This window comes from Natrix helvetica (assembly GCF_964273705.1).
Source record: "Natrix helvetica genome assembly, chromosome: 3".
Classification (NCBI taxonomy): domain Eukaryota; kingdom Metazoa; phylum Chordata; class Lepidosauria; order Squamata; family Natricidae; genus Natrix; species Natrix helvetica.
This window is the reverse complement of record NC_138549.1, coordinates 13339923-13460021: the sequence shown is the minus strand read 5'-3', so window position 1 is coordinate 13460021 and position 120099 is coordinate 13339923. Positions and strand designations below refer to the sequence as shown.

The 120099-nt window shown below is 46.1% G+C and overlaps 1 protein-coding gene across 2 annotated transcripts; it reads left to right on the top strand.

Moving 5' to 3' along the window:
• Positions 1 to 1206: 1206 nt before the first annotated feature.
• On the top strand, positions 1207 to 103084 carry TBC1D4 (TBC1 domain family member 4). 2 transcript variants are annotated; one of them, XM_081949424.1, is made up of 20 exons: positions 1207 to 2010; positions 54518 to 55108; positions 56384 to 56473; positions 59764 to 59868; positions 62742 to 62874; positions 67984 to 68075; positions 68301 to 68411; positions 70189 to 70308; positions 71707 to 71781; positions 73781 to 74007; positions 78307 to 78456; positions 84418 to 84578; positions 88674 to 88883; positions 95346 to 95504; positions 96673 to 96831; positions 98032 to 98276; positions 99335 to 99494; positions 99861 to 100030; positions 101675 to 101851; positions 102366 to 103084. In XM_081949424.1, the coding sequence occupies exons 1-20, from the start codon at positions 1582 to 1584 to the stop codon at positions 102576 to 102578; spliced, it is 3777 nt and encodes a 1258-aa protein (XP_081805550.1). In that variant the 5' UTR covers positions 1207 to 1581; the 3' UTR covers positions 102579 to 103084. The 2 variants fall into 2 exon arrangements, with proteins under 2 accessions (XP_081805550.1, XP_081805551.1); XM_081949425.1 differs by lacking the exon at positions 78307 to 78456 and having other exon boundaries at positions 1209 to 2010.
• Positions 103085 to 120099: the final 17015 nt, after the last annotated feature.

Genomic DNA, 120099 nt, shown 5'->3' with positions numbered 1-120099 from the left:
CAGCTAAGAATAAGAAATGCATAAGAGTAAAGAAAATATGAAAACACAACAATGGAAGGAGGGAAGGGAGAGAGGAGGAGGGGGAAGTGGAGAGGAGAGAAGAAAGGAAAGGAGAGGGAAAGAAGAAAAGGTAAAGGAGGGAAAGGGAGGGAGGGGTAGTAAGAGTGGGAGACAGGGCAGGAAGGGGAGGGAGAGGGGAGAGGAAGGGGAAGAAGAAAAGAGAAAGAGGAGGAAAGAAGAAAGTAGAGAAGAAGGGAGGGTAGGAGAAAGAGAGAGGGAAGAAGAAGTAAGATTGTTGTAATCCAAGATAGATGTAGGGGGATGGCAAGAAAAGCAAGCTCGAATATAATAGGGAAAGAATGGAAGCATAAATGTTAAAAGATAACAATAGAATAAAATAGCAGAGTTGGAAGGGACCTTGGAGGTCTTCTAGGCCAACCCCCTGCCTAGGCAGGAAACCCTACATCACTTCAGACAAATGGCTATCCAACTTCTTCTTAAAGACTTCCAGTGTTGGGGCATTCACAACTTCTGGAGGCAACTTCTGTTCCACTGATTAATTGTTTCTCCTCAGTTCTAAGTTGCTTCTCTCCTTGATTAGTTTCCACCCATTGCTTCTTGTCTTATCCTCAGGTGCTTTGGAGAATAGCTTGACTCCCTCTTCTTTGTGGCAGCCCCTGATATTTGCAAGACTGCTATCATGTCTCCCCTAGTCCTTCTTTCTATTAAACTAGACATACCCAGTTCCTGCAACCGTTCTTCATGTTTTAGTCTCCAGTCCCCTAATGCTCTTTGCTGCTCTTCTCTGCACTTTCTAGGGTCTCCACATCTTTTCTACATCGTGGCGACCAAAAAAGGTGGCCTTCCCAAGGCATTATAAAGTGGTGTTTACACTTCACGTGATCTAGATTCTCATTAATACTCATGATATTTAGGAGAAACATAGGTGAATGCATGGGAAACAAAAATAAAAAAAACCTTTTTTAATAAAAAGAAATGCATAAGAAATAAGAAAAAGAAGAATATGTTTTCTCCCCCGTTTTCAAATCTCGGGACTTCCTGGCGGCCGAGCTGCAAGGACTAGCCCTCGAGGCTGTGGGGGGAGCCTCCCCTCCCGCGCCCAGCGACGAGGTCTCCTCCTAATTGGCCCGCCAGCTTCCCCCGGGGAGGGAACCGGGAGCGCCGTCAGAACTGGAGCACCAAACACCAGCAGCAGCCGCCGCAGCAGCGAAAGGGGCAGGGAGGGAGGAAGACAAGCAGGCGCAGGCACCGCGGCCCCCTTTTCCCCAGCGCCAGCTCTTTGGCTGCCTTCCCGGCTAGGCAAGGGCGAGGAAAGCCAGCCGGCTAACCCGTTCGGCGGGCGGGAGCCCCACCAGCCTTGCGGAGGGCGCTCGGCCACGCTGGAGGGGCTCAAGACCCCCTTGGAGGGAGAAGCGGGGAGAAAGGCGCAGCAAGGCGGACCTTGCCTGCCTGCCTGCCAGCCTGCCTGCGGGTCGGTTCCGTCGGCCGGGGACGCGTGGCTGGGCGCTGCGGAGGCCGAGCTCCGCTAATCGGGAGCCAGCGACCGGCCCCTGAGCCTCGATGGAGGCGGCGCCCTTCCCGCACCCGCTGGCTCCCGAGCCCGGTCCGGTCCGGCCTCCCGGCGAGAAACGCTTTCCCCTCTGGTACGTGGGTTGCACCAGCCTGGACCGGCGCGCCACGCTGCCCATGTTGCCCTGGCTGATGGCCGAAGTCCGGCGGCGCAGCCAGAAGCCCGAGCCGGGCGCGGCCCCGGCCCGGGAGGTGCTGCTGCTGCTGGGCGCGCCCACCCTCCGCTGCGTGCCTTCCTCGCCCGCCGGCGGCGGCCCCGGCTCGGCCGTCTTCATCTTCGAGCACAAAGCGCAGCACATCTCGCGCTTCGTCCACAACAGCCAGGACCTCACCTACTTCGCCTACCTGATCAAGGCGCAGCCCGACGACCCCGAGTCGCCCGTCGCCTGCCACGTCTTCCGGGCCACCGACCCCAATCAGGTAGGAAGCGGGGGAGAGGGAATAGGATTCTTTTATTTTAATTTATTGGACTTCCACTTCCAGAATTTCCCAGCCAACACAAGGCTAAGGATGAGAAATGGAATAGAATTCTTTATTTTAATGTATTGATTAAAAATAATCCTAAATCACTTTTCCCCCCAGTGCTGTTGTAACTGAGCCGTCACTAAATAAACTGTCGTAAGTTGAAGACTACCTGTACTAAAACCAGTTTTTCATAACCTTGGGCACCTTAAGATCCGGCGGATTTCAACTTCCAGAATTTCCCAGCCAACTCAAGGAATTGTAGTTCTTAAAATGGCTAAGGATGAAAAATAGAATAGAATAGAATTCTTTATTGGCCAGGTGTGATTGGACGCACAAGGAATTTGTCTTTGGTGCAGATGCTCTCAGTGTACATAAAAAGACAAGATGCATTCGTGAAGAATCATAAGGTACAGCACTTAATGATAGTCATAGTGTACAAATAAGCAATCAGGAAACAATATCAATAGTAAGGATACAAGCAACATAGTTACACTCCTGCAGTCATAAGTGGGAGGAGATGGGTGATAAGAATGATGAGAAGACTAATAGTAACGCTAATGCAGCTTTAGTGAACGGTTTGACAGTGGTGAAGGAATTATTTGGCGGTGGGAGAAGATGGCTTCCTCGTTGACGGGAGCAGAAGTAGGGCATCTTGAGGTCCTCCAGCCCCACCCCTCCACTTTCCAGGTGAGGTTGTGGCCTTTTTATCTTTTATCTTCCCAATTTGGGTTTTTTTGGGCAGCATCCCTAGGAAAAGATTGGGGGACGAAAGAAGCAATGGCTGCTTTTGACCAGATCCCCCCCCCCAGTTAATAGGTGGGGTGAGGAGACTTGAGGGTGGGCTACTAATCCCAGATGGGTGTGGGCTTAGATAGCAGGATGACCTGGGTGTGGCGTCTTGGCCAACTTTGGCTGATTCCCCCTATGGCAGCAGTCACCAATGGCTGATCCGTGAGAAAATTTTGGTGGTCTGCAGAAAAATTATTTGCATTGTTTACATTGCAGTAAATCAGGGGTCCTCAAACTACGCCTACTGGGCCAGATATGTGCAATGAATGCTTGTGTTGCTGCAGGGAGTATCCCGTTTTGGGGTCTTTTGGTGTGGGTCAGAGCGGGGCAGAAATTCCGACTTGGGGTCTGCTTCAGCCTCCTGGTGCGGGGCTTTGGGCAAAGGCCAGAGGGCCTTGTTCCAGTGGGACTGCATCATGGCCTGGAACTGGCTAACCATCTCAGCCTGCTGAGCTTTCTGGTGCCGGTATCTGGCCTGGCACTCCCGCAGGTCTTCCCTCTGCTTGGAAAGCCTATGCTGGTAGTCCTCAGTGAGGTGCTTCTGCTGAGCCTCCTTCTCCATCAGATCCAATTTGAACTGAGCTCTTTTGCCAACTCTTTCTCCTGGGGGCTGCTTAGCTCCAACAGCTGCTTCCTGTTGGGGCCCTAAGGAGACCGGCGGGCAGGTTAGGGGTGGCTGGGAGGGGAGGGGCAAGTAGAAGCCAGCAAGGCGCCCCTTGATTTAAGTGACATCAAGTTGGCCATGCCCATCCAGTCACATGACCACGTAGCCACGCGCAGCCAACTGATCCTTAGGTAGGTCATATTAGTGGTCTGTGGTATTTAAAATTATGAATTTAGTGGTCCCTGAGGTCCAAAAGATTGGGAACCCCTGATCTAAACAGGAGACCTTACACCATTTCTGACAGATGACAGTCCAGTCTCTTCTTGAAAGCTTCTGATCTTTTAGCTTCCCTATTTGTTGTTGTGTTTTTGGCTAGCATCCCTCAACTTCAACTTCTGAAGGCAGCTTCTATTCCATTGGTTGATTGTTCTCACTGTCAGAAAATTCCTCTTTATTTCCAGGTTGAATCTCTCCTTGGTCAGTTTCCATCCATTCCTTGTGTGGCCTTCAGGTGAAGCTCCTGAAGCCTCCAAAGGGCCTCGGGGAGGGGGGGGAAGCCGGGGAGGCTGTTTTTGCCCTCCCCAGGCTCCTATAAAACCTCTGGAGCCTGGGGAGGGCAAAAAAAGCATGCAAAAAATGGGGGGAAGCGCCTGTCATGCACGCATGTGCACTGGGTGTGTGTCGCACATTGCATTATGGGTGTGACACGCCCACGCACGACCCCCCCTGTGTTCCCCTACTTATGGCACGCGAGCCAAAAAAGATTCACCATCGCTGCCCTATACCATTTCAGAGGAATGCTAGTCCAATCTCTTCTTAAAAACCTCTCTGCAACTTCTGGAGACAAATCGTTCTATTGGTTAATTGTTTTGACCGTCAGGAAGGTTGCTTCTCTCCTTGATTAGTTCCCACGCATTGCTTCTTGTCCTGTCCTCAGGTACTTTAGAGAATAGATTGACCCTCTCTTCTTTGCGGTAGTCTCTTAGATCTGGGGTCCCCAACCCGCCGGTCCATGGATTGACACCAGGTCACGCATGCCAGCAACTGAGCCGCACAAGCAAGCAAAGCCACATCCGTGGGATGCAGGCAGCATGCAAAACCACACCCCATCCAGAAATCATGGGACCAGTCCCTGGTGCCCAAGTGGTTGAGGCCACTGCTTTAGATATTGAAACACTGCTATCCCTCCTAGTCCTTCTTTTCATTAGACTAGACATACCCAGTTTCTGTAACCGTTCTTCGTATGTTTCAACCTTCAGCCCCCTAATCATCTCTGTTGCTCTTCTCTGCACTCTTTCTAGAGCCTTAACATCATTTTTTGCATCGTGGTAACCAAAACTGAATGCAGGATTCCAAGTATGGCCTTACTAAGACATTATAAAGTGGTATTAACACTTCACGTGATCTTGATTCTATCCCTCTGTTGATGCAGCCTAAAACTATGTTGACTTTTTTGGCAGCTGCTGCACACGGCTGGCTCATATTTAAATGGTTGTCCACTAGGACTCCAAGATCCCTCTCACAGCCAGCGAAGACGTCTCCATGATCATGTGGCCGGCAAAACTAAATGCTGAAAGTGCACGGAATGCTGTTACCTTCCCACCAAAGGTGGTTCCTATTTTTCCACTTCCATTTTTTACATGCTTTGGAACTGCTAGGTTGGCAGAAGCTGGGACAAGTAACGGGAGCTCACTCCGTTACACAGCGCTAGGGATTTGAACCACCAAACTGCCAGCCTTTCTGATCGACAAGCTCAACGTCTTAGCCACTGAGGCATTGCATCCCATTTGACAAATGTACACTGAGCTCAAAGAAGAGGAACAAATAAAAATTGCTCAGCTTCTTAAAAAATGGTTTTTGGGGATGCTGGTTCAGCACCTTATTGCTTTTATTTTTAGCTGTGCAAGCACAGCACCAAAGTCAATTTCCCTCCCCCCCCCAAAAAAATGGAAATAACAACAAAAGCAAACAAAGAGACGTGGAAAAGTGCACACAGGAATGACTCTCTGTATTCTGTATTTCCAAGCAGAAATGTTTATAGATAAACAAAAACTTTGATTCCGGCCACTGAATCTTACATCTTGCTCACTGTGGGATCCCAAGGAGAGCAACCAGGATTGAAGTCTCTGCACCCTTTTGCTTTATGGCACCCAAGAAGGGGACTCCCTGCCTCTCTTGGCCATGCCCCCCCCTCACCCAGCACTTCTTGCAATTCTAATCCAAGTTTTCCGTGCCCTTGAGATAGAAAAGAGCATATCCAGTTGGGGATAAACCTTTCCTTGCTTGCAAGCTTCATCCCAAGCTATTGGCATCCCATTATTTTGCAGCTGGAGTGATGTCCCATGTTTTTTAAACGTCTTCGATTCCAAACAAAATAATTTATTTTAGTTTTCCAGGGTTTTGCAATAACAGTTTTGGCAGCTGTGGGCCAAACTCAAGTCCCTCATTTCTGTTGCTGAAGAATCATCTCAAAGAAACCACTAAGGGTGAGTCCACTTAGAATTCCTGCATTCGGCATTCAAGATTGGGACTTCTTTGAAATTTCTCTGGTCGTTTGAACATGGCGATGTTGCACAGATTCTCCTGTGGCTGCTTTGGCCTTGAGGTGCTGTAACGGACCCCACCTAGAGAAATGCATCCAATTTTGGTCACCACACTATAAAAAAGATGTTGAGACTCTAGAAAAAGTGCAGAGAAGAGCAGCAAAGATGATTAGGGGACTGGACTGCCCTGGAGGCTTTGGGCCTCTTTGCTGCTTGGCTCCAGGAGTTCCTGGAAGAAGCACAAGGAAGGCCAGAGGCAAGCTGGTGCCTGTCCTTCAGCCTTGGGTGATGGCATGGAATGGGTGATGGCTATCTCAAAAAAAGTGGGACAAAGGTCTCTTATCATCTCCCTTAGAAAGGTGAGAGAAGTTTGTTTGGACACAGGGACTTCATAAAATTAATTAAAATGAGCCGTGGTGGTGCAGTGGTTAGAGAGCAGTACTGCAAGCTGCATCTGCTGTCTGCTCTCTTCAGTTGGGCAGTTCAATTCTCATTGGCTCAAGGTTGACTCAGCCTTCCATCTTTCTGAGTCGGGTAAAATGAGGACCCAATTTTTTGAGGCAATATGCTGACTCTGTACACTGCTTAGAGAGGGCTGTAAAGCACTGTAAAGCACTATATAAGTCTAAGTGCTATTGCTAAGTTCCTTCTGGGCTAAATCTCAGGGGGCTTCAAGGCTGAAGAAAATTTGGAGATGGCATAAAAGCAGATATGCAGTGGTAATTTTACTCTCTCTTCATGGCTGACTCTCCTTTTTCCTACTGGGATGTGGACTGAGTCTGCAGTAGGTTCAGTTTACTAATCCGTAATTAATCCATTGCTATAATAACTCCCCAACGTAGTTCATTAATTTGTCCTATTTTATCACGCAGGTTTTGGAGCCCGAATTGCCTTATTTCTTCTTGTGTTTTCTAGAGAGTGTACGTTTCCTTTTCAGATGAACGTGTCCGTTCATTTCTTTGTACGTTGTATTAAATTGTGTAACTTCCTGTAGCCAGAAATAGAGCAGAAGTAAGAGAATAACAGACTTGGAAGGGATCTTGGAAGTATTCTAGTCCAGGGGCACCAGGGGTGGGCTTCAAAAATTTCAGCAATGGGTTCTCTGCCCGGTTGCTGGGTGGACGTGGCCATGGTGAGTGTGGCCTAGTCGGCCTCCTGCACCACTGGGGGGGGGGGGGTTGTCTTCCCCAGGCTCCAAAGGCTTTCCTCGAGCCTCTTGGAGGCGAAAAACTGCCTCTCCTGGGCTTTGGAGGCCCTGTGGAGGAACTTCCAGGAGGCCCATTTTTGCCCCTCCCCAAGCCTCCGTGCGGGCCCTGCACTTACCTTGCATCCAAAACACCCTGGAAGGGGTGGGATGGGTGGGGCCAGCCAGGGGTAGGATTTGAAGGTTTTCCGAACTGGCCGTAATGTTAGCTACTGGTTCTCCCGAACCTGGGCAAACCTATAGCAGCCCACCCTGGGTGGTCTCCAACCTTTTGGGCACCAGGGACCGAGAGAGAGTTTTCCATGGACTGAGTGTGCTGCCTGCATCGCGTGGATGGGATCCCTATTCTACTCCAACCCCCTGCTCAAGCAGAAGACCCTATACCATTCCAGCCGAGTGGCTGTCTCGTCTCTTCTTAAAAGCTTCCAGTGATGGAGCACCCACAACTTCTGAAGGCAACTTCTGTTCCACTGGTTAATTGTTCTCGCTGTCAGGAAATTTCTCCTGAGTTTTTGGTTACTTCTCTCCTTGATTAGTTTGCACCCATTGCTTCTTGTCTTGCCTTCTGATGCTTTGTTAAAAAATAAGTTGATCCCCTCTTCTTTACGGCAGCCCCTCAAATACTGGAAGACTACTATCATGCCATCCCTAGTCTTTCTTTTCTCTAGACCTGTGATGGCAAACTTATGGCACGTGTGGCACAGGTGGCACACAGAGCCATTTGTCAGGGCACGTGGGGCATTGCCCTATCAGCTGGGCAGCACAGCCTACCTTCGGTCTTCTTTTGACACCATTTTTGACTTCGGCCTTCTTTTGACACCATTTTTGACTTCGGCCTTCTTTTGAGGCCATTTTTCACCCTCTGGAGGGCAAAATACGACCCTATGAGCAAACCAGAAGTGACTTCCGGTTTGCTTGTAGGACCGGTTTTAGCCATGAAGGCTCCAGAGCATGAGAAATGGGCCATATGGACAAACCGGAAGTCACTCCGGTTTGCTCGTAGGGTCATTTTTTGTCCTCCGGAGCCTTCAGGGAAGCCCCCTGAAGCCTCCAGAGGGCTAAAGCCAGCCCTACGAGTAAACCGGAAGTCCATTCCTGAATTTCCAGTTTGCCCATAGGGCTGATTTTTCATGCTCTGGAGGCTTCAGGGAAGCTCCTGAAGCCTCCGGAGGACCTCCGGGGGTGTGGGGAGGAGGCTGTTTTCACCCTCACCATGCTCCTATAAAGCCTCTGGGGCCTGGGGAGGGTGAAAAAAGCATGCCAAAATGGGGGGCAGCGCTGGTCATGCGCGCAGGCTCGCTGGGGTCATACACATAGGATTATGGGTGTGGCATGCCCACACACGATCCCCCCCTGTGCTCCCCCCGCTTTTGGCACGCGAGCCAAAAAAGGTTCGCCATCGCTGCTCTAGACTAACCTGGGATTCCTTGTCCTGGCTTCAGGAGAATAAGTTGACCCCTTCTTCTCTGTGGCAGCCCCTCAAATATTCAAAGGCTACTATCGTGTCCACTCTAGTCTTCCTTTTCACTAGACTAGACATACCCAACTCCTTGCTGCAACCATTCTTCATTTGTTTTAGCCTCAGGGCCTCCCAAATTATTTTGGGGACTCTGGCCAGATGGCCATCCCTCTGTTTTAAGAACTCTTGAGCAGACATTCTCTAGTCTTGTTCTTTAAAGATTTGGTTAATTATTAATCTTTTGGTCCTGACAGCTTGAAGGTATTTAGCATAACAAAGAGTCAAGACAGTCAAGATCCAGGGGCAGCCCTGCCACTTAAACCTGCCTAAGTCAATATTTATGGTAACAGGTGAGGCAAAGTTGGGCACCTGATTTGGGTGTTGGTGGAAAAGAGATTCAACAGGAGTTTTCTCTTGATTTGCTGAAACGGAGGGGAAGGAGGTGCCATTAGGCTCCACAGCCGAAGATCTCAAATTGCCAGTAGAATCTCAGACAGGACGTGGCTAGATGTGTCTCTGGTGGAGACAGGGGTAAAGATGTTCACAGATTACAGGTAGTTCTCGACTTACGACCACAGACGAGCCCAACCTTTCTGTTACTAAGTGAGACATTTGCGGTGTGAGCTTTGCCCCCCCCCCCACTTCTTTGACATTTCCTGCCAGACAGGTTAAGTGGATCACCGCAGCTGTTAAGCTAGCAACACGGTCGTTAAGCGAATCGGGCTTCCCAGTTGACGTTAGCTTATCAGAAGGTCACAAAAGGGGATCGTGTGACCGTGGGACACTGCAACCGTCGTAAATATGAACCAGTGGTCAAGGATCTGAATGTTGATTGCGTGGCTACGGGGAGGCCGCAAGGGTCGTAAGGGTGAAAAATGGTTGTATGACATTTTTTTCAGCGTTGTTGTAACTTTGAACAAAATGAACTGTTGTTAAGTCGAGGACGACCTGTAAAAGAGTTCAGCTCTATGCAAAAAGCAAAGCTGGGCTGCAGGGCTTCAGTTCCATAGATGTGTTTCTGCCTATGGCTGTGAGAGAGATCTTGGAGTCCTAGTGGACAACCATTTAAATAGGAGCCAGCCGTGTGCAGCAGCTGCAGAAAAAGCCAACACAGTTCTAGGCTGCATCAACAGAGGGACAGAATCAAGATCACGTGAAGTGTTAATACCACGTTATAATGCCTTGGTAAGGCCACACTTGGAAGACTGCATTCACTTTTGGTCGCCAGGATGTAAAGAAGGGGTGGAGACTCTAGAAAGAGTGCAGAGAAGAGCAACAAAGATGATTAGGGGACTGGAGGCTAAAACATGTAAAGAACGGTTGCAGGAACTGGGGTTTGTCTAGTTTGATGAAAAGAAGGACATGGGGTGACATGACAGCTGTGTTCCAATATCTCAGGGGCTGCCACAAAGAAGAGGGAGTCAAGCTATTCTCCAAAGTACCTAAGGGCAGGACAAAAAGCAGTGGGTGGAAACTAATCAAGGAGAGAAGCAACCTAGAACTAAGAAGAAATTACCTGACAGCGAGAACAACTCATCAGTGGAACAACTTGCCTCCAGAAGTTGTGAATGCTCCAACAGTGGAAATTTTTAGGAAGAAATTAGATAACCATTTGTCTGAAGTGGTGTAGGATTTCCTGACTAAGCAGGGGGTTGGACTAGAAGATCTCCAAGGTCCCTTCCAACTCTGTTGTTCTATTCTATCCTCAGTTATTCCTTTGAAGGCTTGTGGGTCACTTGTTCTTCATCCCAGGACCGACCCGACTCTTGGATCTTGCCCCATTGTGTCATTTCGTGTCCATGGCACATGTTCTGATATAAATATTTGTTAGCAGTGGGGGAAGGCAGTCTCATAAATTACACTATATCAGGTATCAAAGGAGGGGAAGTCCCTTGTACTCCGGAAAAAAAGACAGGATATAAATATAGTAAATACATCTTGATAGTAAATAAATAAATACATCTTTAAGGCCGCCGTGGTTTTAGCACCACACTGTTTGCCTGTGGCAAATGAACACTTGACAAAGTTTGTTAAGTCAGCTGAGAGCAAGCTAAGCTCTTCAAACTTATGTCTGGTAAACATAGGTCTGGTAAACTCACCAATTTGTTTTTCTCGTCATGTACATGTATACAGTGCTGAAATTCAATTTTTTTTACTACCAGTTCTGTGGGCATGGCTTGATGGGTGTGGTGTGGCTTGGTGGGCGTGGCAGAGGAAGGATACTGCAAAATCTCCATCCCCTCCCCACACTGGAGCCAGCCAGAGGTAGCATTTGCCGGTTTTACGAACTACTCAAAATTTCCGCTACCGGTTCTCCTAACTACTCAACATTTCCGGTTCTCTAGAACCTGTCAGAACCTGCTGGATTTCACCCCTGCATGTATACCTCTGAACTAGACTATGTTGTTTCTCTGTGTCATATAATATATGTGGGCATATGCATAATTTTGTAGTTAATTATGTTCAGGGGTTTGCTACTACGGATTTTCCCAGGTTTGAGAGAACCTGTAGCTAATGTTTTGGCCGGAGAACTTCCAAATCCCACCCCTGGCTGCCCCCCGCCCACCATGCCCCACCCCTGGCTGGCCCCACCCACCACACCCCACCCCTGGCTGGCCCTGCCCACCATGCCCCACCCCTGCCACCCCACCACGCCTCTCCCAGGAGTCTCCACGTGACCTGTTTTAGATGCGAGGTAAGTGCAACGCCCACGCACAAGCTCGGGGAGGGGGGAAAACGGGCCTCCTGGAAGGCCTCCAGAGCCCAGGGGAGGCAGTTTTCACCCTCCCAGTGGCTGGAGGAAAGCCTCCGGAGCCTGGGGAAGGTGCAAACGCCCCCCGCCGCTGTGGTACAAATGCCCCTCCTGCTGTGGTAGGCCACGCCCACCATGGCCACATCCACCCAGGAATCCAAGCAGAGAATCCATTGCTGAAATTTTTGAAGCCCATCCCTGCTTACGTTGGAAGAGATATCCATCTGGTTCAACTCCAAGCAGGGAGAAAGACCCTGGAAACATGGAGGGTGGTTGGAACGATGGTTTATTGATGAACAGGACCAGGTGAGTTTGAGGTCCTGGGTAGCTGACCACATGGAGTGGAGAGTGAAGTTTGTTTATAGCCTCTCTTGGACCTTGCCCTTGAGCTTCCTGTTCCTGTGGCAAGGGCATGTATCACATTGGCTGTAGTCAGACTCCCATGGGGCCATGTGGGGTCATGTTTGTCTGAATCAAGTTTGGTTGAAGCATGGAGGGAGATGCAATGTTCCCCAGGTGATTGTGCCATGTGGTGAGCTCTGCTGATAGATAATCCTATTATGTTCTGCCGGGTCATGTCTTAATCCCATCACCCTGAAGCTGAAGGTCTTTTGTCTTATAGGTAGGCTGGCCCAGTCCTTCTTAATGGGCACCAAATATCTGCTGGGGGCAGGGAGCTGGGGCTGAGTTTAAGTCTTCCTTAAGATTTCCATTTCTCTTTTAGGGGAAATATAATAGTTTGCCTTTTTAAATATTTCTTAAAATATTTCATTCTTCTAGGAAGGGTGACTTCACTCACTCATTTATTTATTTACTAGTTGATAAACTAGTCTATTTATTTATAGGGGGAAAATGTCTGGACCAAATGTAATTTCTAATGTTAGATTTTCCCCCTTACCAGAGCGAGCTCCTTTGTGGAGTATTGTGAAGCCGTTACCATAGCAACTCCACTGCGCTGTACAGTAGAATCAATTTTACAGCAGTACAGTAGAAGCCACTTTAAGGCACAACAGGCTGTATCTTAACAGAACACCCCCCACCCCATGGGTGTTAGGGCTGTCTTATCCCCACAGTATTTGTTTCCAGAGAGTAAGTCATCTGTGTACCAAATTAGGTTGAAATTGCTCGAGGCGTTCCAGAGTTATGCTGGAACACACACACACACACACACACACACACACACTTATATATGTAGATTTATTTATTTATTTTGGCATGTTTATGTAGTGTATATTTGAGATGTTGACCCTTTGAGAGCTGTATACAACAAAATTTCATTTTAATGTATGCTGATTAGTGTACATTCAAACTGACAATAAAGTTATTCTAAGTTCTCCCAAGTTCTAGGTTCTATCTCAGTTTTGGATTATTTTGGTCTGGTTGTACTTGAAATGTCCCTTTGACAATGCCCTGAAACACTTTTAAATCCACTCCTGTACAGTGCTTTTAAAAAAAACCGATTTTCCTTCAACAGAGCTCCAGACTTACCTGCAGTCTTACCGTCACGGTGTATGGAATATAATTGTAAAGTTTATTGCTGAAGACAGGTTCACGCTTCCTAGTGGCAAAATGCTTCCCGCAAATGCGTTCATGCCCACCGCCTAATTTGTTCTTCTGACAGGCGTAATTAACAGCCTGAGGTTGAGAGCTGACTCAGTCCGTGGTTTGGGGTGTGAGTAGCATTAAAGGCTGTCCCTGCTCCTTGCATGGGAGCCTCAAGGGAGTCCCACCCTTCTGTTCCCAATGGCAGAACTTAATACTGGAGGTAGTTCACTAGTTAAAATTCAGTGCTTCCCCTGCCCCTGGGTTCCCTTCTTTCCAATCTTTTTTATTTTTTGAATATATATTTATTGGTACATTTTCTTCTTTAAAAACATTTTAAAAAATCCATGTCTACCTGAACAGAGTGTTGACTGGGCACAATTAATTTTAATATAGATACAATAACCATAGCCATACTCTTACCATTCTGCCTTTGCTGAAGGTACCAAGTCCTGAAGAAACTAGCTTTTAATGGAAATTATAGGTGACTGAGGTCTCCCTTCTTTTAGAAAGATGTGTGAGCTTAATCAAGATTGAGTAATGGAGCAACAATATAAGTACATCCAACTATATTAATTTGACGTGGGTTAAAAGATGAGATGACAAAATCATGAGACTGCATCTCACTAACCTTGGCCATGTCCTGTGGAGGAATTCACTGGAGAAAGCAATTATGCTTGGAAGAGGAAGGAGAACATTTGTAGCTCAAGGTTGGCATGAGGGGACCTTGGTCCTCGCTGAGCTTGCTTGTTTTCTTGCAGATGTTTCATTCCCCAAACTAGATAACATCCTCATTGCTAGATGATATCATTTAGTTTGGGGAATGAAACATCTGCAAGGTCAGAGAGCACCAAGGACCTCTTAGGTTTGGAAGAGTTAGCTGTAGAAAAGAAACCAAGCTGTTAAAGAACATGGTGGTTAGACACTATCAAAGCTGACACGGGACAGAGCATAGAACAACTCAAAGAAGTAGTGCAGGATTGGAAGATATGGAGAGACTTGGCCCATAGAGTATCCAAGAGTCGGACATGACTGAATGGATATCACCATTTCCACCGCCACCACCATCAAAGATGAGATGGATTCTCCCCTTCTCGTAGTTATTCTCTATGTCAGGGGTGTCCAAACTTGGGAACTTTAAGACTTGTGGACTTCAACTCCCAGAATTCCCCAGCCAGCCATGCTGGCTGGGGAATTCTGGGAGTTGAAGTCCACAAGTCTTAAAGTTCTCAAGTTTGGACACCCCTGCTCTATGTGAAGGGGATCTTGTGAGACAGTCCCCGATTCACACAAGCATTAAGCCATGCTTTGTTTTAGCAACTTTGGGAAGCCCTCCCCCCACAGAAGAATGAAATATTTGGGGGAATATTAAAAAGGCAGGATAGAATATTTCCCCTAAAGGAGAAATAAATTTTTTTAAGGGAAGGAGAAACTCAAGAGGCACAGTTTCCCTCTCCCAGGCAGAAATTGAGGAGGCCAGCTTTTAGAAATGCAGATTTAGTAATCCATCCAGAGAGACTGGGTGAAGACAAGAGACTCAGATAAGCAACAAACAAAAAATTAACAAAATTAGCTCAGAAAAGCACCAAGGATTTGCATCTCCTCTTTTGCCTAGAGAGCCAGCTATGAGCCCTACATAACCTCTAGATGTCCCCCATGGGAATCTGACAGCAGCAAATAGAATATTAAAGGACATGTTCTTGCACAGGAACAGGAAGCTCAAATACAAAGCCCAAAGAAGGTATAAGCCCCCACCAGTACTCTCAACTCCATTTTGTCAGCTACACCAGAACCATAAACCCATGTGGTTCTCCTTCATCAATAAATGGACCTTCTTTTCAGTCAGCCCCCATTTTGCTTCCAGCTTCTTTCTCCCAGCTTGGAACTGAACAAGTTGGATTTTCCTTCCAACACCACCATTATGGGATTCATTTTTTTTATTACCGGTTCTGTGGGCGTGGCATGGTGGGCGTGGCATGGCTTGGTGGGTGTGGCAGGGGAAGAATATTGTAATATCTCCTTTCCCTCCCAGGGAAGGTTACTGCAAAATCCCCATTTCCACCCCACTCCAAGGAAAGGATACCGTAAAATCTCCATTCCCTCCCCACCCCACTAATGGGCTTCCCAGCTCTGTTCTCCTGTGCAGGGACTCCAATCAGCTGGGACTCGGGAGGCAGGGAATAGATGGGGCCCAGTCAGAGGTGGTATTTACCGGTTCTCCAAACTACTCAAAATTTCTGCTACTGGTTCTCCAGAGCTGGCCAGAAGCTTCTGAATACCACCTCTGAACACCATGATGGGCCTCATTCCCAACAGGAAAGCATAAACCATGGTTTATAAACCACCAAGTTTTAGGTTTTTTTTCCACCAGCTAAAACAACCTCATTCAGAGTGAGTATAATGTTTGAACCTGCCCACCCTGGACCATGGAAGTCTAATTTCCAGGAAGACCTTCCAAAGGGATGTCCTCCTTCCTAAAATTTAAGGAAAAGCTTGAGGCTTTTGAAAATTTGCTTTTCGGTGGCATTTTCAAATTACTGTTGTGGACCCGAGGCGTTCTTGATTGGCAAGAAGATTGAATTGCATTTTGTGCGTAACGCTATAGGGAAACTTGCAGCTGTTTTTACAATAACTTCAGCAAATCTTGGAAAACAGATTAAAGGTCATAACACAATTTGCTACTGGGAAAATGCTGGCCTCTTGTTTCCATAAACAAATGATCTGAAATTATTGTGAGCCGTGGAAGGGGTTAATTCGTCTGGCATTTCCTTTGATCTTTTTCTTGAAAAGGCTATTCGGAGGCTGAGAGAGAGAAGGGAGAAAATAGGAGGCTTGTTAGAAAATAAGAATCTGAAAGGATACTGAGAAAGTGGAGAATTAGATCAGAGATTGGAATGGAATAGAATAGAATAGAGGAGAGGAGAGAATGAATAGAATAAAATAGAATAGAATAGCAGAGTTGAAAGGGACTTTGGAGGTCTTCTAGTCCAACCCCCTGCTCAGGCAGGAAACCCCATACCATTTCAGACAAATGGTTATCCAATCTCTTCTTAAAAACTTCCAGTGTTGGAGCATTCACAACTTCTGGAGGCAAGTTGTTCCACTAGTTAATTGTTCTCACTGTCAGGAAATTACTCCTTAGTTCTAGGTTGCTTCTCTCCTTGATTAGTTTCCATCCATTGCTTCTTGTCCTGTCCTCAGGTCCTCTGGAGAATAGCTCGTTTGATACGGGTACCCCTCACTCGCACCCTCCAACTATGAATTGAATTGCTGGGTTATTTCCAAATGCTTTACTGCTGATGCGTTTTGAATGACAATTCTTGCAAAGCCACACTTTGAAGCTTTGCTCAGGGTGACTTGAATACAATAAGGCTCATCGTTTTCCTTCATTGAACATATCGCAGTCCAAAAAGCTTTCAACAGAATGACAGAGTTGGAAGGGACTTTGAAGGTCTTCTAGTCCAACCCCTTGCCCAGCAGGAGAACCTATACCATTCCAGACAAATGGCAGTCCAATCTCTTCTTAAAAGCCCCCAGTGAGGGAGCAGCCATAACCTTTGAAGGCAAGCCATTCCACTGATTGATTATTTTCACTGTCATGAATTTCTCCTTAATTATAGGTTGCAGAGCATTCCTTGATAAGTTGCCATCCATTACTTCTTGTCTTCTTGCCTTCCAGGCCTTTGTCAAATAGATTGTCCTTCTCTTCAAACATTGGAAGACTACAATCATGTCACTCCTAGCACTTCTCTTCATTAGACTAGACATCTCCAGTTCCTACAACTGTTCCTCCTATGTTTCGGCCCCCAGCCTCCTAATTCCAGAGTCTCAATGTCTTTTTTTTTTTTGTTATCATGATGACCAGAACTGTACAGTTTCCAGTGAGGCCTCTCTAGATATTGAGTGGGAGCGAGCCTCATTGGTCACGCTGCCCTGGGTTGAAATTGTCTGAATTGCCATTTTAAAATTTGGGATAAGGCGGTGGATGGCGCCGAAATCTTGACTAAAATAATTACGTCAAAGAAATTCTCCCTTTTGCTGGAGCGCCGTGTAATATCTGCATTATTATGGAAAAATACAGTTTGGGTGAATTGGAGCAGTCTCAGCCTTGGAAAGAAGCTGTTTTCTATTTGGGCTGCAGGTCATGTGAGTTATTCCAAGGTCGGCTCAAAACTCTTCCCCTCCAGCCTAGAAGAAATTAATAATGTCTCTCTTGTGGCAAATTGTAGCCTTGCTTAATTTTAAGGCCTGGGAACAAAAGAAGAGGTGAGGGGGGGCTGTTGACTTATTTTCCAAAGCATTAGAAGGCACAACAAAAAAAATAACAGATGGAAACTAATCAAGGAGAGAAGCAACCTGGAATTAAGGAGAAACTTCCCAACAGAGAGAGCCATTAACCTGTGGAAGAGCTTGCCTTCAGAAGTTGTGAGTGCTTCATCACTGGAGGTTTTTAAGAAAAGATTGAAAAAGCCACGTATTTGAACTGCCATAGAGCTGTGATGGTGAACCTATGGCACATGTGCCCAAAGTGGCACGCAAAGCCATGTTTCCCGGCACGCGTGGCCTTGCCTGTTTGTCTTCCGGGTTTCTGGTAGGCATGCGTGTCCAATGATCAGCTGTCCTTCAGTTCCAAAAACTGGCATGCGCATGCACACCGCCCAACTGATTGTCGGGTGTGCATGTGCTCCAGAACCCAAAAGTTTGGTTTTTCCAGAGCGCGATTCTTTTGCACGCGCGGCAGTGCCAAAAACCGCCTTGTGCGTGCATGCCGGCCAGCCGATTGTCAAATGAGCATGCTTGCTAGAAGCCAGAAGCCCGGCTTTTCTGGAGCGTGGCCCCAACAAGCGTGCGTGAGCATGATATTTCCATGCAACCTCTTCAGCACTCAGTGCTGAAAAGTTTCACTGTCACGGGTATAGGGTCTCCTGCTTGAGCAGGGGGTTGGACTAGAAGACCTTGTCAGGGTTCCAAGTAATAGACCCATAGCAAGCAAAACGCCAAGGCAGGCAGACTCCTCAGAGAATAGCTGTATTGCTAATATCATATTGGCACAGATCTGGTGAAAGCCGACTCTGAAGGGCCCCTCGGTTTTCACCTAATTAAAAGTGAATGTCTTTTCCTCAATCCCAAACAATCAGTCACATGGCCCAATCAAGCAGTGGAGGGATTCACTTACCTTCCCTACTGGTTTGCAAATGTGAGCGCACATGCCACCTTCTCCGCATGCGCACCACCTTCTGCGCATGTGCAGAAGGTCGCGCATTACATTGGGGCCGAGCCTCCCAAGGCTGCCACTACCAGTTCGCCCTAAGTGGAGAGAACTGACAGGAATCCACCACTGCAATTAAGACAGCATCCGCTGGTCTGCTGATATCACTCCTCCTTCCTCCGGCCAGGTGTGAGAACGTCCTTGGTTCCCAAGAGAAAGCATTTTGTTTTGACTACACAACCCCAGCTATCTCCCCCCCCCCATCCCTTAGCTCCAGTGTGGCAGCATTGAAGCCTGAAGATGGCTTGGGCCAGGTCCAGACCTCCAAGGTCCCTTCCAACTCTATTTTGTATGTTGTGTGTTTAAATCAGCTGAACCAGCCCTCCAGGACAACCATCTTTCCTCGTTGACTCTTGATGGCCAGGCAGGGTTTGTAGACATTTAAAGCTCTCTCTTCTACCCCAGGGATCTGTAGCCAAGGGTCTCCCATTTGCTTGCTTGCTTCCTAACACCCCATTCCCATTCTGAACAATAATGTTGCTTCTGATGTTTTCTCTGGCGTCTACCATGTTTACTTGGTCTTATGAGCCATGATGGCACAGTGATTAGAGTGCAGTACTGCAGGTTACTTCTGCTGCCTGCCGGCTGCCTGCAATTAGGCAGTTGAAATCTCACCAGGCTCAAGGTTGACTCAGCCTTCCATCCTTCTGAGGTGGGTAAAATGAGGACCCGGATTGTTGGGGGCAATAGGCTGACTCTGTAAAACCGCTGAGAGAGGGATGTAAAGCACTGTAAAGTGGTATATAAGTGCTGTTGCTATTGCTTATGAATCAGCTCAAGACAGTCCAATTTTTTTTTATTCTTAAAATTTTTAATAAGTTTTACAATTATTACCCCCTTTACCCTTCCCTCTTCTCCCATCCCTACCCTCTTCCCTCCCTCCCTCCCCCCAACCTCCCAGAGCAAAATGCAGGGTATAAACATTTAACAACCATACGCTAACATAAGCTAACTAATTTTTACATGTTACTATTCTTGTGCTTTAACTCCCCCCTTTATTAAACTAGCTTTGAATAAATTGTAGCATTCCTTATGCCTTCATTCATAAACTAACTGAAATTTTTTAGTCCGGTATTTGTTTTGAATATAGTCAATCTATCTTCTCCAGTCCTGCTTGTATTTCTCCTCTGAATGGTCCTTCAGAGATGCTGAGATTTTGGCCATCTCTGCTAAGTTTACTACTTTTAACGTCCATTCTTGGATAGTGGGCAACTCTTCCTTCTCCCAATACTGCGCCACCAACAATCTTGCTGCCATTGTTAGGTTCAAAATCGAATTAGTCTCTATAACAGTACAATCTGAAACTACACCTAACAAAAACAACTGGGGCGTCAACTTTATCCTCTTTTTCAAAATATTTTGAATAACCCACCATATTTTTATCCAAAATGCTTTAACTTTTTTACAAGTCAACCAAATATGGTAATACGTGGCATCAACACAGTCACATCTCCAACATTAAGATTGTAGATTCGGATACATACAGGCTAGCCTTTTTGGATCTAAATGCCATCTGTACAGCATCTTGTAAAAATTCTCTCTCAAGTTCTGAGTTTGTGTAAATTTTACATTTCTTACCCAAATCTCTTCCCATGTTTCCATCACTATTGGTTCTTCAAAATTTTGTGCCCATTTTATCACACAGTCCAAGTTGTTTTGATGCATGGGAACCTGAGCCAAAAGTTTCCATTGTTGAATTCTCAGACAGAATAAAACCGAAGAGGCTTTTCAGGGTGTGTCGAAATCAAGGCTTGAAATGTAAACTTTCTTCCAGAGAGTCTCCTTCTTGTTGTTGCTCAGAAAACCTCCATGGGAATTCAAACAATGATAGACCTGTTCAGTCTTGGTCTGTTCAAACATGTATGTTCAAGCATCCTCTTAGCTCATGTGTTGCTGATCAGAATCACAACCTCTACATTTTCATTGGGAAGAGACAACATCCATTACAATAAGCTTTCTTAGTTTTGGACAAGCCAGTCTCCTCCTCCTTTACTACAGATAGCCCTCAACTCATTGCAATTTCTTTACTGACCGTTCAAGGTTACATCATCTGAAAAAAGTGACTTACGACCATTTTTCACGCTTAATGAGCATTGCGGCATCTCCATAGTCATGCGATCAATATTCAGATCCTTGGCAACTGGTCTATACTTATGACGGTTGCAGTGTCCTGGGGTCACGGGATTCAATTTTTGTGACCTTCTGACAAGCCAAGTCAGCTGGGAAGCCAGATTCACTTTACAAATGGGTTACCCACTTAACAGCTGCAGTGATTCGCTTTAATGACTGTGGCAAGAAAGGTCGTAAAGCTGGGCAAAACTCACTTGACACGTGTTCTCGCCTAGCAACAGAAATGTCGGCCTCGATTGTGGTAGTAAGGCGAGGACTGTTAAGGACGCGATGGCTTAGTGGCTAAGACACGAGCTTGTCGATCAGAAAGGTCGGCAGTTTGGCGGTTCGAATCCCTAGCGCCGCTCCTGTTACTTGTCCCAGCTTTTGCCAACCTAGCAGTTCAAAAGTACGTTAAAAATGCAAGTAGAAAAATAGGAACCACCTTTGGTGGGAAGGTAACAGTGTTCCATGCACTTTTGGCGTTGAGTCATACTGGCCACATGACCATGGAGACGTCTTCGGACAGCACTGGCTCTTTGGCTTAGAAACGGAGAAGAGCACCGCCCCTAGAGTTGGCAACGATTAGCACCCATGTGCAAGGGCAACCTTTTAAGGTAAGAACTATCGGTATTGAAGCGTCATGCTTTTGCTCAGTAGGAGCATTTTCAAGCATGGCTGCTTTTCCCACTGCAATCGCCGTAACCCAATCAGCCCCCAACCGAGTAAAGTTCATCTTAGGGAGGATTCTGGCTGCCCCCAGACCCAGAAACAGTGCATGTGTGATACCCCCCCCCGCCTGCCCCCCATGCATGCATGCATGTCTCTGCAGAACCCCCCAAATCAGCTGGCTGGTAGGGGTGCATGCACATGTGCGGTGGAGCCGATGGCTTACATGCCCGCAGAGATAGCTCCGTTTGCCACAGATACGCCATAGGTTTGCCATCACGGCCCTAGGGCCCTCCAGGCAGGAGAGCTTCATAATATCATGAGCCCCTTCTGCCTTTGCCTTGGAAAAAGGAGAGCTGGAAACACAGCCTGCCTATGTCTAATATTCTCTCAACCGATTCCATGGTTGGCTCTGCTTGGGGTTAATTTTAACCCCCTTGGAAGCTGGTCATTGAATCCCTTTCTGGTATTCCCAGAACACCCCATCCCTCACGGGTTGGCATGTGATGGGCTGAGAGCCAGAGAGTGACTCATCCAACACCCTGCAGCCAGAGGGAGAACAACTCCTGGAGAAGGCGCTGCAACAAACACACCCATTTTGTACCCTCTGTCAGAGGAAATAAACATCTTGGCATAGGGCACATTCAGTTCTCCGTTTTGGGGAGTGATGATTTAAGCACCTTTGCCTTGAAAATTCAAGGCTGAGATATTTGAATGCTGTTCGAGAACCGACTGCTGCTGACTTAGTTATTTGCGGAGCAGTTCATTTAGTAAGAGGTTGTTGTGAGCAGGAAGCCTGTGTAGATAAGGGAGCAAGGATTCTGTTGGCAGAGACTAATCAAATTGTTCTGCTCTTGCCCTGCCAGTCCACTTGTTTTGCTACTGATAAGTGTATAAAATCTTCTTTGTCCCTTTATTAGGCTTGCTGGTCTCCATCTTATCGAGAGTGGGGGAAGGATACCTGTCTGGGCAAGCAAGAAAAACACATTTTAGGTTACTACAGTTTTGGGAGGGACGTGGTGGCTCAGTGGCTGAGACGCTGAGCTTGTCGATCAGAAGGTCAGCAGCTCAGCCGTTCGAATTCCTAGCGTCGCATAACAGGGTGAGCTCCCGTTACTTGTCCCAGCGTCTGCCAACCTAGCAGTTCTAAAGTACGTAGAAAATGCGAATAGAAAAATAGGAACCACTTTGGTGGGAAGGTGCTGGCTCTTTGGATTAGAAATGGAGATGAGCACCGCCCCCTAGAGTCAGGAATGACTAGCATGCAAGTGCGGGGGTACCTTTATCTTTACTTTACAGTTTGGGGATTCAGTAACCCAGCTTGCACAATGCATTCATTTTTTAACAGAGAGTAGAGTAGAGAAGAGTAGAACAGAACAGAACAGAATTCTTTATTGGCCAAGTGTGATTGGACCAGTGGTGGGTTTCAAAATTTTTTAGAACCTCTTCTGTAGATGTGGCCTGGGTGGGAGTGGCTTGCCAGCCATGTAACTGGTTGGGCGTGGCCAACTTGTAAAATGTGGTGAAACTCACTTAACAACGCTCTTGCTTAGCAACCAAAATGTTGGCTCAGAAACTCTGGCATTTGAAGCACGCAAGTCTTAAAGCTGTCAAGATAGAAGACCCTTGAACCCCTAACCCTTTAGAAAAAAAACCCCCAGGGGTGTTCAAACTTGACAGCTTTAAGACTTGTGGACTTCAACTCCCAGAATTCCTCCTCCAGTCATGTTGGCTCAGAAACTCTAGCATTTGAAGCACGCAAGTCTTAAAGCTGTCAAGTTACAAGACCCTTGCACCCCTAACCCTTTAGAAAAAAAAACCCAGGGGTGTTCAGACTTGACAGCTTTAAGACTTGTGGACTTCAACTCCCAGAATTCCTCCTCTCGCTCTTCATCTTGATGATGTGCAGACGGGCGGGGGGAGGGAGCTGGAACCGGTTCTAAACGGCACTGTAGATTTGTGGAACCTCTCCTATAGAAGAGCTTAGAACTGGCAGGAACCCACCCCCGGATTGGACCCACAAGGAATTTGTCTCTGGTGCACAAGCTCTCATACGAACAACAAAGCAATAAGACATAGGTCATAAACCATAAGATACAAACAACCATTGATCTGTCATAATATACCAAGAGGAGAAGGTAGTAGGAAAGATGAGAGGTGACAAAGATGAAAAGATGAGAGGTTGAGAAAGATGAAACGATGACAAGGATAATAGCAAATCAGCCTACTATATGGGTAAATGTCTTTAGGCATAAGACAGTGATTGCTGTGGGTGTTAGATAAGTGATGGTTTGGGGAAAGAAACAATCCTTGTATCTAATTGTTTTTGGCACACAATGCCCTATTGCGGCATTTGAGGAGGGGGAAGTTGAAACAATTTATCTCCAGGATTTTGTGTGTGTGGAGGGGGTCTGTAGATATTTTCTCAGCCTTCTCTCTAGTTTGTGCACTAGTATAGGTCCCCAATGGAAGACAGGCTGGCTGCAATTATTTTTTCTTCTTCTGTCCTAACTATCTGTTGAAGTCAGTGTCTGTCCTGTTTGGTTGCTGTGCCAAACCGGATGGTTATAGACGTATAAATGACGGACTCAATCATTCTTTTCTGGAACTGAATGGACAGATCCTTGGGCAGTCTGAGCTTCCTGGGTTGATGCAGGAAGGAGACCATTGATATTTATTGTTGATATTAATGATATTGATATATCTATTCTGTCTTCTTTGTTGTTCGGAATCAACACTTTGGGCTACCTGCAGTTTAAGCGAAAGAAACACGATTATTGATCAAAGCATAAAACTTATTTTTTGTCCTGAAACGGAGTCTTGCGGGCTTTTGTTTTGTAGGAAGTTAGCACCTACCCCTCTCCTAGAAAATGAAATATTTGAGGAAATATTAAAAGGACAGAATATTTTCCCCCTAAAAGGGAGGCAGAAACTCAGCCCCCCACACCTTAGTCAATGGGCCATTAAGCCCCGAGCCAGTCTATTCTACATAACAAAGATCTACCTCCTTCAGGCAGAGCCATAATGGGAATCCCAAAGCCCTTTCATTACATCATCACCCAGCAAGAATCAACCAAGCCTGGGACACAGGACTACAGAATTGCCCCTGCATGGCCCCATGGGAGTCTGACAACCAATCAGAATACAAGCTCAAATTCAAAAGCCCAGAGAGGGCATAAAACCCAGGCACTCTCAGCATCTCTTCCCTTTTCCCCCAGGACCTCAAACCATGTGGTCTCGTCCATCATCAATAAACCTTCTTTCCAAGCAACTTCCATGAGTCCAGTATCTTTTCCCCCACTTGGAACTGAACCCAGATGGGCATTTCTTCCAACAGTTTTGATTATAAATAAGTAGACCAAGTCTTCAGATGGGGCCCCCAACAAATATTATGAAAAATAGTATATTAATACATAACCTAGAAGCAAATGTTCAGTTGTGAGGAAGGAAAAAAATATCAAGTGTAGAGAAGGCTGGACCCGTATGAATATTTTGACAGTGGTTTGCTCTCCAAGTTTGTTTCAATTTAGTTTCTGAACATCATTAACAGGATATAAATGTCTGGACATTATAAGCTAAGGAGAATAGGACAAACAAATTCTACTGATGATGTTACCTAGTCTGGTAAAGAAACGTTCAGAAACTAAATTGAAAACAAGGTTGGAGAGCAAACCACGGCCAAAATCTAAAACCAGAGCTACAAGTATTTTCTATTATGTCAACCTTACAAATATTTTCTAAGATCACTCTTTTAATTTCACTCTAGAGATGAGAATAGGTGCAATGTTGGGGGGAAAGGGACACTTTTAAGCTAAGCAACTTTTCTTCAATGGGTTGGGCTACTCTTTTCCTTATGGTAGCTTCTTCTCTGCTAATATTGTACTGCTAACCAGAGCATACAAAACATTTGATGGACCAATTCTTGAACACAGCTCAGCTGTCTGGAACCCGCACTGCATATCAGACATTAATACAATCGAGCGAGTCCAGAGGTATTTCACGAGAAGAGTCCTCCGCTCCTCTGCTCACAACAGAATACCTTATGCCACCAGACTTGAAATGTTGGGCTTAGACAACTTAGAACTATGCCACATTTGGTCTGACCTAAACGTAGTACACAAAGTCTGCTACAACGTCCTACCTGTCAATGACTACTTCAGCTTCAACCACAATAATATACAAGCACACAACAGATACAAACTCAAGGTAAACCGCTCCAAACTCAATTGCAGAAAATACGACTTCAGCAACAGAGTGGTCAATACCTGGAATGCTCTACCTGACTCCGTTGTTACATCCTCAAACCCCCACAACTTTAACCTTATAGACTGTCTACTGTTGACCTCACCCCATTCCTAAGAGGTCCGTAAGGGGGCTTTGCATAAGTGCACCAGCGTGCCTAATGTCCCTGTCCTATTGTCCCCATTTATTTGTACCCATTTCCTGTGTTCTTATTCATGTTTATTCTTATTCCTGTTATCTTGTACATGAGTGATAGACTAAATAAATAAATTAAAAATTTTTAAAAATATTTTCTAAGTTCACTCTTTTAATTTCACTCTGGAGATCAGATTAGGTGCAATGTTGGGGTGAAAGGGGAAAAGGACACATTTAAGCTAAACAACTTTTCTATAATTTCAGATGTGTTGGGCTATGCTTTCCTTATGGTATGCTGCTGCTTCAGTTGGACATCTGGCCAGGTTTCACGAAGGAGTCATTTGGATGGTTGACATCTTAATTGTTTCTCCTCTACCCACTTTGCAGGATCTCTAGTTTCAATCCTTCTGGTTTTTCCCATCCTCCCTTCACTGAATAATTCATTCCCCTTTAGCAACACTTCCCCAGGCATGATGGAGATTCAGAAGGAAGGCTTTCTGGAATCCTGGATGTTTTGCAAGCGCCTGTAGAATGCAGTCTGAATCCATCATGGAAATACCTTCATGAAAGGCTTTCCCCCTATTTTTAGAGATGCTTGGGTCCTGTAAATGCAGATGCCTTGTTTTGAAGTCTTAAAATAACAAAAATACCCCGCCCCAAGCTCCCTTTGGCAGCTTCCCAGATCAATGAACTCATATGGGCTGCAATGGATTAACACAAATGTAGTTGATTATATCATGTGAATGTTAGTCAGTGAATCTGGTGGTTTGAATGCCCACACATACCCATCTGTATCAGAGCATTAATTCTGCAAACAAAGGGGGTCACGGATTGGCTTATGTCCCTCAGAAATCCTTTGCTTTGGGGGAGGAAAAGGCCTCCTAGGAATGGATTTGCTTCCTCTAACTTTTATAAAGTCACTGCCACTTATTCCTGTAATTCTAGACTGTTTCTCTCGGCAGGGCTGTCTTAAAGTATGGGCCTGATGGGCATCTGCCTGTGAGCCCTACAGGCATAGGGGGCCCATACTAATTTCTGTATGTTAACCCTTCAATGCACCTTATATCCTATGGCTGGATTCAAATTTTTTACTACCGTTCTGTGGGCTTGGCTTTGTGGGCGTGGTGTGGATTTGTGGGTGTGGCTTTGTGGGCATGGCAGGGGAAGGATACTGCAAAATCCCCATTCCCTCCCCACTCCTGGGGGAAGGTTACTGCAGAATCCCCATTCCCTCCTCACTCCACTAACCTGCTTTCCAGCTCCGTTCTCCTGTTCAGGGCAACAAAAGAAGATCAGCTGGGAGGAAGTGGTGGGCAAAAGGGGTGCGGCCAGCCTATTTTCCGGTTCTCTGAACTACTCAAAATTTCTGCTACCAGTTCTCCAGAACCTGTCAGAACTGGCTGAATACCACCACTGCTTGTATCATATAAATACAGCAACTGTATGGCATACTGAGTACTATTGTGTTTTTCAAGCTTCATGTATTATTGTTCAAATGTTTATCATGTTGATTATTGTATTTTTCAGAGTATAAGACACACAGATTTTGAAGAGGCAAATAAAAAAAAAGTTTTTGCACTCTGCAGACCTGGCAAAAACGGCTCGTTTTCGCAAAAATGGGGCTGTTTTTCATCAAATAATGGGCATGCATACCTTTAGGAAGCTTATAGAGTGCTCGGGGGCGGGGGGGCAAAAACAAGCAAAAACCAGCCCTTTTTTGCTCATTTTTGCCCTCCCCAGCCTCCAGGAGCACTCTGGAAGCCTCCTAAAGGCTATGCATGACCATTTTTGCAAAGGGGGCAGGGTTTTGGGAGGCAAAAAGTGCTGTATTCGGTGTATAAGATGCACCCAGATTTTCACTCTCTTTTTTAAAGGAAAAAGGTGCGTCTGAAAAATACGGTAGTTGTTGCTGCACAGCATGTTTTTAATGTTTCAACACTGATTTTGTTGGAAGTGCCAATAAAATAAATCTATGTTTAATTTTATCGACCCTTTACATATTTATTCCTCTGAGTACATGGGAGAGTAAGAAAGGACTACTAGATACAACTGTTTACAGAAGGATTGGCCCAACTTGACTCTGTAAAATAATTCCCTTGAAGATATTTCGACTGTAGCTGTTGCTATCTTTAGTTCTATGCGGCAAGATTAGTTCCTATTTAAGGCTACAAGATGAGGTGGTGGTTGGTCCCAATTCTTCTTTAAAAAAATGCCTTGCAGAAATGAAAATTGGATCCAATTTTGGGTCTTTGTTGTGTACCTTGGTGAAAAGTGGAAGTCTTTTATGTTGGAATTGGGGTTTTTTCCCTCTCTCTCTCTCTCTCAAACTCCTACATTAGCCTGTTGCAGCAAAAACAGACCAACCTGACTTTTCAACCATGGTTTACAGTGTACACCAGGGGTGAAATGCTACCGGTTTGCCCAAGCTGGTAGTAAAAAAAATGCTACAGGTTCAGGTTAGCTAACTTCCTCCAGAAGGGAGGTAAGGAAGCTATTATTCACCTCCACAACTCCGTTCACGTTCTCATTGGCTCCTCCTCCTGCCAACTTCCTTCAAAGGGCACAGATGTTTTATAAGGAATGGCAAAAAGTCAGGACAAATTGCAAGTTACTACCCCAAATTAATGTATCAGGGAGTTCAGAGCTAGGGTTTTGTATCAGTGGCCTTCCTTTTTTTTTGGCAGATACAGTTTAACAGAGTTGGAAGGGACTTTGTAGGTCATCTAGTCTACCCTACGCCCAAGCACACCCTACACCATTTCTGACAGATGGCAGCCTCTTCTTGAAAGCTTCCAGTGATGAAGCTCCCACAACTTCCGAAGGCAACTTCTGTTCCATGGGTTGATTGCTCTCATTGTCAGAAAATTTCTCCTTATTTCTAGGTTGATTCTCCCCTTGTTCAGTTTCCATCCATTATTCCATGTCTGGCCTTTGGGTGCTTTCGGAAATAGCTTGACCCCCACCTCTCTGTGGCAGCCCCTCAAATATTGGAAGACTGCTATCATGTCTCTCCTGGTCCTTCTTTTCATTAAACTAGACATACACAGTTCCTGCAACCATTCTTCATATGTTTTAGCCTCCAGTCCCCTAATCATCTTTGTTGTTCTTCTCTGTACTCTTTCTAGAGTCTCAACATCTTTTAATAGTGTGGTGACCAAAACTGGATGCAGTACTCTAGGTGTGGTCTTACTAAGTCTTTACAGAGTGATATTAGTACCTCCCTTGATCTTGATTGTATCCCTCTGTTAATGCAATTTAGGATTGTGTTGGCTTTTTTGGCTGCTGCCGCACACTGTTGGCTCATATTTAATTGGTTAATTGGCAAAGTGTGTGCCTTACCATAGGCTGTCTTCCCCCCCCCCCCTTTTCATGATTTCTTTCCCAAGGTTTCTTTTTCTTTTCCTTTTCCACGATTTCTAGTGTTGATTTATTAACTGTACCACTTTAGGGCACGGTCAGAAAGAGGACATTATCAGTACAACAACATATTGATTTGAAACCTGAAATATTTTTGCTGGAGATTTTACCAGAAACTTATAGTAAAGAAAATATATATTTGATTATCCATGTAATAACAGCAGCCAGGATTGTATTTGAACAGCACTGGAAAAGTGAAGAGATTCCTACGAATGAGAACATGATTAGGAATACATTAGAATGTGCAGAAATGAATAGGTTAACCCTGGCAATTAAGGAGCAAACCGAATATTATAGCACATGGAAACTATTCTACCGATAGTTAGAGGATAAATATGAAAGTTAGAAAAGAAAGTAGACTAGTGAAATATACAAAATACATTGATAGAATTAAATAATTTAAGAATAAGATTGTAATAGTATCAGAGATGTATGTATGTGTATGTATTGTATATATATGTGTGTGTGTGTGTGTGTGTATGTGTATGTGTATATGTATAGTATTAAGTTATGAGCAGATAAATAATGAGTGTGGTTGTAAATTTAACTGTTGTTGCACAAGATATTTGTACCCAGATGATACACTGTTTAATGGAAGATGGATTGTTTGTATTAAAATAAAATAAAAAATTTAATTGAAAAAGAAAGAAAGAGGACATTATCCTGGGAAGTGCAAATAAAATCACACATAATGGCCACACACACAGTAGAACCGCCTTCCTCTTCCCTTCTTCTGCATTTCCTGCCCGATGTAAGAATATATTTTCTGTTATTATGTAAGGGTGAGGTCTTTTGGTTGTGGCCTTCGTGAAGGAGGGGAGTAAACCACATCATTGCAAAATGCTGTTGGTTTACTAAACTCTGCAACTTCAGTGGAAAAGGAACTTTCTTGTCTTCAAGGAATCTGCCCTGAGTTTAACTTGCTGTTTGCTGACTTCCAAGAATAATTTATTAACCTTTTTTTTTTGGTTTGCAAAAGGATGGACCTTTAACATAAGCTTTCAGAATGGCATGGAAGCTGCTGAAGAAGGCAAGCAGTGGACAAAAAAAAATAGAATTATTTAAAAAAAAATAGGAAACTCTAGTTTTAGTCAACATGCTTCTTTAGGCTTAGTTGCTTTTAACGTGGCATGTTTGCCCTTCTTTTGACCATAACATGGAAGTGTCTGGGCATTGCTTTCTGCCCTGATGGTGGGTTTCTTCTTTGCATCAGAGTCTACTGCAGCTTTGGGACTCCTTGGTGATTTCCCATCCAGCTAGGACTAGATTGAAGCCCACTTAGCTTGTTAACTTAACTGAATGACAAAATAACAGAATAACAGAGTTGGAAGAGACCTTGGAGGTCTTCTAGTCCAGCCCCTTGCTCAAGCAGGAGATCCTACTGTTTCAGACAAGTGACTGTCCAGTCTCTTCTTAAAAACCTCCATTGAGGAACCGCTCATAACGTCTGAAGGCAAGTTGTTCCCTTAAGTTAATTGTCCTCAATTTCAGGTTTCTTCTGTCCTTGATTAGCTTCCATCCCTTGTTTCTTGTCCTGGAAAATAAATTGACCCCCTCCTCTTTGGAGCAGCCTCTCAAATACTGGAATACTGCTATCATGTCTCCCCTAGTCCTTCTTTTCTCTAGACTAGTCAAACTCAAATCCTGCAGCCGTTCTTCATATGTCTTAGCCTCCAGGCCTTTAATCATCTCAGTTGCTCTTCTTTGCACTTTTTCCAAAGTCTCAAAGAAGAGGAACTAAGTCAGTTAAAGGCCTGGAGGCTGAAACATATGAAGAATGGTTGGAGGATTTGATTTGGTTAGTTTAGAGAAAAAAAGGACCAGGGTGGACATAATGGCAGTATTCAAAAGCAACTGGACATTCTTGGTTTTCCCTCCGGACATTTTGCTTCTTCTCCCAATTGTTCAGTTCTTTTGCAGGATCTTTTAATCCAGGGATGAAATCCAGCAGGTTCTGGAGAACTAGTAGCGGAAATTTTGAGTAGTTTGGAGAACCGGCAAATGCCACTTCTGTTTGGCCCCAGAATGGGGTGGGAATGGAGATTTTGCAATATGACTCTGTGAACCGCTTAGAGAGGGCTGTAAAGGCACTGTGAAGCAGCGTAGAAGTCTAAGTGCTATTGCTATGTTGCTAACCCTGAGCTCAGAAATGTTCAACCTTGAATTAAATCTGGAAGTCCCATCAGCAACAGCCAACAACCTTCCTTCAAAGCAATCTCTGTTGATTAAGCATTATAAATCTTTGGACTGCTTCTGGAAACGGTGTTCTGCAATATACAGAACCTAAATGCACATTGTTGCTGAATGTCTCTATCATCGGGAAAAAACAATTTAGATTCACCATCCAACCCAGGGGTGGGTTGCTACCGGTTTTACTACTGGTTTGCAACCCGCACGTACGTGCACTGTTCAATGTAAATTGTTCTTTGCCCATGTGTAGAACAATTTGCAATGAACTGTGCACGTGCAGTGACTAAAAACCAAAATGGCGGCAACCCAGCGGTGGCGATGAAAGCGGTTCAGGGGTGTGGCAGGCCTGGGTCACTGCTGGTTCTGTGACCCAGGCTGCGAGCCTCCGCAATGCTCCAGCTGCTGCGCGGAGAGTCACGCAGGCTCTGTACGCGCCATGCGCGAAAGGGCCGAAGACTTAAAAGACCAGTAAGGAGCTCGGGTGGCTGGTGGGCCCTCCGGAGCATGGTACCGGAATGGTATCCGGTGCTCCGGGCAGGCTCCGGGACTCCCGTACTGGGGTGTACCGCCTGCAACCCACCACTGGTTTGTATCAAGGAAATGTGCTGCATGTAGCATATTCATTTAGTGACCGAAGTTACTACCGCACTGAAAAAGTGACCTCAGGCCTTTGTCACATTTATGACCGTTGCAGCATCTCCATGGCCACGTGATCAAATTTCAGACGTTTGGCCCCTGATTCATATTTATGACGGTTGCAGGGTCCAAGGATCATGTGATCTGCTTTTGCGACCTTCTGACAAACAAAGGCAACGGGGGAAGCAAAGTGGAATCAGATTCACGATTTAACAACCATGCCAACTAACTTGACAACTGCAACGCTTCCCTTAGCAACTGTGGCAAGGACAGTCATAAAACAGGGCAAAGCTCACTTAACAAACGTCTCGCTTACCAACAAAATTTGGGGCTCAGCTGTGGTCGTATGTCAAGGACACCCTGCACCTGCTCAGTTCCTGGGATCCACAGAGTTAATTGTAATCTACTTTACTTTTTTTAGCCCAGTTAACTATGGAAAGAAACTTCCTGCTGGAGTTTATGAAGCGGGACTGAAGGACACGGGGAGGAATGGGTGTGTTTGTAGTTGTTTGTGTGCGTGCATGCTAACCCTTCTCTTGTTTGTGATCTTTTTTTATACAACCAGACCATTTTTTTTTTGCTTAGGCAAAGAATTCCAGATTCATTTAGCTCCTAACCCCGATCTGATTTATTTTTGCCTTTCAAAACTTGCTAAATTGACGTCTGTTAGGTTCTCCCTTGGGTTTAAGCCCCTCCCTCTGAAATAATAATTTTAGGTTGGGGTAGCTGCAGTGTTTGGCAACAGCGTTCTGTAAACCTTTCATTATTGATATTTTGAGGGCATTCAAGGACACGTACACTTTCAGATGGTTTATAAATGAGGGGGGAGGGGGAGAAGAAATCCTTTTGGCATTAGAAATAGCCCACATTCCTGTATTAACCATTAACAGAGGTTTTTGTTGCACGTACCTCTTGGTGCCTCTGGGCATGATAGAAGTCAGACCAGCTGGTCCTTCAAGGTCAGAGATAAAAATCACTTTTATTAGAATGTGCGCCAGACAAGTTCTTACAGTCCTCATGTGGGACATGCCAAGCCCTCATTCCTAGAATGGGTAATGCTGGGGACTTAGGCGAATCACCTCCGGCAATTAAGGCTGTGAAATAAACAAGCAATTAAGGCTGTGAAGTAAACAATCATTAGGTACAGTTATTTACAGCCCTCTCTAAGCGGTTTACAGAGTTGCCCCCCCCCCCCCAAACAATCTGGCTCTTCATTTTACTGACCTCAGAAGGGTGGAAAGCTGAGTCAACATTGAGCCAGTCAGAATCGAACTGCTGGCTGTACAGTGGTGGGATTCAAATAATTTAACAATCGGTTCTCTGCCCTAATGACCAGCTGGGTAGGCGGGGCTCGGTGGTCATGTGACTGGGTGGGCGTGGCCAACTCAATGTCACTCATGTCGATGGGCGCTTCGCCTTAGCTGTTACAAAGTAATAAGGGTCAACCGGAAAGGCAGTTTCTGTAAGCAGGGCGATAAAGATGAGGCTAGAAACAACACCAGAATGTTTCCTTCCTGCCTTCCTTACAGGATTAGCCCTGTAAAGTGGGGAAAAAAACAAAATGAGTTTTCTTCCAACAACCGTTTCTCCGAACTGCTTAGAAAGTTAACAACCGGTTCTAGGTGCGAACTGGCTGAATCCCACCACTGTGGCAGTGGCTGAATTGAAGCCATGGTGGCACAGTGGTTAGAAAGCAGTACTGCAGGCTAACTCACTGCTCACTCCAGGAGTTCGATTCTAACTGGTTCAAGTTTGACTCATCCTTCCATCCTTCCGAAGTGGGTAAAATGAGGACCCAAATTGTTGAGGGCAATTTGCTGACTCTGTAAACCGCTTAGAGAGGGCTGTAAAGGCACTGTGAAGCAGCGTAGAAGTCTAAGTGCTATTGCTATGTTGCTAACCCTGAGCTCAGAAATGTTCAGCCTTGAATTAAACCTGGAAGTCCCATCAGCAACAGCCAACAACCTTCCTTCAAAGCAATCTCTGTTGATTAAGCATTATAAATCTTCGGACTGCTTCTGGAAACGGTGTTCTGCAGTATACAGAACCTAAATGCACATGGTTGCTGAATGTCTCTGTCGTCGGGAAAAAATACAATTTAGATTCACCATCCAACCCAGGGGTGGGTTGCCACTGGTTTTACTACATGCGTGCACTGTTCAATGTAAATTGCTCTTTGCGCATGGGTAGAACAATTTACAGTGAACTGTGCATGTGCAGTGACTAAAAACCAAAATGGCGCCATCCAGCGGTGGCGAGGAAACCGGTTCAGGGGTGTGGCAGGCCTGGATCGCTGCTGGTTCTGTGACCCAAGCCTGAATTCCACTACTGGTTCATCCGAACCAGGCCGAACCGGGAGCAAACCCACCTCTGATCCAACCACCCAGCCAAGAGCTGTGGTGGCACAGTGGTTAGAATGCAGTACTGCCGGCTACTTCTGCTGACTGCCGGCTACCTGCAGTTCGGCAGTTCGAATGTCACCAGTCCTTCCGAGGTGGGTCAAATGAGGACCCAGATTGTTGGGGGCAAATAGGATGACTCTCTAAACCGCTTAGAGAGGGCTGTAAAGCACTGTGAAGCGGTCTATGAGCCTAAGTGCTATTGCTATATTACTAACTCTGGGCAGTATACGGAACCTAAACGATATTGCTATCTTCCCATGCACCAACTGACTTATGGCTTGTTGAATAAGTAAAAATGGACGTATTGAGCTCAGCTCTTGTTTCTCTTAACATAGTTTGTGACATGGACATCATGCAGAACTAAGTCACAGGCCATGAAATGCACATCAGAGTGCCTGAGAGCCAGCATTAGGGGAAGTGAAACATAAAAGCCAGGGGAGGGGAGGATGGGCACCAGAGAACTTCCTCAAAAAGGATTTGGTGGCACTTTTGTAGGAGCTTAAGGTAGGAGCTTTCACGGACAATTTCTTGTATCAAAACTTAGGGCAGCGATGGCAAATCTTTTTTGGCTCACGTGCCATAAGTGGGGGGAGCGCAGGGGGGGGTTGTGTGCGGGCGTGACGCACCCATAATGCAATGCGTGCCCCCCCAGGGCGCATGCGCACACTACAGGTGCGACCCCCCCCCCCATTTTCTGCATGCTTTTTTCGCCTTCCCCAGGCTCCAGAGGCTTTATGGGAGCTTGGGGAGGGCGAAAACAGCTTCCCCCCCCCCCGGAGGCTTCAGGGATCTTCAGGAGGCTTCCCTGAAACCTCGGAAGCAGTCAAAACGACCCTCTGAGCAAATGTCACTTCCTGTTTGCTCGGAGGGTCGTTTTAAGCCAGGGGTGTCCAAACTTGGCAACTTTAAGACTTGTGGACTTCAACTCCCAGAATTCCCCAGCCAGCTCTGCTGGCTGGGGAATTCTGGGAGTTGAAGTCCACATGTCTTAAAGTTGCCAAGTTTGGACACCCCTGTTTTAAGCGCTCCGAAGGGTTCAGGGACCTTCAGGATGCTTCCCTGAAGCCTTCGGAGCGCTCAAAACGAACCTCCGAGCAAACCAGAAGTCTGTTCCCGAACTTCCGGTTTGCCCATAGGACTGGTTTTTTGCGTTCCGGAGCCTTCAGGGAAGCTCATGAAGCGTCCGGAGGGCCTCCCGTGGAGCGGGGAGGCTCTTTTCACCCTCCCCAGGCTCCTATAAAGCCTCTGGAGCCTGGGGAGGGCAAAAATGGCTTTAAAAAAGGGTCAGCTCAGCTGGCCAGCGCGCGCATGCGCGCTGGCCAGCTGACAGAGCAGCGCCTCGCATGCCCTGATAAATGGCTCCGCGTGCCACCTGTGGCACGCGTGCCATAGCTTCGCCATCACTGACTTAGGGTTTGGTCTTGAAGGGGTTTACCTCTGGGAGGGCAAAAACTGCTTCCCCCAGTCTCCGGAGGTCATTTGAGGGCCAATTTCCGGCTTTCAGGAACTTTCGGGAGGCCCATTTACTCCCCCCTCCCTAAGCCTCTGTGCAGGCCCTGCACTTGCCTCGCAGCCAAAATGAGCCGCGTTCAGACCCCTGGGAGGGGAGGGGTAAGGTGAGAGGGACCAGACAGTGATGGGATTTGGAGGTCCTCCGAACTGGCCATAACGTTAGCTACAGGTTCTCCCAAACCCGGGTGAATTCATAACAGCCCACTTCTAGGTTACAAAGATCAAACACCTTAACATTAGGATTGTCTCCACTTCATTCTGGTCATTGTGGTAATCGCTGTGTAAAACCCCACTGATGTCTTCAGGCATTGCCAGTCATGTCCGTGCTTGTAGAGGAGAAAAGTGGAAAAAAGAAACATGACTAGATTTTCCTCGAAAATGTTTGGAAATATTTTTTTTTAGCAGTTGATTTACACTTCAGCATTTTAAGAAAGCACTCATCTCGAGGTGTTGATGGTAAGCCCGCTTAATGGGTTGGTTAAAAGAAGAGCTGCCATTTTAATTAACGAAACCTTTAAACAAATGCCAGCATCCGTTTAGGTTAATTGGCATGGCTTGATTCAGTTTAGAGAATTACACTTCTGGTCTCCGAACTGGATGGACACCAGATGATCCAGGCAGGAAGAAATGCCTTTTAGGTTTCCATAAGTTATCAGAACAGAAATAACAGAGCTGGGAGGGACCTTGGAGGTCTTCTAGTCCACCCACCTGCTCCAGCAGGAGATCCTATACCCGTCATGGCGAACTTATGGCACGTGGAGCCATTTCTGAGGCACATGAGGCATTGTCCTGGCAGCTCCAGCGCGATTTTCTGCCTTGATTTTCTGCCATTTTTTGGCCCCTGGAGGCTTCCCTGAAGCCTTTTGGGGGGGCGAAAAACTGCACAACGTACAAACCGGAAGTTTGGGAACGGACTTCCGGTTTGCATGTTTATTTATTTATTTATTTATTACTTGAACTTATTAGTCGCCCCCTCTCCCCACAGGGACTCGGGGCGACGTACAAAGGTATTATATAGCGTATAGAGCAGGTAAGAATAAATAAATAAGTTACAATACTTAAAAAGTTAAAACCCCAGTGAAATTAACCCTTAAAAACTAAAATTACAATTAAAAATGCCCTGGGCTGGGGAGGTTGTAGAGTTATGCCAGGTCAGCTAGTCGAAACAGGTAGGTTTTCAGCTTCATACGGAAGGAGCGAAGGTCGGTTGTAGTTCTGATGTCTGGGGGGAGGTCATTCCAAAGGGTGGGGCCCACTACAGAGAAGGCCCTACTTCTGGGCGCTGCCCTCTGGCACTCTCTGGAGGACGGCACCCGGAGTAGTCCCTCTCTGTGTGAGTGGACGGGTCGCAGGGATGTATGGGGCAGGACGCGATCCCGCAGGTAACTAGGCCCTGTGCCATGGAGCGCTTTGAAGGTGGTAACCAGTACCTTGAAGCGCACCCGGTAGACCACAGGAAGCCAGTGCAGCTTGCGCAGGATAGGTGTTATATGGGAGAACCTCGATCTCCCCATAATTACCCGCGCGGCTGCATTCTGGACCAACTGCAGTCTCCGGGTGCACCTCAAGGGGAGCCCCATGTAGAGAGCATTACAGTAGTCCAGGCGAGACGTCACCAGCGCGTGAGTGACTGTACGCAAGGCCTCCCGGTCCAAAAGGGGCCGCAACTGGCGCACCAGGCGAACCTGGTGGAACGCCCCTCTCGCCACGGCTGTCACATGATCTTCCATAGACAGCCGGGCATCAAGGAGGACGCCCAAATTGCGTGTCCCTTCCACCGGGGCTAATTGATCATCTCCGATGGTCAGCGATGGCATATGCTGGTTGAACCGGGAAGCCGGAAGCCACAGCCACTCTGTCTTGGAGGGGTTGAGCCTGAGCCTGTTGTCATCCATCCAGACCCGTACGGCTTCCAGACATCGGAACATCACTTCAACAGCCTCGTTGGGGTGGTTTGGGGTGGAAATGTACAGCTGAGTGTCATCAGCATACAGATGGTATCCCACCCCAAAACCACGGATGATCTCACCCAGCGGCTTCATATATATGTTGAACAGGAGAGGCGAGAGGATCGAGCCCTGTGGGACCCCACAGATAAGGGGCCTCGCGGTCGACCTCCCCTCTCCTGCCAACACACATTGCGTCCGGCCAGAGAGGTAGGAGCGGAACCATCGTAATACGGTGCCCCTGACCCCCAACCCCTCCAGACGGCGCAATAGGATACCATGGTCGATGGTATCGAAGGCCGCCGAGAGGTCTAATAGGACAAGGATGGAGGAACAACCCCCATCCTTTGCCCTCCAGAGATCATCCACCAACGCGACCAAGGCTGTCTCCGTGCTGTGACCGGGCCGGAAGCCGGACTGGCGCGGGTCTAGATAATCAGCTTCTAGGTGACGCGGAAACTGCTGAGCCACCACACTCTCAACAACCTTCGCTAAGAAAGGAAGGTTGGAGACAGGACGGTAATTTGCTAGCTCCGTTGAGTCCAGAGAAGGCTTCTTGAGCAGGGGCCTCACCACCGCCTCTTTCAAGGCGGCTGGTAAAAGGCCCTCACCCAGCGAAGCGTTCACCAGCTCCAGTAGCCAGCCTCGTGAGCCCTCCCAGGAGGCCAGTACCAACCAGGAGGGACACGGGTCCAATAAACATGTAGTGGCTCGCAGTCGCCCGCGCAACCTGTCTAAATCTTCGGTGACAACAGGGTCAAACTCCTCCCAGCATGGTCTCTCAAGACTAGCTTCAGACGTCCCCACTGGAGCACTGAGGTGGGTCCATCCCCTTCGGATCCGATCGATTTTATCCTGCAGGAACTCTCCAAATTCCTCTGCCCGGCCCAGTAATGGGGGGTCCCGCTGCCCCTGTGACAAAAGGGAGCGGGTCACCCGAAACAGGGCGGCATGGCGGTTCTCCGCGGACGCTATAAGGGTGGCACAATACTGACGTTTGGCCACTCTTATTGCCACAAGGTAAGTCCTTACGTAGGCTCTTACTTGTGCTCGGTCGGATTCGGAGCGGGAGGACCTCCACTTGCTCTCTAGGCGTCTCCTAAGGCGTTTCATTGCCCTTAGCTCCCCGTTAAACCAGGGGGCCCGGGTAGATCGTGGCCGTCGAAGAGGCCGCAAAGGCGCCACCCGGTCTAAGGCACCGGCGGCCGCATTATTCCAAGCGGCTACCAGGTCCTCTGCCCGGGGGTGGGGCAGGTCTGCAGGAGGTGGCCCAAGCTCTGCCTGGAACCTATCTGGCTCCATCAGACGCCTGGGGCGGAACCATCTGGGATAGTCTGGTTCCGCCTCCCCGCGGTGGGGAGCAGCGCCAGGGAAGTCCAGCTGGAGAAGTGAGTGATCTGACCATGACAGGGGCGTGATGACTAAATTCCCTCTTCCCAGATCACTCGTCCACTGGTCGGAGACAAACACAAGATCAAGTATATGGCCTCTCTCGTGTGTGGGGTCCTGAACTACTTGAGTCAGATCCATGGCTGTCATGGAGGCCATGAATTCCCGGGCTGCCCCGGATGCCTCTCCCGTCGATGGCAGGTTAAAGTCCCCCATCACTAATAGCTTGGGGGTTTCAACCGCCATCTCCGTGATCCGCTCGAGGAGCCCGGGCAGGGCCGCTGATGTATGGCGGGGAGCCAGGTATACTATCAACAGGCCCAGCTGACTCCCTGGGCCCCATTTCACACCCAGAGACTCACAACCAGAAATCTGCGACACAGTGAATTCCTTCGGTGCCAAATCTTCCCAGATGATTATCGCTACCCCACCACCCCTACCTTGGGCCCGTGGCTGGTGGAATACACGGTAACCTGGAGGGCACATTTCCCTGAGGGGCAACCCCCCCTCTGGGCCCAGCCAGGTTTCCGTTATTCCTGCGAGGTCCGGCTCCCCCTCTGTGATCAAGTCACTGATGAGGGGGGCCTTATTAATCACGGACCTCGCATTACATAACATCAGCCTAAGGCCCAGGTTCTGCCGATCCTGTCCACCTAGCCTGCGGGGGTTGGTACAAGCGACCGGGCGTATCCAGCGGCCCCGGTCTCCCAACCGATTATATGTTCTTCTAGTGTCCTCGCGCCCACCCCTCCCTACGACCGTCGCAATTGGAATTCCCCTTGTAGGAATGGTGTTTCCTCCCACCCCCCTCACTCCGCTCCCTTCCGTCCTGATCCCACCTGTTGACCTGGCAATGTCCATATCCCAAGGCAAAGTAGCCCTCCCCCCCTCCCTGGAACCCCTTAAAACCTTTAAAAAACATTTTATTAAAAAACCCCTAATCCCCCGCTTCCTCCACCTCTCTGGGTTAATAAACCCCTCATCGAGGTGGGCCCTCTTCAGGGCAAGGGGGCATGCCTGCGAGAGGGGGGACCCTCGCAGTCGAAGAATGTCAGACCTTGAATAGATAAAAATGTTAATCAATCCATGACTATGGCTGTGGCAGGGTTTTTCTTTGCAGCAGGTCCAAGATGTAACTAGATGTAAAATAGAGCAATGAGTATTTGACAGGCAGATAAGATGGAAGAGGAAGCAGACCTCGCAATCCATAGTAATCTACAGACCACCAGTGAGGCCCAGAGGTAGTTCTTAAGGCCCAGAGGCACCAGAAGTAGTTCTTAGAGTATACAGGGATCCATAGTAATCTACAGACCACCAGCGAGGCCTAGAGGTAGTTCTTAAGGCCCAGAGGCCCAGAGGTAGTTCTTAGAGTATACAGGGATCGCACCTCAGCGGGGGTGCGGGGTGGGGGATGGGCGGGGGGGGTAGGCGGGGTGCTAAGGCCAGCTGCTCAGCCTATTGATCTTCTGGAGGTCGCCCAGAACCTCCGGCGACCCCCTGGCTTTCTTCTCCAGTCCCACCGGCCCCATTGGCCTCTTAGCCAGGCTGCGGTCAGAGCAATAGATGAGAAATAGGGCGCCCGATATTCCAGCGCCATTTCTGCCGCCCCGTCGCCATCGTCGGTTAGATCCAGACGCCGCCCCCGCATAGCAGGATGTAGCTCGCCTCCCACACGTTCTCCTCACCGACTCGCTATCTTCCTGGAGTCGCTCCTCCGCTGTCCCGTTGTTCCGCCGCCCTGGCAGCCACATAGACCTTCTCCTTTCTGCTCTTGTTGTTTTTCTTTTTTTTTTTCGCTGCCGCGGCTCGGCCTCTGCATTCCCTGCATTCTCGTCTCTTCGCCGTCCTTCTCCTCCTCTGCCTCCGTCCTCCTGGCTATCTGGACCCCGCCCAGGGTCCAAGCTATTAACAACGATAGCCAGGGTTGCCACTTAATGAATTCTAGGCCCCCAGGATGACCAACGGGGGCCGAAAACGCCTGCTGTCCCTGCCAAAGAGCCCCATCGTTTACGGAGCTTTGAGAAGGTCCGCCATTTTCCCCCGGAAGCCCCTGGGCCGTTCCCCCCCCCCGGCTCCTAAAAAGCCTCTGGAGATGGGGGAGGGCAAAAAATGGACCTACTGGACCCAACAGAAGTCAGAAAACAAGCTGTTTCTGGCCTCCAGAGGGCCTTGGGGGGAAGGCCATTTTCACCCTCCCCAGACTCTATGAAAGCAGTGCGCGCATGCGTGGGGCAGCGGGGGGAAGGCGCGGTGGGCATTGATTTATGGGGGTGGACATGCAAGTGGGCGTGATAGCTTGCATGCGATAGCTCGGGTGCTTTCGGCACCTGAGGCCAAAAATGTTCACCATCGCTGCCCTAAATACCACTATGGACAAATGGCTGTTCAATCTCTTCTTACAAGCCTCCAATGTTGGAGCACTTACAACTTCTGGAGGCAAGTCATCCCACTGATTAATTCTCACTGTTGGGAAATTTGTCCTTAGTTCTAGGTTGCGTCTCTCTTTTCCATCCATTGTTTCTTGTCTTGCTCTCTAGTGCTTTAGCAAAATAAAATTGAAACCCATCGCTTTTCTTCAGCTTCACTTGAACCTCCAAGAACTCAAGGACTTTATTTGCTTTTTGATAAATAGTTAGTGGGGTAAGATTATACAGTATTTTTTAAATATGGCATTTGAGTTCGTAGGAGTTCTGTTGAGGCATTCCTTTCTAAGCCTGTGTCCAAATAGCAGCGTTTATCAGGAGTACCCTTAAAAATTGAAGTGTGTGGACATCACACACATCTGTAACTGCGTAAGCAGAGTACCTATCCAAGACCATTGCATTTCCCCCCCCCCCAAAAAAAATGAAATTAAAAATAAAGCAAAGGTTGGGGCAGCTAATTATGTGATGTTTTACCTTAAGACAGCAAAACATTAAAGGTACAGATTCTGCTTTGCCAAACATTTTGTACTGGGGAAAACACCTGCCTAGCTTAGGTATTTGTATTCTTGTTCAAACAATTCAAGGTTGTTTTGCAAAATCCCGAGAATCTAATTTTCTATCTCCTATATGTCACCTGGCATTTTTGCTTGGCTCCCTGATAAATCACTTTTCAAACCAATCGGTAAGCCCCATCAAATTAATTGAGAGGTAGTAAAACTTTAAAAGCATAATGCTGCATACTGCAATTTAAAACACACAGGCAATCAAATTGGGAGACGCTCATGATGATTGTGCCTACAATTGCTTGGTATCCAAATCTGACTTTAATCATGTAAATTATACTCTACCAGAACTGACAGAAAGTCACTTGAAAAGATTGGAAGCGTTTGAAATGTGGATTTTCAGGCGGATGTTACATATAAGTTGGGTTGAGAAAATCAGAAATGTGGTGGTGATAATAGCAATAGTACTTAGACTTATATGCCGCTTCATAGTGCTTAACAGCCCCCTCGTAAGTGGTTTACAGAGTCAGCCTATTGCCCCCAACAATCTGAGTCCTCGTTTTACCCGCCTCTGAAGTATGGAAGGCTGAGTCAACCTTGAGCCTGGTGAGAATCGATCTGCCAAACTGCTGGCAGCCGGTGATCAGCAGAAGTAGCCTGCAGTACTGCACTCTAACCACTGCACCACCGTAGCTTTGATAAGCCATCTGGGAAAGCCAAGGGAAACCATAAAAAAGTGAAAGAATATTTTGGACATGTGATGCGACACCCGGGAAAAAATAGGGCATACTTCACTTAATCCTCTAAGGAAAGATTGAAGGGAAACGAGGTCCAGGCACAAGAAGAACATCATGGCTTCAAAATCTAAAGGACCGGTTTGGACAAAACTCAACAGCACTTTTTTCCTGTGTCTGTTGATAAAAATGGGATCGCCAACATGATCGCCAATGTCCGATGCCTGATATGGCACAAGAAGAACTCTACCAATGACATTCCTTTCTTTGATGTCATCCATCCACACACTGTTTTCCCTGCTCCTCCTTGCCTCAACCACACCAAGCTTAATTTTTTCTGGTCCTTCATCCAGGTTCATCAAATATCCAAAGTATACTATATGATGCTCTAGTTGGTGATGGTACCTTAGTCGATCTTCTGGTCCAAGACTGGCTGATTATTTGGAAGACATCTGTCATTTTAATCCCAATGTCACAGATTAGGGCGTGGTTGCCATCAGAAATACTTTAATTGGATGTCTTCAGATCTTTGTTGTCTTATCTTTGACCATCATGATTGTCCACGTTTTTACTGTCTTCCTCCCAGAACAAACCTCTGCTTTATTTCTCCAGTACACCATTCCTCTTATCTAATCTTGAGGTTAAGAAAACATAATTATTCACTATCATCATTCTTCCCTGTCAACTGTACACTTCGAACGAAATACCTTCTTGAAGCTTCTCGTTAAAATGCAGCAAGGATTGGCCATGAAGTGTTGGATTGGAATGTCCGTGGGGTGAAATTAACTGTTGGGTTGGAAGTGCTACACTGCTTTCATCCAGTCCAGATGAAAGGAAGACACTGGGATGTAGATTTATTCGGCCTAGTGAAGGTGTTGGAATTCCTCAAAGCAGGCAATAAGCTTTCGGGAGCAAAGGGTTCTGCTAATGCAGAGGACACTCATCTGTCATCATTATAGCAATAGCACTTAGACTTATATACCACTTTACAGTGCTTTGAAAGCCCTCTCTAAGCAGTTTTACAGAGTCAGCATATTGCCCCCAACAATCTGGTCCTCACTTTACCGACTTCAGAAGGGTAGGAGGCCAAGTCAACCTTGAGCCTGGTGAGATTTGAACTGCCAAATTGCACGCAGCCAGAAGTCAGCAGAAGTAGCCTGCAGTACTGCACTCTAACCACTGCGCCACCGTGGCTCATCATTATGGCCATAATTTAAATGGTTTGCTTAGAGATAAACTGAGATTGCCTTGTAGTCATCCCCCGCCATTCAGTTGCGTCCGACTCTCGGCCAGTCTATTGATCAACACCCTCCGTGCCCCACTATCTCGCACCATCTCCTTCAGATCCACCATGGTCATCCCAGTGTCATCCTTTATAGCAGGGGTGTCAAACTAGCGGCCCTTGGGCCGGATGCGTCACACGCAGGCCACGCCCACCCCAATTCCACGAAGGGGAAAACATCGCGGGACATCACATGATGGCAACATAACACAGTGAGTTTGACATTTGTGCTTTATAGTGTCCAGCCAGTGGGTACTTGGGTGGCCCCTTCTCCTTTTTTCATGGATCACTCCCAGTAGCATTGACTTTTTGAGTGAGTCAGCTCTCATGACACAACCAAAGTATGACCGCCTTTATTGGATGATCTTGGCTTCAAGTGATATTTTTGGTGAGGTTTGGTCCAGGGCTTCTTTGTTATTTTTGCAGTCCATGAGATGCTTGATAGTCACCACAGTTCAAGGGTGTCCATCTTTCTCCTGTCTGCCTTTTGCAAAGTCCATGTTTTGCAGCCATAAATAGTAATTGGAAAAAAAATTGTTGTGTTAACTAATCTGCATTTGGTTTTGAGGCTGATGTGTTTACCCTTCCAGATGTTATTCATGCCAGATGTTGCAGCTCTTCCAAGTGCTATATACCCCTTTGGATCTCAGGGCTGCAGTCACGACTTTGTTCGATTCTGGAGCTCAGGGAGTTGAATTCCTTTAAAGTTTTAATGCTCGATCTGCACTCTGACTGGTGTGTTCTCTGCAGTTGTTGCTATCTTTCTTTTTTTGATGTGAAGGTGCAAGTCCACATTTTTCAAGTTGAGCTGGAACTGTTGTCACAACTCAGGTTGCAGTGTGTTAACAAACATAGGCTGATCTCTCAAAAGCAAATCGCTGGCATGGGAAAAATCTTCTATGGGTGAAGATTACGCTCTGCTGATTTAGCTCAACTCCCAAAGCTCCTGAAATGAAAAGCTTCCGGTTAAGAGGCTGTTAGGGACCTTCTGTATCTGAAGCGGTTTGAAATACTCAACCAGTAATACTTCCTCCAACTTTCTGGGTAGAAAGCTTCTTGTCATGCCTTGAGCCATCTTGTCTTTTGGATCTTTAGCCTGCCATACTTTCTATTATTCTACTATGCATTTTCTATTGTGGGAAAATGGGAGGGGGAATTGTATGGAGTTAGATAGGATGTAGCCGTAACAAAATTCTTTCTAGAAAACCAAGGTCATTCTTTGTCTCTGCACTTCTGCACCTGACCGGAACTGGATGGGTGGAACTGCCAGCATGGCAGTGGAAGATTGGACCATGTGATGGACTTGTCGGTGTAGGGGCAAAATTTTGAACTTTCAACTGGGTGGGGAAAACTGGGAAGCTTTCAGATTTGGGTTTTCCCAGATGTGCCAACATGGCTCTCTTAATAAATTGGAACTTTGAGGAATCCTTTGCTTCGGACTCTGATTTAATTTTGGATGCTATTTGGAACCCCAACATTTCTCGGGAAAAGGTTTTCACTGGAACAGAGCGAATCCAAGGCAAACAACTGTTACTTGATCACTTTGTCTGGAGTTGATCGTAATCTCAAAAAAAAATCACTTAGGTAACCAATACAATACAATACAATACCAGAGTTGGAAGGTAGCTTGGAGGTCTTCTAGTCCAACCCCCTGCCTAGGCTAGAAGACCTCCAAGGTCCCTGCCAAGTCTGCTATTATACCTTTTAATAATACCTTTTAAGGAAGCTGGCATTCTTCCCTCACTGTCCATTACAGGTATTCCTCAACATTAGTGTCTGTTCAAAGTTACAGCGACAATGAAAAAAGTGACCGATGGCCACTTTTCACACTTACGACCTTGGTAGCATTCCCACGATCATGTGATCAAAATTCAAACGCGAAAAAAAGGGAAAGTAAATTCAGTGGGGAATCCAGATTCACTTAGAACCGTGTTACTAACTTATCAATGGCAGCAATTCGCTTAGCAATTGGCGGCAAGAAAGGTTATAAAATGGGGGAAACTCATTTAACAAATGCCTCACTTAACAACCAAATGTTTGGGCTTAATTGTCGTAAGTTGAGGACTCAACTTAGGTAGTCAAAGTAACTCTTGAGCAGGCCCAGGTGTGCTTCTGTCCAATAACTCTGGAGAGCATCATATAAAAAATGTTGAGACTCTAGAAAAAGTGCAGAGAAGAGCAACCAGGATGATTAGGGGACTGGAGACTAAAACATACGATCAACGGTTGCAGGGACTGGGCGTGGCCAGTCTAGTGAAGAGAAGGACCAGGGGAGACGTGATAGCAGTCTTCCAGTATTTGAGGAGCTGCCCCAGAGAGGAGGGAGAGTCAAGCTATTTTCCAAAGCACCGAAGGCCAAACAAGGAATAATGGATGAAAACTGACCAAGGAGAGATTCAACCAGGGGTGGGTTCCTGCCAGTCCTAACCTCTTCTATAGAAGAGGTTCCCCAAATCTACCATGCCGCTTAGAACCGGTTCCAACTTCCTCCCTGCGCCCGTCCGCACATCATCAAGATTAAGAGCGAGAGGAGGAATTCTGGGAGTTGAAGTCCACAAGCCTTAAAGCTGTCAGGTTTGAACACCCCTGGGTTTTTTTTTCTAAAGGGTTAGGGGTGCAAGGGTCTTGTAACTTGACAGCTTTAAGACTTGCTTGCTTCAAATGCCAGAGTTTTTGAGCCAACATTTTGGTTGCTAAGAAAGAGCGTTGTTAAGTGAGTTTCACAACATTTTACAAGTTGGCCACGCCCACCCAGTCACATGACTTCCAAGCCACTCCCACTCAGTCACATGGCTGGCATGCCACTCCCACCCGGTCACATGGCCGCAAGCCACTCCCACCCAGTCACATGGCTGGCAAGCCACTCCCACAAAGCAGGCCACACCTACAGAAGAGGTTCTAAAAAATTTTGAAACCCACCACTGGATTCAACCTACAACTAAGGAGGAACTTTCTGACTGTGAGAACAATCAACCCTTTGGAAGTTGTGGAGGCTTCATCACTTGAGACTTTCAAGAAGAGATGGGACTGCCATTTGTCAGAAATGCTGTAGGGTCTCCTGCTTCAGTGGGGGGGGTTGGACTAGATGACCTTTACGGTCCCTTCCAGCTCTGTTAATCTGTTAATCATCTAACAACTTTCCCAAGCGAGCATCATAAGTGGAGCGAAAGAGAACTTTCAGACTGGATGTTGGAAGGTAGAAATGTCACAATGGACTTGAGATGATGTAGAACCTCTCCAAGCCAACTTAGACGATCACCAACCCAGAACACCATCGCTGATGTCTTTCTCATTGGACACAGAGGTGACAGAAATTTGTCACAGCTCAGGTTTCCTCCCAGGGCCAAAGGCAGAAGCAGAACAAAGCATCTACCCAATGCAGGCATTTGTGGGGCAGAGCAAATTGTCTCTCTATCCCATAATCCTGGATGCCCAGGAGTCATGTTTAAGATTTTTCAAGTGTCTTGGAATGAAGGTGAGTGGGATGAATAGCACACAGTAAATGGGTCAAGAGTTTTCCAGACTTTTTAAATTTGTCGAAGTAATTCAGAAAGTTTCTTTGTTTATTTTGTAAACTAAGTTAATTAAGCCTGTTTTGGAATCTACAATACAACATTTGAGAGTTTCCTGTCCTGGTTTTCAGCCAGTCTGGTCAGAGATGGTTCCTGAGGGCCCAGGAAAATAATTTAGGGTCTCAGATTGCCTTCTCCTGTCCTAAATTAACCTGCTGTGATTGGGACAATATTCAATTTGCATTGAAGACACCCCCCCTTTTCTCTCCCCTTCTGGTAGATTCGCAAATGGAAAAGACCCTTTTCCCCGTTGTGTATTGGTGTATCTTTTGTCATGCTTGCAAAGGCACCTTCAGGGCTCTGAAAAATTACAAATCTGCCTTGTTGTTAGTTGCGAAGTTGTGTCTGACCCATCGCGACCCCATGGACAACGTTCCTCTGGGCCTTCCTGCCCTCTACCATCCCCCAGAGTCCATTTAAGCTCATACCGACTGCTTTAATGACTCCATCCAGCCACCTCATTCTCTGTCGTCCCTTTCTTCTTTTGCCCTCAATCCTTCCCAGCATTAGGCTTTTCTCATTAGGTGGCCAAAGTATTGGAGTTTCATCTTCAGGATCTGGCCTTCTAAAGAGCAGTCAGGGTTGATCTCCTCTAGGACTGACCGGTTTGATCACCTTGCAGTCCAAGGGACTGGCAAGAGTCTTCTCCAGCACCAGAGTTCAAATCTGCTGTATGGTCCCAACTATTTGGAAAAGTAAAAATTGTCAAAAGCTGGAGCAGACTTATAATTACAGGCAATAGAGTTTTGTCTAGAATAATTATTTGACTCTTGCTTCCTTCAAGAATTGCTCATTGCTTGCTTGCTTGCTTGCTTGCTTGCTTGCTTGCTTTCTTTCTTTCTTTCTTTCTTTCTTTCTTTCTTTCTTTCTCTCTCTCTCTCTCTCTCTCTCTCTCTCTCTCTCTCTCTCTCTCTTTCTTTCTCTTTCTCTCTCTCTCTCTCTTTCTTCATCGCTCCCTTCCCTCTCCCTCTGTCTGTGTTTGTATGTCTGTGTGTCTCTGTGTGAATGTTTACAACTTCAGCAGCTTCTGAATCATGTTTTAGCACTGAAGAACCCCTTGAGGCAGGCCCAAGTTGGCTCTGGGTTTGTAACCTTCTACTGCTGAGTTTTTAAATATTTTACATAGTTTGTTTATGATTTGGTCTCTTTACTGGGTATTCTTGTGGTTTACAAATTTTCTTAGCTTTATCAGAATATAAAATACAACGGAAAATAAAAAAATAGTGAGGAAAGAGGGGAAGGAAAAAAGGGAAGAGTAAATGTGGGATAGATTGGGAAAAAAAGAGGAAAAAAGTTGTTGACACTCTTTAGCGCAATAGAAGAAAGCAATATTACAGCCTCAGCTTTTTACTATTACAGGTTAGTATATCCTAGTCATTTCCGCAGTAACAAACCTATCCAATTGGCAATACCCAAATGAAAGTTTGACTTTTTTCCATCACAAACACGAAACCCAGACGCGCTTCCCAAATGGAAACACGATGAGATCTATTATCCTCTTCGAAGAAAGCCCTTCTTTATTGGATTTTCAACATTTCAAGAGAAATGTTAACCACGCCCACAGACCGTGGTATATACATAATGTATTTATGTCTCTGCTCTGCTTTCGGCAGCTGTTGCATTCAAATGAGCAAAACCTGCCCACTGAAACCCTCCTGCAGAGAACGAATTGAGCAATTGTGCAAGGAGGAAGACAGATGCAGAATCTGGAACTGATAGAGAGCTTCCATCCTCTGTCCGTGTGCTTGCAGGGCAAAAAGGGTGTGTATGTGTGTGTGTGTGCTTATTGCACTCTTCCTTTTCCCTTGAGCCTCTGTCTTTCTGAAAACTGATCCAGGTGTTGTAATTTCAAAGCACAGCATGCATAATCTGTGGGGGCTCTCCTTCCAGGATCCCTCGTCACTCCCTTCTCTTTTGGGACTTCAGTTTTACTAGGGAGATGGCCAGGGGTGGTCAGCCGGTGTGGGCGAACTGGATGCTAATTTTGCATCTGGTTCGCCGAACCGGTAGTTGGAAGGACTGGCTGTCCTGCCCCTCCCACCCATGGGCCCATTCATCATGTCAGGTAAGTGCAGGCCCTGCGTGGAGGCTCTGGGTGGGCGAACATTGGGCCTTCTGGAAGTTCCGGGGAGGACGTTCCCATTATTCTGTTATTCTGACATGAAGGTGCTTTTTTTTTTTCAAGAGGCACTGGTTTTTCTTTGAAGGCGTTTCGCTTCTCATGCAAGAAGCTGCTTTCTTTTTCAGCTTGTTGGATGGGAAGTTTCGTCCTTCAGCAGGAGGTTGCACAAGTAGACTTCCAAGGTCCCTTTCAAGTGTGTTATTCTGTTATCTGTATTCAAGCGAGAATGAGGGAAAGGGTTATCCCAGGTCTGATACATTGGACAGCAGATTACCATTCCTGTTTTACAAGATTCCTCCAGAAATATAGGCTGTTAAGCAAGCTCTGTGCACAACAACTTTCCTTTCTCAATTGTTTATGTAGCCCTCTGTCTTCTTCTAAAGAACAAATCATTGGCATCTGAATCCAGCCTCAGGTGACCAAACTTCTCCCATATTTCCTAGTAGAAATAGGGGAGTAGAGACTAAAACATATAAGGAACGGTTGCAGGAACTGGGTATGTCTAGTTTAATGAAAAGAAGGACTAGGGGAGACATGATAGCAGTCTTCCAATATCTCAGAATCTCAATATCTCAGGGGCTGCCACAAAGAAGAGGGAGTCAAACTATTCTCCAAGGCATCCAAGGGTAGAACAAGAAGCAATAGGTGGAAACTAATCAAGGAGAGAAGCAACTTAGAACTGATGAGAAACTTCCTGACAGTTAGAACAAGTAATCAGTGAACAGCTTGCCTCCAGAAGTTGTGAATGCCCCAACACTGGAAGTTTTAAAGAAGATGTTGGATAACCATTTGTCTGAAACGGTATAGGGTTTCCTGCCTAGGCAGAGGATTGGACTAGAAGACCTCCAAGGTCCCTTCCAACTCTGCTATTGTATTGTATTGAATCTCATCTTTTGAAGATCATTGTAATCACTTTTAAGGAGTAGATGAAGGACCTTGGTTTTCCATTTTGACCCAAAAAATTAGAACCAGGGTCAGGATGACAATTAATTTATGTTCCTCAAGTTGTATAACTTTTATAAAACGAATTGTTGAAATATCTATCTGGAGTCAAGGGAATATAACTGGGTGAAGGGCTTGATAAGGAGAAGGCAGAAAATGACCAAAATTTGGAAAATATTTCGTCAATATTTAAGTCAATGAAACTTATTTGGTGATGTTGTAAGTATGTAGGGTCCTATATACATAGTCAAATATTTACAGGCATATTTCCCCTGTATGCTGAATATCAAGAAATGTTGCATTTTTGAAGAGGTAATCTTTGGAAAACCGTGTAGTGACCAAAACTAATAATCCATGGAAATACATTTAAATCCCTGCCAATTGCATAGTACGATAAACTACTTTCTGTTACAGGGGAAGATGAAATCGACATTTTTAGGGCTTTTCTGTTGACGAAAGGTAGATAATATCTTCTGTATTCCGTAGAATCCCCATAAGAAGAGGACACTGTATTGCATTTTGAAGGGATAGAGACTATTTTTAGCCTACCGATTTAATAATAGCAATAGCACTTAGACTTATATACCGCTCTACAGTGCTTTACAGCCCTTTCTAAGCAGTTTACAGAGAAAGTATGTTGCCCCCAACAATTTGGAGCCTCATTTTAACCACCTTGGAAGGATGGAAGGCTGAGTCAACCTTGAGCCTAGTGAGATTTGAACTGCCGAATTGCAGGCAGCTGGCAGTCAGCAGAAGTGGCCTGCAGTACTGCACTCTGACCACTGCGCCACCGTGGCTCAATAAACCCATATTTGGAATCTTTTATACATCTAAAATACAGGTGGTCCTTGACTTACAACCCCAATTGAGCCCAAAATTTATGTTGCTAAGTGATAAATTTGTTACTTGCATTTTGCCCCGTTTTACGACTTTTCTTGCTGCAGTTGTTAAGTGAATCACTGCAGTCGTTCAGTTAGTAGCACGGTTGTTAAGTGAAACTGGCTTCCCCATTGACTTTGCTTTGTCAGAAGGTCACAAAAAGGGGTCACGTGACCCCGAGAGACAGCAATGGTCATAAGTATGAACCAGCTGTCAAGCATCTGAACGTAAATAATGTGGCCAAGGGAATGCTGAAACGGTCACAAGTGTGAGAAATGATCATAAATAACTTTTTTCACTGCCGTCGTAACTTCAAATGGTCATTAAATGAGCTGGTGTAAATCAAGGGCTACCTGTACACTGGCTCCTGTAGATATTGGATTAGAGTGTTGCATTAAAGAAAAAACTCAGAAGTATAGTAACATTTATTCTAATGAGAGTGGTACTTTTCAAGCTTGATATCTTTAAAATGTGTGGACTTCATGTCCCAGAATTCCCGGGGTAACATATTGTCTGGGAATTGGAAGCCCACACATCTTAAAGTTGTTACGGTTGAAAAACTCTCAACTAGAGTATCACATCTTTTCCTACAATGCCCAAGAAGGCAGAAATCTGTGTCTTCCCTTGACCATCAAGGTCATTGGATCACCTTGGGTTGGTCAATTGTAGCCTCAGGTATCTCCCAGGGTTGTTGAGGAATGGATAGGAAGAAAACCGTTATAAAATAGTTGGAGGATAGGAAAGCAATAGCGCTTAGACTTATCTACTGCTTCATAGTGCTTTACGGCAGTCTCTAAGCGGTTTACAGAGTCAGAATATTGCCCCCAACAATCTGGGTCCTCATTTCACCGACCTTGGAAGGATGGAAGGCTGAGACAACCTTAAACTGGTCAGGATCGAACTGCTGACAGAATTTGCCTGCAATACTGCATCCCATTGTGACTCAGGATGGATGGTGAAGAGATAAAATTAATGTAATTAGTTACATGTCCCTTTCAGGTTCTTATTTGGACAAAAAATAATAATATAAAAATTCTACTTCTTTAGAAATGGAGTTGAGTTGCAAAGAAGCTGTCAACTTTGCATAGACTTTATATAAATATGTTTGGGGATTTTTTTTTGGTATCTTTCTTGTCCCCAAATCGGTGCATGTTCGAATGAAATATTTAAGAGATTGGCCTTAGACCATAATGATATTTGGAAAGATTTTTCTGCTGATTGCTGTTGTTGTGATCAAAATAAATCAACCCCAAGACCAGAAAGCTTTCCTTTCCCTTCTTTTTCCACTCCCTTTCCTTCTTGTTGAGACTGCAAGAGAAAGTTTTGTCTTGCATAATCTTGTCCCTCGAAGAGCCTCCAAGTTTTAAGGCCTTCCTCTCTCCTTTGTATCTTAAAAAGCCAGTGCCGCATCTTTGCAATGTTGATTTGGCGTGACTGGAAGGATAGACCGTGGGACGGTTGCATTTTTCCTCGTATCTGCTTTTTTCAGGGTTTGTTTTGGGTTTTTTGGGAACAGGAAATGGAATTTCTGTGGTATTCAAACATCTGCCTCTTGGCTTTGACATTCTGCTGAAGCAGAAGCTTCACACGTTCATTTGCCACACATATAAAAATGCAAAGTTTTCCTTACAATGTTGTAAGTAAAGTAAACGTTCCCCTTGCACATATGTGCTACTCGTTCCCGACTATAGAGGGCGGTGCTCATTTCCGAATATGTCTCCATGGTCATGTGGCCGGCATGACTAAACGCCAGAGGCATACAGAACGCTGTTACCTTCCGACCAAAGGTGGTTCCTATTTTTTCTACTTGCATTTTTTACATGCTTTCGAACTGCTAGGTTGGCAGAAGTTGGGACAAGTAACGGGAGCTCACTCCATTACGCGGTGCTAGGGACTCGAACCGCCGAACTGCCAACCTTTCTGATTGACCTGTCTTAGCCACTGAGCCGCCGCGTCAATGTTGTACAATGTTGTATGTCTCTGCTCATTAAATACATTACTTCATAGCTTGTGGTTGGCTTTCCAGTTAAATCTGCAATTAATGCCAAGAGTTTGCAACTTTAATCTTTATTTATTATGCTTGTTTTCCACCGTTCTTCCTTAGAGCTCTCTACTCCTATAGAGAGGCAGGGAGGATAGCCAAATGTAATGTTTTAAGGAGAAAGGAATCTTGGGGTAAGCCAACTATAAATGTAGCAAGGAGAAAAGAATGTAATGTGGTTCTGTCAGAGAAGGTAGTGCTCTTCAACAACATCCTGAGTTGAGAAGTGACCTGTTTCTCCGCGCTCTTTTGAATTCAGAAAAACAGAACACAACAGAACAACAGAGTTGGAAGGGACCTTGGAGGTCTTCTAGTCCAACCCCCTATTCAGGCAGAAAACCCAGTGCCATTTCAGACAAAGGGTTGTCCAATCTCTTCTTAAAAACTTCCAATGTTGAATTAATCAATATTTACTACATCCTTCTAATAGTCATAACACTGTTCTTGGGCATATCTAATATCATCCTTTTTCAAAATCTAATCTTAACCTCTGACATTCACTTTAAATATACAAAATCAATTGATTAATTGAAACAGGAAGGAATTTGTGCTGATATCAATACATACAATAACATTAGTCTATGACTACTAGAAGGAGGTAGTAAACATTGATTAATTGAAAAATGAAAGAATATGGGTTATCAATATATATAACAACACTAGATTATGCTTGTTTGATTAATGTAATAATGTTTATCTGTATTAATATTGGTTTTGTATCTAAGTGAATGATACTCAGACACCACACTGGCCATGCAATGATATTGATATTGGTGTATGTTTTTTTAAAAAAACTTTATTGAAAAAAAATGTCCAATGTTGGAGAATTGGAAGCAAATTGTTCTACTGATCAATTGCTCTAACTGTCAGGAAATTTCTCCCTACTTCTAGGTTGCTTTTCTCCTTGATTAGTTTCCACCCATTGCTTCTTGTCTCACCTTGGAGAATAGCTTGACTCCCTCTTCTTTGTGGCAGCCCCCTGAGATATTGGCCCACTGCTCACCCTTAGTCCTTCTTTTCATCAAACTACACATAGAAACCACAAACTACGTCTGGGCATTGTTGTAACACAGATATGGCAATTGTCTTTCTCTTGCATTTTTAGCATCCTTCACGATGTCATTCTCTTTCTCTTCCTTTTGCTTTCTTCTTAAGGTTCCAGATGTCATCAGTAGTATAAGACAGGCTTCCAAAGCTGCCCTCAAAGAAGACGTCAAGCCCAATAAAGAAAATGAAGATGCCTTCTACAACTCCCAAAAATTTGAGGTGCTGTATCGTGGGAAGGTGACGGTGGCCCACAAAAAGGCTCCCTCCTCCCTCATCGACGACTGCATCGAGAAGTTCCACCTCCACGAACGTCAGCGCCTGAAGCTGCTGAGCGAGCACTGCGGCACCGAGTCCAGCACGGACCTCATGACATGGGAGGATGTCCCCTCTTCCCCTTTGGACAGTCCGTTTCAGGAGGTGGAGGGTTCCAGCGGAGGCACCCCGGGGATGTTCATTGTGGGGAGCCAGACCAACCTGACCAGTTTGGCCAGCTGCTGGACCTCTTTCCCAGAGCGGATCCTGGAGGATTCGGGAGTGGAGGAGCAGCTGGAGTTTCGTTCTCGCTGCAGCAGCGCTGCCAGCCTGCAAAGGAGAGCTCAGGAGAATAACACCAAGCCTTCATCCCGAAGGCGCCATGCCAGTGCCCCGAGCCACGTCCAGCCCTCCGACTCTGAAAAAAACAGGACAATGTTGTTTCAGGTAGGGGCAGTTCCAGTGGTGGGATTCAAAAAACGTGACTAACAGTTCTGCGGGCACAGCTTTGTGGGTGTGGCTTTGTTGCGTGGCTTTGTGGGCATGGCAGCGGAAGGATACTGCAAAATCCCCATTCTCTCTCCACCCCACTAACCTGCTTTCCAGCTCCATTCTCCTGTTCAGGGCAACAAAAGAAGATCAGCTGGGAGGCAGCAAGGGCGGGGCCAGCCTATTTGCTGGTTCTCCCAACTACTCAAAAATTCCACTACTGGTTCTCCTGAACCGGGCAGAACTGGCTGAATACCACCTCTGGGCAGTTCCCCCCCCCCAATGTTTTATTTATTTTATTATATTACTTTCCATTTCCACCAAACACTGAGATCTGGGTACAGTTATTTAAACAGTCACATATTTGTTATTATATTCACTGCAATAATATTAATAGTATAACTATATATCAATATAATTACAATAATACACAACATCTTCATCATCAAATTCTCTCATCCTCATTGCATTCGGCTTACAGTTTGCAGCTTACGACCTTACATCAGCTGGCAGCTATTAAATCCTCAGTCCCTGACACAGGGTGAAATTGCATTGTTGTGAGGTAAACACAAGAATGCAAAGGAAAGAGTCAGGGGAGAGAAGGAAAGAGGGAGAGAGAGAATGGGAGAGGGAGGGAGGAAGGAAGGAAGGTTTGGACGTGTTTTTATAGCCCAATCTTGGCAGTTGATGAAAAAAACAGCCCTTTGCTCTCCGTCTCTGATCAGTTGTCAATGGAAGGTGTTACAACTGCCCTGACCATGTAAGGTATTAAGTACAAGGGCTCTTATGCTCCGGAGAGGTCCACAGAAATGAATATTTGCCAACCTAGTTGGTCGGCCATTTTGTATTTTGGTGGAGGGCAGAAGTTGGGACCAATTACTTTTGCCAGAAATGAATACTCAGGTGGGAGTTGAGAGAAAAAGGGAGGCAGGGTGGAAGATCTCGGTTCCACTCCAGATCTGTGAAACCGAAGCCAAGGGCTGGAGAGTCTCTCTGCAAGCCTTTCTCATTTTTTTTAGAGGATTAGTCAAGCAGGTCCTTGGCAGCGCAGCTGGCTCATTCTTGGCAGAACATCAGTTTGGGAAGCTTCCCTTTGACGTGCCTTTGATTAAGTTGTGTGAGGAAATATTTCGGTGCTGGGCCCACAGTTTTCAGAGCAGCTTCCCCCCCCCCCCCGCCCCAATATTATCTTCATCACCTCCTGCTTTGACATGTTGTTTTCTCTCTTCCAAGGTTGGTCGGTTTGAAATTAACCTCATCAGTCCAGACACCAAATCAGTTGTCTTGGAGAAGAACTTCAAAGACATCTCCTCATGTTCTCAGGTAAGAAGCTCAGGTATGAGCTGTGGTGGCGCAGTGGTAAGAGTGCAGTACTGCAGGCTTCTGCTGCTGCCTGCCTGAAATTTGGCAGTTCAGATCTCACCGGCTCAAGGTTGACTCAGCCTTCCATCCTGGTAAAATGAGTGGGTAAAATGAGGACCCAGGTGGTTGGGGGCAATAGGCTGACTCTGTAAAACTGCTTAGAGAGGGCTGTAAAAGCACTATAAAGTGGTATATAAGTCTAAGCGCTATTGCTATTGCTTCTAGTTGTGATTTTATACCTCTTTTCTCTAATGGAGACACCATCAACTTTAGAAGGCTACATAGATCAAGGGATTAAAAAAAAAAAAAAATCTACAAATGGTTATCACCTATGCAGCAAGTAAAGATTAGATATTCTAGCCAGCAGAAAATTATATGTTTAGGGTTTTACATTTATATATATATATAAGTTATATATATATATAACTTTTGGGCCATGCCATTTAATGGATTAAGGAGTTTCCAGGGATTGTACTGACAAAAATGATACAGTGAAATCAAAAGGAGAAAAGGCTAGCTGAAAGCTATCTAAGATTCCGTGCGGTTAGGAGCACCCCCAAATCCCACTCCTGGCTGGCCCTGCCCACCCTGCCCCTCCCCTCTCAGGAGTTCCCACGCGGCCCGTTTTGGATGCAAGTAAGTGCAGGGTGCTTGCTGAGGCCCAGGGAGGGTGAAAACGGGCCTATTGGAAGTTCGGGAAGTTTGCCCTCCCGGATGCTCGAGGAAAGCCTCTTGAGCCTGGGATAGGACAAAAACACCCCCCCCCCATGGTGCAGGAGGCTGACTAGGCCACACCCACCATGGCCACACCCACCCAGCCACCAGGAAGAGAAGACCTTGCTAAAAGTTGTGAAGCCCACCCCTGAAAAGGTTGGGTTTTCACAGTATAAATCTCCTTCACTGGCCTGGGGCCAACTGTTTACTACTAGAGTTCTTTATGGCCAGAGTTAGGGTTCCTGAAATACATGTGCCTCCTATTGAGTGGTGGGTTCCGGATCCCGAGTGCCTCTGTGACCCTCCAGCTGTTACGTGGAGCATCGTGCAGGCGCTGTATGCGCCATGCGCCTGCGCAGAAGCGCAAAAGCCTTTAAACACCATTAAGGAGCTCGGGCAGGTGGGTGGGCCTTCCAGAGCACCGTACCGGAATAGTATCCAGTGCTCCGGGCTGGCTCCAGTACGCCCGTACTGGGGCGTACCGCCTGCAACCGACCACTGATCCTACTACTCTCTTCTGTTTTTGTTGGACTGAAATAGCAGCATAACGTGAAACGGGGTTTTGGGTGGGGGAAGTGCACCGCACCAGTTTCATTTAAAACAGGAAGACTCATTTGTAAGGCCTGTGCAAGTTGACAGGCAATGTAAACACGAAAAGCAGCACATGGCTCATGAAAGGCCCCCTCTATGCTTCCTTGTTCCCTGGAGAACAATAAACAAAGGGATATGTGTTGTCCTGGAATCTCACAGCTCCTTCTAAGCAGAGGGATGACTGAGCAGCTAAGCTGACCCTTTTACACCAGGTTGAGGAAGAAAACACTGGGCAGGTCTACTCAGAAGTAATTGGCTGCCAGGAAAGGAGGCACGGTTTTCCCAAGCTGCATCCTTCCTGGGGTGAGGGGCACTCCCAAAATATGCGTAGAGGTAAGGCAAGAGGTGGCCTCAGTGGCTAAGGCGCTGAGCTTGTTGATCCGAAAGGTCGGCAGTTTGAATCCCTAGCGCCGCGTAACAGAGTGAGCTCTCGTTACTTGTCCCAGCTTCTGCCAACCTAGTAGTTGGAAAGCATGTTAAATAATGCAAGTAGAAAAATAGGGGCCACCTTTGGTGGGAAGGGAACAGCATTCCGTGCGCCTTCAGCGTTTAGTCATGCCGGCCACATGACCACGGAGACGTCTTCAGACAGTGCTGGCTCTTTGGCTTTGAAATGGAGATGGGCACCGCCCCCTAGAGTTGGGAACAACTAGTACACATGTGCGGGGGAACCTTTATCTTTACCTTAAGGCAAGAGGTAGTGGCTCTCCTTTCAAGAATGGAATTAATTTCTTAAATTTGAGGTACTCTCCAGGGGGAATGAGACAAATTGCTGCTGCCAACTCACCATGGCCAACTCACCATGGCCAACTCATCATGGCTAACTCACTGCAAGACAACTGGGCATGGCCAACTCTCCATGTTGGCCACGGCAAGTTGACCGTGGCAAATTGTCATAGACCCCTCTCCGGTCATGTATTTAGTAACATCCCACACCAGGTGGAAGACTGTTATGGGGAGGAAGCAAAGAACTTTCTGGCTTGCAAAGATTGCCATGGGGGAATGTATGGGGCTGGGAATTTGCATCCATCCCAGGAGTCTTTTGGGATTGTGGTAGGGAAGGATTCCCCACCTGTGCTACCCTGCCATTGCCACTTCTCTTAACATCCCAGAGATGCTCTCCACATACACAAGAACTCATGAAATTAGACAAAAGGCCCTGATTGTGCGGGTAGTCCTCAACTTACGACCACAATTGAGTCCAACGTTTCTGTTGTTAAGTGAAACATTTGTTAAGTGAGTTTTGTCCCATTTTACGACTTTTTTTTGCCACAGTTGCTAAGTGAATTATTGCAATTGTTAAGTTAGTAACCCGGTTTTTAAGTGAATCCGGCTTCCCCGCTGACTTTGTCAGAAAGTGATCATGTGACCCCAGAACCCTGCAAGCGTCATAAGTATGAGTCCGTTCCCAAGCATCAGAATTGTTATCATGGGAACACTGCAATGGTCATAAGTGCAAAAAAATGATCCTAAATCACTTCTTTTAATCCCGTGTTAACTTTGAATGGTCACTAAATGAAGTGTCGTAAGTCGAGGTCTACCTGTGCTCTGGTAAGTGGCTTTATTGGAGGCACGGTGGCCTAGCGACGAAGACACGGTGATTGTCAATCAAAAGATTAACAGTTCGAGACCCAAGTACTGCAAGATGGGGTGAGCTCCCATTTCTGCCTCAGCTCCTGCCAGTCTAACAGTTCAAAAATGTGCGAATGCAAGTAGATAAATAGGTACCACTTCAGCCTTCCATGCACCTCGGCATATGACCATAGAAGAGTATTTGGACAATGCTGGCTCTTCTAGCTAGGAAATGGAGATGAACACTGCCCCCTAGAGTCAGACACAACTGGACGGGAAATCCTTAGTCTTTGATGGCTTTAATCACTGCTGCTTTAATTTCCTTGAACTAAATGTTGATGGTATGTTCCATTTCTCCCTTTCCTTCCCTCTAGGGCATAAAGCACATTGATCATTTTGGTTTTATATGTCGGGAATCCAATGAACCTGGAATAAGCCAGTATGCTTGCTATGTCTTCCAGTGCGCAAGCGAATCTCTGGTAAGAATCTTCAAAATACCATTTGTATCATCTGTTTGACACAGAACTGGGCAGGTGGGGGAGAGGAGATAAGGCTGTTTTCTGTTTCTGGATCCATATGATCTTGGAGTAGATTGCTTGATTGCTTCTTCAGTTGGAACTGGTTGGAACCGGTTCATATCAGAGAAAAAAATAGAACCAATTCTCTCTGGTCAAAGATTTGTACATACCTCACCAGTCTCCCACAATGGTTGTCTAGTTTCTACCTTTTAATAAAATCAACATGATGGTGTTGTGGCCCGCCAGTGGCCAGCGGATCTGGTAGCAGATTCAGACAAGAGGAAGTTGGGGAGGAACATGGTCCAGTCCTGGAGTCTGGGGAAGGCTCTGATGAGGGCTCTGCATCGGAGGCAGAGAGGGGACCAAGGACGCCTGGCAGTTTTCAGCTGCCTTTGGAGTCAGATATCAGTGGGGCAGAAGAACAGCTGGAGCCTGTTCCCAGTGTGCGCATGCGCAGAGCTGCCAGGAGAAGGGAACAGCTAAGGAACAAGGGTCGACTCAGTAAAGGCACAGGTGGACGATGAATGGCCCCTCCCATAGGGAATAAAGAGGAGAGAAAGGGGAGTGGAGTTTGCAGGAGACAATTAGTTCATTAGGGTGAAGATCTGTTTCTGACTTCTTGCCAAGTATTGTCTGCTATATCGTAGCGTTTGGAAGATATCATCCTGGCAGCTCTCCAAGCCTGATAAAGGCCTGTAGTTGTGAAATCTCTTGAAAGACTGTTAGCTGGGACTTTGCTGGAGAGGAATTCACTTTAATCTAAATAGAAGGGGTTTTAACGGGAAGAGGGTTTGGCTTCATGCTTTTGGGAAGCCTAGGTCAGAATAGATGGTTGATTAGACCCACTAAAATGTTTCTCCTAATTCAAGTGAAATTTACCCTCCTGTAATCCATACACTTTTTGGGCTATCTGTGTGTATTCCTTCCGTCAACAGCCCTGAAGGGGCTGCCCACCCCAGGACTCCCCAACCTCACTGAATTTTCTCACTGAATTTATTTTTGACTATCTTCATGCCATCTGCTGAAGCCACTCCACTGGTATTCTCCTTAAAATACTCCAAATTTCAGGGCAGATTCAAGCAGAAGAATTATTTCTGAGCCGTGGTGTTGCAGTGGTTAGAGTGCAGTACTGCAGGTTACTTCTGCTGCCCGCCGGCTGCCTGCAGCCAGTAAGTTCGAATCTCACCAGGCTCAAGGTTGACTCAGCCTTCCATTCTTCCGAGGTGGATCAAATGAGGACCCAGATTGTTGGGGGCAAGAGGCTGACTCTGTAAACCGCTTAGAGAGGGCTATAAAGCACTGTGAAGCAGTATCTGAAGTGAAGAAGCTTCTTCGATGAGAAGTGAAATGTTTTCAGGGGGGGGGGGAAACCCCAAGAACGTCCAGTTGGCTTATGGAAAAGCAACTTCGGGACAATAGCTCAAATACCGTATTTTTTTGAGTATAAGACATACCTTTTTCCCTCAAAAAAGAGGCTGAAAATCTGGGTGCATCTTATACACTGAATACAGCATTTTTTTGTCTCCCAAACCCCACCCCCTTAATCAAAATGGGCATGCATAGCCTTTAGGAGCTTTGCAGTGTTCGTGGGGGCTGGGGAGGGCAGAAATGAGCAAGAATGGGCCATTGTTTGCTCAATTTTGCTCCCCCCCAGCCCTTAGGAACACTCTGCAAGGCTCCTAAAGGCTATGCATGCCCTTTTTGTTACAAAAATTGAGCTTTTTTCACAAAAATTGGGATTTTTTGCTCATTCTTTGAGGAGGGGGCAGCTCCCAGGAGCACTCTACAAGCTCTGAAAAAGAACGGACCCGTTTTTATGAAAAATGGGCTGTTTTTGTGAAAAACAGGCCATTTTTGGGAGGTCTGCAGAGTGCAAAAACTATTAAAATTTGCCTCTTCAAAATCTTGGTGTGTCTTATACTCCGGTGCGTCTTATACTCTGAAAAATACGGTAGTTTTTTTTGATGCAGCTCTGACTGAGATAATTCTCTGGGTCGGAGGTAGAGCGGCTGGTTAACCACCCTTGCAGAGAGTGGTTTTTAGAAAAAGCAGATACTACTCAGCTCCTGAACGTTGTCGCAAGCTACTATCAGTAGCAGATAAAGAAGAAGCTCTCCCTTTTCTCTGCAAACGTTTGCTACGAAGAACAGAAGGAGGAATGCCAGCTCTTTTCAGAGAAGTCAAAGAGTTCAGCGCTGACTTGCTTCCCCCCCCCGCCCCCCCCCCCGGGAGCTTCCTGTCTTGTTGACATGCCTTTCCAGTCTCTGGGCGGGTTTCCTTCAATAGCTCCATCTGTTCATCTACCGTTTCAGGCCTGAAATGGATTTGAATCTGTATGCCAGTGTCTTGCAACCTATGACCCTTTTTTTTCCACCGAGCTTGTGAAGCTAGGCTCGTCTGGAGCAGGAGGCGGTGGGAATCTTGCACGCCTGGGGCTGGGAGTTTGCCTCCCATCTGCAGGACACTAGCGGAGCCTCCAAAAGTTTGACTGATTAAAAAAAAAAACTAGAAATGGAGCTTCCGACACTCAAGGAGCTCCGTGCTTTGGCTGCAAACTGTTTGTTTGGAGCTCCAAAGAGGGTCTTCCTTGCAGGCTAGATAATGCACATGGAGAGCTGGATGTGATCTGGTTTCTGATGGGCAGCGCCATTGAAATTCACGGGAACTCAGCCTACTTCGTTGTGCCAGCAGCAGAAAAAGTCACCTGCTCTATTATGCCCTTTTCTATGGGCTGGTATAAGAGCTTGGCTCGACCTGGGGAAAAAAACCCCTCTTCCAGGTCTTAAGAAAACACCCAGAATTTATCATCTAACCTTTAAAATTCCCTTTCTTAGGTGGATGAGATCATGCTGACTCTGAAGCAAGCCTTTAGCACGGCAGCTGCCCTGCAGAATGCCAAGACGCAGATCAAACTGTGCGAGGCCTGCCCGATGCACTCCCTCCACAAGCTGTGCGAAAGGATCGAAGGTAGCCACGGTTTTCAATCTTGCGTGGTCTGAAAGAGACACCCGGGGGGGGGAGGGGAGGGGGGCTAGGAGGTTTCGCGAGGCCTATCCGGCACGCTGGCCCCCAGCCCCTCCTCTCCATCCGTTGCTGCTCATTTATGTGACGAGAGCACAAAATGCCTTTGTGTGGGTACCTTGGAATAGCTTCATTGTCACTTGGAATGCACGCTCATCGGCATGCATTAAAATGAATTCATATACAAATGATGGATAAGGAATTAGATGTTTTCTTTCTTTAAGGAAAACAAGAAAGATCAAACAACACTACAAAACCTATGGGATGCCACAAAAGCCTATGTGCGGGGTATAACAATAGCATATACGGCAAGGAGAAATAAGGACAAAAGGAAATAGCAAACACTACTACAGGAGAAGCTTAAAGAGTTGGAGACCGTGTTGCAGAAAGAACCACAAAATATTAAAATCAAAGAAGAGAGAGATTTGGTGAAACACAAAGTCAATCTAACGTTTCAAGAAGAAATGATGCGTAATATAAAAATGGCGAAACAAAACTATTTCGAAACAGCAAATAAACCAGGTAGATGGAAGAAAGAAAAAAACCAAAAAGCTGATACAGCAATTACAGGACGAACATGGGAATTTGTTCCATAAGACAGAAGGGAAAAAAAGTATAATCCAAAAAAATCCTCTCCAAGGATCACCACCTCCAATATACGCTACACAAACAAGACAAAATAAATAAATAAATAAACATACTAAATTTTGCATGTACCATACATATATTAGATGACAAAGAGAAACAACATGTCTTACTTTGGATGTATACATGTAAAGCACATGGCGAGAAAAACGAATTTCGTGTCCGTCCAAAATTATATCAGCACTGAAAAAAGTGACTTACGACCATTTTTCACACTTACCGTATTTTTCGGAGTATAAGACGCACCCCCCCCCAAGAGGGTGAAAATCTGGGTGCGTCTTATACACTGAATGCAGCATTTTTGGCCTCCCGAAACCCCGCCACCTGGGAATCCCAGATTCACTTAACAACTGTTGCTAATTTAAGAACCGCAGCGATTTACTTAACAACTGTGGCAACAAAAGTCGTAAAATGGGACAAAATTAACTTAACAAATTTCTCACTTAGCAACATTTGGGGCTCAATTGTGCTTGTAAGTTGAGAATTACCTGTATTTCCCCTGGATGAGTAGCAGGTATCAGTGATAAAACAATGTGTAAAATATATTTTGCCGATGAAGCAGAAATGTTTACCTATTTCTGTTTACTTCCTTTATTTCCTATAGTTATCAATGTTTATTTCGGAAAGCACATATTTGGTGATCAGCTCCCTCTGGTGGGCAAAACTATAAAGCCACTGAGGTTGCATTAAAGTCCAACATTGAAAGAGAAAAAAAAAGCTTCCCACGCTTCCAGTTCTTGGCATAGTGAGTCAGAGACCAAAACGGATTATGTTTTGTTCTTTAATAAACCACGTTTGCAGAAGGAACAGACTAGTTGCGAGCTCTCGATTTCCAAAAAAAGAAAAACCGGGATTTTTCAGATCTGAAAAGATGTGAAGCTGGGTCTTTATTAGTTTGTAGAGAGTCTCGGTCATCCATGGTTGTCCCAAAGGTGCTTTTTCAGGAGGCAACTGGACTTTCTTGTTTATTTCTTTTGAAGACGTTTCACATCACATCCAAGAAGCTTCTTCAGCTCTGACAGGATAGTCGGGAATGGAGAGGAGAGGCGACTTGGAACATTCCTTGCCTCTCTAGTGAGTCGGGTGGATGTAACTGAAAGAGGCAGTGTCTCAGATAAACCGGCCCCAACAGGTTGTTCTGTGGATCTGATGGATTGACACCTGTCATTGATGCTTGATGAGAACATTTGGGAACTGGGAAGAGGTCTCGAAACCTGATTAACAAGTTCCACTTGAGAGAAGCAAATGGCTTCCGTTTCACCACAGGCCTTTGTGGTCCTTGAGCTTTCTTTGAATGCGATGCCATCAGGCTTCTCATCTCGTCTCGCTAAGCCTTGAACAAGATTAGCGCAAACTTTGGAAGTTTACAGCATGCAGTTTGTCAGACTTCCGACCCAAAAAGCAACAACATAGATCTGAAGATATTTTCTCTAGGGTTCCCCCCCCCCCGGTTTTTCTTTTCTTCTTCTTAGTTTAGTTTAGTTTAGTTTATTTAATTTATAGACCGCCCCCTCTCCCCGTAGGGACTCGGGGCGGTGTACAGACCATTCGTAATCAAAACAATAAAATGACATAAGACATAAGACATGCAACATAAACAACTCACACACACGGTCTGTTATAAAATCCCAAAACCAATTAAATATTAAGAACAATTTTAAAACCCATTAAAACCCCAATATAAAATTTAAAAAGCCATCCAGGAAGGTTTGAATAGATGTTAAATGCAGTTACGATTATGGTTGTAATTAAGCCAGACCTGCTACTCGAAACAGGTGGGTCTTGAGTTTCTTGCGGAAGGAGCGGAGATCAGAGGTGGTTCTAATATCGGGGGGGAGGTCGTTCCAGAGGGTTGGGCCCATCACAGAGAAGGCCCTACTCCTAGGCACCGCCCACCTGCACTGTTTAGCGGATGGTACCCGGAGGAGGCCCTCTCTGTGAGAGCGGATTGGTCGCAGGGATGTATGGGGTAGAATGCGATCCCGCAAATAACTAGGTCCCGAGCCATGGAGCGCTTTGAAGATGACAATCAACACCTTGAAACGCACCCGAAAGGCCACAGGTAGCCAGTGCAGCTCGCGCAGGAGAGGTGTTACATGGGAGTACTTAGTACTCCCCATAATAACCCGCGCGGCTGCATTCTGGACCAGCTGGAGCCTTCGGGTGCATCTCAAGGGGAGCCCCATGTAGAGAGCGTTACAGTAATCAAGGCGAGAAGTCACTAGGGCATGAGTGACTGTGCAAAGGGCGTCCCGCTCCAGTAAGGGACGCAATTGGCGCATCAGGCGAACCTGATGGAACGCCCCCCTAGCCACGGCCGTCACATGATCATCTAGCGACAGCCGGGAATCTAGGAGGACTCATCCAAGAAGCTTCTTCAGCTCTGCCAGGATAGTGGGAAATGAAAGGATTAAAAACAAAGAAAACAAAGTCCAGTTGCCTCTTGAAAAAAAGCACCTTTGGGACAAACCATGACCTGGATGACGGAGAATCTCTACAGACTTTTAGCAGTAGAATTTGGGATGGACACGTTTTGAATGGTGTAGGACAGGGGTGTCCAAACTTGGGAACTTTAAGACTTGTGGAATTCTGGGAGTTGAAGTCCACAGGTCTTAAAGTTCCCAAGTTTGGACACCCCTGGTGTAGGAGGATTTCCAGAGGAAAAAAATCCAGACTAGAGGAACCATTAGCACCACTCAGGTGATCCTGAGGACACAGATAAATCCATGTTTTTCTTTTATCAACCCTAATAGGAATAGTTCTGGTTTTAAACCTGTCTTTTGATCTAACATCTCTTCCAACCGTGTCTTTATCTGACGCCAAAAAAGCTAAATGATATTTTATAAGTACAGTGTCATTTCACATAAGATCTACTTGGACAAAGGCTACTCGGTCAAAGAGTGATAGCATCAACAGGTGTGTTCACCTTTATGCAAAGATTGCAAAGAACATTGTATTCTCAACCAAGGACTGGAATGAGAATATTTGCTTCTGGGTGAGGCTTTGAGCGTAGAAATACTCTGAAGAATTCCAGGTCTTCTCTCCCAGACTTTTGAAGTACGCCTCAAATAATTGAGACATTTCTGTGTAAGGCAAACTCAGAGTGCACCTTGGCCAAGATGAGATCTCTAAAACAAGCAAGTTTACCTTGTGGCTTCTGGTTCTTTGGGGGCCCAGTTATATTCTTAGATGGAAATAGCTTGATTAAAAAAAACATTTTCTCCTCTCTTGTCTGATTGGACTTATAAAAATGATGACTTTAAAGATAAAACAAGGAATGTATGTGGGGTGGGAGGCCTTCTTAAAACCTGTTCCAGAAGCTGATCAGTGCATCAGGCTCATCTGGATAGTTTTCTGCCAGCAGAGGCCCTTGACTTCCAGAGTTGATGGTCAACGCAGCGGAGATATATCTGCATATTGTTCCAACCAACCTTCTCCCCAATCCCTTCTTCAGGAGTGAAGGTGCCATGCTGCTTAGGGCAATGTCCACCATCTCTGAGAATCTCAGTCCCATGCCAAACTGCCTTGGCAAATTGCTTTCGTTGGTAGCCAAATCAACCTAGTGAGGGAGGGGAAAGGGTTGGGTTGAGCTTCCACCAAGCCACCAAGGAAGGGGGAAGCAAAGCTCTGGCCAGAGACCTTGAATTGTGTTGTGACCTTTCAGTAACTGGTCCCTCCAGCAGCCAAATGAGATGATGAGGAGGTGTGAGAGTCAGGGTCAGCCTCAAGGCAACCTGAGAGCTCCGAGGGAGAAGAGGGAATGGAGCTGTCAGAGATAGGTCCAGAGGCAAAGCCTGGGCCATCCGTCAGCCCTCAGATGGAGAGTCAACAGCCCCCAGGTCTGGAGGTGGCTGTTAAGAAAGGGGAGGAACAGCTGGGTCCAGTGCCTGACGCACAGATGCACAGAAGGCAGAGGAGAGGAGAGCAGAGGAAATCTATGGGCCAATTCTTGGGACGGAAGAGCCACCGCTGCTAGCGAAGCCCCACCCTAGCTCTGGGGATAAAGGGCAGGGGGTAGAGATGAATAGGTGTGGCAGGCAACTATTCATCTCCCTGCCGGACAGACGTGTCAGCCTGCTCTGTGTGTGTGAGAGAGATTTTTTTGCCGGGGCTGCTGGCGCTCCTAATAAAGGGAACATTTGTTTAACTGCAGAGGGATTGTCGTGTTTGGGAGCTGAGTCAGAACAAATAGCCAACTAGGGAGATGAAGGTCTCCTGGCTCAGAGGGATGGTGGCAAGGGCATTGGTGGGCAGGGCAAAGCATTGGAGTTTTGGTAGAGGTTGTGTGGATTTCAACGGCCGCACTTCAGCTGAATCTTGTCTTTCTGACTGCAGAGGAAAGCACGTGAGGGCTTTGCAATGAGTAAAACCTCTCTGATGCCCAACGACCTCTCTTCTTTCCCTCTGAAGGACTTTATCCGCCAAGAGCCAAGCTTGTAATTCAGAGGCACCTCTCCTCTCTCAGTGACAACGAGCAGGCGGACATCTTTGAGCGTGTTCAGGTAATAATCTACACACACACACACACACACACACACACACACACACACACACTCAGATACAGCCCTGGGGATGATCTCTGCCTCTCGGTGGGCTCCAAAGCTTTTGAGAACCAGAAATGCACTTCAGGAGTTAGCAAATTCTTTTCCGAAACCCTGAGGTAATCTAGCTGCCAATCGGAGCAGAGCCGGTTATCACAAACATTTGCTTCTTTCCTCCCTTGACAGAAAATGAAGCCGGTTAGTGACCAGGAAGAAAATGAGCTGCTGATTTTCCACCTCCGGCAGTTGTGCGAGGCGAAGCAAAAGACCCACATCCACATTGACGAGACCCCCATGGTGAGCTTCTCCGTCTTCTCTATCTCCTCAGGAGCTCAAAAAAAAAAAAGGGGGGGGCGGGAACTCCTTCAGCGGTTCCATTCTCCTCACAATTCCCTTCATGCTTTTTGGGAGACTCATCTGGAAACAGATGATGGATGAAGGAATCCCGATGAAATAGCACTTAGACCACGGGTGGGTTCCGGCTGTGGCTACTGCTCAGGATGCGCCATGCTACGAGTGTACGCACAATACTTTAACAAATGCTTCTGTGCATGCGCAGAAGCAAAAAACAAGATGGTGCCTACGCCGCTGTCAAGAGAACCAGTTTGGGGGCGTGGCAGGCCAAGTGGCTACCTACTCGGCCGAAGTGGTCCAAACTGATAGGAACCCACCTCTGACTTAGACTTATATACTGCTTTACAGTGCTTTGCAGCCCTCTCTAAGTGATTTACAGAGTCAGTCTCTTGCCCCAACAATCTAGCTCCTCATTTTACCCACCTCGGAAGGATGGAAGGCTGAGTCAACCTTGAGCCTGGTGAGATTTGAACTGCCGAATTGCAGGCAGCCGGCAGTCAGCAGAAGTAGCCTGCAGTACTGCACTCTACCCACTGCGTCACCATGGCACATTCCGGTGGGGAAAGACTAGCATTATCCTTCTGGGCTAATTTTTGCTGCTGGGAGCCATAAGGAAGGGAGGAGGACTAGATTTCCTTGAGCCTAGAGATCATCCCTCTGTCCCAGCCAAATTTGATTTAAATCAAGTACAGGAAGTTCTCCATTTATGAACATTTAGCTTAGCAACCGTAGTTATACTGGTGTGGAACACGGATAGTCCTCGACTTGCAACAAGTTTGTTTAGCGACCGTCCAAAGTTACAACTGCACTGGAAAAAGTGACTTATGACTGATTTTTTTTCCACATTTACATTGCACCATCCTCGGGGTCACCTGATCCAAATTTGGACCCTTGGCAACTGACTCATATTTATGACGGTTGCAGTGTCCCGGGGTCATGTCACTCCCTTTTGCAAACTTCTGTCACTTACGTTAACTGGGAGCCCAGATTCACTTGACAACTGGGTTACTAATTTAACAACCACGGTGGTTCACTTAACGACTGCAGCAAGAAAGATCGTAAAATGGACCCAAACTCACTTCACAACCATCTCACTCAGCAACAGAAATGCTGGGCTCAATTGTGGTCATAAGTTGAGGATTACCTGCAAGATAATAAGGTCCTTGCACTTATACTACTACCCTAAAGGGACCGCAATTCATAATCACACGGCCACAATTCAGGCACTTGGCAACCGACTCGCAGTTATGACCAATTGTGCAGTCCCATGTTAGCCCTTTGTGATTTCTTTCGCCAGTTTCGGGCAACCCCCCCCTCCAATTTGGAAGAAACGGTTCACACTTAGCGACTGTTGTAAAAGAAATAGTCGTGTATGAGGGACTGATTTGACAGCAAGGACTTAACGATGAAAATTCCAGTTCAAGTGTTGGTCTTAAGTCGACAACTAAATAAATAAAAGCCAGTTCTGCATTTTGCCAGCCTGATCTTGCATCTAAGCAAGTGACTCAGCAAAAACAAAAACAAAATCTTCCATTTAAAATGGAAGGGGGGGGGAATGGCTGAAAGAGATAAAACGCCTTTTATCTCTTTCTCTAAACCCAACCCTGACAACGTCCTGCGTTTTATTATTTTTCTATTTGGGATCAGTTTGGCAGTTGCCTGTTTTGGATTGCCTCCTCGTTTGCCTGTATTGATATGATGGTTTATCTCCACCTTACAGAACGTGTCTAATAATACAATCCCCGAAAACGCCACCAGTAGTGGAAGATTCACCCTGGATATCCTGAAGAACAAAGCCAAGAAATCCTTAACCAGCTCACTCGAAAACATCTTCTCCAGGGTGAGATAAATGGCTCCGAGGGAGTAAAAAGGCACATAAAGTCATTTTCGAACCGTTTTCTCTTGTCAAATTAGTTTCTCTGTGGGCAGGGAGGAAGCAGACGGCTCTGTATAAAATGCTTCACCATACCATACTTCCAAAATTTAAAGTCCTCACGGCATCCTAGAAATTCTGAATTGCTCCGTTCCCTTTGAAACTACTATTTTCAAACTGCCCAGTTTCTCTTTGAAATCACGACTTCAGAATTTAGCTCTACTTCAGTTCATTCAGAATTTAGCTTTACGGAACCGTTGTGGAAATTGGGGATGGCTAGTCTAGTTAAAAAGAAGGACCAGGGGTGACATGACAGCAGTGTTCCAACAGCTCAGGGGCTGCCATAAAGAAGAAGGAGTCAAGCTATTCTCCAAAGCACCCGAAGGCAGGACAAGAAGCAATGGGTGGAAACGAATCGAAGACTTTAACTTTAACTTTTATTTGATTTCTAGACCGCCCCTCTCCCAGAAGGGACTCGGGGCGGTGTACAGTCATATTAAAAACAGAAATATACATAATATAAATATAAAATAAATATAGATGTGGCAGGAGGAGGTAGCAACCTGGATGTGGCAGGAAGAGAGAAGCAACCTGGAATTAAGGAGAAACTTCCTAACAGTGGGAACAATTAACCAGTGGAATAGCTTGCCTTGAATAGCAGAAATTTCTTGACAATTAGAAAAATTAATCAGTGGGAACTCTAGAAGTTGTGAATGCTCCAACACTGGAAGTTTTTAAGAGATGGGACAATCATTTGTCTGAAGTGGTGTAGGGCCGTGATGGGGAAGCTTCACAGTTAGCTCTCTGCGGGCATGTGAGCTGTCGCCCCAGCTCAGCTCCACCATGTATGTGCGCACACTTCCGTCCGGCCAGCTGATTTTCGGGTCTCTGTTGCGCATGCATGGGGGGGAGGCACATGTGGGAGATGCGCATGCATATGCGGGGGCAGGAGGAGCAGGGGGTGGGGTGGCGCTCCCCCCCATGCCCCGTGTTTGGTCCTAGGAGGCTTCAGGGAGGCCCCCTGAATAATTCAACCACATATCCTAGTTTTGTGGCCTCTCAGGAAATAGTCAGGCACGGGAAAGGTTTTGTGATTCCCGGTGGTTTTTTTTTTTTTCCCCTATGGGAAATGGGTGCAAATGGCTCTTTGGGTGTGTAAGGTTGCCGACCCCTGAGCTAAGACTAAGTGACAAGCCCAAGATCACCTAGCTGGCTTTCATGGCTAAGATGAGAATAGAATCAGCAGTCTCCCACTTTCAAGCCGGGCGCCTAAACCAATGGACCAAACTGAGGGTCTTCCCGCCAGCACAGGAACCGCGGGGACAGGAAATGGGTGCCACCGAATTGGTCTCTTGTGTCTTGCAGGGAGCCAGTCGCATGCGTGGCCGCCTGGGGAGCACGGAGAGCTTTGAAAGGTACAACCATCTCACTTTCGACAAAGTAAGTACCAAATGGATGGAAGCCCCTAAGGTAGAACCCATTGCAGAAGAAGCAAAGGCATTGTTTACCTTGTTTTTAATCACAGGTAGTCCTCAACTTCCACCTGCTCCCTTAGCGGTCTTTTGACGTTACAACGAAAAAAGTGTCTCGCGATCATTCCTCACAGTTACGACCATCGTAGCCGTCCCCATGTTCACGTGATCAAAATCTGGACGCTTATGATGATGGCCGTGTCCTCGGAGCAGATGGGGTCCCCTTTGGTGACCTGACCAGCAAAGTCAATGGGGAAGCCAGGTTCACTTAGCAACTAACGTAACCCCGGCAGCGATTCACTTAGCAACTGTAGCAGGAAATGGGGCATACAATGGGGCAAAACTCACTTAATGACCATCTTGCTGAGCAAGAGAAATTTTGAGTTCAGTTGTTATAAATCGAGGACTAACTGTATAGGACTGGAACCAAATATACTTATATGAATATGCTTCACTCACTGGACCAAAACTATATTTGGTGTTATATGGGTAATATTGGAGTGGACCTCTTCTTGTGCCATATCCATCATCGGACATTGGCGATCATGTTGGCAATCCTATTTTTGTCAACAGCGGCATGAAAAAGTACTGCTGAGTTTTGTCCAAACCAGTCCCTTAGGTTTTGAAGCCATGATGTCCTTCTTCTGCCTGTACCTTATTTGCCTTCAATCTTTCCTTGGAGGATTAAGTGAAGGATGCTGTATTTTTCCAGGTGTTGCATCACATGCCCAAAATATTCTACCTTTCAGTTTTTGATGATTTCCCTTGGCTTCCCCAGGCGGCTTGTCACCTCCTCATTTCAGAATTTGTCAACTCAGCTTATATGTAACATCCACCTGTAAATCCACATTTCAAATGCTTCTAATCTTTTCAAGTGACTTTCTGTCAATTCTGGTAGAGTATAATTTACATGATTAAAGTCAGTTTTGGACAGCAAGCAATTGTATGCACAATCAACATGAGTTGATCCCAATTTGATTGCCTGGGCGTTTAAATTGCTATTATGCTTTTTAAAGTTTTACGTAACACTCAATTGATTTGATGGGGCTTACTGACTGGTTTGAAAAGTGGCTTATTAGAGAGACAAGCAAATATGCCAGGTGACATATAGGAGATAGTAACCATGTCTGAAAATTAGATTCTCAGGATCGTGCAAAGCAACCTTGAATTGTTTGAACAAGAACACAAATTTAATGCTCTAGATTGAAACTGGAAAGAGTTTGACCCCTTCTGCTTCTTTGCAACTTAACCAGTAAAAGCTTCGTTAATGAGTCAGTTAGCAACAGAAATTTTGGGGTCACTTGTGGTCGTAAGTTGAGGACTACCTGTGTTTTTTAAAAAAAAAACATTGAAGAGAATAAATGGGAGGAAAGTAAGTCATAAACGGGCTTTCTCTGGAGAAGCAGAAAAAAAATTCTCCCGTCAGCACCAGCCTGGGGAGCATCGGAGAGGATGAGCAGGCTGTGAATGGTACCCTTTCTGCTTACTTCCTGTTGAAATGCTTTCTCCGTTACTCCTACAATAGGGATTTCCCACCCCCTTCCCCAGGATATAAATTCAGGGTTGTTTGTGTGCGGTTTCCAATTATCCTGCTGGCTTATCCGAAGTTGAGCTCCCACCAGATGCAGCTTGAACAAGGCAGGGAAATCCTGTCGGCTCCAGATCCAGGAACCGGGCCAAGGGGCCAGCTTTGGTGAGGAGGGTGGGCTTCTGGATTGCTTCCTCCTCTTCTTCCTCCCTCCCTAGATGGTCCTCTAGTAACATTTGGACACCCTGGGCTATGTCGAAAGCGGTTTGCGTGTTTTCTTTATACGCTTCAAGAAACGTCTGACTTTGTGTGGGGAGAGCCACCTCGTAGAAGGTGTGGGTCGGCAGGAAAGGCACATAGAAGACGAGGGTCGCCAGGAAAGGTGCGTAGAAGGTGTGGGCCGCCAGGAAAGTCCCTCATTCTTGTCTGTGGCTTCTAGGATTGCTCCTCTGGGGACTCCCCACCCTCCACACCCCCAGCGTCTCCCGTTGCCTTGGCCGGACACCCGTTTCCCGAAGAGGACTCCGATTCTCCTCAGTTTAGGAGACGCGCACATACTTTCAGCCACCCGCCCTCCGCCTCCAAGAAGAGGATCACTTTCCAGAATGGAAGGTCTCAAAGTGTCCGGTCGCCCCTCCTGAGGCAAAACTCTGCCGAACAGAGCAGGTGAGTTGGGCTGGGAGAGCCAAGGGACTATCTTTAGAGGAGATGCTGGTTGAGTGCCCACCTGGGAGGCCTCCTGAGGTCCTTAGCTCAGGAAAGTCAGGGCTGCCTTCAGGATGGGATGGTTGCAAGGTATTTTAAGTAGCCAGGTGTATGATGACGATGATGATAACAACAACAACAACAACAACAACAATTAATAACAGTGATACCCATTGTCATCGGGGCACTTGGTACCATGTCCAAGAATTTTATAAAACACACAAAGAAATTGCAGCTTCCTGCAATAACACCAGCGGAACTGCAAACAACTGTGCTACTAGGAACATCATATATTTTAAGAAGATACCTGGTTAATACCTAGGACGCTAGCAGCAACCCATATCAACCGTTAGCACCAGTCAATGGTATTTGTGACACATCTTTAAATGTTCAGTTGACTGAGTTTCATGTTTAATGTATAAAAGAAATAATTAATAATATCTGTTGACCAACTCCCAGCAAGTCTCTTGAGAGGGATAAATATTAATCTCCTTATAAAAATGATACTTGAAGGTATAGAATAACAGAGTTGAAAGGGACCTTGAAGGTCTTCTAGTGCAAAATTAGTCTTCTAGGTACAGAATTGGTCATTGATCCTGGGCACTGAGGCAGGTATGACTAGTTTAAAATGAAGGGCAAGTGTCATTTCCAAAATCCTATATATTTAAATCTCAGCCATGAAAAACTTCAGAGAAGACAAGAGAACGTTTTGCTTTTTTTTTTAAACTTGAAATTTTATAGCTTCATCCAAACTTGAATTAGATTCTGATTTATTTATGGGGCAGGGTTTTTTTTTTCCTGATTCCTTCAAAGCTGCTTCGGCGTTAGAAGAGGGAAGAAAGGTCTGGTCTGATTTCCTGGTGCTATTTTAAGAAAAACAATTTGAAGCCACCAATCCATCCTAAGTAAAAGAAAATTTGGAGCCAAAACTGGATCAATCCAGTGGTTGATAATTATGTTCTGCATGTTTAGTAGGCCAAAAGTCAGAAGAAAAGAAAGAGGAGTAGAGTAGAGTAGAGTAGAGTAGAGTAGAGTAGAGTAGAGTAGAATAGAATAGAATAGAATAGAATTATTTATTGGCCAAGTGTGATTGGACACACAAGGAATTTGTCTTTGGAAAAAAGAGGAGTTCATTAAAGCTGATTTGTTGTGTACATGAATGGAGATAAACAGCTCATGGGAATAGCTAATAGAATATTCCTAGTGTGGGTCTCACCCCTCCTGCTTTTTCAGGAGGCAACTGGACTTCATTTTTTCTTTTGAAGATGTTTTGCTTCTCACTCAAGAAGCTTCTTCAGCTCCAACAGGATAGTGGGGAATGGCAGGCTTTATTATTCCTTGCAGACAGCTGGTTATTTTCATCCTTTTAGAGGGTCGTCGAATTAGTTGGAGGTTTATCTGTGTCCTCAGGGTCACCTGAATGGTTCTTGCAGTCTGCAATTTCTTTCTCTGGAAATCCATTCCTACTCCCACATCATTCCAAGGCTGCTGTTCATCCCAAATTGTATAGCTAAAAGTCTGTAGAGATTCTCAGTCATCTCAGGTCATGGTTGTTCCCAAAGGTGCTTTTTCGGGAGGCAAGTAGACTTTCTTGTTTTTTTTTTCTTTTGAAAACGTTTCGCTTCTCATCCAAGGAGCTATTCTGTCAGAGCTGAAGAAGCTTCTTCGATGAGAAGCTGTAGGAAGTTAGCACCCGTCTCTCTCCTAGGAAAATGAGATATTTTATGAAATATTAAAAGGACTTAATATTTCCCCTAAAAGGGAGGCAGAAAGTCATCACCCCTGAATGTCAATGAGCCATGAAGGCCTGAGCCAGTCTATTCTACATAACAAAGATCTACCTCCTTCAGGTAGAGCTATAATAGGAATCCAAAGCCTTTTCATTACAACATCACCCAGCAAGGCTCAACCAAGCCTGGGACTCAGGACAGCCTACAGAGTTGCCCCTGCATGTCCCCATGGGAGTCTGACAACCAATCAGAATACAAGCTCAAGTTCAAAAGCCCAGAGAGGGCATAAAACCAGGGCACTCTCAGCATCTCTGCCCTTTCCCCCCCAAAGACCTCAAATTACGTGGTCCTGTTCACCATTAAAGCCATCCTTCCAAGCAGTCTCTTGTTTCCAGTCTCTTTCTCCCCACTTGGAACTGAACCCAGATGGACATTTCTTCCAACAATTAGAAATGTCTTCAAAACAAAACAAAAAAAGCCCAGACAGTCCAGTTGCCTCCTGAAAAATCACCTTTGGAAACAATCATGACCTGGATGGCTGAGAATCTCTACAGTCTCTTGCTCTGACTTCTCTCTAAAAGGTCTTTTGGAAGAAATGTCCATCTGTGTTCAGTTCCAAGTGGGGAAAAAGATACTGGAAACATGGAGGCTGTTTGGAAAGATGGTTTAATGGTGGACAGGATCACCGGGCTTGAGCTCCTAACAGAAAAGGGCAAAGAGGCTGAAAGTCCCTGGATTTATGCCCTCTCTTGGGCTTTGAACTTCCTGGGGCACAGGAAGAGTATCCTGATTGGTTGCTGTCAGAGGTCACAGCTAGCTTTGTAGGTTGGTCTGTGTGCTAGGTTTGATTGAAACTTGATGGGTGGTACAATGAAGGGCAATGATATGGGGTAGATCTTTGTTATGTAAAATAGATTGACCCAGACCGTTAATGGCCCATTGACAAAGGTGGGCGACTGGTTTTCTGCTCCTCTGAGTTTCTACTTCTCTTTTAGGGGAAATATTCTGCCTTTTTAGTATATTCTAAAATATTTCATTTTTCTAGCAGAGAGGTGGGTTTTACCCTGTTTTCCTAAAAATAAGACCTCCCCAGATTATAAGCCCAATCGGGTTTTTGAGCGCATGCGCTAAACTAAGCCCTGAAAATAATCCCTCCCCGAAAATATTGCAACTACGCTCACCACCTCCTTCACCTCAAAAATAATAAGGCCTCCCCAAAAATAAGGCCAAGTGTTTATTTCAGCGGGCCAAAAGAAAATAAGACCCCGCCTTATTTTCAGGGAAGCGCAATAACTTCCAACAGGGCATTGCATCTACTCCTCAGGGAATAGGAGGCGAAGTGCAGCTTTCACTTCTTCTGAACACTGTTTACAGTTGAGAAATCGGTTTATTTGAAATGGGATCGCTTTCTCAGTGTCTTGCCTCTCTGCTTTGTTTACATTTTCTCAAGCACAGGCTGCAGCCTTGCAGCGCAACAGGAAACCTGAGCAAGAATAGGGGTTCGCCCAACAGCCGAGCATTTCTTTCTTTTGTCTTTGTCACGGCAAAGCTGGGCTCTCGCTTGCTCAGCCAGTTTCCCAATTAGAACAGCAATTCCTGTGCCAGATGTTGCTGTTTTTCTGGCATGGGAAAGAGTTCCTTCCAAGAATCGCTTAGCAGCCAGCGGGGCTAAGAAAATGCTCCCCCACCACAACCTCATTCTCCATTTTAAAAGGGGAAATCAATCTTATTGTCCCACTCCCAGAAAAAGTCTGATCAATGTATGAGGGAGGGGAATTTAAATCTGAGGTGAAATATTCATTCTGTGGAATTGTGTAAACATGCCTAGAATTAAACAACTTTGTCATCCTGTAGAAGGGGACTGAACGTTGTGCGTTCTCTCTCAACAAGACTAGGTTGGTCACCAATAATAAAAGTAACTGAAAGAAACAATACAGCATTGAATTGTCCCGCGGCTTGTTGGGCTGCGAAGAGTTGGCCCATGGCAAGTGGGCCACGGTTCGTTGGCCACAGCGAGTTGGCTGTGGACAGTTGTCCTAGACCCCATTGCATACTGTTTCGGTGACAACACGCAGTTGCAACTTGGGTTAACTCTGGACTTTTGTGCAGTGGACGTAAATGAGAGGTTCAGCCTCTCTTAAAAGTTGGACTAGATCAGGGGTCAGCAACCCATGTGGGTTTTTTTTGTCCCTCTGCCTCCCCCTTTTGTCACTCACAATATGTGTCACAACAGCCAATGTGCGATACCTGCCAGCATGCGATTTATTGAGCTTTTCGACCCCAGCTAGGCCAACCATGGATAAATCCAAGAAAGGAAAAGTTTCAGAAGAAAACAGAAAGTTTAATTCAAATACATGTGCTAATTCTGTGGCCGCTCAGGAAATAGTCTGGCACAGGAAGGGTTTTTTGGCTCCTGGTGGGTGGTTTTTTGGGGGTGGGAAATGGGTCCAAATGGCTCTTTGAATGTTTAAGGTTGCCGACCCCAGGATTAGAACTTACTGCTCTCCTTTTTCTTATTGCCTGCTGCCAGGCTGGCAGTTGCCCGACGTACCCGCAGTGAGAGTGAGTCTTCGGTGCCGCCCAGTCTCCCTTCTTCTTTCTCTGCCCCTTCTTTCCTGAAAAGCTTGTACCAGAGCTCTGGAAAGCCAGCTTCTCCACCTGAAGGTGATCCCCCCAGGAGGTGAGAGCGCTGTTCCTGCCTGCCTGCCTGCCTGCCCTGCCGCATTTCCACCCGTCTGGCTTGCCAGAGCCTCCCTGGCTGCTTAGGGCGCATCTCATGAGCATCCCTGCCTGATGAGCTTCTTTGGAGCTGCAGGCAGAGGTTCGGCTTAACGTGGCCCCACTCATCAACGCTGATGCCACTTTGGTAGACATCAACATTGCCGACCCACAGGGTGAGATATCAGTGGCTCCTCCTGGTGTTCATGGTTACCCAGCTTTTAAAGTCACCCTGTAAGGCTTTGTGGCTTTCTCATAGGTCTCTCTTTGTCCTGGATGAGTGTGAGAGGATTTTTCAATGCTTTTGGGGTTTAGGGTGGGGACAGACAATTTGGCAAGGTTCCTAATAGTCCTTCTACAACTAATTTAAGCACATGTTGCTTCATAGCAATAGCACTTGGACTTATATACGGCTTCACAGTACTTTACAGCCCTCTCTAAGAGGTTTACAGAGTCAGCCTATTGCCCCCAACAATCTGGGTCCTCATTTTACCCACCTCGGAAGGATGGAAGGCTGAGTCAATCTTAATAGAGAAGGTACACTTTCCAGAAAAGGGGCTCAGTGGCTAAGACGCTGAGCTTGTCGATCAGAAAGGTCGGCAGTTTGGCAGTTCGAATCCCTAGCGCCACGTAATAGAGTGAGCGCCCATTACTTGTCCCAGCTTCTGCCAATCTACCAGTTCGAAAGCACATAAAAATGCAAGTAGAAAAAATAGGGACCACCTTTGGTGGGAAGGTAACAGCGCTCCGTGCGCCTTTGGCATTTAGTTTTGCCAGCCACATGACCACGGAGACGTCTTCAGACAGCGCTGGCTCTTTGGCTTTGAAATGGAGATGAGCATCGCCCCCTAGAGTCGGGAACGACTAGCACACATGTGCGAGAGAAACATTTATCTTTACCTTAACCTTTGCAGAATTTGTCAAATTAGCTGACCTTGAATAAAGCGATTTGATTTTTAAAAAAACAACTCAAATAATTTCAGTTTACATTATTGCTAGTTAATGTAAAAGTTTTTTTAAAAAAGCTGTTCAGGGTTTTCTTGAGGTACGGAAAGCACTGGCAATGTTGATCATTTTAGCGGTCACTGTACTAACAAGCATTTCGGTATTTTTGCTGTGTGGCAAAGTGTGATGAATCTTGGCATGTTTTTTTTTAAACACTGCAAACAGCACAATTTCAGCCATCTGCAGCCACCTGGTAGGTGTACGCTCTGGTCCGAGTGTCTCACTTTCACAGTGCACTTTTGAATCAGCCAGCTTAGCTTCATGCAGGACACAGTGGGACATTTCAGGCATGTTTTGATTGGGGAGTAGTGGTGGATGCTTCCATTTTTTTTAAAAAAAGTGTGGCTTGACTGTCTTGCTTATGAGCCCAGCTATTACGTAAAGTTGATTGAATTAAATTTATTTGCTGCCCATCCTGTGGTTCAAGGCGACTCTGAGCTATTTGCGGAGTCCCAACTTTCTGGTTTTTATGCTTCTGTGTCATTCCTGGGGTGTGGAATGACCTTTATGGTGTCAACATTAAAGTTCAAGGAATAAGAATGGAAGATACAGACATTACTTTATGAGTTTAGATGTAAGACAATCTCTTCACTTTTGCACTGAACATTTTTTTGACTCCATAAAAATTCCATACAATTGAAGTTTTAACGTATCTGGATCTATTGTACCTTCTCTTGAGCTGGGCCTTTTCTAAGTGAAAACTTAAGAACTTTATTCATTTAATCGAGATGAGAGCCACAGGCAGTCATTCAAACCTACTTTTTTCTTCCTTGTGATGGTTTAGACCAGGGGTCACCAACCTTTAGGACCTCAGGGGACCACTAAATTCGTAATTTTAAACCCCGTGGACCACTAATATGATCTGTCTCATGAACAGCTGGGTGGGCGTGGCTAGGTGGTCATGTGACTGGTTGGGCATGGCCAACTCGGTGTCACTCATGTCGAGGGGTGTCTCGCCAGCCTCTACTCACCCCTCCCCTCTCAGCCACTCCTCGCCTGCCCGCCCGGGCTTTTTAGGGTCCCAACAGGAAGTAGTTGTTGTAGCTGTGCAGCCACCATGAAAAAGAGTTGGCAAAACAGCTGGATCAGTTCAAATTGGATCTGACCGAGAAGGAGGCTCATCAGAAGCACCTCACTGAGGATTACAAGCATAGGCTTTCCAAGCAGAGGGAAGACCTGCGGGAGTGCAAGGCCAGGTACTGGCACCTGGAGGCTCAGCAGACTGAAATGGTCAGTCAGTTCCAGGCCATGATGCAGTCACACTGGAACAAGGCCCTCCGTCTCTTCACCACCAACAGCACTTCCCTCCAGCCTTCACCCAAAGCCCACACCAGGAGGCTGAAGCAGACCGCAAGTCAGAATTTCTCTCCCCTCTGACCCACCCAAAAAGACCCCAAAGGGGAGACTCTCTGCAGCAACACAAGCATTCATTGCACGTATCCAGCCTAGGAGCTGTAGTTTGAGGACCCCTGATTTAGTGCAAAATTTTCTCACGGACCATCAGTTGGTGTCCGCTGATCTAGAACATTAAAAAGGTTTCTGCAGATTTCAGGGAGAAGAAGTCAGAACATATTGTGGATTGGCTGCCCTTTATGAATTTCCCAATTGGCTGTTTGTCTGTCAATATATTTATATTTATTAAATTTATAAACCGCTCCCTCTCCCCGAAGGGACTCGGGGCGGTGTACAAACACAGCTAAAAACCACATACAGAAGTTACTGGGGTGATCATTTAATCAAAGCCACTAGAAAATTCTTCTTTCTCTTCCAGGTCATTTGGAATACAGGTAGTACAACCACAATTGAGCCAAAATGAATCACTGCGGTTGCTAAGTTAGTAACACAAGGAAATTGTGATTTCTGAAGCAGCTTTCCCAAATCCAAGGCAAAATCTTGCACCCGGCCTTCTGATCCATCCTGCCTGGGAAAACAAATGCAAAGGTTGCATTTTGCAAGCGCCTTGAGGAGATAGATTCGCTAATGCTTGAGACATACCTAGGTTCATGCATTCTGCTCAATTTTAGGGCAATCCCAGAATGTACCTGTGGGGTTGTACCACAGCTTAAAACAAGATAAGGCAAGGGTCTCCAAACCTGGGCAAACTTTGACTTGTGGATTTCAACTCCCAGAATTACCTCAGCTAGTCACATTGGTTGTGGAATTCTGGGAGTTGAAGTTCACCAGTTGCCAAGTTTTGAGCCCCCCAAACATAAAGGGGAGGAAAGAGATCTCCAAGCCAAGCCAGATGAATGAATTGAAGCTGCTACTAACCAGGCAGTCTTGGGAGAAAAGTTTTCGTGGCAAACATTTGCCTGCTGTTTTTTTTCTCTCTCTCCAGCGCATGTGTGTGTTTTGGTTCTTTTGACTCCTTTCAAAGAGTGCAAACTAAAGCATGGTTTGGATGCTTTAAATTAATTGCCTTTCTTCCAAGGAAAAGAGAAGTTGAACCGAAAGCAAAGGCAAAGTAGAAAAATGCCAATATTAGCATCAGCATAAAAAATTTCTCTTGGGTCAGCTGGATCAAACCAGAAGCGTTTGCTGTTGAACACGGAAAAATAATGACAACGTAACTTTGGATGATGGGCGTGGAATGTTGCTGCCAAGGTCTAATGGAGGGTGGTAGGAATGCCCACTTTGTTTTTGGAGAAGCTCAGTGTGGTTCATGAAACAGGAAGAAGAAAGTAGATTTGTAAGTATTATATGTTTGGGATGGCGAAGTTCTGCAAAATTTCTTCCTTGTAGTGTAGACAAGTCTGAATACACACTCCTAACAGGGTCTTGCAGCTGTTTTGAAATGGGTTTTATTGTGGGCTAATTCTTTGAAAATTCCTTGCGCCTCTTACACACTTGCTTTAAGAATAATGTTGAGCCGTCTGGTGTGCAAAGAAAATTGTGTTTGGAAGTGATTACTATTATAACACATTAATGGTTTTGCTGTTTGATTTAATATTGATTTTTTTTAAAAAAATCCTAATCCAGTCTCCCAAGGGAAGGAATGTTTTGCATTATGTTAAAAAACTATTACAACCTTTTTTTTGCACTGCCGGAGGAAAAATGAGAATGATTAAACTGTAAACATATTTAACTTCCAGAAGAGCTTATCTGGATGCTTGTTTGAATTATAGCTTCAGGGATCATTTGAAACCAAATTGTTGATACTGCTAATTCCCTTTTTGGAAGTTTGCTGTTCATAACCTTTTTAGGAGTAGGGAGCTATGCCTATGGGTTTTTTCTCTCTCCCCTTATTGTTCTTGTTAAACCATTCCTGTGGCTGTTGAACATTTAAACTTTTCTTAGATCGTTGGTGCGGGCTCGATGGCTCAGTGATTAAAGACAACTGAGCATCTGGGGTTCAAGACCCAAGCATTGTGCAACGGGGTGAGCTCCCATTCCGTTCCCTAGCTCCTGCCCATCTAGCAGTTCGAAAGCACGCAAATGCAAGTAGATAAATAGGTACCATTTCGGTGGGAAGGTTGTGTGTGCCTCGGCATATAGTCATGCCAACCACATCACCATGGAAATTGTCTTCAGACAACACTGGCTCCCTCGGCTAAGAAACAGAGATGAGCACCTCTCCCTAGGCACAACTGGGCAGGGGAAACTTTCACCTTTACCTGTAAATAGGTAGACTGCAAATAATTGTAACCGCAGGAGAGACAGGTTTTTAGAGATGGCAGCTCAGCCACAGCTAATTGCTTTGTTTTTAACCATCTATTTATTCATGTCCAGCCTCTCCCTTGAGGGAGAAGAAAGAAAAAGGCCTTCAGAAAAGTTCTCCCATGAGCCCCATAGAGGAAGGTCCTTGAATCTCTTCCATCTCTCTGAGGCTTTGGAAATGTTTACGTTTCTCAGCTCAGCTTTCATAACCTTTGTGAGGAGGGAGCACAGTCCCTCTCATGTTTTGCAAATAAACACAAGTGTGTTTTGCTTTGTGGAAAGAGCTGCAAAAGTGTTAAAAGCTGGCCTGTTCGGGTACTTCCCACACTTGAGTAGGAGGAACCCAGTTTCCCCCTTCCAATTACCAAAGAAGGGGATTTCATTTCTACGCATCAGTGCAGCTTACTTTAAAAACAAACAAAAACACAAAATGTTGTGCCTCAGACTCATGTATTCCTCCTCCTTTTTGACTCGATTATGTTTTTTTTTTTTAAGATGGCTTCCTTTTTCAGTTTTGGTTTGAGGCCAATTTGTAGAGCCTGTTTTAGCTCCAGTACTGAAAAATGAAATCCTAGGGTTGGGACTTAGGTTAACGTCAAGCATATGAAATTGTAGTAGGTGAAATAAAGGTTCCCCTCGCACATATGTGGTAGTTGTTCCCGACTCTAGGGACGGTGCTCAGCTCCATTTCAAAGCCGAAGAGCCAGCGCTGTCCGAAGAGGTCTCCATGGTCATGTGGCCGGCATGACTAAACACAGAAGGTGCACGGAACTCTGTTACCTTCCCCCCAAAGATGGTTCCTATTTTCCTACTTGTATTTTGACATGCTTTCGAACTGCTAGGTTGGCAGAAGCTGGACAAGTAACGGGAGCTCACTCTGTTACATGGCGCTAGGGATTCGAACCACCGAACTGCTAACCTTTCTGATCGACAAGCTCAGAGTCTTAGCCACTGAGCCACTGCATCCCTTGAAATTGCAGTAAAGAACTGGGGAAAAAAAGGAAGGGTCTCTTGGCTGAGAAGAAGGTGAGCAAGCAAGGTTTTCCTTGTGGTTGTCATGTCCCATTGGAGGTGCTCTTGGATCGAAGTGATGCCAGGTCCCCCATGGAATATCTGAGCTGCCCCTGATCCTGGTGACCGAATGCAACGTTGGGTGTATAAATGCTCTTGCCGGCTTTGGATGGGCCGAGCTCAGCGTGGACAAGAAGAGCTGTTTCTAGTGACTTGCGTTGTGTTTTCTTCCTCCTGGTCCCTCCTGCAGCGATGTGGAGAAAAGGAAGAGGACTTCCTCGGTGTGCAGCAGTGACTCTCTAAATGCTGGTGGTATCACCCTGGCCCCCCGTCGGATCTCCTGGCGGCAAAGGATCTTCCTAAGGGTGGCATCACCCATGAAGAGGTCTCCTTCGGCCATGCAGCTTGAAGGTCAGTGTCTACTCGGAGAAAATGATTCAGGCAGTGCAGTTGGGTCGCCCTTTCTCTTTTAAGGATGGGCATCTCTTGGAGATTCACATCTAGGTTCCAAAATGCCTGTGGAGATTCTCAGTCATCCAGGTCATGGTTGTCCCAAAGGTGCTTTTTCAAGAGGCAACTTTTGACTTTCTGGTTTTTCTTGGAAGACATTTCGCTTCTCCTCCAAGAAGCTTCTTCAGCTCTGATGATGGGGAAATGCAAATGACCATCTGTCTGCAAGGGGTATCAATCCTTTCCTTCCATACCATCCAGTCAGAGCTGAAGAAGCTTCTTGGATGAGAAGCGAAACGTCTTCCAAGAAAAACCAGAAAGTCCAGTTGCAGAAGCATCTTTGGCACAGGTTTCGAAGTGTTCTGTCATTATATGGCCTCCAGGATGTGGATAACTTGGCTGACTTCATGTAACTCCGTGATGGCAAGCCTATGGCACGCGTGTCAGAGGTGGCATGCAACGCCCTCTCTGATGGGACCCGAGCCATCGCCCCAGTTCAGCTCTGATGCCAGCGGGCCTTCAGATCTCTGCCGAGCATGTACGGGGGGGGGGGGGGGCAGGGTGTGTGTGGGGGGGGTCCATGTGCGGATGCGTGGGAGGGGGCAGGGCACATGCTGGTGTCGAACATTCAGGGGTTATGTGCACAAGCACAGGACACGGTGCATATGCAGGGGGGCCCACACATTGCATTTTGGGGGTTCGGACACACTTTGGGCACTCAGCCCAGAAAAGGTTAGCCATCACTGGTGTAAACCGCTAACCTGAGTATATGACCGACTGTGGTGACCATTGACTAAATGGTTTCTTTCTTTCATGATGCCAGGAAAGTGCCCTGCCACTTTGATTGCAGGTGATGGAGTCTTTCAGCTTCTCAGAAGTTTTGCAGGCAATGCCCAGGTTTCAAGAAGAGATAAGACACAAGTCTACTGATCAGGGCACCATTTCTCTTCCTCTGTTTTCATATTCTTTGAAAGTGAGAACGATGATGGCTTTTAGGGTTGGTTGTATTTAAAAATTCAAAAGTGAAAATTTCAAAACCCATTTGGGAGTTACAATACCTAACAATAATCTAGATCAGGTGTTTCCCCACCTTGGACACTTTAAGCTTTGTAGACTTTATGCTGGCTGTGGAATTCTGGGAGCTTAAAATCCACATCGCTTAAAGTTACCAAGGTGGAGAAACATTCATCATTATCATTTAATGACCCCATAATCCCTTGTGGGGGGGGGGGAGTCCGGGCAACTGAATGGCGCAACAGAGCGTTTTACTGGCCAGATGCCTTTCCTGTCACCAATGCGGAGTTATATTCAACAGATATATTCTCATTGTGCCCAGAGAGGGAAATATCTGCCTCTACCTAGGATCGAACTCACAGCCTCGTGATCATGAGGCGAGAGCTCCAAGGTGGAGAAACATTGATCTAGATTATGTGCTAGTCATCAGGTATTTCAATTGAGAGATAAGAAGTTGAAAGGAAAAATCAGCTTTCAAGATTACAATGTTTTCTTCTTCTCAAGATGCTTTTCTCGCCAAAGCTGCCAATCATTAATGTAAAGTTTTGAGTAGCTTCTAAATTAAGGACCGGACAGAGAGTCGCATCTCTGCAGCTCTGGTGTTTCCCTAATAAAGTCCAGCATAGGCTGGAATTCTTCCAGGTGTGATATAAATATTCTTATTTCTGCTTACTATACCTGCTTGAGTGCGCCTGGAGTTGATTTGGCTTTAGTTTTTGCAGGAAGCTTGTGAGCATTATCTAAACTTAGATTTACCTCTGAAGTGATCCTCGGAAAAAGGATTCAGGCTTCTTCTATATTTCTTGTCAAAATGTAAAGCATGAGAGATCTTACATCTATCCCTTTTCTGGGATAATAAAGAAAAACATGGATAAGAATAAAAAAAACTGGCTGGAAGAGATAATTACACAAGCAATAGAATTAAATGGAATTATTTCTATTAGGAATAATTACAGGGAATTATGAGAAAGAAATCAAATACTTAATATTACATGTAATAACTGCAGCAAGAAGCATATACACACAGAACTGGAAAAACAAAAATACACCAACAGAAGAAAATGTGATTTTAAAAAAAGTATTAGAATGCGTTGAAATGGGACAGTCTCACAAAATAAATAAAAGACAAAGAAGAATCTGAGTATTATTCAGTATGGAATTTATGGTACAAATGACTAGAGGAAAGATGCAAAGAATAAGAAAGCAATAAAGGGAAAAAAAGGATTAAGAAATTAGAAAATAATCATAAAACCACAGAATTAACAAGTGAGGGAAAATGTAAGATAGATTGCATATAAAATAGATGATAGATGGATTTATAGATTATAGATATAGATAGATATAGATATAGATAGATATGACAGAGATAGTTGTATATATTTACGGATAAAAGGAGTATAATGGATGCTTAATGATGTAGAAAAGTTGCACAGACAATATTTATGTTTCTTAAAAAATGGGAAAAAAAACTGTTTAATACAAATATTTTAAAAAAGAAAAAGAAAAACAGGCTGCTCCTGTCAGTGTTTCTGCTGCAAGTGTTCATAAACACAACGACTCCACAGCTTCTGAAAACAGCTGCTTTGGAGTCTGTACTGAAAGGACCCCTTAATTTGTCCCCGCGTCTCCCGTGAGCTCATACCTCTGAAGGGCCCTTGTGCAGGAGAGAGAGTTTTGTGTGGTTTCCTTTTATTTCCATCTACTTCAAAGCCTGATTGATGATAAATAAAAGATCCTGTTTGGGAGCTCTTTAGGCAGAGAATTATAAAAGCCCTTTTGTATTGTTGAGGGGATCTGTTGGTTCAAGAGTACCCTTCACCATCCAGCATGTAATGAGTGTTGTTTGATGTTAAAAGGTATCGCCTGTATCTGTACTCATTGGTGGTACCAAATTGGAGAGAGTCTGAAATCCAAAAATAACTTTCTTGGTTTTGTTTTCTGAACAGGGTACAGGTCTGTCTGTCTGTCTGTCTGTCTGTCTGTCTGTCTGTCTATCTATCTATCTATCTATCTATCTATCTATCATCTATCTATCTATCTATCTATCATCTATCTATCATCTATCACCTATCCTCTGTCTGTCCATCCATGTCTGTCTCTGTGTGTCTCTCTCCTCTTACTATGTCTGTCTGTCAGTCTGTCTGTCTATCATCTATCTATCTATCTATCTATCTATCTATCTATCTATCTATCTATCATCACCTATCCTCTGTCTGTCCATCCATGTCTGTCTCTGTGTGTCTCACTCTCCTCTTACTATGTCTGTCTGTCAGTCTGTCTGTCTATCATCTATCTATCTATCTATCTATCTATCTATCTATCTATCTATCATCTATCTATCTATCTATCTATCTATCATCCATCCATCCATCCATCCATCCATCCATCCATCCATCCATCCATCCATCTATCTATCTATCTATCTATCTCTATCATATATACTCTGTCTGTCCGTCCATCCATTTCTGTCTCTGTCTATTTGTCTCTCTCCCCTTACTATATCTGTCTGTCTGTCTGTCCGTCCATCCATCCATCCATCCATCCATCCATCCATCCATCCATCCAAGTTTCAGGATTTATCTTGTTTGTCTTTCAAATACATCAATTTCTGGATATAACTGATGTGGGGAACCATGGCCCCCTTTATGTCTTGTGGACTTCAACTGCCAGAATTCCTGAGCTGGCATGGACCCTAACTCAGGAATTCTGGGAGTTGAAGTCCACAAGTCATAAAAGGGCCATTATTGTTCCCCACCCCTGGCATACAGGGTAGCTGAAACTGAGGTTGCATTGTGTTAGGGACTTTGCAGCACAAACCAAATTCCAAAAGTTGTTTGTTCCGGTCTCTGTAGGATTTGCAACCAACCATTTGTAGGTTGATGGAGTGGGATGGGGGAAGTGCAACACATAGGTAATGGGATGGACAGGGCAACATCAAAAATACACAGTTAGGGTTGGGCTGCGTTTCCTTAAAGCAGGCCCCAAGTACAGATACTGGATAGCATTTACCGAATTCGCCATTAACAAAATGGTTCTTCCCAGATGGTTGTGATGAAAAAGAACTGCTGCCGTTATCTCCGCTTCCACCGTCTTTTGACGAAGTGCCCCTGGATTCCATCTTGCAAAATGAGGATGTCCAAGACCAGACCGGAGAGAAGAAGAAGTCGGAGGAGCTGCAGAGCTTGTGGAGAAAAGCGATCCACCAGCAGATCCTCCTCCTTCGGATGGAGAAGGAAAACCAGAAACTGGAAGGTTGGTGCAGACCTCAGGCTAGCCAGGGCCCCCCGAGAGGGATGGAGGACTTCCTGGGGGCATTTGTGGACTTATACTCTGCCTTTCCAGTATCTTTTCTTGTTAAATGACTCACTAGTTGATAACCCGGTGTTGCCGGGATATTTATTTATAGGAGGGGAGAAATGTCCGGACCAAACTTAATTTCTAATGTTGAATTTTTCCCCTTACCAGAGGGAGCCCCCTTGTGAAGTACTGTGACTCCATTTCCATGGCAACTCTACTGCACTGTACAGTAGAAGCCATTTTACAGCAGGACAGTAGAAGCCATTTTATAGCACAACAAGCTGTATCTTAACAGAACAAACACTCCCAAGGAGTTTTAGGGGTGTCTTACCCCCACAATATTTTTTTTCCAGAGGGTAAATGATCTGTGTATCACGTTTGGTTGAAATTGCTCGAGGCATTTCAGAGTTATGCTGGAACACACACACACACACACACACACACACACACAGCGCCATATATATATCACAAACCTATCTTGCCATTACAAGAATCACAAACCTATCTTGCCGTTTTAGCATAGCAGTTGTGTATGTCTGGCTGTGAGCTCCCTATAGCAGCTCAGCGCCTCAAAATTATATTTTGTTTTCCTGTTGCCTCTGAATTGTATTTCTGTTCAAGAAAATAGTCTTCCTCTTTTATTCATTCTATCTTGGTGGTCTGTCCTTCCTTCCTTCCTCTGAAACCTGCCTATTTGCTTGCTTCATACAATTTCTTCCCACAACAATTTCTAAACATGGTTCAATGGATCAGTTTAGTGGCGGGCACGACAGCCTGGGCAGAAGAGATCCTCTTTGCTGCTTTGCTGGTCTTTGCCATCAGTGCCAAGAAAAAAGCAACGTGTGTTCTTCATCCCTTCAGGGATAGGGAACCCAGTTCCAGCAGCTATGTGATTTGAGGACAAGCCTTAATGTTCTCTGCCTGAAGATGTTGAGCGATGAAGGGCAGAACCTCTGCTCAGGTTTCTCACCCTCCTTTGCTTAGAACGAAGTGAGGAGATATCAAGAACACGTTGTTGGCACACACAGGTTGACCTTCTTTTGGACATGGTCTCCAGAAACTCCCCATCTGCATTCTGGTCCCATTCCCATCCCCAGCAATGAAACTCTGGATTTAGAGCTGCTTCATCTGTTTATATAATTTAGACTTGGTTATCAAGAGGATGACCACCCTGCCAACAAAAGTGCGTATAGTCAAGGCTCTGGTTTTTCCAGTTGCAATGGATGGCTGTGAAAGTTGGACCATAAGAAAGGCTGAGTGCCAAAGAATTGAGGCCTTTGAATTCTGGTGCTGGAGAAGACTCCTGCGAGTCCCTTGGATGCAAGGCGATCAAACTGGTCAGTCCTAGAGGAGATCAACCCTGACTGCTCTTTAGAAGGCCAGATCCTGAAGATGAAACTCAAATACCTTGGCCACCTAATGAGAAGGAAGGACTTGCTGGAGAAGAGCCTCATGCTGGGAAAGATTGAGGGCAAAAGAAGAAGGGGACGACAGAGAATGAGGTGGCTGGATGGAGTCACCGAAGCAGTTGGTGTGAGCTTAAATGGACTCCAGAGGATGGTAGAGGACAGGAAGGACTGGAAGGATAATAATAATAATAATAATAATAATAATAATAATAATAATAATAATAATAATAATAATAATAATAATAATAATAATAATAAACTTTTATTTCTAGACCGCACCCTTTCCTAGGCAGGACTCGGGGCGGTGTACAGTCATGTTAAAACCATATACAAATACATAGACATGAACAAAGACGTAGACGTAGACGGAGGAGGTAAAAAATATACTGTACAATTCTTAGTTAAAATACAAATACAATTAAAATTCCCTTAAAAAATTCCCCAATAAAATGTTTGCCAGGAGGTGGAAGATGGAACTGTCAATCGGCTAAGCCAGCTAGTCGGAACAGGTGAGTCTTGAGCTTCTGTCGGAAGGAGCGGAGGTCATTAGTAGTTCTAATATCGGGAGGGAGGTCATTCCAGAGGGTTGGGCCCATCACAGAGAAGGCTCTACTCCTAGGCGTCACCCGCTGGCACTGCTTGGCGGATGGCACCTGGAGGAGTCCCTCCCTGTGAGAGCGGATAGGTCGTAGAGATGTGTGAGGTGAGATGCGGTCCCGCAGATAACTAGGTCCCATGCCATGGAGCGCTTTGAAGATAGTAACCAACACCTTGAAACGCACCCGAAAAACCACAGGCAGCCAGTGCAGCTCGCACAGGAATGGTGTTATATGGGAGTATCTTGATCCTCCCATGATAACCCGCGCGGCCGCATTCTGAACTAGCTGCAGTCTTCGGGTGCATCTCAAGGGGAGCCCCATGTAGAGAGCATTGCAGTAGTCCAGGCGAGACGTCACCAGCGCATGAGTGACTGTGCGTAGGGCGTCCCGATCCAATAGGGGCGCAATTGACGCACCAGGCGAACCTGGTGGAACGCCCCCCTTGCCACGGCTGTCAGATGGTCATCCATCGACAGCCGGGCATCAAGGAGGACGCCCAGATTGCGCGCCTGTTCCACGGGGGGCAATAATTCGCCCCCTATGGCCAGTGATGGCGTCAACTGGTTAAATCGGGGCGCCGGTAGCCACAGCCACTCAGTCTTGGAAGGGTTGAGTTTAAGTCCGTTGTCCCCCATCCAGACCCGCATGGCTTCCAAACACCGGGACATTTCGACGGCCTCGTTGGGGTGGTTTGGGGTGGAAATGTACAGCTGTGTATCATCAGCGTACAGATGGTATCCAACCCCAAAACCACGGATGATCTCACCCAGCGGCTTCATGTATGTGTTGAACAGGAGGGGCGAGAGGACCGAACCCTGAGGCACCCCACAAGTGAGTGGCCTCAGGGTCGACCTCTGCTCCCCTGCCAACACACACTGCGTCCGGTCGGAGAGATAGGAGCGGAACCACCGGAAAACGGTGCCCCCCACGCCCATCTCTTCCAGCCGGCGCAATAAGATACCATGGTCGATGGTATCGAAAGCCGCTGATAGATCTAATAGGACCAGGATAGAGGAACAACCCCTATCTCTGGCCCTCCATAGATCATCTACCAACACGACCAAGGCCGTCTCCGTGCTGTGACCGGGTCGAAAGCCGGACTGGCGCGGGTCAAGATAGATTGCTTCCTCCAGGTGACGTGGGAACTGTTGCGCCACCACACTCTCTACAACCTTCGCTAAAAAGACAGGACGGTAATTAACTAGTTCCTCCAGATCCAGGGAAGGCCTCTTGAGCAGGGGCCTCACCACCGCCTCTTTCAAGGCGGTCGGCAAGGACCCCTCCTCCAGTGAGGCGTTCACCAGACCCAGGAGCCAGCCTCGTGTAACCTCCCAGGATGCCAGTACAAGCCAGGAGGGACACGGGTCCAATAAACATGAGGTGGCTCGCAGTCGCCAACGTAACCTGTCCAAGTCCTCGGGGGCAACAGAGTCAAACTCCTCCCAGCATGGTGTCTCAAGACTTGCTTCCGACGTCTCCCCTGGTCCACTGAAGGGGGCCCATCCACTCCGGATCTGATCGATTTTGTCCTGCAGATATTCCCCAAACTCCTCTGCTCTACCCTGCAAAGGGGCTTCCCGCGACCTCTGAAATAAGAGAGAGCGGGTCACCCGAAACAGGGCGGCAGGGCGGTTATCCGCGGACGCAATAAGAGCGGCACAGTGTCTACGTTTGGCCGCTCTTAGAGCCACAAGGTAGGTCCGTAAATAGGCCGTAAATAGGTAAATAGGATGTTGTCCATGGGGTCATGATGGGTCAGACACAACTTTGCAACTAACAACAACCACAACAACATCAAGAGGAAGGAGGAAACTGATGGTCGCCATTGCTGATGGTTTCATACATGAAGATGGAGAAGAAGACATGGAAACAGAACAACCACAAGGCTCTGAACTCTCTCCAGCCCTTCCCGGGGACAGATGGGAGTGTGACCATTCCCAGAATGTTCCCAGAAGGCAGAGTCCAAATTGTTTACTCTGGAGAAGTTGTGCTTCAGCACATGCCCAGTCTGACCATGGGAGAATGTCAAAGTCCCACTTTGGATCTTGCATGAGCCTAAGGGTAGTTCCTGCCTGCCCGCCCGAGTTGATCGTAGCATCTCTGGCTCCCCTCTGTCGAAGAGGTCGGCGTTTCCTTTTATTTCTCCTTTAATATCTCGCTTGAACGCCTGGGTGATGCATAAGGCCATTTGGGTGATATACCATTTAACGGATGTCAAGGGAGGAAATAAAGCAGAGAATATATTCGGAAAATGAAGAGTGTTCTAATCGGCGGGCATTATGAGCTAAAAAGCATGAAGCCATTTATTTTCCTCCCCCCATGATGAATGTGAAAGGGGGAAAATGAGAAAATAACCAAGAGGGGCGCTGGGAATTCTGGCTGAGTGAAATTTTGACTCCGGGGTATTTCGGCTTCTTGTTGATGGCCGACGGGGCTGTTTCCATAGCAACCACCATGCGGGACAAACCCAAGGGCTGTAGAGGGAAAATAACAAAGTTTCTGCAGCTAGAAGTTGCTTTTCTTCTAATTCCCCCCGTTCACCTCTACTTTTCTTCTGTAACCTTATCCACCTTAATGACATTGATTAACCAACTTTTAACGCTTCCTGTTCTTCCTAATGCTATCGAGGAGTTTGAAGGAAGCTTTGTTTTGCAGAAGGTAAGTCTGCTGTTCCACTCACTCACACGTCACTGTGGTTTATGGAGTGTTTTATTAGTCTTCCCGCCCCACCACTTCTCTTGACCCGGCTTCAGAACTGACCCAACTGAAGCCAATTACAAGCAAGCCCAGATTATTTTCCCAGGCAATGGCCAATTAGTCCATAACACAAATAGCAAGCTGCTCAAACAGAGAGTCCAATAAACGAACATAAAGCCCCCCCGCAGGCAAAACTTTAAAATACATCCACGTTAGCGCACAGGTTCTAACAGTGATGGCTAACCTTTTTGTCATTGCGTGCCATCGTGCATTTTCAATGCACGCACAACACCCTCCGTGCCCTGCCCCCTGCGCATGTGCATGTGACCACCCCCTTGCTCCCCATGCATGTGCACACAACTCTCCGCCCTCTGCGCATGCACGCAAGACCTTCCCCCCACACTCCATTTTGGGTCTAGTAGGCCTCCCTGTAGCCTCCTGGGACCAAAAACGGACCGCAAGGGGCACCGTACCCCCCCATGCTCCCACCGCCCCCGTGCATGTCCGCGTGACCTCCCCCCCCTGTGCAAGTGTGCGTGTCTCCCGCAAGTGCCCCTTCTTGAAAGTGCACAGCAGAGACCCAAAAATCAGCTGGCTGACAGGAGGCGTGTGTGCATGCGCGGTGGAGCTGAGCTGGGGTGATGGCTCTTGTGCCCGTGGAGATGGCTCTGCATCTGAGGACAACACTGGTATGGAAAGAGGGCCTTTCCATACCAGTGTTGTCCCGCCTTCTGACTCAGGCAAAGGAACACTGTCCTTTGGGTGTTGCATTGAACACGAGAAGCATGCCAGGTTTAGCAAATCCAACAAGGAAAAACATTAGTCCAGAAGATGACCTTGAAAAGAAAAGATTAGGTTCCAACCTTTTGTTGATAAAAGCTTAAAACATTTCCTGACATTGTAATTGACCCGGGCTTTAGAATTCCTTTGGTTGGGCAGGATATCCACCTTTTCCTGCTTATTAGTATTCTTAGAGGCATGTTATCGAGGCATTCGTTATTGAGAAGACATTTGAAAGGAACAAGAAAGTTGGTTTCCTATAAAATCAGTTTTTCATTGGTGAAAAAAGTAAGGTTCCACAATTTGGCAAGAAAAACGAAATGCACAGGTACAATATAGGTGGTACCTTGCTCAATGGTAGTAACTGAGAGGGATTTTGGAATCCTAGTAGACAACCATTTAAATATGAGCTAGCAGTGTGCAGCAGCTGCCAAAAAGCCAACACAGTTCTAGGCTGCATAAACAGAGGGATGGAATCAAGATCATATAATGCCCTGGTAAGGTCACACTTGCAAGATTGCATCCAGTTTTGGTTGCCATAATGTAAAAAAAGATGTGGAGACACTAGAAAGAGTGCAGAGAAGAGCAACAAAGATGATTAGGAAACTGGAGGCTAAAACATATGAAAAATGGTTGCAGGAACTGGGCATGTCTAGTTTGATTAAAAGAAGGACTAGGGGAGATATGATAGCAGTGTTCTAATATCTCAGAGGTTGCCAAAAAGAAAAGCGGGTCTAGCTATTCTCCAAAGCACCTGGGGGCAGAACAAGAAGCAATGGGTGGAAACTGATCAAGGACAGAAGCAACATAGAACTAAGGAGAAATTTCCTGACAGTGAGAACAATTAACCAGTGGAACAATTTGTCTCCAGAAGTTGTGAAGGTACTGTAGCTGCTTATCTGAAGATGCTTCATGGGTCTTCTCTCTTGCAGCGAGCAGAGACGAGCTCCAATCCAGGAAAATTAAACTGGACTATGAGGAAGTTGGAACCTGTCAGAAGGATGTCATTAACATCTGGGACAAGAAACTGTTGAATTGCAGAGCCAAGATCAGATGTGATGTGGAAGACATTCATACCACCCTGAAAGATGGTAAGTTCTGAGCCCAACGGACTTAGTGCCTGGGAAAAAGGCATGGGTCTCACCCAAGCAGAGGAGTATAAGACACACCTAGATTTTGGGGAGGAAAACAAGGAAAAAATATCTGCCTCTGCCTCCCAGCAATTTGCCTCCTTGCAACAAACAGTACAGACAATATACAGTTTGTAGTGTTATATTTCAGACTATACTTGTACAGATGCTTTCTGGAAGTATAGTTATTCTCTGCTATTTAAAAGAATAGCACTTTGTAAAACAATAGCACTGGGCCTCTTCAGATCAAGCATTTATTTTAAAAAGCTTCTTCATTTTGTTACGTTGTCTAGAACAATAATAAAGCAGTCTTTAAAAAAATAAGTCAAATAATTTGAACATTCTATAGGCATTTATAGTTGTTGACTTACCCCCTTGTAGCAAACAGCCTGATTAGCACAAGGGGAAAAAAATCTGCCTCCCAGCAATTTGCCATGTGGAGCAAACAGCAAGTTTCACTTTCAATTTCTCCTGATCATCAGCTGTTAGAGGCTGGGGGGGTTGCTATAGCTTATTGAAGCCTCTTGCTGCAAAGAGGTAAATTGCTGGGAGCAGAGGCCAAAGGGTGGGGGCTGGTGGGTGGGGCTACATTTGGTGTATAAGACGCACCCAAAATTTCACCCTCTTTTAGGGAGAAAAAGATGTGTCTTATACTCCGAAAAATACGGTAATTAGTGATTGATTACAACATTGAGTTTTGATTCAGCCATTGAGAGATGAAAAAGGGAAAGATGTCCTTAGTGGATGTCAATTCTTGGTACTTCAGGAGCATCTCCAGGTTGGGTTTGTGTGTTTGTGGGTGGGTGTTTGCCAACAGGGTGTGTTTGTTCCTTCTCCTGAGATACTTTCCTTGCATTTCTCCAGTGGTGTAACTATATATAACCTGGTGGATTTCCTCTGCTGTCTCCCCACCATCCTAATAAAATCCACCCCTGCTTAGCTTTCAAGGCCAATCAAAGGCAAAGTTTATTTTCTTAAGTTCAGAAATAGCCTCACTACTGCCAGGTATTTTCAGCTGTTGTACACACTCAAGGCTGTCCCTGTGTATGTATGTGTGATTGCAGGAAAAAAAAAAAGAAATTATGCATCTCTCTCTCTCTACATTTCCATTCTTCACGGTTTTGTTCAGGTGTCCCCAAAAGCCGCCGGGGAGAAATCTGGCAGTTTCTAGCCGTGCAGCACCGCGTCAGACACCGGCTCCCAAATAAGCAACAGCCTCCCGACATCTCCTACAAAGATCTCTTGAAGCAGCTGACAACGCAGCAGCATGCCATCCTGGTGGACCTGGGTGAGGGCGCTACTCGTCTGCCAGATGCTCTGGGCTGGATCCAGGTCATCCCCGTAATAGTGAAGTTGCAGCACTGATTGGTGATGCTGATCATCGTGCAAAGATATGTCGGGCTGATGTTTGTTTTGAGTTGGAATTCCATTGAGGGTCTTTCCCTAGAGCTCTTCTCGTAGGAAGCAGCCTGAGCTTTTCCTGAGTCCTGATGTTCTGACCCAGCTCCCCAAACATGAAAACCCTCTGACGTGAACTCAAAAGATTGCTTTGTTAGGATTGCCGGCAGCCCTGGCAAAAAGTTTATCTCAGAGGCTAACAAGTCCATCTGGCCAGAAGATGAATAGTTGCCTGCCACACCTATTCATCTCTGCCCACTGCCTTTTATCCCCAGAGTTAGGGTGGGGCTTCGCTAGCAGCGATGGCTCTTCCTTCCCAAGGACCGGCCCATGGATTTCCACTGCTCTCCTCTCTTCTGCCTTCTGTGCATCCACATGTCAGGCACTGTACCCAGCTATTCCTCCTCTTTCTCATCAGCCACCTCCAGCCCTGGGAGCTCTTGACTCTCCATCTGAGGGCTGATGGATGGCCCAGTCTCCACCTCTGTTTGTTCTCTGCCAACTCCACTCCCTTGTCTCCCTTGGAGCTCTTGGGTTGCCTTGATGCCAACCCTGACTCCCATGCCTCCTCCTCCTCCTTAAATTCAAGTGCTGGAGGGGCTGGCGGCTGACAGGCCACAACACCTGATTGTCTGGGTTCCAAATAGCATCCAAAAGTAAATCAGAGTCCAAGGGAAAGTATTGCTCAAAGTTCTAATTTATTAAGAGAGCCATGTTGGCACATCTGGGAAAACCCGAATCTGAAAACTTCCCGGTTTCCCCCACCAAGTTGAAAGTTAAAGATCCTGCCCCCCCACCCACAAGTCCATCAAATGGTCCAATCTCCCACTGCCATGCTGGCAATTCCACCCATCCAATTCAGGTCAGGTGCAGAGGTGCAAAGATAAAGGATGACCTTGGCTTTCTAGAAAGAATTTTGTTATGGCTACATATCATCTAAATCCTACAATCCTGCCTCCCATTTTCCCACAATAGAAACTGCATAGCAGAATAATAGAAAGTGCGGCAGGCCAAAGACCCACAAGAAAAGATGGCTGCAGGCCTGACACCGATTTCACTTCTGACCTCACCCCTTCTTGTTTCGTCCCAGGAAGGACTTTCCCCACCCATCCCTACTTTTCGGCTCAACTGGGCGCAGGACAGCTCTCGCTCTTCAACCTGCTGAAAGCCTACTCCTTGCTGGACAAGGAAGTGGGCTATTGTCAAGGCATCAGTTTTGTGGCCGGCGTGCTGCTCCTCCACATGAGCGAAGAGCAAGCCTTTGAAATGCTGAAATTCCTCATGTATGATCTCGGGTTCCGGAAACAGTACAGGCCCGACATGATGTCACTGCAGGTAAGGCATAAAAGGAAGGAACCAGAACCGGAAACAGAACAGAACAGAATAGCAGAGTTGGAAGGGACTTTGGAGGTCTTCTAGTCAAACCCCATGCTTAGACAGGAAACCCTATAGCACTTCAGACAATTGGTTATCCAATCTCTTCTTAAAAGCCTTCAGTGATGGAGCCCCCACAATTTCTGGAGGCACGTTGTTCCACTGATTAATTGTTCTTTAAAAGAGTTTTATTGTTTTTCAGTCACAAAAATAAACATTCCATCTTTCCTTATGCAGTGTGTTGTCTAGGTACCAACATCTCTTTGCAACATCGTTCCTCTTTTGCCACATCTTTCACTTCATATTAACATTATTTCCCTAAGTTTAGTATTATAATATATTAAGCATTTAAACATAAAACTCTCCATTTTTCTTCTTCTTATCTTCTAGTAATATATCAACATTAAACATTATTCTTAACATACACATACTAACCGTTTTATATTTTTATCTAAGTGCATTAGCTACTTATTTTTTAGCTTTCTTCATTTCCAAACTCTTTTTTTCCTCCAACCATTGGTAAAATACTTCCTAAATCATATAATATACAATTTGTTCTTTCTCTTTAATTGCTAATGTTAGTATATTCATTTCTGCACATTTTAATATTTTCTTCATCACCTTCTCATCAATAGGGATCTCTACACTTTTCCAATGTTGTGCAAATACAATTCTAGCTGCAGTTAATACATGAATGATTAAATATACATTCTCTTTATTATAAATTTCAGGTAGAATTCCCAGCAGAAATGTTTCTGGCTTCAGCTCACACTGATTAATTGTTCTAACTGTCCGGAAATTTCTCCTTAGTTCTGGGTTGCTTCTCTCCTTGATTAGTTTCCACCCATTGCTTCTTGTCCTGCCCTCAGGTGCTTTGGAGAATAGCTTGACTCCCTCTTCTTTGTGGCAGCCCTTGAGATATTGGAACACTGACTGAAGGAACATGGTTTGCCAATATGCTTGGCCATATATGGTGCTACGAATCTCCTAACCTCCCCTTTTTCCATATGTCTATGTAGATCCAGATGTACCAGCTGTCAAGGCTGCTTCATGATTATCACCGGGATCTTTACCACCATCTGGAAGAAAACGAAATCAGCCCGAGCCTTTATGCTGCACCCTGGTTTCTCACTTTATTTGCCTCGCAATTTCCCCTGGGATTCGTAGCCAGAATCTTTGGTAAGGATCCGTTTCGCCTTGCGGTCCTAAGAAGCACATTCATTGCGAATGTCCACAGGAAAAAGCTAGAACAGAACAGGTTTTGTGCCTTTTCTTTTCTTACTTCCTTTGGAGTTGCGACTCGTCTGCTCAATAGCACAGGCGGAGGCCGTCCTATTAACTGTTCTCTGCTGATTGTTTTTTAAAATACTCTGCGATGTTGCATTAAGATGCATTTCATTCCTGAGATGAGTGGCAGCTGCCCTCTCTTGCATGGATAGGACTTCTAATTGTAAAAACCCTTTGCTGACCAGTGAAACTGCGTGTCCCATTGGTCATAAGTTGAGGCCTGCCTGTAATCTATTGTTTTGCTCTTTCTCGCCCCAGACATTATTTTCCTTCAAGGTACAGAAGTCATATTTAAGATAGCACTCTGCCTGCTTAGCACCCAGGAGGAGAGCATCATGTCGTGTGAGACATTTGAAGGCATTGTTGAGTTTCTTAAGAACACTCTGCCAGACATGTCACAGCCCCAGATGGAGAAGATAATGGCCCAGGTAACACAGTTTTATTCCTGCCCACCTTCTCTTTCTCCTTCCCTAGGAGCAGAAATCCTGTTAAAGCATCACTTGATTGACAGTACTGAGTTTTGGGGGTAACCTACTGTATGTCTCACTGTTCCTTCTTTTTTTTAAAAAAATAACCTTTTAATAGTTTTAACAGATGTACATTATTTCTTATTTTTCTTTTCTCTTAACTAAAGTCTGTATTGTTTTTACTATGTCTGTTAAAACCCCTTTATTTATTTACTTCTTGTGAATTAATTGCATTCACCCACCAAAAAATACAGGCAATATTCCTTCAGCGAGTTAACCTTATCAGTTCCTTGTGATAATTGCAAGGCCGTGAGCTCCCAGCCGAAAGACTGCAAATTAAGTTCTGGCAAGTAGTCTTTGTGGCACAAAACACAATGAGCAAAATCTTCAGAAATACGAACTGTTGTCTCCTACGACAACCACTCCCCTTTCCTTCTAATAATTCCCTAGCCAGGGAGAGGCCATTTAGCATCCACGTGTGCTTTGCTTCCCGAGTCGACTCCTTGTCCTCTGTTGCTCAGCTCTCCTAACTGCTCTGCCCATATGTGCATCTGGAACAGGCCCCAGCTGTTTTTCCTCCTCATTCATCTCAGCCTCCAAAGGCAGCTGCCTCTTTGGTGGCTGGGAAATGTCGGACAGACATAGCTCTATCTTTGCGTCCGACACAGAGCCCTCATCAGAGCCTTCGCCAGGCTCCAGAACTGGCCCAAGTTCCACCCCAACCTCCTCATCATCTGAGTTTGCCACCAGCTCTGCTGGCAGCTGGCGGGCCACAACAAGGAGCTTCCACCTTCCCTCTTTGCTTTGGCATGTGGGTAGTCTTCTTTCACACTCTGAGGTCTAAAGAGTTCAGTTATTTGTCTTCTCCTCAAGTATAATACTTTATCGTCATTGTACGTATATCCACAGTATACCTATACAACAAAATTCACATAACACCCAGAGACCAGACCAAGCACACATGACAATCCCCACACATACCCCCACACACCAAAAATTCCCCGCCCCTAAACCACCCAAGCATCCACACAACAGACCAAGTAATGCTGTCCAACAGCTCACTGATGGTGGCCCTTCAGTTCATTGTTGAGTGCAATTATAGTTCTGGGATAAAAGCTATTCAGAAGACACGTGGTCCGAGTTTTAATTGTTCTGTATCTTCTGCAAGAAGGCAACAGTTCAAAAAGATTGTAAGCAGGATGGGAAGAGTCTCTGAGAATATTGTGCAACTTCCTCAAACAGAGAGATGCAAAGATGTCATCCAGGGCTGGTAGCTGGAGCCCAGTGATATTCTGGGCAGTTTTAATGATTCTCTGTAGAGCTTTTTTGTCTGCTACAGAGCTGCTCCCATACCATGCAAGAATGCCGTATGTCAGGACACTCTCAATGGTGCTGTGATAGTAGGTACTGAGATAGATTTATCTTCCTGAGCATTCTCAGGAAGTACAGCCTCTTCTGTGCCTTCCTTGCAAGCATGTTAGCATTCATAGACCATGAGAGGTCCTCTGAGATATAAATGCCCAGAAAAAGAATTTAATTTAAATTTAAAAGTAGCCAGTGGATTGTAAGGAAACATTTTTCCCTCTCTTTCATTACCCATGGTAGGTATTTGAGATGGACATTTCCAAACAGCTTCATGCCTACGAGGTGGAGTACCATGTTCTGCAGGACGAATTGCAAGAGAACCTGAGCCCTTGTGAGGAGATTGAAGCTTCAGAGAAACTTGAAAGGGCCAACAGTCAGCTGAAGAGGCAGAATATGGACCTCTTGGAGAAACTTCAGGTAAAGCTCAACAAAGAGCCAAGCTCAATCTGAACTTGGGAGCAGTTGACAATGTCAAATTAGGTAGAGAAGAAGCCCTCAAAGGAAATATCCACCTTTCTTCCTCTAGAAACAGGGAAAAGAAGAGCAACAAAGATTATTAGGGGACTGGAGCAGTAATGGTATTCTATTTTCTTCACTATTGGTTCAGTAGTGAGAGCGTGTATGCATGCACATCTGGGCATGCACAGAAGGTCCTTGATTATGTCTGGGTGGGTGGGTGGAGCCTTGTGCCGCCACCACTACCAGTTTGCCCAAACCGGTGTGAACCGGCGGCATACCACCTCTGGACTGGAGGCTAAAGCATATAAGGAGCGGTTGCAGGAATTGGGTATGTTTAGTTTCATGAAAAGAAGGACTATGGGAGACATGATAGCAGTCTTCCAATATCTCAGGGGCTGCCTAGGAATGTAGCCTGGCGGAACTGAAGGACCTTCTCTGACCATCTCTATTTTCTCTTTCTGCTCCTTCTTAGGTGGCTCATTCTAAGATCCAAGGCGTGGAGGCCAACTTGGAAGAGGCCCTGAGGAGGGAGACTCAGATGATGATTTTAATCCAGTCCCTGGAAGAGGAAAAGGCTCTATACCAGAAGACCCTGGAGAAGATCTGCAGCTACCTGCCCCAAGAAGCCCTGTCTGACTGTGAAGAGCTGCTGAAAGAAGTCAACTGTCATCCAAACAAATTCTAGAAGGAAGCCATAAACGAGGGAGAGGATGCAGTGGGGAAAAGAGAGAGAGAGAGAGAGAGAGAGAGAGAGAGAGAGAGAGAGAGAAAGAACATGGTTTCTCATAGATGGAAACTATAAAACAGGCCAGGCCGCTGCTGGAAAGGAGATCCACCTCATCTCACAAGATTCTACAAGCAGCAGCCGCAGTAGCGAAGAGGCCTTTTTTTCAACCTCAATATGCAAATCCCAAGTTCATGTCTTCTTCTTCTTTTATATAACACGTGTACATAATTTGCAGTGCGCGGAACAAAAGACGGGATCGAATGAAGAAGGTCAGGTGTACATTTAGGGCTGATCGAAACGGGGAAAACCGGTGGAATTTGAGACTGCTTGTAACTTAAACGCGGGAGACTCTACCTTCCCTCGCCAAGGAAGGCAATGGGGTCTTTTCTACACGCTGAACAACACTTGAAAAAATAAAAAGCAAGAATGTATTTCCACCTCCAAAAAGCAGCACAGGTCCCAGCTGAGGGATGGGTGGGTGGGTGGGTGGGTGGGTGGTGCTGTGAATGTCTGCTACACGTTGGGGGTCTATTTCTAAAGTTCCTCAGGGAAGATCTCTGGTCCTTCCTTTGCGCTAGGAGTAGTTGTGCTCCAAGAAACACACAACTGGCCTCTCCTCCTGTCCCCTTCATGGAGAGCTAGTAATGAAAAGTTGATGAAAAGTCACCCATTCCCTATCCTGAAAAGCAAGGAAGATCTATCAGGGACCCTCTTTCACTCCCCCTTCCTTGTGAGATAGAGAACGAAAACAATGAGTGTTTAAGGTGTGGCTGGGGCGGGAGTGTGTCAGAACGCAGATAAGACTTTCTAAGCAAGCTCCTCTCCTGGGGGAAGTCACTGAAACGCTTGGGATAAACTCTTTTCCTCTGACCTGCAAGAATTCGTTGGGTTGAGCCTCACTTGTTAAGCACTGTCCTTATCTTAGCCCCTTGTAGATTCTTCATGCTCTTGAGGTTTAGTTGTGCCACGGTCCCCCGCCTCCATCACTTCAGCAATGGCTCAGAGATGCTATGGAGCACTACAAGTCCTGAGAGGAATGGCCATCCCTTAAACATGATAGATGGAATATCCTTCAGCCGAATGCCGAATCCTGCAGCCTGATTCCACTTGGCCAAGGAGAAATCCTTGTAAGATCTTCCTTCTTCCTCAGTTCTCCAGCTTTTTTCCTCTCCAAATGTTAGTATTTCTTCCACAGGGAAAATCCCATAAACCTTCAACGTTGCACCTGCAGCGGAAGAACAAATAGGTGGTCACCGAATTTAACGCCAAGGGAGTGGCTACCCCTATGTGGTAGTTTGTACATTTCAGCATAACATGTCTGTACCCTCCTCTTCTTTTTTTTAAGAAGCAGAGATTCGGCTTCTTGAAAATCTAGCAATATCTGGATGGTGTTGATTGTTTTTATTATTCTTATTATCATCAACATCATTGTTTGCTGCTGTGCCTATTTCTTAAGTATGTTTTTCTGGGATTTTTTTTAGAAGCTATTTCTGCCATGCAGGCCAGGCACTGAAATCAATGTTTGATCTATCAAAAGGATGAAAATAGCAATCAGCCAACACAAGAAATATGTTTTGGAACATGTTGTGTCGTCCCCCCCACATTGGGAACGACTTGTCGTGTTTCTCCAGCTGCTTTCTCTAAAATTGTGCCAAATTCAGCCAAGTGTCTTCCTTGTCCAAGAAACAGGTGTGGGTGACAGTGCTTCCATTGCCACATGCCTTGCGTTATGCAAACAACAAGCAAAAACGAGAACACTGTCGGCATTCTCCTCCACCCGCTGCTGCGTAAGTCCAACCCGCCTCCCCCCTTTTTTTTTTTAAAAAAAAATAAAATCCTGATCATATAATTTCTTAGCTTTCCTGGGCAACATCCCAAAGGAAAAGCCAAAATGCATGACGGGACACTGCCCTAATTTCAGCATTTTGCACGGGAGATTTCCCCAAAATTGCGTGTCTGGCGTTATTTTCTCGCTGCTTCTTATCAAACCAACAGAATCGCACCAAACCCGCCAGAGTTGCAGAAACATCACACTTTCGGAAGAAAAAAAGTGCTATTTCTGTGCAATTTTGTTTGGGGGGGGCACCTCATGCCTGGAGAAGCAGCCCCCGAGAATTGGATGCCGGTGGTCTTGAGTTATGACAGCACATGAGACTTTTTATTTTTTAAAAAAAAATCACAATGTTTCACGCTATGTTGGTTTCACTGACTTGTTCATGTTGTCACATGGAAAATTTCCAATAAATTGCCATTGCTGCATCTGCTTGTATTGTTTTCATTTGCCGTCGGAATATTTCTATGGGTGGTTGCACAAGGAGGTGTTTTGGGGGTTCCTTTCTTGTAACTGTAGCCTTAACCCTTTTAAGGACTGCTGGAGTCTTCGTTGTTTCCTCTGCTTGCCTCTTTTCACTCAACTCCCCTCAGGCTTGGCCCACTGAAGCCTCTGCTATCCTATTTCCTTATCTCCCTCAGGCTTGGCCCACTGAAGCCTCTGCTATCCTATGCTCTTCTCTCACTCAGGCTTGGCCCACAGAAGCCTCTGCTATCCTATTTCCTTATCTCCCTCAGGCTTGGCCCACTGAAGCCTCTATTATCCTATACTCTTCTCTCCCTCAGGCTTGGCCCACTGAAGCCTCTATTATCCTATACTCTTCTCTGCCTCAGGCTTGGCCTACTGAAGCCTCTGCTATCCTATTTCCTTATCTCCCTCAGGCTTGGCCCACAGAAGCCTCTGCTATCCTATTTCCGTATCTCCCTCAGGCTTGGCCCACTGAAGCCTCTACTATCCTATACTCTTCTCTCCCTCAGGCTTGGCCCACTGAAGCCTCTGCTATCCTATACCCTTCTCTCCCTCAGGCTTGGCCCACAGAAGCCTCTGCTATCCTATACTCTTCTCTCCCTCAGGCTTGGCCCACTGAAGCCTCTGCTATCCTATACCCTTCTCTCCCTCAGGCTTGGCCCACTGAAGCCTCTGCTATCCTATTTCCTTATCTCCCTCAGGCTTGGCCCACAGAAGCCTCTGCTATCCTATACTCTTCTCTCCCTCAGGCTTGGCCCACTGAAGCCTCTGCTGTCCTATACTCTTCTCTCCCTCAGGCTTGGCCCACTGAAACCTCTGCTATCCTATGCTCTTCTCTCCCTCAGGCTTGGCCCACAGAAGCCTCTACTATCCTATTTCCTTATCTCCCTCAGGCTTGGCCCACTGAAGCCTCTGCTATCCTATTTCCGCATCTCCCTCAGGCTTGGCCCACTGAAGCCTCTACTATCCTATACTCTTCTCTCCCTCAGGCTTGGCCCACAGAAGCCTCTGCTATCCTATACTCTTCTCTCCCTCAGGCTTGGCCCACTGAAGCCTCTGCTATCCTATACCCTTCTCTCCCTCAGGCTTGGCCCACTGAAGCCTCTGCTATCCTATACTCTTCTTTCCCTCAGGCTTGGCCCACAGAAGCCTCTGCTATCCTATACTCTTCTCTCCCTCAGGCTTGGCCCACTGAAGCCTCTACTATCCTATACTCTTCTCTCCCTCAGGCTTGGCCCACAGAAGCCTCTGCTATCCTATACTCTTCTCTCCCTCAGGCTTGGCCCACAGAAGCCTCTGCTATCCTATACTCTTCTCTCCCTCAGGTGTGGCCCACTGAAGCCTCTGCTATCCTATTTCCTTAACCCCCCTTTTCCCCTTGGTCTCACCTCCTCTTTCTCTGCTTCCCGCTCTTTCTCTTCCCTTTCCTTTTTTCCTTCCCCCCAGTCAAACCCCTCCTTCCTTCTCTTGCACTCCCTCTTTCTCCTCCCCTTTCTGCCAAACCCTCCTTTTATTCACTTTCCCCCCTACTATATAACGTTAGAGCTCAGGATTACCTAGTCGATCTACCAGATCTTTTGAGCCCAAGAAACATTTCAGGACATGGTCTGATGATTGATGGGTGTTGACTTTAGAAATGATGCTCGACAGACTGGAATCACAAGCCTTGACTTGCTGTGTGGAAGAGAAGGAGTCGGAAGGATGTTCTGAGTACAGCGGTGTCAAACTGGTGGCCCTGCGAGCCAGATCCATCATGCACAGGAGACGCCCACCCTAGCTCCGTAAGTGGGAAAAACGTCATGAAACGTCATGTGAGGGCTATGTGGCGTGGCGAGTTTGATACCCGTGTATCTGAGAGATGGACCTGGGATGCCGGTACAGATAGGCCTCAAGTTACAAGCATTCATGTAGTGACTGTTTGAAGTTACGATGGCTCTGAAAAAAATGGCCTATTGTACGACTTAACAAGAGTTTCAGCACTTCCGGAATCACACAATCAAAATTTGGATGCTTGGCAACTGGCATGCATTTACGATCGTTGCAGTGACCCAAGGTCATGTGATCACTCTAGAAAGCACTCTAGAAAGAGTGCAGAGAAGAACAACAAAGATGATTAGGGGACTGGGGGCTAAAACAAATGAAGAACGGTTGCAGGAACTGGGTATGTCTAGTTTAATGAAAAGAAGGACTAGGGGAGACATGATAGCAGTGTTCCAATATCTCAGGGCTGCCACAAAGAAGAAGGAGTCAAGCTATTCTCCAAAGCACCCGAGGATAGGACAAGAAGCAATGGGTGGAAACTAATCAAGGAGAGAAGCAACTTAGAACTAAGGAAAAACTTCCTGATAGCTAGAACAATTAATCAGTGGAACAGCTTGCCTCCAGAGGTTGTGAATGCTCCAACACTGGATGTTTCAAAGAAGAGATTGGATCACCACTCCTCTGAAATGGTGTAGTAGGGTTTCCTGCCTAGGCAGGGGGTTGGATGAGAAGACCTCCAAGGTCCCTTCCAAGTCTGTTATTCTATTCTATCATCTTTTGGAACCTTCTGACACCAAAAAAAGTCAACGGGGAAGCCAGATTCACTATGTTAACAAGGGATTCACCCAGTGGTGGGATCCTGCCAGTTTAACAACCAGCTCGGTGATTGTATGCTTTGCGCACACCTGTGCACCTGACGCACACTCTGCACATGTGCATAGTTTTAACAAAACTTAGCTTCCACGTTACTTCTGGGAAGTAACACAGCTGAGGTGGGGCGATCTGCTCTGCCACACGAATCAGCTGAGAGGATATAGGTAAGTAAAATGCAGGGGTGGGTGAGTGGGCCCACCTGATCGTTGGAGTGAACCGGTTCGCTCCCAGCTGATCATTGGGAACTACTGGTTCGCCCGAACCGGCTGAATCCCACCCTTGGATTCACAACTGTGACAAGAAAGATTGGAAAACGGAGCAAAACTCTCTTGCTTAGCAACAGGAATTTGGGGCTCAATTGTGGTCATAAGTCAAGGCCCGTCACTCTTCCTCCCTGCCCTGCCAAAAATTACAGTACAAATATATATATACTGTGTTTCCTCCCAAAGTAAGACAGGACCTTATTTTCTTTTGACCCCTGAAATAAGTGCTTGGCCTTATTTTCGAGGAGGTCTCATTATTTTTGAGGTGCAAGAGGAGGTGAGTGTGGTCACCTCATGGCTGCTGCTATATTGCAATATTTTCAGGGAGGGCTTATTTTCAGGGAAACAGGGTGTGTAAAAAATAAAACAACTTGTTACCAAAACAAAAGATTGTGAGTCTGTCTTTGCTCAATCTTTCAAACGGCAAGCTCTGTGTGGAAGGTCTGCAGAAGCTCCCAAGGCATCCAGAAGTCCCTTTCTCTGACAAGGTGGATTTCATGATGCATGACGAGTTGCAATCTCTAGGAGCATCGCGGGTGATTTCCTCAACAAATATTGAAGCAATAAATACGAAAGGCACCCATTCCTCCTTCAGCTTTTGTAAATGAAGACAAGGGCCTAAGGCAGCTTCATTCCCAGAACGTTAACACCTTGAAGTCATTACAATTGGACTCTGCGGGACCTGCTGCTTTTTATTATTATTTTTATTATGGGAAGAAATCCTTATCAAGCAGAACTCTGTTGCTTTTATAGACAGTTCTGATTCAGCAACTTTGGAGGATTGTTTGATCCCATGCTTTATGAGGAAAGGAAATTTCATTCCCAGATCCTGAAAAACCTTACTTAGCTGTTTTTTGCTAGGAAAAACAACAACCAGGGAGACCTGGGCTACGCCTTGGGTGCTCTGTTTGGGTTTAATGGCATGGAACTTGAGGAACAGATTGCAATAACTACCAATCCTGGTTTCTGAAACTACACAACAGATGCAAAAAAGTGTTGACCTAATAATAAGTTTGTTGGGGCTGTTGGAAGAAATGTCCTTCTGGGTTCAGTTCCAAGTGGGGAAAAAGACACTGGAAACATGGAGGCTGCTTGGAAAGATGGTTTAATGGTGGACAGGATCACATGGCTTGAGCTCCTGAACAGAAAAGGAGGATAACATGCTTCCAGATGTTGGGTGAAGAAGAAAAAAAGGGCAGAGATGCTGAAAGTTCCTGACTTTATGCCCTCTCTGGGCTTTGATCTTGAGCTTGTATTCTGATTGGTTGTCAGACTCCCATGGGGCCATGCAGGGGCAACTCTCTAGGCTGTGTTTTGAGTCCAGGTTTGGTTGAGCATTGCTTCTTCCTAGGTGCCCTGTGGAGAAATGGGTAAAGGGCTAATGCTATCATGCCTTAATCCCATCACCCTGGGGCTGAAGGGGGAAGATCTTTGTTATGTAGAATAGACTGGCTCAGGCCTTTTCATGGCGCATTGACAAAGGTGGGGGCTATTAAGAGTGAGTCTGTTTCCTGCCTAAAAACATGTTTCTCCATTTCTTATCCAGGGAAATATAATATTCTGCCTTTTCAGGATATTTCCCAGGATATTTCATTTTTCTAGGAGAGGGGTGAGTTTTAACTTCCTGCAGGGCAAAGCTTGACAGCGAAGGAGACTGTCCTCCTTCTCTCCAGCCTGCTTGCCACAATTCAATCAATACCAAATTCTACTCACCTGCCATGGGCCACAGAGGCCACCTGCAGATAAGAGTAGTACCATTTTGCTTTTTGATAGCTTTCATAGGAAATTCATCTGGAATATCTCAGTGTTGAACAACACTGGGGCAAAGGAGACAGATGTTGGTTGGTTGGTTCATTTCTTGAGGTGGTTCCATTCCATTGAACATCCACTGGCATCTTTGTCCCCCCTTTATATGGCTGATCTGCCAGGATGCTCTTAGAAGCCAGAGGTTCTCTGGAGTCATTTTTAATTTGCTGATTGTGACAAACTGGTCAGGCAGATGATACTCAACCCCGAAACCTCGAATGATCTCGCCCAGCGGCTTCATGTATGTGTTGAACAGGAGAGGTGAGAGGACCGAACCCTGTGGCACCCCACAAGTGAGTGGCCTCAGGGTCGACCTCTGCTCCCCTGCCAACACACATTGCGTCCGTCCGGAGAGGTAGGAGGAGAACCACCGCAGCACGGTGCCCCTCACCCCCAATCCCTCCAGCCGACGCAACAGGATACCATGGTCGATGGTATCGAAAGCCGCTGAGAGATCTAATAGGACTAGGATGAAGGAACAACCCCCATCCTTAGCCCTCCAGAGATCATCCACCAACGCGAACAAAGCCGTCTCCGTGCTGTGACCGGGCCGGAAACCGGACTGGCGCGGGTCTAGATAGTCAATTTCCTCCAGGTGACGAGGGAACTGTTGCGCCACCACACTCTCTACAACCTTCGCTAGAAAGGGAAGGTTGGAGACGGGACGATAATTGGCAAGCTCCGATGGGTCCAGGGAAGGCTTCTTAAGTAGGGGCCTCACCACCGCCTCTTTCAAGACAGCTGGCAAGGACCCCTCACTCAATGAAGCGTTCACTAGTCCCAGGAGCCAGCCTCGTGTAACCTCCCAGGCTGCCAGTATAAGCCAGGAGGGACACGGGTCCAGTAAACATGTGGTGGCCCTCAGTCACCCGCGTAACCTGTTCATATCCTCGGCGGCAACAGCGTCAAACTCCTCCCAGAATGGTCCCTCAAGACTCGCCTCCGACGTCACCCCTGGATCACTGAGGGAGACCCATTCGCTCCGGATTTGGGCGATTTTATCCTGCAGATATTCCCCAAATTCCTCTGCTCTACCCTATAGAGGGGCTTCCTGCGGCCTCTGTGAAAGGAGGGAGCGGGTCACCCGAAACAGGGCGGCAGGGCGGTTTTCTGCGGACGCAATAAGAGTGGCACAATACTAACGTTTGGCCACCCTTAATGCCACAAGGTAAGTCCGTAAGTAGGCTCTTACCTGTGTTCGGTCAGATTCAGAGCGTGAGGATCTCCATCTGCTCTCTAGGCGTCTCTTGTGGCGCTTCATCACCCTTAGCTCCTCGGTAAACCAAGGGGCCAGGGTGGTTCGCTGCCAACGGAGAGGCCGCAAAGGCGCAACCCGGTCCAAGGCCCCGGCCGCCGCACTATCCCATGCGGCCACCAGGTCCTCCGTCCGGGAGCGGGTCAGGGCTACAGGAAATGGCCCAAGCTCCATCTGGAACCTAAGTGGTTCCATCAGTCGCCTGGAAGGGACCCTGGAGGTCTTCTAGTCCAACCCCCTGCCTAGGCAGGAAACCCCATACCATTTCAGACAAATGGCTACCCAACATCTTCTTAAAGACTTCCAGTGATGGGGCATTCACAACTTCTGGAGGCAACTTCTGTTCCACTGATTAATTGTTCTAACTGTCAGGAAGTTTCTCCTCAGTTCTAAGTTGCTTCTCTCCTTGATTAGTTTCCACCCATTGCTTCTTGTTCTACCCTCAGGTGCCTTGGAAAATAGTTTGACTCCCTCTTCTTTGTGGCACCCTTTGAGACATTGGAACATTGCTATCATGTCTCCCCTAGTCCTTCTTTCTATTAAACTAGACATACCCAGTTCCTGCAACTGTTCTTCATGTGTTTTAGTCTCCAGTCCCCTAATCATCTAATCAATTTTGGGTCCCCTAATCAATTTTGGGCTTAGACAATGTAGAACTACGCCGCCTGCGATCTCACCTAAGTGTAGTACATAAAAGTATCCGCTACAATGTCCCACCTGTCAATGACTACTTCAGCTTTAACCACAACAACACACGAGCAAACAATAGATACAAACTTAAGGTAAACCATACTAAACTTGATTGCAGAAAATACGACTTCAGCAACAGAGTGGTCAATGCCTGGAATGCACTACCTGACTCTGTGGTTTCTTCCCCCAACCCCCACAATTTTAACCTTAGACTGTCTACTGTTGACCTCACCCCAGGGATGGGTTCCGGCTTCTTCTACTGCCAGTTTGCTCAGGGACGCGCTTCGGGTGTGCGTGCACTTTGCATACACCTACGCCCTTGATACACGCTCTGCATGCCCATGAATTAGGTAAAAAATGCTTCTGTGCATGCACAGAAGCAAAAAACAAGATGGTGGCACCTACAGCGCTGCTGATAGAACCAGTTCGGGGGCGTGGCCAACCCAAGTTACTACCTAATCGGCCGAACCGGGTGGAACCAGTAGGAACCCACCTCTGCCTCACCCCATTCCTAAGAGGTCTGTAAGGGACGTGCATAAGCACATCAACATGCCTACTCTCCCTGTCCTAATGTCCCCATTATTTGTATCCATTTAATGTATTCATAATCTTGTTATATCTATCATTTTATACACGCTTGACAAAACAAATAAATTTAAAAAATAAAATAAAAATTCTTCTTGTTATGCAAATATTCACTGTCTGAGTCAATCTGCTAGATCAGTGGTGGGCAACCTTTTTTTTCAACTGAGCCAAATCTCGCCAAAACCACGATTGAAATTTACTTTGAGAGCCACATTTTTAAAACCGAAAATACATAGGATGGTACACTGTTTTTAGTTTCAATAAGTTTTTATTGAGAATATTCTGCATGCAAGTATCCACATAGGTCGGGAGGATACAAATAACACAACTAATAAAACAAAAACTTTAGAACGATATTATTTATCGATAACGTTAAATTCCGTAAAATTTGCCTTACAATGTAGAGAAAATTACATCCTGACATTGACTGACAAAGTCACAACCACTAATGTGAACATTGGCCTTGCATTTCCTTGGATAGTTTGAGTAAGTCAGGTTTGTATGTTGTTGTTTTTAATTTCATCTCTCTCTCCCACTTTCTTTCTTTTTTTCTTTTTCTTTCTCTCTCTCTCTCTGGCTCTTTGTCTCTCTCTCCCTCCCTCCCCCATCTCTGTCACTCTGTGTGTGTGTGTGTGTGTGTGTGTCTGTCTGTCTGTCTGTCTGTCTCTCACTCACTCTGTGTGTGTGTGTGTGTCTGTCTCTGTCTCTCCCTCTGTCTCTCTCCCCTCCCTTCCTCTCTCTGTCACTCTGTGTATGTGGGTGTGTCTGTCTCTCACTCATTCACTTAATCACTCACTCTGTGTGTGTCTCTCTGTCTGTCTATCTTTCTCTCCCTCCCTCCCCCTCTCTGTCTCTCTCTGTCTGTGTGTGTGTGTGTGTGTGTCTGTCTGTCTGTCAGTCTCTCTCTGATTCCCACCCTCACTCCCTCTCTCTGTTCCTCTCTCTGTCTGTCTTTCTCACTCTCTCTCTCACACACACACACTGTGGTCACCTTGTTGAGTGTTCCAATCACATTTGAAACACTCAACAACTGGCCTGCATTTATGGTATTTTGCAGCATTCTGCAGTCATAGGACCAAAATTGGTTGTCACTCGCCCGGGCTTTTGCAGAAGCTTCCCTCCGAAGCCTGAGAGGAGGGAGGGGAGCGGGCACCCGGCACACAGAAGAGCCGCATTAAAGGGTGTAAAGAGCCGCATGTGGCTCCCGAGCCGCGGGTTGCCCACCACTGTGCTAGATAATACAATACAATAGCAGAGTTGGGAGGGAACCTGGAGGTCTTCTAGTCCAACCCCGTGCCTAGGCAGGAAACCCTATACCATTTCAGACAAATGGCTACCCAACAGCTTCTTAAAGACTTCCGGTGTTGGGGCATTCACAACTTCTGGAGGCAACTTCTGTTCCACTGATTAATTGTTCTAACTGTCAGGAAGTTTCTCCTCAGTTCTAAGTTGCTTCTCTCCTTGATTAGTTTCCACCCATTGCTTCTTGTTCTACCCTCAGGTGCCTTGGAGAATAGTTTGACTCCCTCTTCCTTGACTAGGGGCCGCTGCAAGGGAAAGCATCCATTATTTCTCATTATTGTTATTTTGTTTCATTTTCAAGCTTCAGAACAGGCACAGAATCATTCTGTGTCTCATTTCCTTGTCCACGGATTCCAGCAGGGACCAATTATTGATGCGGTGGGGTTGAACCTCCCCTTCTCCATCACTGTCCTCCTTGGAGGCATCTCTGGCTAAATCTCTTTGGCCTTCTTCACTTCCAAATGCAAACCATAAATATGGCAATAATGGCCAACAACCTGGCCTTGACAGAAGGGACCTTGCTGGCTTGGGGCTACCCATCTTTTTTCTCATTGCTTTCCTTAGTCCTCAGCTCCGTCTCACATTTCAGAATCGAGTCAACCACAAAAGTTGAGGCAACTCTTTACCGAATCCTTCTTTTGCTCAGTGTCAAAGAGAGAAATAGTGAGCTGTACACAGGCTGTCGAGCAGCGGCCTCCTTCAAAATATTATTGATGGCAATGGAGATTGAATTGATCTTCCATGGAAACACAGCTTGTAACATGGGGAGAGGTCTGCTCACAAGCGTCAAATAGACTGGTCCCCCCACCACCACCCACACACGAGGTCTTCTGGGCTGCTGTAATTCCTGATAGAAATACCACTCTGCCCCAGGGGTGAAATCCAGCAGGTTCTGGAAAACCGCTATTGAAAATTTTGAGTAGTTCGGAGAACTGGCAAATGCCACCTCTGGCTGACCCCATAGTGGGTTGGGAATGGAGATTTTGTAGTATCCTTCCCCTGGAATGGGTTGGGAATGGAGATTTTGCAGTATCCTTTCCTTGCCATGCCCACCAAGCCACGTCCATCAAGCCACACCACGCCCACCAAGCCACGCCCACAGAATCGGTAGTAAAAAAAAATGCATTTCACCACTGACTCTGCTGCTTCCAACTAGGCAGGAATTCAGGATAATCTTTCTGTGTACCTGGGAGATATTCATTGTTTCATCCTGTGGGTGTTGGGCCTTCAGTTGCCTTTGGAATGCTTGGCCATTGTGGTCTTCATTCAAAACACCAGAAAGTGGGATTTAAGGATCTGGAGGGAAGATCCAGTACTTCTTGGTGATAGTTGATCTGCCCCCAAGCTCTGGCAAAGCAACCATTTACACTTTGCAAGAGAGCGCACAAAATCTGCTAGAGAGAAGCTCCCTGAAGACGGGCTCCAACATGAGTCCAAAAGCTCAGACAAGTAAACCTCTGATTCCAGCAACTGACCCAAATTGGATCCTGTCCACCATTATCCTGGGACAGGTATATTTGCTTTCATTCGCAACCATTGTGTTGGAAGAAATGTCCGTCTGGGTTCAGTTCCAAGTGGGGAAAAAGACCCTGGATTCATGATGATGGACAGAAAGACCACATGGTTTGAGGTCCTGGGGGATAAAAGGGAAGAAATGCTGAGAGAGCCCTGGTTTTATGCCCTCTCTGGGCTTTTGAATGTGAGCGTGTATTCTGATTGGTTGTCAGACTCCCATGGGGCCATGCAGGGGCAATTCTGTAGGCTGTTCTGGGTCCCAGGCTTGGTTGAGCCTTACTGGGCAATGATGTAATGAAAGGGCTTTGGGCAATGTCTCCTATGGCTCTGCTTGAAGGATCTTTGTTATGTAGAATAGACTGGCTCAAGCCCTAATGGCCCATTGACAAAGGCAGGGTGGGGGCTGAGTTTCTGCCTCCCTTTTAGGAGAAACATTTAAGAAACATTAATATTTCGTAAAATATCTCATTTTCCTAGGAGAGGGTTGGGTGCTAACTTCCTACACCTGCTAAAGTGAAATGTGGATTCTTTGGCCAGGAATCCATCGTTTCTTGTTTTGCCTTCTGGTGCTTTGGAAAAATAACTTGACCCCTTCATCGTTATGGTATCCCTCAAATATTGGAGCACTGCTATCATGTCTCCCCTAGTCTTTCTTTTCATTAGATAGACATTATCCAATTCCTATAACTGTCATTGGCTGTTTTTTTTTGGGGGGGGGGGTTGCTGCACACTCTACCGTGACCAATGGGCAAGAAAGCTGCAGGTCCAGGTGGGCAGGAGAACTTCAGGTCGACAATAGTGATCCAGGGGTGGCCTTCAAAAATTTTAGCAAAGGGTCCTCTACCTGGTTGCTGGGTGGGTGTGGCCATGGTGGGCATGGCCTAGTTGGCATCTTGCACCACAGTGTGTGTGTGGGGGTGTTTTTGCCCTCCCCAGGCTCTGGAGGCTCTTTTTGAGCCTCCGGGAGGGCGAAAACAGCCTCCCCAGGCTCCGAACACCATCTGGAGGCTGGAAACGGGCCCGTTTCCTATCTTCCCACACTTCTGGTAGGCCTGTTTTTCACCCTCCCTGAGCCTCCCTGAGCCATCCAAAATGGGCCGTGTGGGGACTCCTGGGAGGGGCACTGTGGGTGGGCGGGGCCAGCCACGAGTGGGATTTGGAGTTATCTGAACTGCACAGAATCTTAGCTAGAGGTTTTCCCGAACCCCTACAATTCCCCAGCAGCCCACCCCTGGACTGATTGCACAAAGAATGGACCCTGAATGTCTCAAGAGTGGGATGCAGCCAAAGATACCTGGGAAGCCTCTTCCTATCTATTTCAATCCATCCACCTGTTCATGGGAACAGGTTATGTGCACAGGAAACGCCAGTAGATGGCAACCTCCCTCCCTACTCAACCCAGGAATGCCCAGCGCAGCTTCCCTGGCAAGCTTATTCCTCCAGCTGCTTTTCGAGAAACCCTCCCATAAAGATGTAAATATTAGAACTGCCTGTCTGTCCACACCCTCACCCTGGGATTGTGTGGGGTGTGGCTTGCCAAGCTTTTGTTCAGTGATGACACTGTCTCCTGGTCCTTTCCAAGCCTTTGCACAGAGAAAGGGCTGTGTGTGTGTGTGTGTGTGTGTGTGAAAGTATTGGCACCTTATCTCAGCTGCGACTTTGCATTGACAGCACCTGGCTAGATTTCCAGGTAGCAGCTGGCTCGAACTGTACAGAATCCAGTGGCATCTCGTGATTGTTTGGCGCAATCTGGCTGTTGTGGGGGAAACTCATCTTTGCACACTGGCTTTGGAAGCTGCTGTGCAAGATGTTAACGCGGGAGAATAGCTTTTCCCAACTCACACTTTGCAGATGTGTTAGGAAAGCAGTTTCCGGAATTTCTAGCCAGATTGTCCTGGCATTGTGTATACATAAACAAAGATTCTCAGCGTCTGTATAGAAGAAGTCCTGGTGTACCACCTGGGATCAGGGAAGGGGGCACTTCATACATGCTCTGGAGATTTCTTCTTTTTGGAAGAAATTTACTGGGCTTCACTGGGACCCAGCTTTTTTAAAAAATACAATTAACTGGTTGTTAATTAACATTTTAAGAAGCACCCCCTAATTACTTTGCCTGTTGGGCTCACTGTAAGTACCCCTCCTCTCCCAGAACTTCTGCTGCATTTGATGATCTTCTTTCACAAAGGGGGAGTTGAGGCAGTGGTAAAATTCATTTTTTTTACTACCGGTTCTGTGGGCATGGCTTAATGGGCGTGGCAGGGGAAAGATTCTGCAAAATCTCCATTCTCACCCCACTCGAAGGGTAAGGATATTGCAAAATCCCACCCCATTTTGAGGCCGGTCAGAGGTGGTATTTGCCGGTTCTCCCAACTACTCAAAATTTCCATTACCAGTTCTCCAGAACCTGTCAGAACCTGCTGAATTTCACCAGTTGAGGCCTCTTTGTTCATGATCTGGGGGGTGAGGGGTCCAGATTCCTCTGCCTACTTGACCCTCTTTTCCTTGTGGAAGGAGGAGTATCTGATGTCCACCTGTCAAAAGTTAGAATATGAATGTCCAAAAATATCATGGTGTTCGTAAAAGTTAGGAGGGGAAAACAGTTGTCCTAAAATTAATATAGAAAGATTTATGTAAAAAGGAGGGTGTCAGGATGAAGGTCCAGAGTTTATTTCTACTGGAAGAAATGTCCTTTTGGGTTCAGTTCCAAGTGGGAAGAAAGATGCTGGAAACATGGAGGCTGATTGGAACGGTGGTTTAATGTTGAAGCAGAACCACCAAGCACGTGTGATTCTGGGTAGCTGACCACATGGAGTGGAGAGTGAGCGTTATTTATGCCCTCTCTTGGGCCTTGCCCTTGAGCCTCCTGTTCCTGTGCATGAACATGTATTCTATTGGCTGTTGTCAGACTCTCGTGGGGCCATGTACAAATCCTAGAAGTTTGTCTGCGCTAAGTTTGTTTGAAGTTTGAACTGCTGGGGGGTGGTGCAAGTGAGATGATGCAATAAAGGGGCTTTGGGCAATTCTTATTGTGGCTGAGGGTTAATCCTACCTTTGTTTTAAGGGTCATAGCTAACCTTGTAGGTTTTCTGAGTCAAGCTTGGTTGAAGCTTGCTGGATGATGCAATGAAGAGGCTTGTGTTCTGAAAAGGTATTGGGCAATTCCTATTGTGTCTTAATGGCTTTGCCCTGGTTTGGATCTTGAATGAGGGCTAATCCCATCACCCTAAGGCTGAAGGTCTTTGGTTTTGTAGATAGGCTGGCCCAGTCCTTCTCAATGGGCACCTAATATCTGCCGTGGGCTGCAGGGAGCTGAAGCTCTGATTTTCTGTCACCCTTAAGATTTCTTTCTCTTTTAGGGGAAGTATACTCTTCTGCCTTTTTAATACTTCCTAAAACATTTCATTCTTCTAGGAGGGGTGGGTGCTAACTTTGTACACTACCCTCCAAAATTCCATCCACTCCTCCACTTCTCCGTATTGGTTTTGGAACAGCTGATTGGTGGGTGTCTCAACTTCAATAAAAGCTCTTAATCAGGTGGGAAACTGGCTTGCTTAGAATTATTTCTCTTACTCCATCCTGGTAGAGGGACATTGGAGAAACGGAGGGATCCTTGGTGCTCTGTGAGCTTGGTTCAGACGTGGGTTGCTCCTGATTCGGCCCAGTTCAGCTGAACCGGTAGTGGAATTCAGGCCTGGGTCGCAGAACCAGCAGCGACCCAGGCCTGCCACACCCCCGAACCGGTTCCCTCGCCACTGCTGGGCCGCCACCATTTTGGTTTTTAGTGACTGTGCATGCGCAGTTCACTGTAAATTGTTCTGCGCATGTGTAAAGAACAATTTACATTGAATAGTGCATGTGTGATTATGTTACTTAGTTTGAGTAATGAAATGACTACAAGACAACAACCAAGCGCGGAGAGCCCCAAAGACTCCTCCTTTCAATTCTGAGCTACAAATATTCTCCTTTATTGATATTGGAGGAATTGCACGTATAGATGGACAACCTCCCTGGATGGGTTCTGACAACGGACGAATAAACACAGAGCTTGCAAATATCAGTTCGAAAAAAGAATCCCAAGTCTTTCCCTGCGTCAATCACGCCAGAGGTGGATTTCTACCGTTTCGGCCTGGTTCGGCTGAGTAGGTAGTAACTCGGCCTGCCACGCACCTGAACCGGTTCTCTCCGTGGCTTAAGTGCTGCCATCTTTTTTTTGCTTCTGCACATGCGCAGAAGCATTTTTTTTAGTACTGTGCATACGTGCGTAGCACATCCCTGAGCGAACCGGCAGTAGCAGCAGCCGGAACCCACTCCTGAATCATGCTAAAAGTGGTTTTGTGTGTGTGGCTGTAGCTCATCCTTTATAGGAATCTATCACTCCTGCTTGTGTGTGTCTGTCAAAACAAACAGCGTGGCTCCTTTGCCATCTTGCACAATAGCCTTGGAGCTCATGCCTACTGTTTTCCCTGCTACACATGTGTGCATACTAGGTGAGCATCCCAGCTGGCTGTAATTCAGGTGGTGCTGAGCCTGCCTTGTGTTTAGTAATGAGGAATGCGGTTTTTCCATCCCAGAACAGGTGGAAGTGCGTGTCGGTCACAGGGGGTGGGGGTGGGGAATTGCCTGAACATTAGTGGGCTCACAGCTGAGAATATCCGTAACGAGGGGCTGCGTTGAAGTTCTTCAAAGTCAGCCTCTTGGCAGAGGGGGAAAAATGAGACCTGACATGCAATGGTCGTAGGGATTGAGCCTGGAAATGGAAATGCAGACCCAGCATGGGTGGAAGCTGACCCCTTGGCCTCTGCTCCCACCTCGCCACACCCACCGGCCTGCATTTCATCTTCTGTCCAGGCATTCCCCAGGACGCCTCGCTAACGACTGCCTCCCTGAGCTACAGGAACCAAGGATATCCATGGCAACCAGTCTCGGTTTTAACCCCAGAGAGGAGCCGGTGGAATTGAAAAGGGCCAGTCCTCCCTCCCCACACTGTCACACAGCCCGCTGACAGCTGACTAGTTTCCTGGCTCCATTAGATTAGGATGTTCGGTGCTCCTGTCTGCTTTTGTTCCTTTCTTTTCAGACTCTGCAGTGCTCTCTCTCTCTCTCTTTCTCTTTCTCTCTGTTTCTCTCTGT

Coding starts and splice junctions, on each gene's coding strand:
- TBC1D4 (XM_081949424.1), top strand. CDS start 1,582: ATGGAGGCGGCGCCCTTCCCGCACCCGCTGGCTCCCGAGCCCGGTCCG. Junction 71,782..73,780: donor ACCATCTCACTTTCGACAAA/GTAAGTACCAAA, acceptor TGTGGCTTCTAG/GATTGCTCCTCTGGGGACTC. Junction 96,832..98,031: donor TGCCATCCTGGTGGACCTGG/GTGAGGGCGCTA, acceptor GTTTCGTCCCAG/GAAGGACTTTCCCCACCCAT.